This window comes from Barbus barbus (assembly GCF_936440315.1).
Source record: "Barbus barbus genome assembly, chromosome: 17".
In the NCBI taxonomy this organism is placed as follows: domain Eukaryota; kingdom Metazoa; phylum Chordata; class Actinopteri; order Cypriniformes; family Cyprinidae; genus Barbus; species Barbus barbus.
This window is the reverse complement of record NC_136745.1, coordinates 23,068,859-23,180,654: the sequence shown is the minus strand read 5'-3', so window position 1 is coordinate 23,180,654 and position 111,796 is coordinate 23,068,859. Positions and strand designations below refer to the sequence as shown.

At 36.9% G+C, this 111,796-nt stretch overlaps 8 protein-coding genes across 10 annotated transcripts; 4 read left to right on the top strand and 4 right to left on the bottom strand.

Moving 5' to 3' along the window:
* The first annotated feature begins 1,355 nt into the window (after positions 1-1,355).
* On the top strand, positions 1,356-7,774 carry LOC306883538 (protein ATP1B4-like). The gene is made up of 8 exons (XM_079438853.1): positions 1,356-1,864; positions 2,913-3,135; positions 4,628-4,756; positions 5,114-5,227; positions 5,554-5,753; positions 6,164-6,220; positions 6,347-6,439; positions 6,521-7,774. Exons 1-8 carry the CDS (start codon positions 1,799-1,801, stop codon positions 6,680-6,682), a joined length of 1,044 nt encoding a protein of 347 aa, XP_079294979.1. The 5' UTR covers positions 1,356-1,798; the 3' UTR covers positions 6,683-7,774.
* Positions 7,775-8,192: 418 nt separating this feature from the next.
* On the bottom strand, positions 8,193-16,189 carry lamp2 (lysosomal-associated membrane protein 2). Its single transcript, XM_079438852.1, has 6 exons — positions 15,889-16,189; positions 13,706-14,202; positions 13,453-13,590; positions 12,790-12,844; positions 12,223-12,393; positions 8,193-11,767 (listed from the first exon to the last, which is right to left on the bottom strand). The coding sequence occupies exons 1-6, from the start codon at positions 15,932-15,934 to the stop codon at positions 11,628-11,630; spliced, it is 1,047 nt and encodes a 348-aa protein (XP_079294978.1). The 5' UTR covers positions 15,935-16,189; the 3' UTR covers positions 8,193-11,627.
* A 908-nt stretch (positions 16,190-17,097) lies between these two features.
* cul4b (cullin 4B) lies at positions 17,098-29,596 on the top strand. 2 transcript variants are annotated; one of them, XM_079438851.1, is made up of 20 exons: positions 17,098-17,978; positions 20,391-20,506; positions 20,592-20,695; positions 21,364-21,433; positions 21,557-21,630; positions 21,755-21,917; positions 23,523-23,612; positions 24,106-24,188; positions 24,271-24,338; positions 24,453-24,571; positions 24,667-24,859; positions 24,971-25,075; positions 25,170-25,280; positions 25,393-25,463; positions 25,568-25,675; positions 25,811-25,924; positions 26,076-26,181; positions 27,128-27,300; positions 27,388-27,540; positions 28,444-29,596. In XM_079438851.1, exons 1-20 carry the CDS (start codon positions 17,531-17,533, stop codon positions 28,537-28,539), a joined length of 2,565 nt encoding a protein of 854 aa, XP_079294977.1. In that variant the 5' UTR covers positions 17,098-17,530; the 3' UTR covers positions 28,540-29,596. The 2 variants fall into 2 exon arrangements, with proteins under 2 accessions (XP_079294977.1, XP_079294976.1); XM_079438850.1 differs by having other exon boundaries at positions 25,393-25,478.
* A 666-nt stretch (positions 29,597-30,262) lies between these two features.
* Positions 30,263-34,567, top strand: mcts1 (MCTS1 re-initiation and release factor). Its single transcript, XM_079438808.1, has 6 exons — positions 30,263-30,446; positions 31,018-31,170; positions 31,250-31,347; positions 31,486-31,619; positions 32,243-32,310; positions 32,588-34,567. The coding sequence occupies exons 1-6, from the start codon at positions 30,436-30,438 to the stop codon at positions 32,667-32,669; spliced, it is 546 nt and encodes a 181-aa protein (XP_079294934.1). The 5' UTR covers positions 30,263-30,435; the 3' UTR covers positions 32,670-34,567.
* On the bottom strand, positions 34,366-36,688 carry LOC306883506 (C1GALT1-specific chaperone 1-like). The gene is made up of 2 exons (XM_079438807.1): positions 36,467-36,688; positions 34,366-36,138 (listed from the first exon to the last, which is right to left on the bottom strand). Exon 2 carries the CDS (start codon positions 36,122-36,124, stop codon positions 35,171-35,173), a length of 954 nt encoding a protein of 317 aa, XP_079294933.1. The 5' UTR covers positions 36,125-36,138; positions 36,467-36,688; the 3' UTR covers positions 34,366-35,170.
* A 1,839-nt stretch (positions 36,689-38,527) lies between these two features.
* Positions 38,528-68,845, top strand: zdhhc9 (zDHHC palmitoyltransferase 9). The gene is made up of 9 exons (XM_079438806.1): positions 38,528-39,370; positions 48,240-48,400; positions 59,957-60,115; positions 61,366-61,503; positions 63,128-63,176; positions 63,427-63,529; positions 65,288-65,391; positions 65,542-65,650; positions 66,632-68,845. The coding sequence occupies exons 1-9, from the start codon at positions 39,204-39,206 to the stop codon at positions 66,797-66,799; spliced, it is 1,158 nt and encodes a 385-aa protein (XP_079294932.1). The 5' UTR covers positions 38,528-39,203; the 3' UTR covers positions 66,800-68,845.
* Positions 67,677-76,712, bottom strand: LOC306883504 (SAM and SH3 domain-containing protein 3-like). Of its 2 annotated transcripts, none has more exons than XM_079438804.1 (8): positions 76,477-76,712; positions 74,410-74,502; positions 72,361-72,495; positions 71,121-71,265; positions 70,891-71,042; positions 70,173-70,385; positions 69,938-70,082; positions 67,677-69,830 (listed from the first exon to the last, which is right to left on the bottom strand). In XM_079438804.1, exons 1-8 carry the CDS (start codon positions 76,537-76,539, stop codon positions 69,613-69,615), a joined length of 1,164 nt encoding a protein of 387 aa, XP_079294930.1. In that variant the 5' UTR covers positions 76,540-76,712; the 3' UTR covers positions 67,677-69,612. The 2 variants fall into 2 exon arrangements, with proteins under 2 accessions (XP_079294930.1, XP_079294931.1); XM_079438805.1 differs by having other exon boundaries at positions 72,361-72,492; positions 76,477-76,655.
* Positions 76,713-84,625: 7,913 nt separating this feature from the next.
* Positions 84,626-96,923, bottom strand: LOC306883091 (xaa-Pro aminopeptidase 2-like; the record flags this gene model as incomplete). Its single annotated transcript, XM_079438183.1, has 21 exons — positions 96,836-96,923; positions 96,206-96,273; positions 95,633-95,743; positions 93,522-93,585; positions 93,267-93,371; positions 92,972-93,058; positions 92,446-92,589; positions 91,630-91,731; positions 91,437-91,518; positions 91,156-91,357; positions 89,640-89,729; positions 89,057-89,166; positions 87,323-87,400; positions 87,123-87,194; positions 86,956-87,016; positions 86,787-86,856; positions 86,533-86,637; positions 85,958-86,017; positions 85,803-85,879; positions 85,573-85,662; positions 84,626-84,826 (listed from the first exon to the last, which is right to left on the bottom strand). The coding sequence occupies exons 1-21, from the start codon at positions 96,882-96,884 to the stop codon at positions 84,626-84,628; spliced, it is 2,028 nt and encodes a 675-aa protein (XP_079294309.1). The 5' UTR covers positions 96,885-96,923.
* Between the last annotated feature and the right edge of the window lie 14,873 nt (positions 96,924-111,796).

Below are 111,796 nucleotides of genomic sequence, written 5' to 3'. Positions count from 1 at the left end.
AAACGTTTTCTTCCCCATTTTTTAACTTGTATTTTTGTTTATTTTATGGTTCGCTCGTGCAGCTTGAGATCTAATTGACATACACCAGGATCCTCGTTTTTAAACAGTATAGCACACCCATAGTTTATAAACAATATAAAATATAAATATTGATGCATCTACAGCCAGGACACCTAGATGAGCCCCAGAGAAGACCCTGTCTCCAAGACCACAGGAACCAGATGAGTCCTTTGCACAATCTGATTCTGCTTTAGCCTAGATGTAAACTGCTGATTTTGTCTGGCCAGAGGAGAATGATACTATTTCCCCGTCTAAATACTGTAAAGCTGATATAAAGCCGCCAAGCTTTATATCAAGCCGATGTAAAGCTGCTTTGACACAATTTGCATGGTTAAAAGCGCTATACAAATAATATTTATTTGACTCTTTCTTAGCCCCCCCCCCTTCTCTCTCACACACAAACACGCAACACGCACAAATAAATGAAAGTGCAGAGTTCAAAATGTGTGCAGTTAAAGGCGTTGTTTGAGTTATAGCTACTTAGTTTTATGGTAACACATTATGCTAATTACTGCTCCCACAGCCACATAGGCCTATTTCATATAGGCTGGTTATATTTAAGTAAATTTAATTGAAGTTCATGGAATTTTAGATCGCCTTTAATTTTTTTTACCAAATCGAGCATTCAATGTTTCCTTGTTTGTGTAAAAATGAAAGGAAATAAAACGCTGCATTAAATTGATCTCTATTCCTCCAGCCTGGTTTTGTCACAAAGTAAATGATTGCATCTGCTCGTTTCAGTCCTTGATGGTCTTTCTTTGAATGACCTGCTCTCCACCAAAGAAAGCAGAAAGAACAGACAAGACCGAATTTTCCATGACGCGAGTTCTTTTCAGGTTTAAAAAAATCAGCGGGTTCACGGAGCTCAACGTGATCTGTGTACAAATATTAAGCTTGATGTCAACTTTGTGAATTTATTACACTTTTGACGCCAACGCAGACCAAAGCTGGCACATATTTCACAATTTTGCATTTGTCTCTTTAATGCATTATGCAATGCGCGTGAATACTCTCTCCAGTTTAACAGCCCAGCGAGTCAAAGGGATTGTTTAGTGGAGGGTGCTGCATACTAAACCTCACTGTCTAATGTAGTTGCTGATTAGTGATTGACAAGGGCAAATGTAGATCAGAACAGAAACATATAAAGCTGTGGGTCTTTGCATAGAGCTTGTTTCAGCAGACAATGAGACTATGTGGTGTGCGTGTGCAGAATTCCACACAACACTAAACGAAGCTGCTGCCAAAAAAACTCCACTTTGTATCCCACCCCCACTTTCCCTCTCCAGCTCAATTCCATTCACTATGATGCTCGACTCCTAGCGAGAAGCTCCTCCGCACCCGACATCCGCTGTAAGGAGAAAACTCAATGAAATTCAAGAATAATTCTTGACCAGAATTAACGTTTGTGCAGCCAGCGTGAAGTGAACCTGAAGACATCGCCTCAGTGCATTCATCAAGACTTTATTTTTGGGGGCATTTTAAGTATACAAGTTTTTTCCTAAGACCCCCTTCTCATTTTTCTTTACAGAAGATATCGAAATTTTCTCTCATCTTCTTCAATTAAAAAAAAAAAAAAAAAAGGCACACACAAAAAGTTTGAACAATTATTTCACACAGTATTCGACTTTCCTGGACTTCTGCAGACTTTATTCGTGGACTGCAATCTCGCAGTAAATCGCCTGGACCGCTCGTATATGTGATTGGTTTAACAAGTACCTTTATTCTTCAGTGAGAGATCATGGAGCGCGACTCTACCGCGGGAGGGGCGGAGGACCTGCTCCTGGAAGACAAAGTTTCAAAACTGGCAAGTGACCATAACCATAATGCACCAGAATTATGTGGTTACTTTTGATTAGGGCATTGTAATTACCATACCTTGCTGGATTTAGTGCTCGGTAAGCAAGATAATAGTAGGGTATTACCCAATTGTTGGTCTGGTATCAATTTTTTAATTCATTACTGGTACAGTAAAACTGTGTCAGCCAAGTTTTTCACCTGCTCATGATTATTTAGGTCAAATAATATGGGCAATTATTCATTAATATACTTAATACATTAGATTAGGCCTATTGCTATATTGTAGCTAGCAAATGCATTTAAAAAAATCCTCTGGTACCTTAAGGAGCTGTTTCTACCTGAGCTGGTTGTTAAAAAGCTCTTTTATTGATGTAAGCAGGTTGAATCGGTCATATTAAATAACAAATATGACAGGTAAATATAAAGTCAATTTCCTGTCAAAAAATACAGTTTTATGGCAACATATTAAGATTGAATTACCATTATTTAATGCATTAGGTATCACAAACTATTTATATTTCATGTTCATTCACAAAACAGTAGTTAGTTTATAAAATGTGAAATGTTTCTATTTAGGCCAGACATTAACATTAACCTAGATTAAATATTTTTAATTGTTAATTATACCAATTGTATTAACTCACGTTAACATACTGAATCCTCATTCTTTACAGTTTTACAGTTTTTAAAAGCACGTTTTATGCGTGTCTTGATATTGAGAATGAGTGTGTAACATCTGGCTGAAGAGTGACCCTGCAGATCTTCTGCAGCTGTGAGAGGTTAGATCTCCCAACATGGGTCAGCGAGTGTGTGGGTCCTCTTCTGCCTCTCATAGATCAATGGGATTGTGAAACTTCTTTCATTCACACTGCTTTCATGCACTTGCTTTCCACTTTTTTGAAGATAAATATTTGTCTCTTCTCCTAGCCTTTCCTCTTTTAAGAGACAATATTATCCACATTAAAGTGAGTTTTTAACCATTTGATGCTTATTGCAGTGGTCTGTTTTACTAATGTAATTCAGAAACATTTATTAACGTTCCATGTTGTCTTTAGCGTGCAGGATCACTCCATAAACACGAACTAGCTGAGGCCATGGGAGTGGAACAAGAAGGACTGGTAGAACATCAGCCTCTGCAGCAGGATGACCTTAACTTTGAGAAATGGAAGCCCAAGCCAAAGCCCAAGAGGACGCTGCATGAGAAAATCGATGACTTAAAGACTTACCTGTGGAACACTGAGACTAAGGAGTTTATGGGCCGCTCGGGGAAGAGCTGGAGTGAGTAACAAGACAATAATATATTTGAATGTACACAACAAGAAACCCATTTCAACGGCAAAACAAAGAGCATTTGTCTGTGGGTGAGGGAGTGCTTCCAAATTGTACTTGGACTGTAAACTAAGTCTTTAATTAGTGATGTTCAGCCTCACCGTAGAAGCAAAGGCAAGTGAGACTATTGCTTATTGTTTTTGCTATAGTTATGGGAATAAGTTGCGGGGATGAGGGGTGATGAACTGTGCTTCTGCCCGCTCAAGTGTGTGTGCATGTACACTCTGTCACTGTGGGTGCATGTGTGTGTGTGCGCGCATGTCCAAACTTAGTGTTTACATAGGTGCACAGATAGCTTAGAGAAATCTTGACAAAAACAGACTGCCTGGGGAATGGTCCTCAGTGGGAGAGCGAATGTCACAGTCCCTTCGTTGGCCCGGGATCACATTCCATTTACCCCTACCGTGCTTTCCTCTCCCTTTCCCAAAGCCCCCTTGACCTCCAGATCTCCTCCAACACGCTCTCAGATCTACGACACAACATGTAGCCTTTTTTTGTCCAAGCTCAGAACTTTTTTTGGCAGAGAACATTTCCTGAATACGTCCGATGCAGACAGAGCAGCCAATCGCTGCTGCTAAACATCCCAATGCTAAGCAACACAGCAAATTCCCATCGGGACGAGTGCTCTAAACAGCAATATGAATGTTTCCTGGGGATACAGAGGGAAATCTCAAAGCACCAATGTCCCGTATTGAGCGTTTGTCGTAATGCAACATCTCTATGCTTTTCATGGGCATGATATGATGGGTAATGTGCTGGAGGTGGATTAAATAAACAGCCGTAGTCTTCCTTAGCGCAGGGGAGGGGCTGCTGGAGTGCTGTGATGCATGTCCCATGAAAGGAGAGTGCAGAGGCCCCACAATGCCAGAATGGGGTGATCGGGCTCCTTGGAGCTGGCCGTGGCTCTATATGGCTGCAAAAGACCGTCACTGTGATGGCAACCGGAGGTTCACTGTGTTCCTGAGTGAAAAGACAGCTGGGAGAATTTTCACCAGGCTCAAACAGAAAGGCCTTTGTGGCTGGGGGACACAGGACGGGCTGCAGCTAGTCCTTGCAAAATTGTCTGCACAGCAAAAGCCGTTTAGTTTGATGACACGTCTCATTTGATCAGCTGCTAATGAACTCTTAATTGAAAATGAAAGGAGAATTGCTGCACTCCGTTTTTTCCTGGATCTCATAAGCTAAGTTTCATTGACTTTAGTGTTTTGAACACTTTCACAACGGAAAGTTTATGAATGAATGATTAATAAAAGTGTAGTATTTGAATGGTCAACTAAATCAATAATACATAAGAATGAAATTCCTATATGAAAAACTGTCTCAAGCTGCTTGCAATGGTGTGCGCATTTCAACTGACTAACTCCTTATGTAAATCAATTATTCTACAAGAGGTTAAATCAATGCAATGCTGCTTCACTCATTAATTTCTTATCTTTTTCAGGCCTTATTCTGCTCTTCTACTCAGCATTATACATTTTCCTTGCGGCTATGTTTGCTGGTTGTATGTGCTGCCTGATGTGGTCAATTAGTCCATATGCTCCCACCTACAATGACAGAGTGATGCCACCAGGTTGGAAGAAAATTGCATTTTACTTTGTGAATATTCAAAGACTACGAAAAAAAGCTGAATAATCACTGTAAATCTTTAAAATGTTATTTATTTTTATATAAAATGTATTATTTAAAATCACAACCCTAAGAGAAGATGAGCGGTTTGGAGAATGGATGGATGATTTAAAATTACAATTGTAAATAATTTAAAATTAATAATATTTTTTTAAAAATAATATTTTTTTTATATACAAGTATATAAAATATATAATTATAAAATAAGTAATAAGTATAGAAAACAATTCTAATACATGAGCTTAATTTTGTTATTACTGTTTTTTCACTACACTTCAAAATCTTCTGTTTCTCCTGGCAGGTATGACAATGTTTCCTCATGTAGATGTAGCTCATGGGTTTGAAATTGCTTTCAACGCCTCTGACCGAAGCTCGTGGAGGAAGTATGCAAAAGCACTGGAAGCCCATCTGAAACGTAAGTCCTGGATGAGAGAACTAGGCCTACTAAGCTTATAGAGTTTGGTCTTACACTCTTTAATAGGGAAGATACGTTTTCTGTTCAGCGGGCACAGATTCAAATTGCTCAAGCACGCTGTTTAACAAGTCCTGCAGTCTATAGAAATACTGACAAGGAGGGAAACCCTTTTGTGTGCTCAGTGCTGCCAGGGCCCCACTTTTTGTGCTGGCCTGTAAGTTGTAGAGGCCAGGCTGAGCAACAGCCATTGTTTGGTTATTTTATGGTCCCTCTCTCTCTCTCTCTCTCTCTCTTTTATTACGGTTTCCCGCCGTGGCTGCATTCAGCCTATGACGACGGAGTGCAGGATAGGAGGAACATTAACTGTGAAGGAAATACGTATTTCATGCAAGATGACTTAAAGGAGAGTGCTGAGCGCAAGGCATGTCAGTTTAAGAGGTCCTGGCTGGGTGAATGCTCCGGCATGAAGGACAAAGATTTTGGCTACTCGAAGGGAAAACCCTGCATCCTCGTCAAAATGAATCGGGTGAGATTATAATATAAAAATAAAGAGTTAAGATACAAAAGCCTCTAGGTACGGTCTCAAATTCTTCTAAAATTAGCATTTTTCTCAGGCTCCTGTGTTTGTTCAGTTATTTCACTTTAATGGCAAAATAAAATAAAATAATTCATTGCCATTAAAGTGAAATTACTGAACCTACACATAGGAGCCTGAGAGAAAAAAAAAAAAACTAATTTTAGAAGAAAATTTCAAATGGCAAAAATGGTTTTTCAAAAAAACTTTTGCATCTGAACTCTTCAAATATTATTTTTTTGAAGAACAAAACCTCTGAAGCTCTAGTGCCATCTTGTGGTTAAAATAAGCAATGACTAAGTGAACCTAATGAAATCCTAATTAAGTGATATGTCAGACACTTGACTTTTCTGTTGTGACAGATTCTCGGGTATCTGCCTGGTCAAGGCACTCCAGTAAATGTTACGTGTGGAGTGAAGGTAACGATGAATGACTAACACAATACTATATAAGTAACTAAAAACAACTCTACAATAACAACCCAGTTTCTTTGCAGTATGTCATTAAACGGTAATAATTTTGGATCTTCTCCAATGTTTTTCCAGAAAGGGTCAACTGAAGGCCTCGGAGAAGTCCAGTTTTTTCCAGAAAATATCTTCAACTTGCGGTACTATCCCTATTATGGCAAACTGAGACATGTAAGTGATCCTACTTAACATTTATCCCCAGAATTCCTCATGATTTAATTTAATAGCATTTCTCACCATTTCTACCAACAGGTAAACTACTCTTCCCCATTGGTGGCTGTGCGCTTTCCCAGTGTCCAGTATGACTCCCAACTACACGTTCAATGCAAACTAAACGGCAAGGGCATCATCAACGATTCACCAACCGACCGTTTCCTGGGTAGTGTGTCTTTCACTTTAGAAGTGGGTGCATAGGGTGGCAGTAGACCTACAGAAATTGAAGTTAAAAAATTTGCAGAGTATGTTATAATAAATGAAATAGCACACTGGGTGTTGTCTTTACCCATAGCCCTCTGATTATGCCTCCGGCAGCCACTGTGCTATTCGTGTCAGAGCTGTGTTACTACCCTACTTTTTCAAACAAGGAATTTCCCAGTAAGCAAAGACTGACACTCATAGATCACATTTATAGATCAGCCACTAGAGACAGACACCTGCCTGGATTCATTATAGGATAAAATGAAATGTGAAAAGACGTCCAAATACAGTATGTAGGTCACAACTATAGCTATTGAGGCATAATCACTCAAACGTATGGTCTACAGTGAGACGTAGGCAAAACAATTCTCTAGATCTGTGTAGATTGTAGAATTAACATTTATTAAACCTTTTTGATCAGTTCTTTTGCTAAGATGTGTATATAACACAAATTAAAACCGAACAAATATTTTATGATTTTTCTCCGTTAAGTCAGTCTCCTTTAAATTCCCCCTCTGGATGAAAAAAAAAGGCCGAAAACTGCTTAACATGATCCTTTTGCTTGCTTGTTTAATTGAATAACAATCAGATGTTGTTTAGAATTAATAACCGATTGTACATTTTTGGACTAAGTTTTCTTCCTTTTTTTGGGGGGGGGATGTGTAACTAAATTTTGAATTCAGAGGCAAATGTATTTTACTGAAACGTGGGACAGAAATGCCATTTCATCATTTTCACAGAGCTTCATAATGAAATACGAGTTGATCTTTCCTCTGTCAAGCATGCAACCAACACTTCTTAAACTAAATAGAGAACGTCACATTATTAATTTCTGAGTGGAAATATCTGCTCAGTAGCCTGTAAGGAAGATTTCAACAGTATTATTTATTAATTGTATATGAATATATTGACATGGTACAAACAGTTACAAAGTGTAATAAGTTAGATGGAAATTGGTAACTGCACATCTTTGTTATTCAGTAAATGCATCGAAATATCCATTGGCTGACAAAGATTTGCCAGCTCATGTTTTTAAACGCACTCATGTTCTAGCATAAACAATAAAGATGGATGAGAATTAACGGAATCAAACCTTTCTGCTCAGTTTTCCATTCTCTTTAAAAGCAACATATCAGTTGTGATATGCATGATATTGATAAACCACTCAAGAGGATCACTTAGAATAAATGTGAATTTGCAATCTTTTGAACGAAAAACAACTAAATTCAAACTCAAATGCAGTTATGTGCATTCAGTAATAGGTAGTTCTTACTGTAATATGCAGGCCCAAGTGAGATGCTTCTAGTATTCTAGGCATAATTTATGACATCAGTAACTTTTATAGCGACACTGCTGATCTAAGTCCATCAAATGGAAGCTAGAGGTTACGACCATCATGTGAACATTGTAAAACTAACACCTCAGGCCTAACATATGAAATCAATATTCTGCTGAAGTTCTTAAACTGAGATCAGAGCAAGAGAACAAAAAGAGGCAGACTACGGTACAGTGACGAAAAAAAAAAAAAAAGTTTTATTGAAAATTTTCCACTTTGAAACTTGAACGAACATCCTTAATCTGACAAATTAGAAGTCTTAGAGGAAAAAAAAAAAAAAAAAAAAAAAAAAAGAAAAAGAAAAAGGCACACTATAGTACAACAATATTTTCTGTGTTTATTTGTTTTAACAGCTAAAATCCTTTGGGGGAGAATCACTATGAAAAACAAAATGTATACAAGTGAATTGGTTTGGACGGTTTCTTCACTATGCAGAGCAGAAAATACATAGGAACTTTTAGCTTTGGTCTTAAAAATGGTGTATTTTGTACATTGTATGCAAGTGTCCAGAGAAATGACAAACTAAACTGATAAACGCATGTACTAGCAAGCCTAGCATAACACTGCCAGCATTACCTGAGAGGGACCTAATGAAATCAACAAGCATGATCAACAAAATCTTGATATTCGATGCTGGTAAATTTATTAAAAAAAAAAAAAAAAGAAAAAAAAAAAAAAAGCGTCCCTTTAGAATACAATGTGCTAAGTGCAATAACTTATTAGCTCTGCTGATTAAGGAAATGCACCAGGATACTTTTCACCCCTGATTTCAGCAACAACTGATCCACAAGAGTACAATTACAGAATTTACATTCAATGGTTAAACTCAAAAGACTCCCAATTCTAAAACTGCATCGCTCATTCGTAATGGTTCACATGAACATAAGTCACAGCAACCAGAACCGAGCACCCTTGGGAGCAAGAAAAACCAAAACTCCCATAAGGAGGAGGAATAATTTTTTTCCATGCATTTAACATACAGCACAATGCCAGTGGATTTTAGACAGCCTGTGCTTACACTAAACAAGCGAGTCATGCCAGTTGACATTGCTTCAAGTGTAAATTAAGCAGAAATACACCACATCATTCTTAAAACGTTGAAATCGTATGATTAGAGCTCAGAGATATAATTATGTAGTAATGATATAATTATGCAATCGGATGTGTTAGAAACAGGGGTGTCATCAGTGGTTAGCGCTGCCAGGTGAGGAGGGTCGAGCAGTTTGCAGGGCAAAAGAGGAAGCCAACAGGACCAGTAGAGAGAGGAGCAAATATAAGTGGTAAAGGACAAGCCAGGGTTAGAGGCAAGACGGCAGCAGCTTGGGTTGTTATACAGACTGGTAACCAGTGCGACTCTTCCACCGGCCAATCAGGTAAGAGATAAGCACTAGGATGATTAGGAAGCTGAGAGCCACACCCACAGCAATGGGCACAAGAAAACTCAAATCAGAATCCAGAAAGCATTCCTCCGCTGGGAGAGAAAGGGAGAAAGAAAGGGAGGGTGAGTGAGTGAGTGCGGAAATAACAGTACTGTTAGGCACTCAAGAGATTGTTAATCACAACAGGACTCACAATTCAGTCAGATCGATGCAGAATAGGCATTGTATTATGTACCATACAGGCCTACCTTATCAGCAGATTACATAATCTAATATTTGAAATAAAACTTGATCTCTGAAATACTGCTAGATTAGCCAGAACTTGCATGGATGCTTTCATATTCTGATTAATATTACGAGTCAAATTGCTCATAGCCAGATATCTGACTTCTCTTTCTTCCAATCAGATAGGCCAGTAAGACAATAATAATGAGGACAGCCAGGGCAACTCCCACCGCTATAGGGACAATGAAGTTATCAGGCTCATCTGCGACGCAATCCTCCGCTGAAAATAAAGAGAATGAATGAGGGAAAGACAAACAAAAAGAAACAGCAAGAATGTGTCAAACTGCAGTTGAAACCAAATCTTGACATTTGCATGCCAGTTTGAGTAAGACTGAAAAGATGGTCCACACCGCTTTTAAATGTTATACACAATTGTCTTTCTCCATTTATTGCAACTAAAAGCCCATTAAAACAAAGCCATTCCATTGCAAAAGTGAAACAACCAAATCTCATGAAACACATCAAATGTTTAGGGCAGTCAGAGAAGGAATCCCTTTTTACAAGTAGAAAGCTGTCACACAAGTATGCTCAGGGGAAAAAAAAAAACCAAACAAATATCCATCTTTATTTTACAAGTAATTGATGTAACGGATTGGACTGCAAGCAAAAGTAACTGCATTAAGCAAGGCACAAAATTACCAGTGACCAGTTTTAAAGGTTTCATTTGTCCTGGCTATTGTGAAAACAAACATTTACAAAAGATTCGGTGTGGGTACTGCATAGACTAAATTAGAATAGTGCATAAACAGTGAAAAATTCACCGGAAATAAAGACAAAATAATTTCAACAACTGAAAACACAAGTAACGTCAAAATGTAACAAAAAAGGGATCCACAGCCACTACCAAAGACAGTTCAAACAGGTGCAAAAATACACCTTGCAGCAAATACAAGTCACAATTAGCAAAAAGCAGAATGTATCTTATAGGCTAGAATAATTCAAAATTGTGAAGAGCAGCTGACAAGATGGCGGATTTATAATGAATTTTCCCTTTTCAAACCCCAGTAAAGGGTAAGCAAACACTACCAAAGCCATTTTGTAATAGCATTTAAAATGGCAGTTAGCATTTCTTTGTATTATGCTTTACTAAGTGTCACTCAAATACACCAGGCCTACATTACAATGGTATGCATTTTTAAAATGCTTGTCATGCATTTTAAACATTCAAGCATTTGTTTTCCTGTTCTAGAATTTCAATTGTTTGAAAAGGCCATCCAGCATGTTTTTACCCTCACAGCTGCTCTGAATACAGGACAACCAACATGCAAAAGTGCCTAATTGCAATAAATGTTAGCCGTCCAATCACTACAGTGCAGAGTAACAACCGGTTTCTGGAATTACTTTTAATATTAAACTCAAAAGCTGCAAGACGGGTGAATATAAAGCGGTTTCAGTTTAAAGCTGTCGATACATTTATGATAGATTTGATGGGCACAAATTAATCGAGCTAAATTCGAAAATGAAACAAAGGAAGATGTCTAAAGAAGCAAGTGCAGGGTCTGATATGGAGCACTGAAATTTTAAATTGGCCATGACCCAAGATCTATGAATCTTATTTTCCACAAAATAGCAAGGTACTGTGACTATAGCAGTAAGTTGCATTTTAAGAAATAAAATAAGTGGGGTTTTAAGCCAAAACACAGAGACCATGCGCTTACTTCACAACACAAATTTGGGGAAAAAAACAACAAAAACATTGTGCACAGTTCACAATAGGAAGCTCTGGTCCTGGAGTGTCACTGTTCCATTAGATTTTCAATATATTGCAGTTTAAGGGCCAGTGGATTAATTGACCACATTAGGACAAAACATTTTTTGACTCCTGTGGCCATGAGTCAGTTCCCAATTGAGATTGCACAAAAACCCACAATATTTACAATGGTCCAGGAACAGGCTTGTGTGTCCCTTAAAACACCCAGGATTTGATTGTGATTTTGTTGCATTACAGTGTTTGATATCCAACATAGGTCCTTCGTCGACCAATCACGTATGCAATCACAACAATGAAAATCAAACCAGCCAGAGCGGCACCAACAATGATTGGGATTATGAGGCTGGTGTCATCCATTGAACATTCATGGGCTGCAGACAAAGAGAACATGAATGAACATAAAATGAAGGTGCTATCTTCTCATTAACACCACTGCAGATATTCTCAAAGACATAATCCCAGACACTTAATCTGGTAAAAGATTAGATATCAGTTTGGCAGGAATTTTTTTGCATATACAATTTTGTATATACTTTCAGTGATCTTGGTGCAGCAAGTCACATATGATATGAACACAGGAAAACATGAGCTTATCAGATTTAGTTGTGCATGTGAGCAGTGCCTAAGTTTCTAAATTAATACTAAAGGGCTGGAAATCAAAGTGGCTTTTCACACCACTCTGAATAGCAATGCTTCTTGAGCTGTAGCGAGTAGAAAAGCTGCTGATAAACTACAGAACTAAAGGACAGAGTCCAGTTAGGAGTTATACATATGCTGTATAATTACCTCGAGACAATTCTCAGCTTTATCATAAACGAATACATACCGGTGTTAAACTTGTTGTTCTGGACTGCGAAGGGCTGCACTTGTAGCTCGAACGTGTTGAGGGTAAGCTTGTCAGTGATGTTGTAACTCTGCTCTTTTCTGCACATGTAGGAGCTTCCAACAGATGCCTCCCACAGAGACAGATTATTATTGGAGGCATTAAAAACGTTTCCTGTTGAGGTAACACCAATCAGAGGACGGAATATGCTTACATGACAAGAGATGCGACACAACATTAGGGATGCACAATATATTAGAACCACACTGGTTATTGCTGATACTACAATTTTTTTTATTTTTATTTATGAGTCAATACTGAATCATACTTGGCATCTAACACTCACTTTCTATTAATCGAAAAAAAAAAAAAAAAAAAAAAGAAGAATCTCAATTAATATCTTGTTCATATTGATGCCTAAATTCACTTGTAGCATTTTAAATTATTGATTTTAGTTTGAGATTTAAGTTTAGACAATAGTATAGAATTTTAATGTTGCTTTATTGTATTTAGATAAGAAATGACAAAAAGTTGTCTCGCATTTAATTCACGTAAAAAGAGATTCCTTACCATTTCCAAGACTAACAGAGAGCGTCAAAGCATGTAGACGGAACTTCTGTGAAACCTGTTTTTAAAACAAAACAGTCAGATGCAACCTGATATCATGGGAGAACATGATTACTACTTTATGAACATGTACGAAAACATAGAATCATGCTTGTTCTCCTTCTAAAAATTCTAACCATGATCCAGTTCTAACCCCATTGACCTTAATCAAGTTAGATGCAATACTGAATTCAACACGTTTGAAAACAAGGCTCTGAGGAATAGACTTACATTATTTACAATGACATGCACTGTATAAAGATCTAAAGTTATAATTTCTACAAGTCAAAACTGTTAAATCGGTTTTATAGAGTTTGTCTACTTATTGTCATCTTAATCAGCATGTTGTTCAGCTACAATAAAATTCACTGAACGCGCCAAACTCCTATCCCTCACAGCCTTGTTTTCATTCCAGTCAAAAATTAAATATGGCACTAATCTGACTAAGGTCCACTCCTATACATAACCCTAAAGTTGGTCATAGGCTGATCGTATAACAGAAACAGTACAATCCATAACATAAGAATTTCCAAAAGATAACAAAAAACCCAACCCAGAACATTTACTACCCCTTTGCCTCAGTGGACTTTAGTCGCCAGTATATTTGACTCTTCTTTAAAAACTTACATTTGTGAAGACAAAATGAACTGTAATTTCTTCTGACTTCAGCAGAAGGGAAGAGTTATTGCCACCACTTCCACAGGTTCCACTCACTTCCGTTACATTAGCACTTGGGTCAAAATTAAGAATCTGATAGCTGGAATTCTAAACAAGAAAAAAAAAGACTTGCAGTGGACAAATAGCTTTTCACATTAAATTTCCATTTAAGTATCACAAATTTAAATTCTTGTGTTCCTCTACACAGACATTTTGTACCCACCTCACTCATTTTGAAACTAAACTGAAGGCCCATCTTTGCCAAAAGACAGACAGTGACATTGTCTGACTTGACGCTATAGTTTCCAACAGTTGGGTTGGGGACAGGAGGGGAGGTCGGAGGAGGAGTTGGAGCTGTTGTAGCATTAGAGTGCATGGTAGTTGGTGCTTCTGTGGTGGAATTTGTTATGTTGTGATGAGGGGTAGTTGGCGCTTCTGTGGTGGAATTTGTTATGTTGTGATGAGGGGTAGTTGGCGCTTCTGTGGTGGAATTTGTTATGTTGTGATGAGGGGTAGTTGGCGCTTCTGTGGTGGAATTTGTTATGTGATGAGGGGTAGTTGGAGGTTCTGTAGTAGATTTAGTCGTGGTGTGACCTGTAGTCACAGCAGTAGAAGTGTTTTTGGAGGTGGTTGGAGAAGTGGCAGAGAGCATTTTGCTTGTACTGAACTCCTGTATTGCAGGTAATTGTGAGGTCACCAGCTCTTCAGCAAGCACAATACCTGCACAGGGTGGAAGCACAATGTTACTTCATCATACTTCACATTATCGTGGGGTTTCCCCATGTGACACTGAGAATAAACAAGCCTGCTTTTTCAACCTTCCAAAATCAGGTTTAGCTAAATGCTTATAATAAACATTTAAAAACATAAGTACTTGGTTCATAAGTAACGGGTATTTGGTTCAGTATTATATCAAAAGTGAAAGACCACAGCCTTTCAACCAGATCTGTGTGCAAGGAAATAAAAACAGCAATGCAAGCACATTCCAGTACCTTCCTGACAGACGATAAACTAACACTCCAAAATACTGCATTGTATTTGCGCTCGTCTAAGACCTAACTTATTTATGGCTGGAATACAGCAATTTTTTATTTTGTTTAAACCAGATTTTTAGGAGTTGAATCTAGTTGCCAGAAGTCAAAGCAAGTCCACAAATTTTGGCCATTCAAAGTAAATAGACTTCACAGAAAAATCACTTACTGTGTGATGGACAGACATTTTGGCTTCATATGATTCCATCCAGTTGGAGAATATTAAACATTTTGAACCAATTTTAGAACATCGTTTTCATATATCATGCAACAAGGGTCAAGTTTCTGCTCAAGTTTATGGCTTTCAAAATGACAAAGTCAGGTAGTGTGTGATCCTCAGTCATTTAGTGCGCAACACCCAGTTTTTCTCTGTAACCATTCTCCAAGTCATCAAGTGTGTGATGACTAGCGTTTAGAAACCATTCGGAGTTTAAATATTGTGCAATGAATTCCAGCCTTTAGATAATCACACTGAGTGACTGTCCCTTGTCCTGTAGTTTGATGAAATCATTAACCTGGTGCTTCACAAACCCATCACATGATTATGAATGAGGGTGGCTGAGAAAAGCACTTCAGAAATCACGTGCTTGTGAAGTTAAATCTGACAAGTGAGAAATCTGGCACAACTTCCTTCAATTTTTTGCTGAAAAGGGTTTAATTGAAAAAGTAGATTCAAATGTTAAAGTGACTGTTCGTAAATAATGACCAATGATTTTTTTTTTTTTTTTTTTAAAAACACCAGTATATATTTTTACGGTTTTATCACAGCTCTATCGTTACACAGCTTGAATCACAACGTCTGTCTCCATGTCTAAAAAACTAATGAACTACCAACCCAAACAGCATTTTTAGACATCAAATCTTTAAATTTTGCACACATTGTTGTTTATGTAACGTTAGGCAGCTCTAGGTTGAGACACGGCCAGAGTGTTTCTTTTAGATTAATCTTAGTACTTAATTAAAATTGCACTAAATTATACAACATATTCAACAACATCTAAACATTTTAGCCGTTTGTTCGCGAATTTAAATTTTAAAACGACAATCTAACGTTAGCAGACAGACATCAGAAGTTGAACGGTAATACACGGGCTATCTATTAAAACGATTTTATGAAGTTTATTGATCACCTTGAATTGTATTAATGTGTTTAAAGCAATACAAGGACGGTAAATGTTTATCCCACAAGCTGACAGTCTCTCTGATTATCTAACTCGCTTCTACTGGCGTAGGTAAGAATTCGCGCTAATGCTAATGCTAACAGGCTCTCAAGCTCCCGTGGGCCTGCGATAATATCCCAAAAATAAACTCTATATCTGCTTTTGTAACGGGACACCGTCTGAAATGAAACGCGCAACAACACAGTAGTACGTACCGCTAAGTAGAATAAAGAGCAGGGTCACACAACCGCGGACAGCCATGGCGACGGGTGGATGGTTCCTCTGAGCAAACAGACGGTGAGTGACGAGTGTGACCCGAGCTGTGAAACCAGCACAAACCTGCGCTCATATAAGTCATATGACTGGACCACACTCCCCTCCTGCTTTACGTCAATTTTACAACACTGCTCATTTGCCAAACCTGTGTGTAATTAAATCAACTACAGAAATGATTACCGTTTCAAGTACACCATTGGTTTACTAAAAGCTAACATACAGACTCTGCCCTTTAAATCTGACTAGAAAATCAGCACCTACAAGGATGAAATAAATGTTTTAGTATTAATAAAAAAAATAATAGTTTCTGTGATTATATCATAGATGTATTTTTTACAACATTACAACCTTCAATCCTTTCACAGCAGAGTTAGCATATTTTATTTTAAAATATTGCTATTTTATGTGTGAAAAAGTAGTATTAGTTAAGTCGTCTATTCGTTCCTGAGGCTATAGTTATCATGCTTTTTTCTTCTTTATGTCATGAATTTTTAATGTTTAAATTTCTGATAATCAGTTGACCTTAATTGGTTTCAATACAATTAACTAAAACAAAACAATTTTTTTTTCTTACATTGAAAATTATACACTGAATATTATAAACATTAATGCAACAACATTTTCAGTATCATAACAACAAAATGTAAATGGGTCAAACTGAGCCATAACATAATTCAAGGGACTTTGCAAAAAAGATATTCATCATTTTCACCATAGCCCATGAAAAAAGATAACTTTAATACACACCTTGACATTTTGTGACCCAATAGTGGGAACATTTTGTCATTATACAGCACATTATACACATAGCCAAACTAAAACATTTTGAATCACAAAATTCATAAGGCAGACAAGTTTACATACAAAAAACAAAACAGAAATTGCAATTAGTTAATTGTATTAAATGACTTAAAATACATTTGACATCCTGCCCCATTAAAATGTGACAGCTTGACATTTATGAATAACATTTTTTAGGCCTTTCAGTAAAAATAAACATACTATAGTTGACCTCAAAAAAATGTAATGATATTGACATTTTAGCTTGGTTGGTGTAATTCACAAACACTATTAAGAGTTTTGAGACTGCTCTGCGCGTGATGCTTTGCCGTCCTCTGGTGGAGAAGACCGGAAACGTCAGGCCTCGCGCATAACAGCAGCTGCGCAACGGTGGAAAGTACTTCCGGCGGGTCAGCGTCGCCTCTTAGAAAAGTTATTTCCCCGCGGACTTTTCCTCAAACCTAAAATACCAGTCTGTCTCCCGAGCGGAAAGACGGCGTCTGGCAGAATGCTTTAAAGCAAACAGCCCTCAGCGAAAAACAGTTTGTAATCCAACGGACTTTGTGCAACGCGCCGGAGTGCGCGCGCGCGAGAGGAAGCAGTATTCAACCATCTTTCCTCTGCTGGCAATAACAAGAACAGAGAAGGGTCCAAGTGGGGTGCACTTCTCAATTTATCCTCCTTTTCTACTCGGAGCCGCGAGGTTGCACTTCCCCCGACCGAGACCGAGGAATATAAAGCGTCCACACCCGCGATCGTAGCATTAGTAGATTAGCGATTTGATTTAGTATTTCTTTTTTCATGTTTCCAACAGGTTTACCTTCCCCTAATCCCCCACCGCCAGCCCAAGAGCCCAGACCGGCAGCTTCTGATGTTCACAACGACAGTAGCTTAACGTCTTCTAAGAAGAGGAAAATTAACAGTTCCGAGAAGGAAGACATTGATTCAATATCTTCGTCTCCTAAAGCCATTTGTAATTCCTCCTCCACAACGTCCAGCTCTTCCAGTTCACAGCAGCACATCCAGAAGAAGTTGAGGTTCGAGGATCCGCTGGATTTGATCGGACTGGATGTGAAGATGGCCGAGGAGTCGTGTAACTCTGCTGAATCGTGTTCAAAGGCGAGAAATGTGTTCCTGCCTGGAGGTGTCGGGCATCATGCTAACGGACTGACCAAGTCTGTGGGATCCGCCACCTTCTCTAACAGCAAACCCGGTGCTGCGAAGAAACTTGTTATCAAGAACTTTAAAGGTAAGTGAAGAGTCAGTGGTCCCCCTCGTCTTCTTTAAAACATCTTAGGCTGTGTCTCAAAACTTAGCAAGCTGTCTGCCTGAACGGCATTTTGGGCCAAACACTCCTGCGATGTGCAGAAAGGATACCTAGGACCTAAAGCAGTAGTAAACAACTTGAGTGACTGTCTTACAAAAGAAAATGTGCTGCTGTCACAGTGGAGATCAGCATTTTAGACTTTCTTATGTAACTTTCTTTTGTTTATGGAGGAACATCGCTTGAGTAAACAAAATCAAAACACTGTTGATTGAGATTAATTGAAGGTCTTAAATGTAAACATCCTTTCTATTTATGATGTTATATAAAATCTCTGTGTCTTTTTATATTTATATATATATATATATATATATATATATATATATATATATATATATCTAAAATAAAAATTGAATATCGTGAAAAACTGCATTTTTTTTGTAACTTGTTTCAAAAAGTGAAACTTTCATATATATATTTTAGATTCATTACATGGAAAGTTAGACATTTCAAAAGTTTTTTTTGTTTTGTTTTAATTTTGATGATTAGAGTTTACAGCTCATGAAAGTCAAAATCCAGTATCTCAATATATTAGAATATTTCCTATTTAAAAGTTTTGCAAAGCAGAAAAGTTCAAGTTCTTTAAAGTATATTAATTTATGCACTCAATACTTTGTCAGGGTGGCATGGAAGCGATCAGCCTGTGGCTCAGCTGAGGCACTACTGACACTTCAGCTCGTCTGTATTGTTGGATCGACTGTTTCTCATCTTTCTCTTGAAAATATACCATAGATTCCATATGGGGCTCAGGTCAGGCATGTTGGTTGGCCAATCAAGCACAGTAATATCATGGTCAGCAAACCTCTTGGAAGTGGTTTTGGCAGTGTGGGCAGGTGCTAAAGTCCTGCTGGAAAAGCAAATCAGCATCTCCATAAAGCTTGTCAGCAGATGGAAGCATAAAGTGCTCCAAAAATCTCCTGGTAGACGGCTGCATTGACTCTGGACTTGATAAAACACAATGGACCAACACCAGCAGACGTCATGGCACCCCAAATCATCACTGACTGTGGAAACTTCAAACTGGACTTCAAGCAGCTTGGATTCTGTGCCTCTCCACTCTTGCTCCAGACTCTGGGACCTAGATTTCCAAATGAAATGCAAAATTCAAATTTATCTGAAAAGAGGACTTTGGACCACTGAGCAATAGTCCAGTTCTTTTTCTCCACAGCCCAGGTAAGACGCTTCTGATGTTGTCTCTGGTTCAGAAGTGGCTTGGTAGCTCTTTTCCTGAAGACGTCTGAGCGTGGTGACTCTTGATGCACTGACTCCAGCTTCAGTCCACTCCTTGTGAAGCTCTCCCAAGTGTTTGAATCAGCTTTGCTTGACAGTATTCTCAAGCTTGCGGTCATCCCTGTTGCTTGTGCACCTTTTCCTACCCAAATTCTTCCTTCCAGTCAACTTTGCATTTAATATGCTTTGATACAGCACTCTGTGAACAGCCACACCTTTCAGTAATGACCCTCTGTGACTTACCCTCTTTGTGGTTCATCTTCTGGATCATTGCCAAGTCAGCAGTCTTCCCCATTATTATGGTTTCAAAGAACAAGAGAGAGTTGTTTAATGAAACTCAAATATAAATATTCTAATATATTGAGATACTGGATTTTGACTTTCATGAGCTGTAAGCTCTAATCATCAAAATTAAAACAAAAAAACTTTTGAAATGTCTTTACATGTAATGAATCTAAAATATATATGAAAGTTTAAAATTTTGAAATGTACCTGTGTGTGTGTGTGTGTATATATATACATATATACATTTACATGCGCACACACAAAAACAAATATAATATTATATAATATATACTCAAAAACAAAGATACGCAGCAAAACAATAAGAATATTAAACACATTTAAACACATTTTTAAGCAAATAATAATGTAAGTGTTGTAACATAATACCAGTTTCATATTTCTGCTTTTAAACCCTCAAAGTGCATGTTTAACCCCATGACAATGTCTTTACTGTAACATCTGTACTGTTTAACTTTTGTCTTAAACTCAAAAATATTGTAATTAGTGATCAACATTACGCCATGTGTTGTCGTTTGTATCATTACATTTAGTCTTAGTAGCCATAATCTGTCAAGTTATTGCAAAATAAATAACTTCAGTGACTGTCTTATAAAAGTAAATGCTCTGGTGCTGTAACAGATGAGAACTGCTTTTTATTTATAAGTACTAATAGATTTTATGTAACTTGCATTTGTTTATGATGGCACATCACTTGTATAAACAAAACCTGACCTTCATTGAAACACTAATCAGTTTTTATGTTTCTTACGCATTATTTATTTGGTTATACACATCCTTCTTTTTGTTATAATGTTATATCAGAAAAGCCCAAATTACCGGAGAATTACACGAATGAGACCTGGCAGAAGCTGAAGGAGGCAGTAGAGGCCATACAAAACAGCACTTCAATAAAGTACAATCTAGAGGAGCTCTATCAGGTAGGTTTTATGTATATATTTGTTTTATCGTTTAGTAATGTTGTACATGGAGTCTAATGCTATTTATTCCCCTTTGTCTTCTCAGGCTGTTGAAAATTTGTGCTCCCATAAGATATCTGCCAAGCTCTATAAACAGCTCAGAGTAGTCTGTGAAGACCATATCAAGGCACAGATTGACCAGTTCAGAGAATATCCTTTTCCTTGCTACAAATTTCTACTGTTTCTTGCTGTTTTGTTAGGTTGAGAGTGAAAGTAAAGAGCATGCATCAGGGCTCAACATAGATTTTATTTTATTTTTTCAGTCAAAAAGTTTAGTTTTCTTTTCATGAAGCGAAACAATGGCCCATCACAAACATAATACAATTATTAGAAACATATTTTTGCAGATAACATTTGAGTAACATGATAAATGTCTTTACTGACACTTTTGATCAGTTTAATGCATCCTTGCTGAATAAAAGTATTAATATCGTTAAATTATTTCTGAATCCAAACATTTGCATGGTTGTTTCAGAAATAAATATATATATATATATATATATATATATATATATATATATATATATTATATATATATAATATTATTATTATTATTATTATTATTTTTTATTAACCATGTATTTCTTAAAACAAAAATGTATTTTAATTTTATATAATAGCTGAACTTTTGATATAAATCTCATTAACGCTTTTGCTAAAAGACTATGGCAGATGGTGCATATGATGAGCTAAATATGTGAGGGAACATTTGATGAAAATGATGAGAAGTTGAGTCACTGGTAATTAATTAGGAATGTCTGCTTACAGACTGCTAATCATAACTATGATATGAAACCATTTCTTAACTCTTGCCCTACGGATGCCCTAGACAGTGTTCTGTTCCTCAAGAAAATAGACAAATGTTGGCAAGATAACTGCAGACAAATGGTTAGTCTACTCATGTGTTTTTAATAAGTTGAAAGTTGAACTTTTTATAAAATGTGCCTATATCTAGTTATTTACCTGTTTGCAAAAATACCTTTAATACAAAAACATTGTCTTTTTTTCTAGATCATGATTAGGAGTATATTTTTGTTTTTGGATCGGACATATGTTTTACAAAATTCAATGCTGCCATCAATCTGGTATGTCTTCACTCTTAACGAAAGATATTGAATTTGTAACATTGGCATTTTCACCATTGCTGTCTTTATCTACTACCATTGCTTTGCTGCTCATTCCACTGATACTCTTGTGTTTTGTCTTCAGGGACATGGGTTTGGAGTTGTTTCGTTTCTATATCATCAGCGACCTGAAGGTGCAGAGTAAGACAATCGATGGGATTCTGCTTCTTATTGAGAGAGAGCGGAGTGGAGAGGCCGTAGACCGCAGTCTCCTGAGGAGTCTCCTGAGCATGCTCTCAGATCTGCAGGTTAGATCACCTGATTTCTCATTTGTACTCAGATCACTGTATCTGGGTTTATGTTGCATGTATGGCATAACCATTTAATAATAATAATAATAGTACTAATAATGATTTTGACTATCAATTTAACTGCAAAAAAATAAATAAAATAAATTTTACTTGTACTACTTATTGTTTGCTTAAGTGGCATGTCTGTATAAAGTCAGTAAACCCAGTAACTTTCACATGACACGGACAAGGATACAAAATAAGTATTTTTGAAGTGCCCCTATTATAGGTAATGAAATGCATGCAAGGTCAAAAAACACATTCATTGTCTTATAAAATGCATTTCACGAGTTCACACTTACATATATTTAGCACGAGTAATGTAATAGGTATTTGGCGAGTATGCTAATACGTAGTTGGCGTGCTGTCCTGGGGAAGTGCTCCGAGCTCGGGAATGGCCCGAACCCAGAGTATCCCCCATGGTGTGGTGAGAACTTTAGTGATACTGGTGGAGAAGGGGTGGTGGAGGGATGCTGATAGACCGTCGAATGAGTGTAGGTATGTCAGCTGTATTTATATCCGTGTGTTAATTTAACTTGATTGCGTGCCACTTGTTTAATTAGGCTAAGTATCTGACGTGCTGCTCCCGAACTTTAATAAAACATCATTTATTTTTACCTTACTTGCTCAACGACTCCCAAACGATTCGCTCAATGATTCATTTTTCCAAACCCCTCCTTTGCGTGAAGCTAATCGGCGGTGATTGGTCTCATTTTCATTTCATCATGCCTGATGTTTGTGAGTGCAGTGCTGCTTTGTGTACAGTGTTACTGGGGAAACCGTCATTTTTACGCTCCAGAAGCTGCACCTAGTGGCAAAGAATGAATTAGCATTTTCATTCAGACCAACATGAAAAGACCAACAAGTGGGCGGGCAGTATGCTGCTAATATTTCATGTTGACGTCAACATGGAACGGCTTGGGATTAGTTTTAAAAATGCCTAGTTTCAATGATTCAGAGTCGAGTCTTTCTTTTGAGAGACAATAACTTTATACATGGTGCACTTTCAGATTTAAAACTTTGCAGGATGTTTTCATTCACTTAGAGCTGTGTTACACACTGCATGAAAGGTCATTTAAAAAAAATCCAAAATAGGGGTACTTTAACAGTCTGGTTAGTTGGAAAAGCTGGAAAACTTTTTTGATGGAAAAAAGATGCAAAACATTGAGTGATTATGAATATTAATGCACATTTTTAAAGCGAGTATTAATGTAGGTGTTCATAATTCATGTTTCTGCTTTTAAACCCTCAAAGTACATGGCCCGTTTATCTCCATGGTAAGGTCTTTACTGTAACCACTTTTTTAAACTGAGGGATGAGTCCAAATATTTTAATTACTCACCAACATTATGCCACATCCTCTCATTTGCATCCTTACACTTAGTCTCAGTAGCAAAAGTTTTTATTCTGCATTAATGCATTGATGAAAGATGAAAACGATGGCAAATTTTCTACAGATCTTGTGAGGTCTTGATCCCTGATTTTATTCAGCCCTTAAATTGTGTGGCCAAACCTGTTAGTTTTAGTGTTGTTGTAATCACACCTTTGTTCATTGTATGACAGATTTATCAGGATTCATTTGAGCAGCGCTTTCTGGAGGAGACAAATCGACTGTATGCTGCAGAGGGCCAGAGACTCATGCAGGAAAGAGAGGTTAGTTTCACATCAGGGGAACAAAGTATTGTTTTTTTTTTATTTTATTGTTTTATTATTGTGATTTTGTGAGCAATAAATTATTGGCATGTCTCATTAAGCGTACTTTAGCTACAGGCTGGTACTTTGATACAGGCTAGATTTTTTTTTTTTTCTTTTAATTATGTAATCACCCTTGGTCAAGATTAAATACACCCCTACGAAGATATGCTGCTGTTTTGTTTTTGTGGAACATAAATAAAATAACATTTTCCATACAAGCACATTTCTTAGCTACCACAGGCTGAAGGATTCCAGGTGACCTAGTGTGGTCATATGTTTTTGAGAGATGTAGCAGAGGTGAAGATTACTAGTATAAGTCACAGTTTTCTGTCTGGCCTTTAGGAACTGTGATTGTATATACCCCCTATACTAAACTATACTTTTAACGAGATTGTTTTCATTTAGGATAGTCACATTTCAGTTCTTCATCCCTAACGTATTTTCTTTTCAGGTGCCAGAGTATCTCCATCATGTCAACAAACGTTTGGAAGAAGAAGCAGATCGAGTCATTACATACTTGGACCAGAGCACACAGTAAGTATGCAGAGAATATAACTAACATTTACAGTTAGTAGTTATTTTGGTAAAAATTATATGTGAACCTTTTTATTTGTAGAAAACCTCTCATTGCCACAGTGGAAAAGCAACTGCTTGGAGAACACCTCACTGCAATACTTCAGAAAGGTATCACCTTCATCGAATGAAGATGATTGACATTGTATTTGGTGTTCAAATGGTCAACCATCCTCAAAATTAGAAGTGATTTACATAAGTGCTTGTTTTCTTGTCACACTCTAGGTTTGAATAACCTGCTGGATGAAAACCGTATTCAGGATCTGTCTCTGCTGTACCAGCTCTTCAGTCGTGTGAGGGGAGGCGTGCAGGTGCTTCTGCAGCACTGGATTGAGTACATCAAGGTGTGCAGGGAACCCATCTAGATGACTGAGATAACCATCATAACAGTTCTGAATGGGCACATTCAATTTCACAAGTCTTGTTTGTTGTGTCTCAGGCCTTTGGAAGCACAATTGTCATCAACCCAGAGAAAGACAAGACAATGGTTCAGGAGCTTTTGGATTTCAAGGATAAAGTCGATCACATCATTGATGTGTGTTTTATGAAGAATGAGAAGTTTGTTAATGGCATGAAGGAGGCTTTCGAGACCTTTATCAATAAACGGCCAAACAAACCTGCTGAGCTCATAGGTCAGCCCACAAATAATTTTCCACCAATTATTGAGGGTTTTTGTTTGATTGAGAATTTAAAGCTGGTTGGATCAAGACAAAAGTTCACTAATTTTGTTTTATTTTCTATAGCAAAATATGTGGATTCAAAGCTCCGTGCTGGGAACAAAGAAGCGACCGATGAGGAACTTGAGAAAATGTTGGACAAGATAATGATCATATTCAGGTTCATTTATGGTAATGCATTTAAATTTTATGCTCTGTTCCAAAGACCCAGAAAGTTTTAAATTATCTGTCTAAGCTTCATAGACTTTCTCATCTCTCTCTTAAGGCAAAGATGTTTTTGAGGCCTTCTACAAGAAAGACTTGGCGAAGAGGTTACTGGTGGGAAAGAGTGCCTCAGTAGATGCAGAGAAATCAATGCTGTCAAAACTGAAGCATGGTAAATTACATTTCTCCTTTCATATTTTATTTTTAAAACATCCCATTGTCATTAACACCGATGTTTCTTAAGGCTGTGAAGTAAAAAATGGTGAATTGTATTTTTCTTGTAGAATGTGGAGCTGCATTTACCAGTAAGCTGGAAGGGATGTTCAAAGACATGGAGCTGTCAAAAGATATTATGGTGCAGTTCAAACAGGCAATGATAGCTTTTATTAACATTATGTACATTCTTATTTTGAGTCTAGTTAAATTGTACAAATCTTTGTTTTCGAATCTGCACCTCAGCACATGCAATGCCAAAATATTTCCGGGAACATTGAGCTGACAGTGAACATCCTAACTATGGGTTATTGGCCAACATATGTACCCATGGAAGTACATCTGCCTCCAGAGGTCTGTTCTGATATTGAGAAATTTGATCTTGGATTAGATATTCCTTGTTACTTAAACATTACAGTAATACCCATAATTAAAAGTAATCACATTATAATTAATTATTAACCTTTTTTAATACCTTTCACTCTCCAGATGGTAAAATTGCAGGAAATTTTCAAAACGTTTTACCTGGGCAAACACAGTGGGCGGAAACTACAGTGGCAGTCAACGTTAGGACATTGTGTTTTAAAGGCAGAATTCAAAGAGGTAATGCACTTTGCTGAAAAGAGCAACTTGGCATGAATACCGGACAATTAGCTGATCATAATATTTACTTTTAAACATTCTTTTCTAAAGGCTTCTCAGAAAAATAACTGGAATTAAGGACCCCCCCCCCCCCATTTTTTTTTCTTCACAGGGCAAAAAAGAGCTGCAGGTTTCCCTGTTTCAGACGTTAGTTCTGCTGATGTTTAATGAAGGGGAGGAGTTCTCTCTGGAGGATATTAAACTGGCTACAGGCATTGGTATGGATACCAATGGATATCCTTCCAAAATAAGATATTGGATACAGTGGCATGCGAAAGTTTGGGAACCACTTGCAGAATCTGTGAAAATGTGGATAATTTTACCAAAATAAGAGAGATCATACAAAATGCATGTTATTTTTTATTTAGTACTGTCCTAAGTAAGATATTTTCCATAAAAGATGTTTACATATAGTCCACAAGACAAAAAAATTGCTGAAATTATTAAAATAACCACATTCAAAAGTTTGGGAGCCCTTGGTTCTTAATACTGTGTGTGGTTACCTGGATGATCTACGACTGTTTTTTTGTTTTGTGATGGTTGTTCATGAGTCCCTTGTTTGTTCTGAACGGTTAAACTGAGCACTGTTCTTCAGAAAAATCCTCCAGGTCCTGCAGAATCTTCAGTTTTCCAGCATCTTTTGCGTATTTGAACCCTTTCCAGCAGTAACTGTATGATTTTGAGATCCACCTTTTCACACTGAGGATGATTGAGGGACTCAAACACAACAATTAAAAAAGGTTCAAACATTCACTGATGCTCCTGAAGGAAACACGATGCATTAAGAGCCGGGGGGTGAAAACTTTTGAACAGGATGAAGATGTCCAAATATTTCTTATTTTGTTGAAATATCATATTTTTCCATTTAGTACTGCCCTTCTGACGCGACAGAAGATACTTGCATGTTTCCTGGAAGACAAATGAAGTACAATTTACCTTGATCTTCAAATTCAAAAAGTTTTCACCCCCGGCAAATGGAAAATATCTTACTCAGGACAGTGCTAAATAAAAAATAACATGCATTTTGTATGATCTCTCTTATTTTGGTAAAATTATCCACATTTTCACAGATTCTGCAAGGGGTTCCCAAACTTTCGATCCCCGCTGTAACTTCCAAAGTGTTTAACAAATTTGACAGCATTTAAAATACACATTCATTTGCAGAGGACGGTGAGCTGAGGCGGACTCTGCAGTCACTGGCCTGTGGGAAGGCTCGTGTTCTTACCAAAACCCCAAAGAGTAAAGATGTGGAGGACGGAGACAAGTTCTCTTGTAATGATGATTTCAAACACAAACTTTTCAGGATTAAAATCAACCAGATCCAGATGAAAGAAACGGTATTGTCCGGCACACCTGTCATGTGATTGTTGTTGCCTGAAAGTTGTTGGCCACTTGGTCTCATGCTTTTTTGCTGTACCTCATAGGTGGAGGAGCAAGCCAGCACTACAGAGAGAGTATTCCAGGACCGTCAGTACCAAATCGATGCAGCCATTGTCCGAATCATGAAGATGAGGAAAACTCTCAGCCATAACCTTCTGGTGTCTGAAGTGTACAACCAACTTAAATTCCCAGTCAAGGTGAGATCACAGCTGCCAAATTGTTTTGTTTTCATTTAATTGAGTAGTTACACTGGATTGGCTATAAATGGATGTTGTGCAGCTAGCCTCCGTGCACCCAATATAAACTGCCAAACAAAGCTAGAATACTCCAACAATCACTAAATGAGATTTATTGTGCAGTGTGAATAAGAGCATTTTCAATTGCATGTGACGTTTGCAAAAGTATTTTTCTTGCTGCTAGTGTTTTTTGAAAACTAATACTTTATTCATTAAGGATTCATTAAATTGCTCAAAAGTGACAGTTATGACAATTATAATGTTTCAGAAAAATATTAAGCAGCAAAAAAATCTTTTTAATATTGATAGTCTATTGAGCACCAAAATCAGCATATTATTAGAATACTTTCTGAAGGATTGTGACACTGAAGACTAGAGAAATTATACTGAAAATTTAGCTTTGCAATCACACTAATAAATTACGTTTTAAAATGTATTAAAGAAGTTATTTTAAAACGTAAGAATGGTGATTGCTATTTTACTTTTATTTTGATGGTTTACTGTATTTTTACTCAAACTGGTGAGCACAAAAAGCACAGTTGACAGCACTCAAGTACTTTAGGAAATCTGTGTCCAGCTTGTGGATTGTGATGCCTACATAAAAAAAAAATGACCGTTTTATGTAAATTACATTCGGCAAAAATAATCATTGTCAAGGTATTTGTAATAATCATTTTAGCGTTCATTTAATTTTTTTAACAGATATTGCATTATTTTTTCCCTCTAGTCTCAAGATTTCATGTAATATGAGCAGTATGAATATTCTTCTCAATGTCACTATATTTGGAAATTAGTCCAAGAATCACTGTGCTCGCAGCAGAGAACATATGCATCTGCCACTAAATTTGTTTCATCTTTTTGCAGCCTGCTGATCTGAAGAAGAGGATAGAGTCACTAATTGACAGGGACTACATGGAAAGGGATAAGGAGAATCCCAATCAATACAACTACGTGGCTTAGAGAGAGAATAAGAGGGGTAGATGAGGGATGTTAGAAATGACAGGAGGAGGCTGTTCTCAGTGACATTGTTTACTTCCCTTAGCACATGGAACCCCTTGCTCCAGGTTTTGTTCACTTTAACATTTTCACCCCAGTGACCAACAACTGAATCAGTTTTCTCTTCATGGCTTTGACAGGGTAGGGTATGTTTTATTTCTATCAGAATGGCATGTCCAATTAGAAGAAAAGAAAATACAAAATGATTTTGTTAAAATGCTTCTGAGAATTGGACTATCCCAAGCTTAAAAAGAAAAGTTATTTATTTTTAGACTTTGCTCCATGGCTTTTGTTTGTCTCTGGCATGTTTTTTTTTTATTTTCTTCATGGTTTATTCATGCAAATATCACAACATATTGACGTATTACCTGTGCAAGGAAAACCAACACCAGATTGATTGAATTTATTCAGTCAGTGTATTGCATTGGGTAGCAGTGTGTGAAAACAGGTTTTCTCTTTGCCAATGTTTGTACAAAGAAAAGAAGATTCAGCTGATTGGTCACAAGCAATTTATGTTCTGTGAATGTGATTGACTGATAAATAGAACAATTGAGAAATTTCACAGTATGTGCCAAGATTAGGTGAAACCAAGCACTTGTTTTGTTTGTAGGAATGTTAAAGCTGCTAAACACTAACTTGTACATCTTCCTTCTTTTTTCCTCCCTGCTTACACCTTCTCACATTTCCTCCTCTTGTTTATTTTGTATATACATTTTACACACAACTTTGATGTTTGACACTCTCGACTACATTGCAACTGCATTCTTTCTCTCCGGAAACTCCGAACAAGCACAGCAGCACCGTTTTATCATTCTAGTGTTTTCAAGTTTATATAACCCTTAAGTTCTGAATTAGGCCTGTATACTGAGAAGCTCCTCTGTGTGGCATCACTGGATCTGTCTGTGGAATTTTTGGCGATGGTGTTTTGAGAAATCATACTTAAGTGGACAGTCATCCAGTGTCTGGAAAAAGTATGCTTGTTTTTATTGCCTCAGAATAAACAACTGTATGTGTTTCCATGATCTTGTCCCTCTGATCAATTTGTGCGATCTTTATTAAAAATACTAGGTCATGACAAATGGATAATTACTTCTAGATAATGGGTGGGTAAATGGAAATTTGCAGTATTTCATTGTATTTGTGAAAAAAAACATTGTTCATAATAGGTATTCTAACCAATAAGCATATAAAACATATGTTGTATTATATATTTTTCTAAGGTAGATATTAAAGTTGGCTCAGATTCTAATTTAAGACATTTCAGGCAAATTCATAGTTTCATGCACTTAATAAATTGAGTTTAGTACTGTAGTTTTCATAAAACGCATTCCTTTCTATTTTTATAAAAAAAAAATATCTTACAGAGAGGTTTGTTTATATATCATTCATCAAACATTTTATTCCTAAAAATATATGAACATGTTATTTTCCTTTTTGGCTCTTGACATTATTTTCTGAAGATGGAGTGATATAAAGAGATCCCTTTATCTAATTTTCGGATATCTGATTTGGAAATGTATGCAAATTGGTGCATATTTAATTAGATAACGTATTATTTGCATACTTAAACATTTCAGGGAAAAATTGTACATAGCATCATTTTGTCTGGCATACTGTACCATAGACATAATAAATTGTATTTATACTTATGTACTGTACGTCCAACCCTTGCCGTAAAATGTTTACCACTGTCGTAAATGTCGTAAACAGGAATCACCTGCGGTTGACGTGAAGCGTGGAGTTAGTTCATTAAATCTACTGAATGTTTAGTTTTGATTTTTTGGATCAAAAACGTAACAGTTACGAGCTGTAAGATCACACAGATAGGAGGACAAGGGTGACCGATAGCGACCTGCAAGGATGTTTAAAAAGTAAGCTTGAGCCGTTGTCAACCTTATAAATAGTAGCTAACACAACTTAGCATTGTTATAGAAATGCAGTGTTTCATTTACCTAGTCGCTTTGACATTTCCGTAGAAATAGAAGAAATGTTGCTTGGATACGCTTACCAGTTTCATATGATATTTTAACTTAATATCTGCCCTTAATTCTGCAACCGAGAGATCAACCTGCGTAGTTAGTTCACTGCTAACTTGCTCTGTCACAGCTGATTTATTTGGTTAACTGGAAATTATCCATCTGTATTCCTATGTGTTTAGTGTTTTTTACACTTACTTTTTGCCAAGATACTTCTGATATTTCTAACAGATGAAAAGCAAACTGCAAAAAAGACCGTGATTGCAAAGGATGTTTACATTAAACATTCAAGGACAGAAACTTGAGCAGTTTTGTAAACAATTGGTGGTATAGACCTTTATACTAGACCAGTTTCTTTCTTTTCCCATAGTTTGGCCCATAGTAAGATTACAGAGACCTGATGCTGTATCATCTGCAGGTATGAGCTATCAAATATGCTAATTCCTTTTTCTCTTTGTCGTCATAGGTTTGATGAAAAGGAAAATGTTTCTAACTGTATTCAACTGAAGACGTCTGTTATCAAGGGTATAAAGAATCAGCTGCTAGATCAGTTTCCCAACATTGATGATTGGCTCAACCAGATAATGCCCAAAAAGGACCCTGTCAAAATAGTGAGATGGTAAGAGTTGCACAATATGTAAAATCAGTACTAAAAGAGTAACTCATTTTACATCAGAGGTGTGATGTTTTGTTTCCAGTCATGAGCATATTGAAATCCTTACGGTAAATGGAGAGCTGCTCTTCTTCAGACAGAGAGAGGGACCCTTCTATCCCACCCTCAGACTTCTACACAAATGTAAGATGGCTTTCATTTTCATCAGTGAGATGCTTTCCCATCAGAAAATATTGCCTCAGGTTCCAGAAAAGTGCTTATAATCCCCAAGTTACACTTACTGTTAGACTAATGCCTGCTATTCACATGTTTGTTCTCCAGATCCCTTCATTCTTCCACACCAACAAGTAGATAAAGGAGCCATCAAATTTGTTCTGAGTGGAGCCAATATCATGTGCCCAGGCCTCACATCACCAGGAGCCAAACTCTACCCTGCTGAAACAGACAAAGTAGTTGTATCTTTCCAGCTGTTGTTTTATTTTGAGTAATTTTCTAAATATTTTCAGAAATATTTTTCTGCACTCGACAAATGAATCTTTGTTTTAAATGTAAAGGATTAGTTCATGTCTTTTGTCAATTCCAAAAAGAACACAAAAAACACCATACGACTATTGCTATGAAAAAAAACAGCAATTATTATTATTATAATTGTTCTGTTCATCATACAAAGGAATCATATGCTCTTTTAAAAGCCGTTTAATGAAAAATGTATACATTTGTGTATACATACAAGTTTTTAACAGCATGATGGTAAGTAAATAATGACCATAAATTAGTGCTATTTTATTATTATATTCTTTTATTAATATTTTAGCAATTTTAGTGCTTTGACTTAAAATTGTTTATTTAATAAACGAGTTTAAGTCGAAGCACTAAAATTGGTAAAACCGAATTAAAAATAAATAGAAATATGAAAAAAGAGCTTTATTCCAATTGCTGGAAACTACTTTTTAACAGTTTGAGTTAACGATAACATCACTGCCATAAATAATCATGTTTGAGTGAATAATTCATGTAATAGTTTTGATTGGTGTGCGTTGCATATCACAGGTTGTTGTCCTTAAGTATTTGTTTTCAGGCTATAATGGCAGAAGGGAAGCAGCATGCGCTCTGTGTGGGAGTCATGAAGATGTCTGCTGATGACATGTGAGTGTTTCTATGCATCCATACACTTTGAATAACCATTTGGCATTAAAATGGAAAAATACATAAAAAAAAAAAAAAAAAATCTATATAGTGGATATTATTAATTCCTCTATCCTCTAGAATGTATAAAGCTTGTTTTAGTAAATACATGAAATCCATATAAATCAGTAACCATCAGTTTAATATGTGATTATACAGTTTATTGGGTTTGGGAACACTAAAATGATTAAATTGCATTTCATTTGAAAATATTTTCTTGTCTCACTTCACTGAACAGAGAGAAAGTAAACAAAGGAATTGGAATCGAGAACGTTCACTATCTGAATGATGGACTGTGGCACATGAAGACGTATAAGTAATGATAGACGAGAGGATGTGGTGGAATCGTTTGGACCCATTATCACCAGGCTGCCCGTTTACTGTTTACATGAATGGACTCAACTGTGTACCATGTCGAAAGCTTTGAAAGCGACACCATTTTAATGCACAAATAAAACCTGCATTCAAGTCATTCCAAACTGAAATGGTCTCTTGCTGCAGTGAGAGCTATATAATGGCAACTTAAAGCCTGTTTAAACAGCAGTGTTTGTATGTGTATTTCTCAGTTGCCCAAGACAGAATCATGTGGTATTTGTTTAGATGAATTTGCTTATACACCACATGCCACCATATACTGTATATCATATGCAATTCTAGACCCTGTGGTTTTATAGTGTTGAATCCATTTTTTGTTTGCACTAAAGGCAGGAAACGTACATCTATGCCAACCAGTCAGTCCAACCAGCTCGTGAAAGACAAGCTCATCTCGGCATGTAAGGAAAATCCAATTCATTTTAAGGTAACTGTAATATAGGGAAAACCAGTGACCTCACATTGCATTCAAAATTATTTGTATTTTCTGGGAATCAAAACCAATAGTACAGGGTCTAAGTCTACATTTATTTGATCCTCTTGTCACTTTAATAGTTTCTTTATGATGCCACAGTTTTTAGTCAAGTCAGGCCAGAAATGACCATGAATTTATAATATTATTTTGTATCCATAAACTTATTTTATTTTTCACTTTGTTTATCTTACACTGTATTAATCAACACTAGAATTTATTTGAGTTTCTTTATTTATCAACAATAGAATATATTTAATCTCTATCATAAATCTACAATATCATAAAACTATAAACTCCTTTAATTTCCCTTTCGAGAATGAATACACTATTTTCCCATTATAGTAATCAGGCTTTGGAATCAAGAACAGCTGCAGTAGAATATGTTATCATCCTCAAATTAATACAAATTTCAAAGTCATAGTTTTGGAGTCCATTGGGGAAAAATCCAAATTGCTAAATATTGTGTTTTTTAGGTGTTGCGTTTTTAGGTGAACTCATCCATGTAAGTGGTGCAGCCAAGTATCTCAGCAACACCAAGGAGTCTTTTAAAACAGCAGAGACTCACGCTACATTATCATTCAACCACAAAGTTTGTAGAACTGACCATGAACCATTTGCCTTCTGGAAATATTGCTGATCTTGGGCTGTTAGAAAAATGATACAGCCACGCATGTTGTGATAGCAGTGCTGTATGGTGCAGATGCCTGCTTTGTTTTTGATAGAGAAGTTGGGAAGTAGAAGCTGCCTTTAATAAATTGAGTGGCATATCAGTAGGTGCAGAAATTGATCTGAGAATGGATGACAAACAGAAAACTGCAGTCCACAAATTCACCTGTAACAGATCTTGAACAATGGCTGAGAGAATGAGAGAGAATGAATCTCACGTTGTTAAAATGCTGCTCAGACGAATGAATGATTCTGGAGCAAAAGTAGAAGACAACTTCGATAACAAACTGATGGATCTGAAAGTAGGAGATTTGGTTAGCTACACGTTCACATCACTGGATTGGCTATCTGAGTCCTTCAACAATAGGGCAAATCAACGAGAACAGCTCCTGGTGTAATTTATAGCAAAAATCGAGTCAGATGAAAAGCTCCCGTCAAACCCAAACAAGATGAGATTTCTCCAATAGGACAGCTTTCCGAGTTTAATAAAGGACTACAAAACATCATTTTCATTATTTATTAAACCAACCTATCAGAAGTGTTACAAACCGTTGAAAAATCAAGTATCCAGAGAAATGAAGAGCATTTAATGATTTAATGCATATTCATTTGTTCACTGCACTGTATCATCTGTTGATAGCACTCTTTTATTTGTAACGTTTATTATTACTTAAAGCAGGTGAGATCAAGCATCCTGATGTTTACTAAATAAAAAGATTAATGAAATTAAAAAAGGTCACAAACCAGTGTATAATGAAGTACATCCGAATTATAGAAACAATATTTCGATATGTAAATAAATAGAACATTTTCTATGCGAAAGTAATTTTACAATTTCAAGTATATTAACCTTTCAAACCACATTAGTTTGATATTTTTAAGGGTGATATAGACAGTTTACTGTACAGAGGCCATGAAAATATCCTCTCCCCTCTGTACAACATACATCTAAAATACATTTTCATCAAAAGGTTCTTCATTTTCATTCCTAACCCCATATATGTGGCATTCATAAATCTAGTGTAATTTTTATTCAAAATACTATCAAGTGCACAAAATTATCCAATATTGTCCCGTCACGATTCACTTGTATGCAAACAATTATTCTTTTGCTTTTGCCAGAACGCATTTGTAGAAAAAGCATAGTGTACCCCCCCTTAACTTACACACCAGCACCAACGTTCAGAACGCATAATCACAAATAAAATGCATTCAGCACATCACAGCTGATACAGCCCTGCACCCAGTTATGATCAACATCTCAATTCTGTGACAGTAACAGTTCCAATACAGAAGCCATAAAGTCAATCAGTCATTATCAGAGTCTTTAGGAGGCAGAAATGTCAAGGAATCATGAAAATCGTGTCCATATGGCCGGAGTCTGTAGACACCGTACATCAAAACCTGAATTTGGCTCGGATTCATGTCAGCAAACGTGATGGCCATGTCAGAACAACAGGCCTCCACAATGTCGGCCGGGTTTTGGCCCATGCTGTCAGAAATCAAGGAGCTGACGCTCTTCTTGTTAAAAAGCTCTTTGCCTTGCGCATCCTCTCCATTTTCTGCAAACACCCCGCTGTATTTCAGACAGGTGGCGAGCTGCTTTTCTTCAGGCGTCTTCCACAAGGCATGTCCTCGCTCTGGGCATTTGTCCTCATCTTTGAACACCTCTATCAGCCGCCGCATTGTTTCATAGCTCAGCACGATCCCGCTGTCATACTCCACGTAATCCAGCTCTCCGGACTTTTCCGTGTGACCAATGTAAAACGGCTGGCTTGGATCTTTATCCAAAACCAAATACTTGAGGTTCTCTATAATTGCGAACGTGGTGGGCCGGGCCACGAAGAACCAGCGCAGGTCTCCAGCATTCTCGTAGGCGTGTTTGATGGCTTTGCGGAACCTAGCCCACTCATCCTTCTCCTGTAGGTCAACCGCATCTAAAGCTTTGGACGATTCGGATGTGTAGAACACAGATTTGTCGCAGTGTTTGCTCCAAGTGTCGTTGGCTGTCGCCCAGTGGACCAGGAGCTTTGGAGTGACCATGATGAGACAGTACACTTGAACCTGATGGACCAAGTCAGACATCTGAGACTCTGATAACTTCTGTAGCTCATCTTTGCTAACAGGTTTCAGATGATGGTGGAGATGCTGATGCCCTACTGGATGGGTTCCTGAATTAAAGGTCTCAAAGAAAGACATTACCAGGCAGAATATGCCCCCTAGGATCATGCCTTTCATAAATGAACCGCCCTCAGACATCATGCTCGACCGTAACCCTGTAATAGATCAAAATAAGAATAAAGATCATGATTAAAACACTGCAATGGCAGTTCGTGCTCTAAATGACATTTGTTCAGCAATAACAACAAAAAATACTATAGAGAATATGAGATACGATGTACGTTGCGATAATAACTTTATACATTTGTTCCTGGTGACAATACAAAGCTATTTTACAAAGCAGTTAGTCAGATTTGCAGTATACTTCTACCTCAGAAAGAGAAAATTTAACTATTGGCTACATTTGACTGCAAAAACCTATTAAACAGTTGACCAAAACTACACAATCCAATAAATGTGTTATAAAAAGTTATAATCTGATACCTTTCAATAACGCAGAATACTGCTCGGATTTAGACGCTACACCGTCGCATTCAGTTCCGTACACACAACCGGAAACCAGCAAAAAATGTAGTATCTGTTCTGGAGTCAGTTTTACCTGCCTTACATCTAATTCATTTGGACGGAATAAGGTAAGAAAGCTGGTTGCAGTCCAGCGCTAGTACTGACTTCTAGAACACGGATGTTTAGGCGGATGTTGAATTCCCGCGAAAGGCACTGTGGGAAATGCTGTTCGTTTGTGTTGTCTCGCTGTGACGAAGACGATGATAAAAACTACAAAACTTCGATTTCTTCTGAATAGGCAAAGGCGGAAATTATTTTTCTGCTTTAAAGTTTTTCAGATTGTATAACAACTTTTATGTTAATACAAAAAATATATATTTACAAAAAATACGTATCTACAAAAAAATTCTAAAAGATAAAAGGAGAGGAAGAATGACAAAAAACCAAGGTATGATAAAATCAAGTAAATAACTAAACATTTCACATTCTTTCCTGTTTTCAAGAGGAAAGAATAAATTAATTTATTAGCCTAATTGAAAAATAAAACAGACAAATAAATAATGTTTACTTCGTTTACACTTGTAGTTAAATGTTAAATAATAGCCTACATAAAAAGAAGACTTTTCAAATTGAAAAACAGACTAATACAATGTAATTCATGTAAAATGTTATATTATATACATTAACCACCTTTTTAAACTGCAATTTTTAAATTGCATTTAAAAAGCATGTTTCTCAATATTTGCCAAAACACATTTCTTCATTGTTTTGTCCTTTGTAAGAGAAGTTATTCTTGATCCAAATTTTGAAATCAAAAAGAATTACTCTATAGTGTAATGGGGTCTATTTCCTCCTATAAAATGAAAATGGTTGGGCTAATGTTTATGGAGCCACTGGAAAATGAAGCTATGCGAACACAGAGATAGTTTATTAATACAAACATTTATTTCTATATTAATCATACGCAGCTCATATTAAAGATCATCAATGTAGAAAGAAGCTTTTTGGAACCAGATTACAGAATCTACCAGCAGAGGCCAGGCCAAGGGGTCAAGAAGATTTGATTGGTTAGCATGACTCCTGCATTAGCCCCTAATAGCAGATGCCATTAATATCTACTCCATCTGGTTCAAAATAAACATCTGTCTCCACTGACAGTCTTTGAAAATGAGCCATGTGTTCTGACAAAATATTTTTCTACTTGCCCTCTTTGTTCAATAGTGGGTTTGTGTAATTTGTATAGAAAGCACAAGTCTGCCACTTGCTTGTTAATATCGGTCTGTTCTTGTATTTTCCTTGTATTATACCAAACCTGTCACCTCTTATTGCTTTTTATAAAAACAGAGTCTTTCTCTCGCACTTGATGCTAATCAATAGCTTTCTTATTTATAGAAATAATCTTTGCTATAGCTCATACAATATTTCCTGCTGTCTCTAATGAACTCCTACTCATAAACTGGCTGAACTCCATCTCTCACAAACTAAGTTTTAATGCTGAATATGCGCTTACAGCATTTTACATATTTACAAGATCACACACACAATACAAAGGCTTTCTTTTTTGCGCAAGATCATAAAATACTTATGCAGCTGTCAATGGTGCATATACAACCAAACAAAGCATCTTTCGTTTCTCACCTTCCATTTAATTTCCTGAATACCTGTAATTAGTCAAAATAGGTTTTATTATTTTCTTTGAAGGAAGAGAGAAAAATGAAATGCTGAAACCATTTAGAAGCACACTATTAAACAACAATTTTTAGCACAATCTTACACAGGACAATAAATATACATACATTAGACAAAGTAAACATATATAACATCAAGAGACAATGTAAAAATCAAAAAGCTAATGCAATAATAATGGCTGGAATAGGCCTATGAAGTATGAAGTATCCTGAAAATAAAGGATCAAAAGTAACAATATTTCACTCTGAATGATTGCCTTAATGATGGGTTGGATATTATTATTAGAAGACTAAATTCCTTTGTTCCCTGTACAGTGAGACACTGGCCCTTTAAGAAGAGACATTTCAATCTAGGCGTGTTTCCTGCTCCCGAAGAGAATCCAGCCCTGCTTGCATCCTACGACAAGGAATTGTAGGAAAGATTATCTGACACATTACTCAAATAATTGCTGTATAATCGGCATAGATCACAAAAGGCTTTACCTAAATTGATTTCTTATCCTTTTAAGCGAAAAGGGAGGATAATCCTCTCGGGATAGACGCTTTTAACCAAGCTAACCAATGCCAGTCGGTCAAGGTCCACTCTCTCTCCAGATGTGCGTTTAGCTTGTATACACCTTTATTTCAGGTCAGCCTCGCTTTCTCACTCGAAATCTGTGCACGTTTCGAAGGGAATCACTTTCAGATTGTGGCAGTATGGGAAATCTTCGCTTTTGGATGAGGATTTTGCTTTTTAGCATTTGATTGGGACTTTAACCATGGATTAAGTACAGAAGAGCAGATATGTAGAGCGACAGACTGATGGTTTTAAGAAACACTGAAGATCCGTGAGGAAGCACGGGAAGAATCCGACAAACAAATCGTGCACGTGAAGGAAGAATTGCATTTTTGCAAAGAAGCTCCTGTATTTTTTGTCGCTGATAACACTTTCATCTTTCGTTAGTCCTAAATTAATCATTTAGTGGACACGGTTGTGGTTTATTTCAGGTTAAGTTGACAAAAGACAGTCTGCTTGTACCTTCGCTACCATGTCGGCGGTGATGATAACGCGGAAGGTTACTCGAAAATGGGAGAAATTACCTGGGAAAAACACCTTCTGCTGCGATGGACGAGTTATGATGGCTCGGCAGAAAGGAGTATTTTACCTGACCCTATTTCTCATCATTGGAACCTGCTCTCTGTTCTTCGCCTTTGAGTAAGTGCATGCCATTGGTGATTATTAGACGCTAGAGACCCGAGCTGCGATGTCAGTGTGCACAGCTTCGTGGATTTGCATTGTAGATGGCCTTCGTTTAATGCCGTTGCATGAATGAAATAGTATCTTATAAGCAGTCAAAACATATTACAGCCACATGGCAACAAATGCAACGATAAAAAGTGTGTGAAATATTGAGGAAGCGCTCCTGAGGTCTTGAAGTAAAAGCACGCCTTTTCTTGTGCCTTGTGTTTTCATATGACAGTAGAAATGAATCGGTCTTTTGAGTCAGATCTTATCAATGAATTGTTTGGAGTCTGAACGACTCCTTTGCGAACTGAATCGCTCTCAGCAGTTCTTGAGTCGAGTATTTAAACCGAGAAAACTCTTTACAATTTGATCGTATGGCAGTTTTAGCAATCCACTGTTTTAATAAGTAACATTTCATTAACACGTGCCAAAATATGTAAATAAATTGTTTTGTGGAATGAAACCTAAATTTAGATTCTAAATTGATCATAACAAAATACTGAACTGGGCAACAATAAACAACCTCATTAACAAAACGTAATAAACAGAAGTGTCTTTGTCAGAGTACATGGCATTGAACCGATTCATTGAAGTGAACTGTTCAAATGAATCATTTAGTAGAAATGAACTCAGACTTTCCATCACTGACAGTCATAATTAACTGGTGATGACATATGACAAACAAATTCTCCAGAAGAACAGGAACAACTAAGATATCCTGAAGGACCAACTTTTTTTTTTTTTTTTTTGTGAGGTGGGGTGTGTGTGCGTGTGTGGGGTGGGGCCCACGGCCCACCCCACACACGCACACACACCCCACCTCACAAAAAAAAAAAACACCGTGGGGGGGTGTTTGGGGCTACAAAAATATGTAATTGGTTAGTTTTACCATCTAAGACACTAGGGTTTTATTAAGGAGAGCTATAAACTATAGAGCTTTAAACCTGTAGATCACCCAACATGAACCTAAAACAACTTAGTAACCTACTAAAAAAGATGTGTGTGTGTGTGTGTGTGTATAATATATATATATATATATATATATATATATATATATGATACAATTATATTAAGATTAATGGCAGATTTTCAAACTGTGTGAGATCATTGGCCTGTTGATGGATAGGAATGAGCTGTCGTCTTTGTTATTGAAACATGTTTTCACAATAGCAGATTGCAGTCCATGTTGATAAAACTGGATGTGCTGCATATTGGATATGAGCTCTGCTGGGTGAATATGAGCTCCCTTGTGTGGACTTTGACGTCTGTGGTCTGTGTTTCCTGAGACTTGAGTGTTGTGCCCTGCCCATATCAAGGATCCTCCATCAGGCCTGTTCGTCAGCAAAAGGAAACGATTCTGTCCCTCCCTAGTCAGAAACTCTGTGTGGAGCTGCTGGCTCCTGTAGGGTTTCACTGCACGCCATGTTCATATCGCTGTTACTGATAATTAGTCCTCTCGAGGCGGACATATTAGCATAGAGACTGGGCTAAGTGCAAATGTGCGATTCCAAATTGTTTCTTACATGGCAAGCTAATAGATAAACTGGGATTTATTTATTTATTGGACTGGACTGTGCACAGTTCTTTCTAAAGATTTTTGTCTTCTAAGAGCATGTATCCCACCTCCCTCTGCTGTGTGTGTGCGTCAAAGTAGACCGTAAAAAATAGTGCTGATCCTGCATTCACTATAGCCAAGGGTTTGTCGATCCACCATTGGCTGAAAGGAAGAACCACTTGCTATTGGCCTCATATCTTCAACTTAAAGGTGAAGTGTGGGATTCAATGTAAATAAAAGATTATATTAGTAGCCTTTTATTTTTAAATTCTACAATAGTATTTATTAATGTCGAAATTAGCTTTTATTGTTTATTTTTAATATGACATTTTTTGTTTCTATTTGTTGCCAAGGCAACATCTCTAATTTTTGTAAAGATTTAAAAAAGATTAAAATAATAATAATTTCTTTAACAAGAACAACACTGCAAAATCTCAAATCCCAGCATAATATGCAGAAAAACTACAACTAAGCCATTTGTAGACTGACAGTTTTTGCAGTTCTGTTTGGTATGTTAGTGATGCAGACCTACACCCTTCACCATTATAATACTTCATCATCTTACTAAAATGGTTCTACACCAGTGAAACTGTTACATAGCTGCACTTTGTGTTGACAGTCATCAGAGTCCACTCATTCTTTCACTTTAGAAGTATGTGGATCAGGTTTCAGTCTTTGTCCTGTATGCTTGTTTTATGGAATTGTTGCTCGGCATTTGAATGTCTATACATTTTATGTTTATCATTAAGTGGATAGTTACTCATGTTGTTGCTGAGGAAGTGTCTAGTGCAGGGGTGCCCAAACTTGGTCCTGGAGGGCCGGTGTCCGGCCGAGTTTAGCTCCAAACCCAATTAAACACACATGAGCCAGCTAATCAGGCTCTTACTAGGCATACTAGAAACTTCCCAGCAGGTGTGTTGAGGCAAGTTGAAGCTAAACTCTGCAGGACACCGACCCTCTAGGACAGAGTTTGGGCACCCCGGTCTAGTGCAGGGATCCTCAAATCTGGCCCACGAGATCCACTTTCCTGCAGAGTTTAGCTCTAACCCTAATCAAACACTCCTGAGCATGCTAATCAGTGTCTTCAGGATCATTAGAAAATCACAGATAGGTGAGTTTGATCAGGGTTGGAGCGAAACTCTGCAGCACATTGGACCTCCAGGGCAAGATTTGAGGAACCCTGGTCTAGTGTATGCTATAGTGTTTGTGGTCAGTGTCACGATCTGTGTGAGAGGGCTGCCGCCCGTTTCTGTCGCTCTGCAGGGGTTGTGATAAAAGAGATTTTTTTCTTTTGGATATTTTTTTTTCTGTGCAATGTGAGTGCAAAACTGGAGCTGTGGCAAATTTGTCTCAATGAGGGATTAGGATGCATTTTTTTTCGGCAGTAATGCATAATTGATTTGCGTCGTGATTCGCTTGCTCTTAAATTGGCAAACTCTTTATGAAGAATCAACAGAGGCTGTGCAAGTAATTTTCAGGCATGACAACATCCCAGCATTACAACTTCTATCAGTGTGACACAGCTGAAATATCCTTTTGTACGGTATCAGTACATATTTGTACTTTACATTACCTACACCTTTATTGTACTTAAGCTTTTATGAGAGTCCTTTATCAGAATAAATAGCTGCTGATGTCACACCCAGATGCAAGATCGCAGTTTATTTGTTTGCTTACTAATCTTTCCCCACTTTATTGTTAGTGCATATTAAATTAACATCATCATCATCATCAAGTTTTGCAATGCAAAACTCAAATGAATGAGGTGATTGTTTGCATGCTGAATGTTTTTCTTTGGAACTGCAGGACTGTTCATTCCTTAACAGTTTGACCTACCTTTTGGTTTTGATGCATATATCAACATGTTTCCATGCTTGGAAGTGTAACGAGTAGAAAATCTTTCTCTCAGTATTTGGTGTATCTGTAATGAAAGCTTTTTTCTGCATCAGAATCAAAACTAAAATAGGTAATTATGTGATAAAGTTTAAAAATAAAGAATATAGTCACATTGTTAGTTATGAAGGACACTATTCTATTCATTGTAATTATATGTGGCTTGTAAGGCCTGTTCACACCAAGGACGATAACTATAAAGATAACGATAAAGGTATAGTTAAAAAAATCGTTCTCGCCGAATAAAAGAATAAAGGAATTAAACGGATGGCTTAGTTCATTTATATGGAATAAACGGAAGCCTAGACTAAAATTTTCCAAATTGCAGCTTTCTGGTTCTTCAGGGGGCTTAGATTTGCCAAACAAAATACCAATTGGCCTGTCAGTTTAAATTCATAGCCGAATGGCTTAAAGAGGACCCTAAATCTACTTGGTTGGATTTGGAGGCTTCACAGTCATCTTGCCCTCTACAAAATGTATTATTTGTTAGAAGTTTCAAGGTAATTAAGACATTATGTGAGAACAGAATTGTATGTAATACGTGGAAGGCCTGGTCTATTATACGTAAAATAGAGGGCGGGGTTGACCTGTCTTCTACTCTAACCCCCATCTGTAATAACCCAGAGTTTTTGCCTAGTCTCTCAGATTCCGGTTTTAAAACTTGGAACTCTTATGGGATATATAGACTTGGTGATTTGTTTGTTGAAGGTTCTATAATGTCTTTCGAAGATTTGGTTATAAAATATAAGCTGCCTAGATCAAATTTTTTTAGATTCCTTCAAATCAGGGATTACATTTTTAAAAGCACTACTCTTATTAGTAACTCCTCCATGTCAGATATAGAGAAGATTTTGCTGAATCCCCCGTTGTGTAAGCAGATTTCATTCATTTCAGATTTTCAACAGACGTTTATTTGATATCCTAGCCTTTGCATTTTATTTTATTTACTATATGGTTTTTTTTTTTTTTTTTTTTCCACTAGCATTGTAAGAGATGGGCATTGTTTGATTGTTTTTTTTTTTTTTTTTTTTTTTTTTGCATGTTGTTTGTTGAAATGTTCATAAAAATATGTAATAAAAAAAATAAAAAAATAAAATAAAAATCGTTCTCAATATTAAAGAATTGCAGAGTCCATTTGATAAAAAACGGTAATATTGTGAAATATTATTACAATTTAAAATAGCTGTTTTCTATTTTTAATAGATTTTAGAATGTAACTTATTCCTGTGATGACAAAGCTGGATTTTCAGTATCATTACAGTCTTCGGTATCACATGATCCTTCAGAAATCATTCTGATTTAGTATTCAATAACCATTTCTTATTATTGTCAATGTTGAAAACCTTTTGTTCCTGTTTAATGTTTGTGGAAACAAAGATTTAAAAAAATTTTTTTTTTCAGGATTCCTTGAATAGAAAGTTCAAAAGAACAGCTGTTTTAAATAGAAATATTTTATATCATTATAAATATTACTGTTTTATCAGTTTAATGCATCCTTTCTGAATACAGTTCTTAATTGTTTTTAAAAAATCTTACTGATTGAAAACGTTTAAATGGTAGTGTATGAACGCGAGATCTCATTGCACATCAACACTGTATTCAGCATCAGTGACTGTGTAATATTGTATAAAAAAGATAAAATTGTCTTCAGGTTTGTTTCAGACTAAACCAGGTTGTCACAATGAATCTATATGTTGTTTTTAACCATCATCTGTGGTTTTTCTCCATTCATTGTCCTTTCCGGTGGCGTACCGGATGTTTGCGCATAGCACTATCAGTAACGATAATTGTCAGGCCTCCCTGCCCCCACCAGTCTCCACCTAGAGACCACCCAGACCAATGAAGCAGCGCTATTGATTTTATGAACACACAGCTAAGCCTTTTCATAGCCAGCCATAAAACTCTGCTGTTGTGCTTCATGTTGTCTTAACTGTGGAAAACAGTCCTTTTCACCTTGTTCTCTGTGGAACAGAGTGCAGATAATTCACTAAGGACAAGCTGTGAAGGCAAACACAAGGGTGGAGATGCTGTAACAGTGACGGGAGTGGCTTTTGTATGCATGTGCATGATTTGAACTAATTATACTAATGCCAGAATTCACGAAAGAGTGTCTTTGCAAAACATTTTACGTCTTTTTCTGATTTCCCCCCATTTTGTTCTATGTAAGTCAACATGAGAACAAAACTGACCCCGTGTTTCTGGTCCAGCATTGCATGATGGTAAAGTCCGGGAATGATGATGATGATGATGGAGCAGGTCCAGAATGCTTAAGTCATTAGCAGATACAACACACACACAAGCGGTTCTCCTCAGTTTTCCTCCTCTTTGCCCCAGCACAGCTTTCATGATAATAATTGGATTTCCCTGCAGCATACTCATGATCTGGGCAGTGGAAAGTTTTATCGACCGTCTCTGCTCTGGATTTTTCCCCCTCCTCTTTATGTCTTCCAGTCTTATAGTTTAAAATTGAACTTTTCTGACCCATTCCACAGGTAGATTTCTAGTGTGTTGATGCCTCTGGTATGCTGACACACCAGTGTGTCAAACAACTGAACTTGCACCACACTGTAAAAGAAAAAAGTTTAGCCATCTTAAAATTTTAAAGCAACCAGGTTTTTGCAGATTTTTGAGTTCTCTCAGCTTATTTTTGTAGGAGATTCTCAACTTTTTGTTGCATAAACTTAAAACAACAAGTTTAGAAAACTCAAAAATCTGCTGAAGTTTGTTGCCTTAATTTTAAGTTGGCTCAACTTTTTTTTTTTTTTTTTTTACAGTGCATGTAGTCTGACTAGAAATGATCTTTCTGCTGCTAATACTTCTTACAGCTGCGATCTGTTGTTCTGTGTACTGGACCTGAAGCAGTGAATGTGATGTGTGAGGAGACACACCCACACTCTAGGACTGGTTCAACCAGTGTTCTAGTATGTGTTGTAGAAGGATTGGTTTGACTTGTTATAGTTTGTATAAAACTCTACATGCATTTTGTGTGTTATTAGAAGCACCTCTTAAGTCTTAATTCCCCAAAAGTAGGCTTAGTCAAGTTCAGTTTGTAAATCTGTTTGTATTAATGATGCATCAAAATACAAGGTGTGTTGAGGAGAAATGCTCTACTAAGGTAATGGATGTACTTTTCTTTTTTGCCTTGCAGAATGTAGACTAAAACGAAATATAAGTCTCTTACACTTTTGACAAATAGAAAATATTACAAAAATGTGTTAGACCTGTTATCTGGAAAACATGCACTGATTTTTGTTTGTACTGTCGGAGTATTTTTAGATGTATGCAGGATCCTATAACAGACCCCTGGAGGTCCCTAGAAGTGTTGTTATCAAGTCAAGTCAAGTCTGCTTTATTGTCAATTCTTCCACATGTACGGCGCATACATACAGAGAATTGAAATTGCGTTACTCTCAGACCCTTGGTGCATACAGTTAACATTAAACACGTTCAAATACAGATAATACAGTTTAAACATATGTACATACAACTATACAGCTATACAAATGAGGACATTGTAGAAAAATAAAGAAAAGATAAAGTGGCATAGTATGTTATTGTTAAATAAAACAGTGAAAAAATGCTTTTGGTAACTGAAATAAACCTGAAGAAAAATATAATATAACATTACATAATAACTTAAATGATTAGAAAATTATAATTGTTTTAGAACTAAAATTATTAGTACTACAATTTATTATTTAGTACTAAAATTTCAAGAGAAATAAAATTAGAGCTGTAAATAAATTTAACAAAAACAAAAAACCAAAGTAGTTAGTTTAAAAAAGTAATAAAAATGACAAGTCAGTAACAAAAAAACAAACCAAAATTAAAATGAAAACTGAAAATATAAAAATAAAACCTATTTTAAAAACATGAATAAATAGTACATAAATAATACTGGTCCCCCAACTCCAGTTGCATGTAAACAACCACCCACAATCCCATAGTGGCAACTTTTGTATGAGCAAGCACCACTTACATTTTTATTACAAAATCTAGTTCTATATCTTTTTGTATTGTGTTATTAGGACTTGTCATGTCTTCTCTCTCTCACACACTGTTTGTAGTTATAGTGTTGTAAAGATGTCCTTTGCACATGCAGAAAGCTAAATGTAGCAAATTTCCCCCTGAGAGTGGATGCACTGTGTCTGTGATGAGCTGAACCATTATCGTGATGTATTAGCCATACATTATCTTAGTATAGCAGGTCTACATTGCAGGAGAGAGTGGTGGAGGAGAGCCAGGGTGACCCTATTAATAGCTCAATGCAGTGGCCTGTGGAGCCGACCAATCTGCTGCAGGCTGAGCGAAGGGAAGCACTTTTACAGGACCCAAGTCATCCGCAATTTATGGGAGCAACCAAATTCAATGCTGTATGGCTGTCTGCCTACGGGAATGGAGAAAGCACAGTCATTCATTATAAACATCCTCCCTGACTGCTTCATTGTTGGGTCTTTAGGGAGGGGCTGAGCCAGAAAGATATTACAAACCCACTTCATCAATGACCTCCCCTTTTATTTCAGGGAGAAACTAGTGCTTCATCGAAAAGATAACAAAAATGTTTTTGTGTTGGATGTAGGAAAATTATAGTCAAAAGCCTATTGAAATGTTTGTTTTAAATGTGAGTTCTTTATGTATCCTTTGCCATTTTGCTTTAGTGAAGTTAATGTCAACATTTTAGAAGAAAAACTCTTTATGTACAGCAGCATTTATGTGTAATGTGTATTGTGTAAATTTTAGCCACTAGCATCAGCAAACAGAATTATTTTATTTTAAATTAAGAATTATTTTACTTTTACTTTACTTTGCAGGGTTATAGTTCTATCCAGCAGAAATGTTTATTTGTTTTAATGCAAATTCTTTATCTATCCATTGCCATTTCTTTTAGTTTAGCTTTTTTCCACATTTAAAAAAATATATATATATATTTGTTTTGTTTGTATTTTTTGTATTTTCCATATATTATATATTATTATTCCTTTATTTCAGACCCATTTGGTCCATATCACAATAAGAATAGAATACACAAAAGAAAAAAATTACATACCAACATACATTCACATTCAACAATCACTTAAGAAGAAAAAAAAACATACAAACTTGAATTCCAGCGCTTCCAAAACAAAGAAGAATACCTTGTATCACTTAATGTGGGATCATTTAAGGCCATTATGATTGTAGTAAATAAATAATTATATTATATTTAGCTGTCGGGTTTCCTAGTTTTATTTATTTATTTTTTTGCCATTATCAGCACAAAAATTCCATACTTCACCTTTAACACTAGATAGATTTCTCTTTCATTTTAAATGCTTATGTAACCTCTGTGCTGTTAATTTTATGCTTTCCCTGTCTCATTTGTAATCCTGCTTGTTCACTTGTTCCGTACAGGTGCCCGTACCTGGCAGTGCACCTGTCTCCTGCTATCCCTGTGTTTGCAGTGTTGCTCTTCGTCTTTGTCATGGCCATGCTGCTCCGAACCAGCTTCAGTGACCCTGGGGTGCTGCCACGGGCCCTGCTGGAGGAGGCCAACTTCATTGAGATGGAGATCGGTGAGTGTGAGGGTGACTGAGTTCAGGGAAGGGGATTTGAAGTTTAATGCCATAGTTTGTACCATCAGTGCCACCTGCGGGTGTTTTAACCCAGTGAGGGGAAGAATATAAATAGTCTAGTAAGCGTGTGGCGTAAGTGGAATGCTGTTAGCCCAGACCTGCTGATTAATTTATTGTTTTGTTTTGCGATTAAAATGGCTGAGTGCTTTGGGCCATGAACCCTGAGTTTATCTGGGAAACATTGTGTTCTTCTTTACTTCAAGCTTGATGGGCTTAATGGTTATCTTGTCTCCTTTTTTTTTTTTCTTTGGAAAATCACAGATATTGAAGAACCAGATGTATTTTGTCTTCTGATAAATTTATGTTTTTAGATATACATTTAAGGAAAAGCTCTTCCAAAAATCTCATCCTTAAAATTACAAATACAATGAAGCAAGAAACATCATAACAGCCTTTTTTACATATTTGGTATACAATAGAGTGTGAGCATAAAACAAAATTATTATTTATAAATGGTTCAAGCTGACTACAATAAATTCTACTTCTTTTAGTGGTCTGCTTTCCTTTCTTTTTTCCCTTAAATCCCTTTACATAATTTAATAAATAAACAAAAACACTTCCCAAAAAATCCTACGCCTATGATGAATATGCAAAAGTGAGATTTCAGAGGACTTGAACTTCTCCAGGAGAGTCTGAATCTGATCCATGCATTTCCCAATCCCATTCCTGCCTCTGCCTCTGTGCTTTTCTGCTTTACTCCACTTTATTATCCCTTAAAGGCACAAACAAGTAAAATAAGAAATAGATATACTTCACATGACTGGTACACACCCACACAATGCCATATGTCAACTAACTTGAACAGAAACCAGTGTTATGACTATTCAAAGAGAACTGTATCTTTTGCAGGGGTGTTTGGCAGAAACTATTGAGGCTCGTTCAAATCCTTAGGCTCATTTGTCTTGTCCCTTTTTTTTATTTTTTTTAAATAGCAAGGATTTTTCTTTTACTATTTAACAGTCAATGTTTGAGCAGATACTTTGTCAAAGAAATTGCTATAGTAGATTGCCTTAGACCTTTGTCTATCCTCATCTACCGTGAGTGAAGTGAACTGAAATGCCTACGCATTGGCTGCCTTTGCAAAAAAAGAAAAAATACACATTTACCCTGCTGCAAAAATATCTATTTTCAGTGGGCTGAAAATACAAAAGAAAAACTGAAAATAGGCTTAAAATAGGGAATTCATATATAGTTTTTTTTGCACGCTTGTCCTACTTTGATTGTCAGAAAGGTTAACATCACTGCATCTGACTAATTAAACCCAATTAAATTAGATTAAATTGCTGCTCTCATCTTGCTAATTTTGCTTCTAGTGATTAATTTGTGTGGTTGTGGCTCAGTGGGAAATATTGCCTTGTCTAGTTCAGTCACCAGCCTGTCACCATTCCATGCACCGATTACAAGATCTGGGCTACAGTAAAGATGAACTCGTCTCCCTACACTTTCCACCCTCACTTCTCTCCGTTCTTCCACCCTCATCTCTGCTCCCCTCCCTGGTTTCTCTTTTAAACGAGAGCACCGTTGTTACACATCAGGACCACCGCTGAAGCTCAGACGTGCCTAGGGGCGGTGCAGCATTTGTTATTACTGATGTTCATTAAACCAGGACGTAATTTCTCTTGGCAATTCCCCTAATAAACCACAGTATTCTCTGATGTCATTAAATATCCACTAACCCCTTTCACTGATTTTGTGGACCATGTTCACATGAAGAAATGTTCTATGGTTCTCTCTAATAGGGTTGTGTTATATGCTGGTAGTACAGAATAACAAGGTACAAAAATTTTACAGCAGCATATGTGACCCTGGACCATAAAACCAGTCTTAAGCCGCTGGGGTATATTTGTAGCAATAGCCAAAAATGCATTGTAGAAGTCAAAATTATCGATTTTTCGATAAAGATCATGTTTCATGAAGATATTTAGTATATTTCCTACTGTAAATATATCAAAACTTAATTTTTGACTAGTAATATGCATTGCTAAGAACTTTAGGGTGGAACTTTTGGACAACTTTAAAGGCGATTTTCTCAATATTTAGGTTTTTTTGCACCCTCAGATTCCAGATTTTCAAATAGTTGTATCTCGGCCAAATATTGTTCTATTCTAACAAACCATACATCAATGGAAAGCTTTTTTTTATTCAGCTTTCAGATAATAGTCTAGTAGCCAGCCCATAGAGCCCCATTATGAACCCGGAAATGTTGAGTACACCAAAGTTTTATTGCAGAAATGTGAAGTATGGGTCCCCAGCATACAGAAACTGCCGGATGCTAATTTGCATATGTTGAGCAATTTGTATAATTAGCATAATTAGCATTATTAGCTTAATCGTCCATTTTGGCCACATATTTTGCACTGTATGGCCAATTTCTACAATATGTGAGTGGTTTTAGAGGTTTTATAGGATGCTGATTTCATTTCTGGCACTTTCAGACTTGTAAATGGTAATTCTATAACAAATTTGGATAAATTTAGACATTTTTTATTAATTTCGGACAAAATTTTAGGTTATTTTCATGGTAAACACAATATTCTCACATTTCAGAATCACAAGAACTCTTGCTCTTTGATGTGAATGTTGATAACCTCAATTTGTTTACATTTCTTGAGGTCCGGTCATGTTTTTATGCAAATAAGCTGTAGCAGTGAGCTGTTGTAGTTATAGTCTAGTTTTAAAGTCAAAATTCACCTTGCAAATATTTTTATATTCTTATATCGCCTTAATATTCGTACAAAAGTCAGTCAAGGGATTTAATGTTGACATTTTAATGTTGGCATTACTTATGTTTTCACATTATGATAAAAGGTGGACAGAGTTATAATGACAGTATTGTTCAGTACATTGTGAATTTCTATTCAGATCCATTTTGTGGGTGAATCTGGTGTTCTAAAATTAGTTACCATAATTTAAAATTTTTGTATTCTTCTTTTTTTTTAAATTCAGACTTCTTGCGATTTGATCAGGAAAGGATTAAAAAAAGTCGATATTCAGTGCTATTGCTGTTTTCTCAAGTTGTTGTGGAGTATTAATTTAACCATTCGGATCTAGGGTTAAGTACTTTCAAAACAAAGAGAGACGGTTTGATCAGGTCGAAATGTCGGGAAAGAAGTGTCTGTTTGCTCCATGCAGTGGCAAAGATAGTGACTTTAAAATATCTGGGTCCAAAGGAATTGCTACTCTGCTAATTAAGAGCGAGGAGCTCGGAGACACAGCCATACATGAGACTTTATCAAACATTATTGCTACTGATGGTGCTTCATCAGCTTCTGTGCTATGTCACAAATCTTGCTACAGCTCATATACTTCTCGTTCTAGAAATGTGAGCAAACGCAAGTCAGACTCATTTCAGAGTCAGCCCGGAAAGCGAATCATTCGTTCTCAACTCTCTGCCTTTGAGTATTCAGAACAGTGCTTGTTCTGTGGTCTTATTTGTGAAGAAAAAGACTCTAAAAATCCTAACAGGTGGAATCCAGTTAAAAAATGTCAGACTTTAGATAGGTCAGGTCTTCCATCCTTCAAAGATGTGATTTTGTCTAAATGTGATGAACGGCAGGATGATTGGGCAGAAGTTGTGAAGCTACGGGTGAATGGCATCATGGACCTACCTGCAGCTGATGCTCAGTATCACTCCAAGTGTTACAATGCTTTCAGGAAGGTACCTATTGACTCAAGTGCAACTGCTAGTAAACCAATTGACAGCTGCCTAGCTTCGGTCATAGACCACATGAGTGCAAACAAGTCAGTGACTTGGACTGTCTCCGAATTACATGATGTTTTTGTAGCTAATTCTGGGAATTTGTGCCGGAAGCAAATGCTAGCCAACCTATGTGATTATTATGGTGATGCCGTTATTGTACTGAGAGTTGAAGGATGCCAGACGATTGTTGGCTTTAGGCAGTACATCGGTAAATCACTCAAATTAGTAGGACAAACTGGCCTCTCCAATGACGACGATGATGATGTCAACAAGGTTGTCAGAAAAGTGCGGGCAGAGGTCCAGAATATTCCATTGCCTCGTGAATACGACCTTGGCAGCTTTACGCATGAAAGGGTCATTCAAGATACAAGTCCAACTTTCCTAAGACTTGTCTCCAGTCTTGTATCCAGGGAAGAAACGGTGACCAAACCAGCACTCACACTTGCTCAATGCATCCAGCAGCACATCAGTAAAAGCTGGAATCAGACAACTTTGGGGCTAGCTGTAAAACTTCATCATAAGTATGGTAGTTCAGAACTGGTTCGGAACCTAAATGAGCATGGTATTGTTGTAACATATGATGAGGTCCTCCGGTTCCGGAAGTCAGCTGCCAAATATGCCTCAGATGATGCAGATAAGTACCTGCGGGTATTAGGACTGGAGAGGTGCATTGGCCCTATTCACAGTTGGGGTGATAATTTTGATCTTGTAGTCTTCACACCCAATGGTTGCCGCACAACACATGCCATGGCCACTCAGTTTGTGCAAAATCCTGCAGGGATCCTGTTCCCTGGAGTGGCGACTCCAGACGGTGGGATTACATCGCTAAAAGTACCCCGTCTGACAAAGCTCCAAGCTGAGAAATTCTGTCCGGTAGCTAACAGCAGTCTTGCCATTGAACATTATACAGGCCCTAAGAAGCTGACTCCACCTGCTCTGAAAGAAGTGCCAAGAACAGCTACTGTCCAAGAGAGCATCCAAGAGAGGGTTTCTAGAGCACAGAGGAGGGATGCTGCTTGGCTCTGTCAGCTCCATTCTACTCCTCTTCCCCTGGACTGGTCGGCCTACAGTGTTGTGCAAGATCGTCACAGTGATGAAGGTGTGTCTAAAATGAAGACTATAAGTGTCTTTGGACCATTGCTCGACTCACCTCCTGCTCATCCTGATACAGTGCTCCGTACCATTACATACCTGGACACATCACTCAAGCGGCTTGGCATGAGCTACAGTCATATAACATTTGACATGCAGCTGTACAAGATTGCTTGCCAGATCAAATGGGGTGACCCACAGCGATGGGCATCAGTGGTGCTCAGCCCTGGAATGATGCACACCCTGATGTCATTCATTGGCTCAATTGGGGAGCTGATGAATTCAACAGGCCTTGAGGAGCTGGTAGGTGCATCATTTGGCGGCCTGGCATCTATCTTCAATGGAAAGGCCTGGCCTAAGGCCATGCGAGCCTTCCGTATGGTTATGTATGCTCTTCTTCATGAATTCTTAAAGGAGGGAGAAAAGAGTCATCAGCAGATACTGGAATTCCTGGAAAAGGCAAGACAGCACCCAACAGGTCGATTATGGGTGGACTGCTTCATCACTCCAACCTTAATTGCACATAGATTCTGGAGAGCAGAGAGGGAGGGTGACTGGCTGCTGCAACAACACTGCCTTGAAGAGATGCTACCCTATTTTTTTGCTGCTGGTCATCACCACTATGCTAGATGGATCACTTGGCATTTACGTGAAATGCAGCACCTTCCTTCCATTGCAAAAGATGACCTTCTTGCCGGAAGTCATGTGTGCCGCCATTCAGATGGTGCACCTGCAGTGAGTGCCGATATGTTTGGGGAGCAGACATACATCAGGCAAGGGAAGGGAGCAGGGGGCATGAAGGGTATTTCAACCAACCCTGAGCAGGTTGCAGTTTGGATCCAATCATTTGGCATATGTTCATATCTCTCTCAGTCATTGGATGATATGTACAGTGATACAGTAGCATCAGAGAAGACTGTGTCCAACAGACACAAAGAGGAGGGTGAAGCACGACGGGAGTTGGATGCTGAGGACCGCTCTAAAATTGTGAGGATGCTGTGGGAAAACACAAATCCACTCATGACAGAGAGCACTTTGCTCTACCACATCATAAATGGACAGGTGGCTGATGAAAAAGTGAATGTGCAAGATGCACTGAAGATTGGCCAGGCTATGTGTGAAAAGTTTTCTTCATCACTTCCGGGGGCATTTCATACACCCATCTCTAACAAGGTAGTGACTATGAAGTTCCAGAAAAAGGGAATAAAGGTCAGTGGGAAGGTTGTTTGTGACCTTGAGTCATTATTTGCTCGACTGTTGGTGGTGGGAGGCCAGAGAAAAATGGAGCTCTCTTCTCTCTTCAAATATGAGCTTAGCCCAGTCCCCTTGTCTATCATTGATGACAATGGATGCCTCCGAAAGGGCAATAAGTCAGTGCTTGTCCAGCAGCTCGGAATTCCGGTCTGCAATCCCCAGCCACCAGACGTTGTCATTGTGGATGCATCCCAGCTCATTTATCACGTGGTTTGGCCATCGTCTGGGACAGTGGCAGACCTTGCAGCCAGCATGGGACGTCGGCTTAATTGTTACGACACCCAAACTTTTGTCATCTTTGACAGATATTTGCAGGTGTCTGCCAAGGACCATGAGAGACATAGAAGAGCAGGAGAGAGCTCCACAGAGTACAAGCTCTCATTGACTACACCTCTACCTAGACGAGACAAAGTCTTGAAAAACAAGCACAACAAACAAAGGCTGAGCGAACTCCTGTGTACTTTCAATGTAGGAAGTAAGATCATGATGGTCAGTAAAGCTGACAGCATTGACACTCATGATGAGGCCGATATATCACTTATATCTTACATGTTAGATGCTGTCAGACATGGGGCTTCAACTGTTCACATTCTCAGTGATGACACAGATGTCTTTGTGCTTATGGTTTATTGGTGTTGGAAGGCTGGTATCACAACTAACCTACAGATGGAAAAATGGAATGGCACTGTTCTCAGCATAAATGCAACTGCAGAGAATCTGGGTGACCAATGTGGTTCCATTCTGGCCATGCATGCTCTTTCGGGATGTGATACCACCTCATATCCTGTCGGGAAGGGGAAGGTGTCTGCACTCAAGGCCATGAGAGTTGTACCTGGTAAGCTTCTCCACTGTATTGGAGAGGCAGAAGCCACAGATTTACAGATCACAAAAGCAACAAGGGCTTTCTTTCTGGCTCTGTACAATCATAGGAACTCTGTAACCTTGGATGGGGCCCGGTATGAAATTTACCGAAAGCGCAAAAGGCCCCCAGCACTGAAGGCACTACCTCCTACAGAGCGCAATATGCGCCTTCATGGAAGACGTGCCCACCTACAGGTGCTGCTATGGAAAGCAGCTGACCAGCCTGATCCACCGGCTGTGGATATCACCTTGTTTGGATGGGACAAGAAGATGGGTCTAAAGGAAGGAGAGGAACTGATTATGCCCACCCAGGATTCAAGTCCAGTTGCTCCTCCTGCTTTGTTAGATGTTGTCAGCTGTGGTTGCAAAGCCGGGTTGAAACCTTGCACATCAGCAAAGTGCAGCTGTGCAGCTGCAGGTCTGGCCTGTACCAGTTATTGTTCCTGCAAAGGCAATGATGGTATATGCTGCAACATACTTACACAACACCAAGAACACAAAGAGAGGGATGAAGGGTCTGGAGAAGATGATGACAGAACAGAAGAGGATAGTGAAGATGATGAGGCTGCCTTTTGTTAATTAATTGTGAGGCATAGCAGTTTGCCTGAAGGTGGTAGCCAGTGTGTGCTTTGTGTGGTGCGGAGGTGAGGCCCTCTTGGCTAGTCTTGCGGGCTGACCCGGGTTGCCCAGACTCAGTTTTAACTCTTGCGTTTGGCGGAGTTTTAACTGGGTCCTCGTTGGATCTTGCGACTTGCGGACCAACATGGACAGCCCTTCTGCCATTCTGGCATGGCCCTAGCGACTTGCGGGGCCTGTCTTGTATGGCATGTATATATTGAATATTTACATGTTTGGCGTGGTGCGGAGGTGAAGCCCTCTTGGTTAGCCTTGCGTCTGGGGGGCTGACCCGGGTTGCCCAGATTCAGTTTTAACTCTTGCGCCTGGCGAAGTTTTAATTGGGTCCCCGTTGGATCTTGCGACTTGCGGACCAACCTGGCCAGCCCTTCTGCCATTCGGCCGTTGCCCTAGCGACTTGCAGGGCCTGTCTTATATGGCATGTATATAGTGTATATTTGTACATAGTTCGTTGACCACACATGGTGATGGGCTTAGGTGATGTCATCTCATCATTGTCTTAAAGAGCTACCCCATTAATATGTATCGTACAGTTGCAGGATCCAAGTTATGTAAAATTCCCGCATTGCTTTTTCATCCAGAAATGCATAACATTCAGCCTTACAAAGATTCATTGTTTATCCAAAAAGCAATTTTGAGTCTTCAAAAATGTCAGGAGGGGATTCAGCCTCTCTACACCCTGAAAACAATGCATCAACATTCACAAGAGCACTCATGATTCTGAAATGTTAGATTATTTTGTTTACCATAAAAATAACCTAAAATTATGACTGAAAGTAATCAGAATTTGCCTAAATAAATCAAAATATGTACTAAAATTAGCTCTTTGAAATCTGAAAATGCCAGAAATGAAATCAGCATCCTCTAAAACCTCTAAAACCACTCACATATTGTAGAAATTGGCCATTCAGTGCAAAATATGTGGTCAAAATGGACGATTAAGCTAATAATGCTAATTATGCAAATTATGCAAATTGCTCAACATATGCAAATTAGCATCCGGTAGTTTCTGTATGCTGGGGACCCATACTTCACATTTCTGCAATAAAACTTTGGTGTACTCAACATTTCCGGGTTCACCTACTTGGCTACTAGACTATAATGTATAAATCTCAATTTCGAAAAATTGACACTTAAGACTGGTTTTGTGGTCCAGGGTCACATCATCATAAGGCAGTGTGATGTGGAACACAAAAATTAAAGCATTGAAAATAATGTTCAAATTTAGAAACATGGCTGCATAAACCGTCAATGGTTCTTATGCTTTTTGACCCCTAGTGTCCACAACAATGTTCAATAGCCCCATGATTATTTTAGATGTTTGTGATTTACTGGATAAGGACTTAGGATAAAGGTATAAAAATATATAGGCTAAAAAGTGTATTCATTTTCAGTGTTGGGAGTAACGCGTTACAAATGTAATGCATTACAGTAACGGATTACTTTTGCTGTAACGCAGTAGTGTAAGGCATTAATAATACATTTTCAGTAATATTTTACTCTGTATATGTTCAGTACAATGCACAATTTTTTTAATTTTTAATTTTTTTTTTTATTTAAAGTCGGGCTCCAACTTTATGTCCCTTCGGGCCAATATTAACGTCATAGTTAGCGGCTCGACGGTGTTTAGTGTCACGCAGCAGCAGCGAGCCGTCAGCGCAGCTGAAGAGTTCTGCGTTCAGATACACCAATAAAGCAAAACCCCCAGCAAAAGTAATTACCATGAATGTGTCCGGGGGAAATAGTAAGGATTCACCATCTCCTCGTTAGACGCGCCTTTAGAGAGAAGTGCATCTTCACGGATAACGATTATATTAAATAGTTTTTGTTTTTATTTATTTAGTTAAGTAGTAATTTAAAGCTTTCTATAGATATATTTATCATGTCTGTGAGGCATGTATTCGCTGACGTTCGGTTAATTTTTGTGAAGCGCTCCTGTTCAAGATAAAAGCACAATGTTTTGTTGGCATTGTGAGTGCACACAAATAAAAGTAGACCCTTTACAGTTCCGAATGATGTATTACTCTTACCTTTATGAGCTTTATGTACCTCTAGTACATTTTGTCAAAGGTCATTAGAATGTTAAGTTCTACTTCTGTAGTTATTTTGGTGAAAGTAACTCAAAAGTAATGCAGGAGGCATGTAACGCATTACAATTCTGAGACAGTAATGTTGTAAGGTTAGGAATTACTTTTAAATAACAGTAACAAGTAATCTATAATATATTACAGTTTGGAAGTAACTTGTACAACACTGTTCATTTTGTAAAGCACGTGGAGTTATACGATTTTAATTTACGTGACTCTTCCATGTCTAGAAATCATATCCTTATAGGCTACTTTATTTATTTAGGTTTTTCAAGATGAATTAATTGCGATTCGTTTAAATGGTTTGCATATCATATAATCAATTCAATCTGATTAACATCCCTATTTTTAAGAAATTTGTTAGAACCTTATCATTCTGTAATTTTTTATCAAATTTCAGCAAGTGTGAAATATATTTTTGTTCAATGGGAAGACATCAGGTGAGAGAGACAAAGCATTTTTGTTACTTATGTGTGTAGAACTTTATATAGTTTAATTACTGCAGGTAAATAAAAAGGAACTAAATACATTATCAGGTTAACAACAACAAAAAGATTACTCACAAATGATAGACATTGTATTTGTAAATGTGTTGACAACCCTGATTTCATTTATATTCATCAGTTACTCCGTGTTGATTTTTGTTTATTATGAATGCTGTCATACAAAAGACAAAATTTTGGTATTGATTCAACTGTACCCTCTTAAAAGAGGGCAATTTTGTTTGACTACTGCAGCAGGGCAGGGCAAAGATTGATTTCTACAAATTTCCTCTGCGCTATTTCAGCATTCCATCTTTAATACGCTATTTTTAGATGAATGTCTGTGTGGCTGATTAAAAGTGGCTGATGCTGGATCAGATGCAAGTTTGGATTTAGCCAACCTAGACATGTGGATTAAAAGGCAGCTGTGTAGTTCTGCCTCCTGAGCACATGCTAATGCAACCATTTTACTAGAGTTTAAAAGTACAGAGCTGACAAATGCAAGGAAATTACCTTTTGAAATTTGAGTCTTGTCTTTTAAACGAAGTGCTTTGCCTTCAGTAAGTATTGTCGCTATTCAAACAAATGAAAGGGAGTCATTTTGAAAAAATGCATATAAAGAAAAGGGAATAGAAAAGATGCTTATACATTTTTCTGGATCTCTGGAGAGAAAAAATATTGAAAAAGCAATAATAGAAAATTATTTTCTTTAGAAAGCAATTGATCATTTACATTTGTGAACATTTTTAGTGAAAATACATGCAAGCCAATTTTTTTTTGCATTGTTCAAGTAAGTTATTCTGTTGTCAAATATTTTTGTAAAATGATCACTACACTATTTATTTAACCGTTGTCATTGGCAAACAGTTACCTTTACTGTTCTAGTTCCATCTTGTCACAGAATCAAATCACGATAATATTTAATGTTTTTTTTTTATTTACTGATTTATTAAGGGGTATAATGTGCAGTAAGCCTGTCATTATTGCAAAATAAACCACTTTAGTGTGATACAAGATCTCTCCACTTCTTGTCATGGTCTTAATCACCGTCAAAGTTTATTTTGTGATAATGACTGGCTTGTCCTTTTGTATAATTTTTTTGAAATCTTGTTTTAATCTCATTCCGCTTCAACTTTACTTTAGTGCAAAAATCATTATACTTGTCATACCAGCACCATTAATAACTCTTTTCACAGAGTTACACACTCTCCTGGTTCTGATTTATTGGTGTTTTTTGTCTTTTGTCACTGAGTCATGGCACTCGCTGTAGTGGCCTTCAGTGAGTCCTTTATCAGAGGCTATGCTGTGTGTCATGCACATGGATCTCAATCGACCTGAGCGGCTGCTGGTTGCCATGTTGACTGTTTCTACTCCTCTCTTGCAGAAGCGGCCAATGGGAACGTCATGGCCGGACAGCGGCCTCCGCCCCGCATCAAGAATGTGCAAATTAATAACCAGATCGTCAAGCTGAAGTACTGCTACACCTGCAAGATCTTCAGACCCCCTCGTGCTTCCCATTGCAGCATCTGCGACAACTGTGTGGGTGAGTGAATGTCCCTAACATTTGGCACTACAAACTACCTCTACCTCAGATTGTGTGGATTGTTAAGGGAAGGAGTGCTGTTTTTTTATTAACTTTTATTTAGCAAGGATCTGTTGATCTATAATGACATTAAAAACATTACAAAATATTTATTTTCCAAATAAATTCTGTTCTTTGAAACTTTCTATTCACTAAAGAATCCAGAAAAAAATCACAGTTTCCACAAAAATATTAACCAACACAGCTGTTTTAAACATTGATAATAATAGGAAATGTTTTTTGAGAATCAAATCAGCATATTAGAATGATTTCTGAAGGATCATGTGACACTGAAGACTGGAGTAATGGCTGATGAAAATTCAGCTTTGAAATCAGGAATAAATTACATTTTAAAATCTAATAGAAAACAATTATATTGTAATTTTATTGCATATTACTGTTTGTACTGTTTTAGTTTTGATCAAATAAATATAATTCATATTTATGATGACTTATTTTAAAAACAATTCATTTTACTTACTATTTGCTATATATTTACTATATATAAACACTAATTAATTCAACATGAATTAATACTATTATTATTATTATAGATACTACTAATATTAGGTATCATGAATTAAAAATAAATTAAACATTTTTACTGAGTATTAGTAAGTCAACGAATGAATTTAACCTTACAAGGCCAAAGTAACTTATATGCAGTGCAACAAGTTATTTTGTAGAACTGTTTGTTTTTTCATTTTCGCTAGATTTTATAATTTTTGTATCACTAAAAATAATGTGCTGCAGTTATTTATTTATTTGACAGTTTTTACAGAGTTGTACTACGTCTACGTGCAAGAATTCACAAGCATTCTTACGTTTGATACAGTTGCACCTGTGCGTGCCAGTTGATACTCCAGTATAATAGTGAATTGTTAAGAGATGAGTCAGCACACGCACTTACTCACACATATTGCAGGGTTAGTGAGATACATATGCTGATATTAGAGAGTTCACGGAGGGCTCAGGTTTGCTCTCTTTGCACAGTCATCCTGATCACAGGGCCATTTGTTTGGGCGGTCTGCACCTGACACACACAGAGACACACACACACACACACACACTCACACTCTCTCTCTCTCTGGTTTGAGTACCATCTCCCTCCTAGCAGTTAAAAATATATATGCCTGTCTCTGGAAGAAGATCCACACTCACCGTTAGAATGTAGAAACTGACTTTCTGATTTCTGTGTGTCTTTCCCTCAGACCGGTTTGACCATCATTGTCCCTGGGTCGGAAACTGCGTAGGAAAGAGGAATTACAGATACTTCTACTTGTTCACACTCTCGCTGTCTCTACTTACCATCTACATCTTCGCCTTCGACATCGTCCATGTGGTTTTACGTGAGTATCGCAGCAAGAAAATGTGTGTGTGTTCCTGAGCGTCTTCACTGTTGGCATCCAAAACCGGATTGTTTGAAAGAGGAAATTACATTTTCATGTTATCGATAACAATTTAAAATGCACCGATGGCCCACCAGTTTAATGATCATAGTTTCTGGGAAAACAAGTGCCTTAAAGCGACACTCAATATGTATGCGAACAGGGTTTTCTCAGGATATTGGAAGAGCCACTATACGCTCTCGTAAATGTCTGCTCTCTTTCCTTTGATTTTCCTCTTCTCAAAGTGCACTATAGACAGCAAGAAAGAGAGAAGCAGAATTCACATCAATGTCTGGGCAGTTTGCTCTGAGCCTGTGATCTTAATTTAAAGTAAAACACATTATGACTATCACTCATTTTGAGGTATAATTCCATGATTTGTTTTTCATGTTTACATGCACAGATAAATTCAGTCAAACCACAGATTCCAAATGTGTGACACAGATTCTGAAAGTAATGTTTCCATAGCAGTAATAAGCGTTCAGAGAAAACGTATACTTGCCCCACACCACATCGACATCTCAACAAAATTAGATCTCTCTTATTATAACAAAGCTGTATACACTGCTAGCATATTTAGCAGGTTTTTATTTTTGACTTTCCAAAGAGTGAAGCCGATCCCTTCCACTTGAAATTCACTTTTATTCCCACAAATGTCATATGTGCGAGTAAATGCAGTATACATCAGTTCTGACCTTTTCATCATAACCAGCTTGTGCGGTTTGACATCTGGCCTATTAATTTAAATATAATTTAATTCTGACCATACGTGTCTGCAGTCATTGGTCACCCTAAAATTAGTCCATGCAGCATGTGCAATATTATATAAGTCTTCTGAAGCCATACAATTGCTTTGCTTGATGTACAGATTGACATTTAAGTTTTTATATTGAACCAAATATCATGTCAAACCTTCACCATAGGAGTCATGTAATTTGAGAGCTTTTGTGTAGGTGAAAATCATTGAGTAATTACATTTTTTTTCCTTTTCTCACAAAGTTATTGTATGGCCTCAGAAGATATATAGCATATAAATCACATAGAGATGGACATTCAAGACTATAATATTGAAAGGGCAAGAGAAACCAGTTTGTTGAAAATTGAAAGATTCTGTATGATTTTTATCAGTACTATTGTTACTTGTATAGTGGTTGCTTCTTATAGTTATTGTAAATGATGTAATGAAGTGATACCTGTTAATATTGCCATGAATGTAGCTATTGTTGCTGATATGGTGATAAAACACAAATAAATAAGTCACACAGACTACCCTATGATCCTTTTATTCTTTTTCTTTTGCCCTTTTTTGAATTTGACTGCCTGTGGAAATGATGGTTAGTAAATGTTAATTTTTGGGTAAACTATTCCTTCAACAAATTTTTATTAGGCTGAATGCAAGCCTAGCTACTGTGGTTGAAAAGGTGCTTGTAAATGAACAGTGCAAACTTCTCTGGCAGAGTGTGGGTGGATGTGTGAAAATCTTCTGAACATGTAATGATGAGAGAGAGAACGAGAGATGCTGAGACATCTGATGCTGTGAGTTACTGCCTGTACATGATGTAAATATATCTTGTGTGTTTTATAGGTTCTGTGGACTCAGGATTTTTGAATACCATTAAAGAAACTCCCGGAACATATCCTTTCATCTGGGCTAAAGAACCACTTCCTGAAGATTTGAAAACAAAATGAGCTGCTCATAAACCTGTCATGCTGTAAATGATCTATCACGATAAACGCTCTGTTTGTATACTAGTTTTCTAACATTTAAATAGGCACAAGGGATGTATTTTCTTTTATAAAACTATCATATCAAAGTTCAAACACATTGTTTACGCTGTATTGTAGATATTTTGAGCATGTTGTTTCCTTGACTCTCCGTTGCACTGTGTTGGAGGTTCTGGTGTGTTTTTTCACCCTCTGGTCTGTGGTGGGATTGACTGGCTTTCACACCTACTTGATCTCCCTCAACCAGACCACCAATGAGGACGTGAGTCTGTTTCTTACCTGTCTGTTCCAAAGTCTACTGTCAGTTCTTGACTCCTGCTGCTGTCACATGGCTGGAAAGATCAACACATGCCCTAGAGCATTTCAGCACACTAGATCCAGCAGTCACCTTGGCAACAGTGCCGTCTCGGCGATAAGCAAGCACAGAGAACATCTCAACAGGAGATTTATGTACAGTATATACAGTTTTATCGCACTGTTTATGAACAGGGTACACATTGCTGTCCCATCACGCTTTTAAAGTATTAAGGTACAAATCCCATGTTTTATAGTAACTATTTGCTATGTTAGATAAGCTATTATGTAACATAAGATTAAGCTTGCATCAAAAGAAGCTTTAAATGCATCAGATGTTTATTCACATTATAAAAATGAAGATTTTGGCCTCCAGAGGTTTTGACTGTATCCAACAGATACACATCATTTGTCATTGTTATTTAACTCATTGTAGTAAAAATATATTTTTTACTAAAATCTAATTTATGAATATTTTTTGTTGTTTAAATACTAAACTATAACTGAACTAATTTAGAGTATTAAAAAAAGCACATGACATTTGTGTCCCAAACTTTGCTATTACCACATATTCAACAGTTTAAATAATTTAGTCTGAATATAAATCATACAAAGCTGATGCATACTGGAGGCTTTTATTTTAATTAATTTATTTGATTTGAGTTTTTATTTCATTTTGATGATTTCATGTTTATCGGCTAGAAAATGACAAAAATCAGGATTTATAAACTACATTTAGTAGCAAAAGTCAGTAATTTAGTAACAGGTTTTACCCTGGGGTTTACCCTATAAAAAAATAATAGAAAATGTAACTAAATTTTATAAATAAATAAAACCTTCAACATTTTATTTTAACAGGATTGCAAAAGTCCCAAATTCCACAGAAAAATAAATAAACCCTGATAAACATTTTTTGAAGGTTAAGCATTTATTAAAAAAAATTAAATAATAATGTCTAACACATGCATATATCATGCTTAGATTCCCTGCAGCCGTTTAAGTTTATTAATGCTCTGATTTAGTTTTGCAGAATCTGTAGTTCTGTGGCACTTTCACACTTAGCCCTAATGATTAATTTAGAATGTTTTTTGCCACATTTGCCCTCTGGCCCTTCTTTTCTTGTTAATGAGGAGTGAAAAATAGTGAGAAAGGGAGGAAGCGCGAAGGAAAGATGCAGTTGCTGCAAGTAATATGGTGTGACATGATGGTTGTTTGCTTTTTATTTGGTATAAATTGGATTCTGCTTGTAACAGATTTATCAATACCTGCAGACACTGTTATAGCTGCCAGTCAAATTCAGATACAACTTAACTTTTTACTGAAACCTAAAACTGGTGTAACACTTTTGAGTGGAATACCACACATGCAACTTAGAAACTTTAGATGATTTTCCCCTCCAGATTTGCCTGTGGTGCATACATACATTTCTATCTAGGAGCAGATGAAACCGTAAAGGCATGTCTTTTTAAGATGAGGACCCTTGATGTGCTAGATCAAATGAAATCCATTGGGATGGAATGGCTAGAATTGAAAAGGCACATTTAAATGAAGGATAACAAATAATAGATTCTTTTTTTTTATCAAGCTCCCATTTGCACAGATGCTTTATAACATGAAGAGTCGGTAGAGAGTTGGAGGTTGAATCAGATTGTAACAGTCAGTGGCAGGTCTGACATTATGCTGGTGTCATTTTCAAAGTTCCAAGTCCTTCATCTCTACTATACAGATCAAAGGCTCGTGGTCTGGAAAGAACCGTGTGCAGAACCCATACAGCCATAAGAACATCATCAAGAACTGCTGTGAGGTTCTGTGCGGCCCAACTTACCCCAGGTAGGAACATTACTGTAGTTTTGCTTTTATACTGTGGTGGTATGGCATTGCATTAGACGACAAAATATGAAAACCTTCACTTTTATCAGTAAGCTCCAGCATTTGTTTGCAGATGCCTGTATATAACTCTGTCTTTCTCTCTTCTTCTAGTGTGTTGGACAGAAGAGGTATGATGCTGGAAGACTCGACTAGCCCCACCCCCTCTGATGCATTTGCTGCTTCCACCTTTAAGAGCAGCAACCCTGTTTCACAAACCACAGTAAGACAGCATTTTTTATGAGTGTTTGAGTGAACGAGTGAGTGTTCATTTGGCTGAAATGTTGCTGGCTGCCTTACTGTGTGTTGAGTAGTGAGTCTGCAAGCAAGATCCTAAATCAATTACCCTAAGAGCTGAGAGGGTTAGAAGGCCAGGAAAAAGAACCATGTGGAGTAAATGAATGCATTAAGCGGCTTTAGCTAGGTTTGGCTTTCATAGGGCAGATAGTCATAAGTGCTGTAGTCTGTACAGCACTGCATGTACAATATATACAGGATCTTGGATATTTATATGTAATTAGTTGTAATTATAATGTGTAACTAGCATGTGTGTGTGTGTGTGTGTGTGTGTGTATATATGTGTATATATGTGTGTGTGTGTGTGTGTGTATATATATACATATATACATATACATACACACACACACACACACACACACAATGCGCGTGCACATAGCGTAGTGTACTGTAATTCTTCTTTTTCAATTTTATGCTTCTATTTTACTTAATTGTATTTCACTGTAAAAAATGAGAATTTAATACTATGGTGTAATTCCTTAATTTGTTTAATATTTTTTTTTGTTTGTTACTAGTACTAATAATCATAATTAAATGCTAAAAATAATTATTATTTTTGAATTATATTAAGTTCTCCAGCACAGAACTTGTCCTCTGTTCTCCCACAGAACCATTTCAACTCCTTTTTATTTTCAACTAATGTCACACTGAAGCTAATTTTGCATTATCATTAATCATAATTATCATTATCCTTCTCTCTCTTTTAATAAGACACCTAAGCTTGATGATTTTTGTTAAACAAAATAAAATTGAAATCTTTACAAGTTCCCTCTGGACCCTGCTAAGTACCCACTGGGTATATGTACCCCTGGTTAGGAATGACAGCATTCTGGTTTGGAACTGACACATTCACATTCAAGTGAATAACACTCCTTAATCGCTAACGGTGTGTTTGCACTTCCTGCAGAAATCCTCGGCTCCCCTGATTCCCAACGAACATACCCCTGATGAAGCCAAGCCCGGCATTGGTGCAGGCACCCAGAAGAGCACCAGCTCTCCTAAAGAAGAGAAACCCCCCTCGCCAACATCCCCCAATGCTGTCGCCCCTGCAGTCATCAAAGAGTCGGCCCACTAGCTTTGAAAGCCTTCTTCTCCAGACTTCTCTCAACCCTCTGAATGTGCTTACTTAAAGGAACACACACAGGAAAAACTCATGACTCGTTTTGAGCAGTGGCCTGTGTTCTCTGATACTCTTTCGCAGAATGGGACCCCCTCTGCCCAGATCCTGCGCTAGCACTCGAGACCAGATCTGGAGGTCTTGAGACTCTCCTCTCTGAATCACAGCATGATGAAACTCACAGTGAGGGAAATGGAGAGCCACAGACTGAATCGAATGAGATTGGGCTACCCTGAAGCGTAATGAGGACATTATTTCCTTCGTAAGAGCTCGTAAAATGTTTGGTTGTTTTTTCAGTGTCATTACCCGTTTCTGTATAGCCTGCGTCCATTATTGCTAACCGTTTGTGTGCCCTGTAAAGCCCATTACTAGCTTCTATAGTAGTTGTGCAAAATGCCCTTTGGATTAGACTTCTTTGTTTTCAAAGTGTGATAAGGAAAAGTGCATTAGCCATAAACTTACATTTAGGCCCAACAAAAACGCTCTATTCTGATGACGGGGCCATTTGGATCAGCTTAGTAAGTCAGTTATAAATCTCATTCATCTTGTCAAAACCGAAAGTTAATTTCAGACTTGATTTTACAATCAGCATGGCTGGTAGAAAGCAGAGGCTGTAAGATGTGTTTGTGTCAGTGAGTAGACTGATCTGCATCAGTAAGAGTGCCTTATCTATGCTCTACCATTACATCTACAGAGGACTCCATAATGCCCTAAATCTACTCATACCTGTAAGTTAATCAACTTCATTTTTATACGATGCTAACGAACTGTCAGAATGCAAAAAAGCCATGGAGTAAATGTACATAATGTAAAAATGACTGAGAAGCTGCAAATTCCTTATAAGTGGAAAACATGCCTGATTTATTACAATAATTTTGATCTGGTCTTATTTAACAAGGTTTTTCCGCATATGAGCAACCTTTCCTTTTTTTTCTTTTCACTAAGAGTCAGATATGACTACTCAAGGCCAAAGTAAATGAAAGATAAAGTTTAATTTACATCTGAAAATGAACTTTCCTGAGTCTAGGCATGGAAAAGTTCAATTGACCAGTTCTCCTTCAGTGTCATTTAAGCATGCTTTTGCATTCAATTAAGAAACTCTGCTTGTTTTTCCTTTCCCACACTTTTTCACCATGTTTAAGGTAGCAAAGCTTGCCCCAGTGTATAATCGAATGCGTATTGTCACTAATTTCACTGCAGTATGTTGAAGGCCACTTGAAAGGGAACACTTTATGGACACATCTACAGACATCAGGGACCTATGGACTCGTATATTTTTACATGAATTCTCATAGCCAGCTACACGTATGTTTCAGAGAAGTAAACGGGGGCAGTATTGTTGTGTGGAAGGTAAGAAGTGAACTAAGAACTTTGTCTCTGTTTGATTGATTCGGAACAGCCAGCTTTATAATGTTGCCAGTTCAGTGCCATCTTACAGCAGTTTCAAGCATATAAGCTGGAATGTTTGAGATTGATTAGTTTGATTATTTCCTTTACTGATGTTGAGGGTAAAAGTCCTTTATTGCAAGAAATGTAGTTCTTCAGAAATCAACAGAATGTGCTTCTATCAGATCATGTTTAATTTATAGCAGATGGGATTTTTGAGTACTATGGTGTGAACAATTGTGATGATTGATTGTATGGAAGATGTGAATATTAATTTTCTAGGCTGAAGGTATATGAGTGTGCGCTGAATGAATCCCACTTTTTTTTAATCATTAAATGTGTCATAATATACTGGTTTACTAAATGAGGTGCAACAAAATTAGAAACTTTAATGCCAAGTCAGTGTAATGTATAAGTTTGGAATATTAGCAAAAGATGGTCTGCTCTAGATATTTGGATACGATGCATAACGTACACATTATACGTCATCACGAATTGAGTTATGTTCACTTTGCTTGGTAATAACACTGTGATCATGTATATCCTCATACTCTTCACTTTCTACTTTATGAATTTGTGTGTATATGTATGTTCATTAAATTATATGGTATTATTACAATCTCTTTGTGGCGTAGTTCCAAAATTGTTTCTTTTTCTTAGAAAACACAAACAAATACAGACATTAATATAAATGACAAACGAAAGGCTAAAACGGAATACAATCAAAACAACAATGGCTTTGAAAACATTATAACAAATATTACCATAAACGGGAACCAAAACAAGCAAAAGAATAAAACTGAACAATGTGCTTTTGCTCTTTCATGCCTGACAAAAAAACATTTTTGAGTGCACCAGTTGTGTTACTCTGTACATTCATTCCGGCAGAAACCATAGAACAGTAGTAAATAAAATGCTACTTTATAGCTAAAGGTATGATGATGATGAAACTTCTCAGATATTAGAGAATCACTGTTAGGTCATACACATCAACACTTTACCAGAAAAAGATGGCTTAAATATTTAACCTAAGCTGAGTAAAATTAATATTTGGGGTACCTGCATTCTTCTTATTTTAAGATGTAATAACATAGCCGTAGGTTTAATCCATGGAATATCACTTCATGCAGTCTGTTTTTCAAAATCCTAAAAACTTTCAGTTTCCAGATTTTTGGGGTCTTTCTGAACAATAATGTCATATAAATGATGGTACCTTCAAGATCTCTGTGCCATCTTCTAAGAAGACCTATTGGCTTCTGTATGGGCTGTGCATATTAAAAGTTTTTTCTCACGAATTTAATCCAGCACGTGGACATGACATACTCTCCATCAGAGAGGATGACGGAGTTTCGAAGAAGCAGGATCAAAAGAACATTCTGGTGGCTTCACTCCGTTTGACTCTCAGGACTCTCCACCTTCAGCTCCTCCAGTTGTTCCTGAACTGCATTGAGCTTTGCTTCTGTGTTCGGATCAGGCTCAGTCTCCGGTTGGGATTCCACCTGGGGCTCCTCACGTCCGTTTGCCAGGTTCTCTGTGCTCTCGTAACAACCCGAGTCCCGTGGCATTTCAGTCTTTTGCTCCTCTGCATCGGAATCGTCCTCCGCTGGAGAGCAGAAAGGATGTTAGTACATCAAACAGACCGTAACTTATAAATATGTAATGAAAACACAAATAAGAAGGCTAGACTCAATGGCTCTTTAATGGACTTACAGTCATGAAGCAATTCTGCTGCTTTTAGTATCTTCAGCCGTTGTTCAGGGTCTGTAATGTTCAGTTCATTCAGGTGGGACTCCTTCAGACCTCTGAAATCCTCCAAACTCTGGAAGCCATGCATGGACAGGAGAGATCCCAGTTCCTGAACAAACAATGAAATCAGTCAGATCAGATCCTGTTGTACTGTGATGTAATGGTCCACATGTTTAAGAGAAAGGAAGTTAAGGCTTACAATTAGGTCTATTCTCTCCAGAACTTCCTCCAAGGTTTGTGGTTTGGGCTTGTTCTTGCGTCCTCGACTCTGGCATCGCTTCCTCTTTGGTGGTGTGTCCTCTTCTGGTAGTACTGTGACGTAGATGAATTTAAAGGAGCCCACTTTGTTGTTGAGTTTACCAGTCCACGTGCCTACTGGTGGCTTCTCAATAATCTGGATGATGTCTCCTTTCTGTGTGTTTTGAAAAATGTCAGTGCACTACATACAATATACACGCTGCACACTATTTTTTTTTAAAGGATTAGTTAGACCCAAAATTCATTATTTACAAGAAATTCTGAATCATATACTGGATGCTATTATTTCACGATTGGGGATTTAAAATGTCAAACTTCAAAACCACTTTAATTATAGCACACAAATGTTTGGACCACTTTTTGATACTTTTACAGGGCTTTTGATGCTTGCAACCACCAAAAAATATATATTTATAAAAACTATAATAGTGTATCAATGATATACTATTTTCATACACGATAATTTGAAGTTCTTTACATAAAAAGGATTTTTAAAAATACCATAACAGTAATTGTAACAGATGCAATGAAAAGAATCAATATACATGTATAATTTATTAAAACAAATAAGAAGAATACATAAATAGAACAGTTAATGGCGACAGAAATTTTAATTTTGGATTAACCAATCCAAAAACAGCACTTTTTAAAAGGCTGACCTGTAGTTTGAGGGATTCGATGTCATAGGGGCTGGGGGTGAAGTCAGTGTGGACAAGGGCTCTGCCGCAGAAGGGCCCTGTGTAGGTGCTGTCCTCCAGTCTCATGCTGTCTCTCTGGCTGAAGCCACTGTCCAGACTCTGCCTGTCGGCACCTGCACATCAGGAAAAAAAATCAATCAGCCTCATGATCTCGCTTCAGAGTCATATTGTGACAGACTGAGCTGGCTTACATCCAGAGAGCTGGCGTGAGAGAGGGCTGTGTATTGTGTCCTCTGAGCTGTTGGAGCACACAGACATTCTGTTCCCAGCAGTGAGATCTGGGATCCAGTTATTAGGAGACATGGGAGACATAGAGCCTTCCTCCCCACTCTCATTCTGAAATCAACAAATGTAATGTAATTAAAAGTTCATCTTAATTCATATCCTCATGAATCTCTTTGTGACCTATCATTAAGCTACTGGAAGCATCCTTAGAGTGCTAACTGTAAAAAATATTCTAATATCATCCACACGGGGGAGACAAATTCAATCATTACATTAAGTGCTTGCTTTTTTCTTAGATAGGCTGCATGTTATAGCTTACTTGAAAAAAAAAAAAAAAGTAAAAATTAGAAATCAGAAAAATTACATCTGTTACATTAAATTATTTTTTTAGATAGTATGTTAGTTTACTTAGGAAATTAAAAAATAAAATAAACCAAACTGCTAAAATAAAATGAAATAAAATAAACATTTATAGCAATATTTATGGGATTGAGATATTTTAACAGGATTTTAAATGTAACATTTTACAATGGGGTTAAATTAATTTATATTAATCAATGCATTAGGTATCACTAACTAATAATTTTACAGCATTTATTAATATCGTTTAATGTTAATTTATAAATGCAATTATGTTATATGTAACCCTGGACCACAAAACCAGTCTTAAGTCGCTGGGGTATATTTGTAGCAAAAGCCAAAAATACATTATTTGGGTCAAAATGATCGATTTTTATTTTATGCCAAAAATCATTAGAATATTATGTAAAGATCATGTTCTATGAAGATATTTTGTGAAATTCCTACAGTAAATATATTAAAAGTTCATTTTTTATTAGTAATATGCATTGTTAAAGACTTCATTTTGACAACTTTAAAGGCAATTTTCTCAATATTTTTTTTTTTTTGCACCCTCTGATTCCAGATATTCAAATAATTGTATCTCAGCCAAATGTTGTCCTATCCAAACAATGAAATGTCTTTTTTTTATTCAGTCAATGGAAAGCTTATTTATTCAGTTTTCAGATGATGTATAAAATCTTATGACTGGTTTTGTGGTCCAGGGTCACATATTATATATAATTTATAAAATTGGATGTGGAAATTCTAAAACATTTGAAATGTTAAAAAATATATATTTTATGTAGCAATTAACATTAACCAAGATGAATAAAGTGTTTATTGTTAGTTCATCATTCAACTCACCCCCTCCTCTGCAAGGGCTTTCTGTACCATCTTGGAGGTTTTCCGGGTCATTGTGCGAGTTATGACATTTCTCCATTTCTTTCCCAGTTTCCCGTTACTTTTCCCTGAATCTTCTGGTGGTGCACCCTCCAGCTGCTGAAAGAAATTTCACAAAAAAAATGATGCATTTTTTACTGAGCACTTAGTAGCTACTAATTTTGTCCTCTCAACTCATCAAACTTCCTCTTGTCTAAAAAGGTCTACAGGCAATGAATAATTGTTGCTATACTGCTGGCCCTCATACTTGTTGTTCTGTGCACTATGTCCTGGCTCCATCATTAAGGAAACTGAGACAGACTTCTGTTAGAACTTATTGCCTTGATTTACCTCAAGTAACCTCTGTGTTTTAATTACTGATGGCAGAACTCTTTGATGTGTTTTTCACAACCTATTTCTAATGTGCCCTGGCCGAGCTGAATCAGCGCATATTTGTTTGTGACATAACCTCATTATGAGCAGTGTGTTTTAAAGCGATGGGCCCCTGTTCTCAGGAGGATTTCCAGTAACGTCTGTGACAGTGGTTTTTGTGTCACTACCCACAGTGAGTCAGTGTGACTTCTTTCTGAGCTCTTAGAGAAATGTCACAGGCTCTTCCTTTTAGGACAACATGTGATGTTATCTAAGGCACAGACAAAAAAAGTACCTGTCGACGTCAAGGGGATTTTACATCTGTCTTTTACATAACCATTGTTTATACCTCAGCACTTCACTTAACTCCTGCACAGAAAGCGATTCCATACCATTCAATACTTTCAATATTGAACAGGAGACTGTTTTAACAACCAAAAAATATATTCATATTTATTAAATTATTATTTAATTAATTATTTAATTTATTTGTTTGTTAAAACAATGTATTATTTGAAAAAAAAAAAACAATGTTTTTTTTAAAGAAGTCTCTTATGCTCACCAAGGCTGCAATTAGTTAATCAAAAATACAGAAAAACGTAGTATTGTAAAATATTATTACAATTTAAAATAACTGTTTTCTATTGAATATATTTTAAAATATAATTTATTCCTATGATGGCAAAGCTGAATTTTCAGCAGCCATTACTACAGTCATCAGTCCTCATTCTAATATGCTGATTTGCTGGTGTGTATATATATATATATTTTTTTTTTTTTTTATTTATTTATTTATTTATTATTATTATTATTATTATCAATATGTTTTTGTATTTGTTTTATTATTATCAATATATATTATCAATAAGTTGTGCTTCTTAATATTTTTGTGGAAAAAAACGTGATACATTGTTTTCAGGATTCTATAAGCTTTCAAAGAACAGCATTTATTTGAAATCTTTTGTATCATTATGTCTTTACTGTCACTTTTAATCATTTTTGTGGATCCTTGCTGAAAGTATTGCTTAAAAGAATATATCTTGTTGACCCAAAACTTCTGAACTGCAATGTATATAAATATAAATATAAATGGGCACAAATGCATCACAGTTACTCTGCATAAAATAGCACAATTGTCTACTTCTCTAAAAAGCAGACAGAAGGCTAAGCAGGCTCTCTGCTTGGATGGCTCATGAAAGGATGACATCCTGTCTCGATATTTTTAAACCGTGTGGCTTTCAAATGAAGCAGTTAATAAGCATCATTCTAGCAGTAGCAGTAACAGTAGTACATTGGCGCTTGAGTATAGCAAAGTCATCTTTATAGTCTAAGGATAGTATACCAAAACTGAACATTGTGTCATGATTTACTCACCCTCAAGTTGTTCCAAACGTTCCAAAAGAAGATATTTTGAAGAATGTTGGTAACCAAGCAGTTGATGGTATCCGTTGGCTTCCATAGTATTTTTTTCATACTTTGGCAGTCAACTGTTTGTCACCAACATCCTTCAAAATATCTTCTTTTGGAACGTTTGGAACAACTTGAGGGTGAAAAGAACAGCTGAAAAGAACTCATACATGTTTGGAACCTGTAGGGAGGTGCGTACTTAACAGAATTTTCATTTTTCGGTGAACTATTTCTTTAACAAACTACTGCACATACCGTTTCATCCAGTGTAGCCTCAGAGCTCACTACGGGTGCTGACGGCTTTGGCTTCATGAAGTCTTTGAAGCTGCTGGACCTTTGAAGAGTCAGCTGTAAACATAGAACAGTTTCTCATCACAGACTAATTAAAATTACCATAGAGTACAGTATTAACATATAGACAGATAGATAGATTATTGCCACAATTCCTGACCCAATGGCCTTATGGTTGAACGCAGAGTCATCCAGCATTATGCTGATGAAATTTAATCTCTATGCATCATGAACAAATCCAGTTTGCTTTAACTGATAGCTCATATTATAATGGCCATTAAATGTTATTGTAATTCCACAAGCATATATCCTGATCAATATTTGGAGGCATTATCGGGCCTCTAGAGTAACATTTGAGCTGAAGAATCCACATTATCCTTTTCAGATCCATGGACCAGATGAAATTATAAGCATAGATAACACCTGCTTCAACTCATGAGTGTTTTTTAGATAGGAAAATGTGTTTGGTGACACTTTGTCAATGTAACTTCTCAATGTAATTGAGTACAACAGCAACAATGATATGCTTGTCTAATCTTTCTACTACAAAGGGCCAAAAATTCAACTCAATTGAGGGCCATTGGACAATGTAAATTATACCCAACTATATTATATAAACTTATAATTACATTTAACCTATACGTAAGAATTCCGTTTTTATTCTGTTATGGCATGGTGGGTCAAATCAAAGGTCATAATGAGCTAACTTTGGCATGGTTTGTGCACCACTGATCTATATGATAAAGTAATTCCATATTACCAGATGCTCATTTGTATTATTAATTTGATGCATTTAAACTTTAAAAGACACTATTGCAAAGTGTGACTCGAACCAGAGCAGATTCATTCAAGACTTAGAAACTTTTTTTAATTAATGCTATTCATTCAGTGTGGGTTTTGTGGGCTGTTGTGCATCTTTGTTCCAATTTGAATTTTTTTTCTTATCTCAACCTTTCACTGTGCCACTTTACTTTAGCACAGGAAGTGGGTATGTCACAGTCAACATGCAGCCAATCCCTGCAGAGCTGTGCACTATCTAGACAACACACAACATGCTGCAATCTGCTAAGCCAACTAAATGCAGAGAGATTGCTCAGCCGGTAAATACTGGTAAAATGACCTGCTGTCAAACTATCATTGCACAAACCTTCCCTATAAATATCCCCCAACATGGTGACAACATTCTGCATCATCATGAGATGTTGAAATATATTTTTGACAGATCTCGACTGAAAAAGCATGAGCAAAGAGGAAACTGCAACATTTGAGATGATGTGGAAAAGTATTTTCATTTAAACCATGGTTATGCATGTCAACTCTATGCAACATCCTGTGTTCTGGATAAGGACGAGAAAGGCATTGGTTAAGACATATAAGTAAAATACATCAAAATAACCGTAATGCACAACAGCAAGATTTTCAGATCTCTCTTTGCTTGGGTTCCATGCATTTACAAAGCACCTGCAGTTTCACAGAGGAGAAATATCGAAACTGTTGGTTGTTACACGCAAGATGTGAATCAAATGGAAAATAAGAGTAATGCTGTAGAAGCAGTTAACCGCTGATTGAGAAGTGAAGCGGGCTGTGAAGACCTACGTAAATGTCACTTTGAATTGAGGAGCTGCGTTTGGATGCTTTGCTATGAAGTGTTTCAGGATGTGTGGTACGGTCTGCTGTCTCTCTACAGGAACTGCTGCACAGCCATGCATTTTACCCAGAACAATCATAGAGTTTCAGTTCTTACAGGTCTGAAGTCAAACAGGACATATTACAATAGGACTATTATTCATGTAGATGAATGAGAACAATAAAAAAATCCTCTCCAAGTACTCTTGATTGAACAGTTAGCAAATAAACCACATGTGTTCTGGCACAATGCATTTGTTTCATTTACCTTTTGCTTTTTAAACAACATATTATGTGTGTTTGTGTTCCCTTGAAGACCTCCAGAAGGAAATTTCCATCATTTATACTCTTGTTTTAATTGTTCAAAACAGGGCCGCACATGCAGATTAATACACAAACTCCTACCTTCTTCTTTTGCACCTGGGTCTGCTCCTTTTCCGATGCGTTGGATGGTTTCCGTCGTAACATCTTGATCCAGTAGTGGGTGGGCAATATTCTGCTGAGGACCACGACTATAGCTGTGGTAGTGCTAAACTAACTGTCGGTCTTACTGCCACGGTGCCACTCACAGAGAGACAAAAGCCACCAGAGGAGGAAGAGGCAGAAGAAAAGTTCTTCTCTGATTGCTGGAGTTGAGAACTAAACGCTTGAGGAAGTCACATGACTAGACAGGAACTTCTTTTTTTAAGAGGTGGTTTTGGTTGAAATGGTTCATCAGATTAAAAAAAAAACAAACCAGAGATAAAAAGATAACAACAACAACAACCCAACTACCAGTTATTTATATATTCAGTAATACAGAACATACTCAGCATGAAGATTAGTAACGGAGCTCAGATATGAGCATGAGGAATTATAATTATTATTTATTGTTTATTTCTTGAAATAAACAGTGAATTGAGTCTCTGACTCTAAATATTTAGAATATTTGATTAGTTAACTATATTAACTATATTATATATCTTATATGTCAATCAAGTAACTTTTAATTTAATTTATATATTCTGTAAGTAATACAAGTTCTGTCTGAAATTGTCTTCTAAAATTTGTATATGCTATATGCTTATTCTATATTCTTATGTTCAGTTATTTCAATTTAATGACAATGAAAAAAACCTATTCATTGCCATTAAAGTGAAATTACTGAACCTACACATTCAGTACCTACAGAACCTACAGAACATTTCTGATGGCCCCTGGAGGCTTTTGAATCTGAACTATATATAGGACTTTGGACAGTATAGCAGTGACAGGAAGCAAAGTGGGAGAGAGAGGGGGAAAGGTCCACGACCTGGGACTTGAACTCGGGACGTCCAGAGCGCAACAGCACTATATGTTGGCGCACACAAGCCTGTCAGTACCAACAATATGTTAGTTAAAAAAATATAATAACTTTAATTTAAAACATTTACATTTTCTAATACTTATAAATATTACTAATAAATAATACAAATTACATTTAAAATAAATAATTAAAATATTTAAAGTAATTATTTAAGTCATATTAAAAATCCCTCTCTCTATAATATATAATTAATATAAATAAATATATAAATAGTACTTATAAGCTTAGAAATATTTCAAATTAACATTGAAAAAATAATTAAAATTAAATATTTAAAGTAGAACATTTAAATATTGTAATGTTTTAATTAAATGTATAATTTTATTAAAATATTAAGTATTATTATAATTTTTTAGTAAAACTATGTGTGTGTGTGTGTATATATATATATATATATATACATACACATTTACATTACATTTACATATAGTTATTTAGCAGACACTTTTATCCAAAGCGACTTACAAATGAGATATATATATATATATATTAGTGCTGTCAAGCGATTACTTGCAATTAATCGCATCCAAAATAAAAGCTTTTGTTAACATAATATGTGTGTGTGCTGTGTATATTTATGTATATATAAATACACACACATACAGTATATATTTTGAAAATATGTTCATGTATTAACATGTATATATTTATATTAATATAATTTATATTATATATAAATCTATTTAATATATAAACATAACATATTTTTCTTAAATATATACATGCATGTGTGTGTATTTATATATACACCATTCGTGGAGACGAATTTGAATAAAGTCGTTTTTTTTTTCTTTTGCACACAAAAAGTATTTTCGTAACTTCATAAAATTATGGTTGAACCCCTGATTTTACCGATCTCCTTGCTACGTTTCTGGACCTTGATCGTGTAAGGACCCTTGCTGTCTATGGAGGGTCTGAGAGCTCTCAGATTTCATCAAAAATATCTTAATTTGTGTTCGGGTTTGAAACGACATGAGGGTGAGTAATTAATGACAGAATTTTCATTTTTGGGTGAACAACCCTTTAATGATTTGACAGCACTAATATATATATATATATATATATATATATATATATATATATATATATATATATATATAAATATACACACACACACACACACACACACACACATTACTAATAAATGATCTCTCTGTCTCTCTCCCTAATTATTATTATATCATATATTACCCATATCACATGGCAACTATCATTAATGATTATGATGCGTCTGACAACTAATTTGTTAAAGTAAAAAAGTGTCCTGAGACCAAAGACTGACGTCTTTGCATGTAAGTTTGCAGCCAGCTGGAACAGACAATAGAGGAAGTTTCTGTATGTGTAAGTTGCCAGAGTTATTTTTATTTTTTAACACCACGTGGTAAGATGTCTGACAAAAATGAGCCTGTCATGAGTCCGAAATATCTGAGCCAAAGAGGCCGGTGTTTACAGCACATTTAAGCTGCCAGTAACATGTAGTACATAACTTTAGATGAGAACAGTATTTTCTGTTGTACAGCCAGCAGTCAAGCACAGTGGCAACTTTAATGAGGTCATTGTTTTCAAAACCTCCTGTTACTGCAGTTCCTCTTTATGTACGGTCACGCCATGCACAGAGCTTCGGCTAGCAAAGAAACAAATGAAAAATATACAGTATCACACCCATCAGTCCTATCTTTATGAAGATAAGGAGCAATGCAGAAAGTTGTTTTGAGCTTGAGGAGCCAAACAAAGAGGCGCAGAGAGAGAAAGAGAGAGCGGACGTCTCAGAAACCACACTCACACCTTACTGCGGTTCTGACGGAACTGTTGCCAAGCAACAGCACCTCTGCAGGCATGAGACCTTCACATGCAGCAGTGCTATTGACAGTGCTATGTGACACTTAAAGGGAATGTAGAAGCTGCTTCTCAGAAAGCGCTGTTAAGATGTGCGTCTGCTCTGATATCGGTGTGAGAGATAGAACTCTCTTTCATGCTGTCATGTCAGTTTCAGTGCCCTAAACCATGCCCAGCTCTAAAAGCAACACACCCATGTGAAACAAACAAACGGCCATGACATGTTGTGCCAATATTTTACAAAGGAGTGCTCACAAGTCATTTCTACAAGGAACAAAAAATAAGATTTGTGGATGGCTTGATGTATGTTTTTAAATGATTGCTGACGGTATCTAAATAAAATTATAACAATTTATTACGCCATCTGACATATTAATGGTGATAAATGTGAATTTGTGGCAATGATAAAATATAATATATGACTGTGGCTTAATAGAGAAATACCAACATGAGAATAAAAGGTTATAGTAATGTTAGAAACATTAAAAATATTCCAGCTGAATAAATGATCAATGACTACAAGATGACTTATGTCAAGTATTTAGCTCTAGCTTTGCTGAAAATGTCAGTTCGGAGTTCAGTGGCTAATATTTTTGGGATTTTGACATCTATATGTCCATGTCAAATTAAAGCTACAATGGATTTTACTGAGCCAGTCTCATTACTGAACATTACAGAAATTGTTACCTCCACATAAAATCTCATTTTTTATGACTTTTTTAAAAACATATTGCACAAGTAATGCCAGGGGCATCGCTAGAGCCTTTTTACTGGGTGACGAGCCTCAGTTAAATATCGCTGTGCCCCAGATAATTTTACTGATAAATCCTTAATTTTCTCTGATACTATTTCAGCAATCAAGTCATATGTTTTTTCCATCTGCTGTTTAGACCTTGTGATGCCTGATATGCAAATGAATCACTATTTTGATCTAATTGTTCAAACAGATTTGTAAAAAAAGGTCAGAAATGATTTGTGATTTATTCAGACAGTTCACTCAAGCACTGGTTCGTTTGCAGCAGTTTGGCACACTGCAATAGTAATGGTTTAAAAGTCAGTTATTTCTATCTTTTGTTCTAGTGTCAGGAGGAAATATCAGTTTACATTTCCAAACATTCATTTTGCCATTAATTATAATAATCCAGTGAGATTTTTGTCTGAGAAAAGCCAGTGCTCATCATCCAGTCTGTTTGGAATGACATGAAGAAACAGAACAAACTGAGACATACCAAATCCAGAAAAACTGTGGCAACTGTGGCAACGTCTCCAAAATGCTTTAAGAGACCTACCTGCAAAGCTACCTGAAAAACTATGCGCAACTATACCTAGAGCAAAAGCTGCTTTAAATGCAAAGGATGGTCACACCAAATGTTGCCTTCATTTAGTTAAGTTCATTGATAAAGAAAATCTATTTATGACTTTATTTTTGACCCCATCCTCATTTTACAGCATTTTTACACAAGTATCTAAAACTTTTAACAATACTGTAGCTTTGCAGGTAGGTTTCTTGAAGCATCTTGGAGACATTGCTACAGTTCTTCTGGATTTAGTCTGTCTCAGTTTGTTCTGTTTCTTCATGTCATTCCAGACAGACTGCATGATGATCAAATCAGATCTCTGTGTGGAGCACTGGCTGTTGTCAGACTCCTTGTGCAAACAAAAATCTCATTGGATTATTACAATTAATGGCAAAATGAGTGTTTGGAAATGTAAACGGATATTTCCTACTGACACACTACAGCAATAATACACTTTCAGATCACATGAGCCAACATTTTATTCTCAGTAGAACATAGAGAACATAACAAATGTTTAAACAGAGAAATTTTACACTTGTATACACTAAATGAGCTCATTTCAAATTTGATGCCTGCTACAGGTCTCAAAAACGTTGGGCAACAAAGGGCTGAAAAAGCAAGAACTTTTGAAAAGATTCAGTTGGGAGAACATCTAGCAACTAATTAATTTAATTGACATCAGGTCTGTAACATGATTACCTATAAAAGGGATGTCTTAGAGAGGCAGAGTTTCTCAGAAGTAAAGATGGGCAGAGGCTCTCCAATCTGTGAAAGAGTGCATAAAAAGATTGTGGAATACTTTAAAAACAACGTTCCTCACCGTCAAATTGCAAAGGCTTTGCAAATCTCATCTACAGTGCATAACCTCATCAAAAGATTCAGAGAATCTGGAGATATTTCTGTGTATAACGAACAAGGCCAAAGACCTTTGTTAGATGCCCGTTGTCTTCGGGCCCCTTTAGACGACACTGCATCACTCATCGGCATGTCATTGACGTTTCTAAATGGGCCCAGGAATACTTCCAGAAACCACTGTCGGTAAACCAATAAGCTGTGCCATCTGCAGATGCCAACTAAAGCTCTATCATGCAAAAAGGAAGCCATATGTGAACATGGTCCAGAAGTGCCGTCGTGTCCTGTGGGCCAAGGCTCATTTAAAATGGACTGTTTAAAAGTGGAAAAGTATTCTATGGTCAGACGAGTCCAAATTTGACATTCTTGTTGGAAATCACGGACACCATATCTTCTCCGGGCTAAAGAGGAGGGAGAAGTTCCAGCGTGTTATCAGCGTTCAGTTCAAAAGCCATCATCTCTGATGGTATGGGGGTGCATAAGTGCATACGGTATGGGCAGCTTGCATGTTTTGAAAGGCACTATGAATGCTGAAAGGTATATAATGGTTTAAGAGCAACATATGCTCCCTTCCAGACGACATGTATTTCAGCAGGACAATGCAAAACCACATACTGCTGCAGCTATTACAACAGCATGGCATCATAGTAGAAGAGTCTGGGTGCTGAATTGGCCTGCCTGCAGTCCAGATCTTTCACCTATAAAGAACATTTGGCGCATCATTAAACGGAAAATACATCAAAGACGACCACAAACTCTTCAGCAGCTGGAAACCTATATCAGGCAAGAATGGGACCAAATTCCAAGACCAAAACTCCAGAAACTCATAACCTCGATGCCCAGACTTCTTCAAACTGTTTTGAAAAGAAAAGGAGATGCTACACCATGGTAATCATGAGACCTGTAGCAGGCATCAAATTTGAAATTATTTGATTTGAAATTGTTATTGTTGTTGTTGTGAATAAAATATTGGCTCATGTGATTTGAAATTCTTCAAGTTTTCATTTTATTCAAATTTCAAAAACGTCCCAACATTTCTGTAATTCGGGTTTTAAAACAAATGCATATTATAAGAAAATGAATGTGTTTTTTGACCTTGCATGCATGTCAACCTGTTGTTGGAGACTCCCAAAACCAAAATATGAACATTTCATAACCCATAATAGGGGCATTTTAAGATATATGCTTTTTTTCATGTTGCAGTGTCATAAAGTGTTATGTTGAGTAGGCATTGATGGTGTCTGGATAATATTTTCACTCAGTGCACTCTGTTTGACATCTGTAATTATGACTGAAGTATGAAATCTCAGAAAACAGAACACATAGGTTGCATCCAAAAAATGCTGAAAAATGCTGCCTACACGGCAGGATAAGGAGGTACGAGGACATCAAGGCATGTCTGAATCCAATGACCGTGTCACATCCTGTTTACTGAGATACCTTCATATGACCGATTTTTGAAAGCAGCATAGATTTATCCTTCACTGCCTATGATACCTACAATCCTGTGCTTTCCATTCTGTGACAGTTAAGCTAAAAAATAAAAATAAAACAAAACCTGCGGTTAGTGGTTAGTTTATGAGTAAATAAACGACTTTGACCAACTTTTTCCACTTTTGATGTGAGTTCTAACGAGAAATTAGTATTGTTGTAATTAAATATTATTACCGAAGTTCTCTGTATTTTCATGTAGATCATCAGACTGTAATTCTGCCTTAGAAGTCAGTTTGAAATCTGTTTTGTGAGGTAACTTTACATGCAAACGCTGCCTGAAAGTCATTGCCTGCCTAAGTTTTGGACGCAGTCATAGATAAACCAAAAGTAGTGGAGATACTGTAGTAATCTTACTAACTGTCACCCCCCCTTTTTGAAAACTTTTTGAAAGTGCACTATTTAAAGTTAAATTGTAATAATTCATGAATGCTTTTGAATAAAGACCTAAGATTGGTCTCCTTTTAAAGAAGACAATCAGCAGATTATTGCAGAAGTGCAATAATTTCAAAAAACTAAAGTAAAAAAAAGTTATAAAAGTTTAAATTTACTGTAAATAACATGTACGATACTATTATTATTATATATTATATAAAATAAATATTTTACAAAATATATTTTAATCCAAATTTGGCATACAATTAAAGCCATATGTCTAAATATGTTGTGTTCCACATTTGAAGTTGATATAAAACAAATTGAGGTTACTATGCAATTTTGTTTAGGCGTTATACCACACACAGCCACCGGGTGCCATTCAAACCCCATTGAAGTTTTTTTATGCACTTTTCTGTAACAAATGGATCAATTTCTCTTTCACTCTTACTCCTATCACCAAATATGGAATCTTGAGACTCAGACCTTTCCGATGATATGTATTTTGTCAAGATTATAAAAAGTTTTGATTCTATAAGACCGTAATACATTTAGAATATGACACCTCCCACTAAGGGGGAGGAGCCCGCTAAAAGATTTTAAAGTACCATTTCTATGGTGACGCAATATCTGATTTCAAAACGGTTTTCACAGGATGAATTTTGAGATTTTAAGCTTTCAAATGATATATAATATATGATGATTACTAAAACATGTGATAGGAAAAAAAGGAAACGAATAGAATTTTTGTGTCAAAGGTCAGAGCTCCTATTATGGTGTACATGTTTTGAGGTGCGCTCTTGTCATAAATTAATCTATTACTGCTCCTACATAATTTTTTATAACAAACAATGGTATAAATATCTATTTAGGTGTCTTGGACCTTTCCAATGATATATAGTTTGTCATGATTAGATTAGGATTTAATGGTAATATATTGAAGTAAAGTTAGGTGTCCCGTATACGGGACGGTGACAGTTAAGGTTAATAAACTATAAATTAACAATCATTGTCTTAAAATAATATATTCATACATACACATGCAATGCATAATTTTTAAATCTTAATATTGTCTTTCTTAATTAAACCTACAACAACTTTTGTCATAAAATACATTATAAAATACTAACAGTTCAAACATAGGACAAATCCTAATGAGGCAGTAAATCCACTCAAAATGGCTTTAAAAGAAACAGATAAAAGAGAAGAATTAAGAGAAAGAAAAACACTGTATAAAAGACAACTTAATTTAAGCTTTTCTGTTTGTACCTGAAAGTGAGTTTGTCCCCCCAGCCCACAATAGGAGCAGAGACATTAATGAACGCTGTGAAGTGGGTTACACTCTTCAGTGCTTGTTTTACAGCATATTATGCATTAAAACAGAGGGCAGCACTGTTACTAGCAGTGTGACTGAGGAGATGACAGCTGAAGCTCCAGCTGCAAGGAAGGGTGTCGTATGCTTCATCATCCAGTCATACTCCTCCTTCAGCCCCTGCCTCTCCAGCTCGTGACCCACCACGCTCCGGATAGTCTCATAGTATTTGTTCAGCCAGTGCAGCTACAAAACAACAACAAATAAAATGCTGTCAGTAAGGGATTTCTGTTTTGTCATAAATGAAAATAAGGCCATTTTCAGCTAACCCACAACCCCCCTCCCAAGACGTATTTCCAGTGAAGAGCGTTTGTGGGTACATTTTCAAAGGAAACCAACACTAGAACACCAAATGGCATACACAACATTCTAGCAGTAGCAAAATTCTTTATGATATGAAAGTAAACATATGAAAGTAAACATAGATGCATTTATATATAATTCATATATATATATATATATATATATATATATATATAGATAGGTAGATATAGGCACAAAACCAGTCTTATGTAGCCCGGTTATATTTGTAGCAATAGCCAAAAATACACTTGTATAGGTCAAAATTATCGATTTTTCTTTTATGCCAAATTTTTTTTTGATTAGTAATATGCATTGCTAAGAACTTCATTTGGACAACTTTAAAGGCGATTTTCTCAATATTTTGATTTTTTTGCACCCTCAGATTCCAGATTTTCAAATAGTTGTATCTCAGCCAAATATTGTCCAAATATTGTGAAAAGTGTATTTATTCAGCTTTCAGGTGATGTAAAAAAAAATGTGACCCTTATGACTGGTTTTGTGGTTCAGGGTCACACACACACACACACACACACACACACACACACATATATATATGCCAATAATTCTGGCAAAGTGCTTTACAAACAAACTAAAATTTGTATAAATACTTTATGGCACTATTACAATACCTGCTCAGGACTTAGAAGAGATGTGTTTATCAGTTTTCTGTCATAAGGCACCAGTGAGACAGTTTCAAATGTCAAGAAATTGTTGCCATACTTGAAAGTAAAACAGGAAAAGAGGAATTTTATTTTAAGCAAGACAAAAATGCACATATTATTATTATTTCTTCAGGCACTGCTCTTGGCTAACTGCAGTGGATTTACAGAGTTCTGGACCCTCAGTGAGTTGGATGTACCTTTGTAGTAGCTGGAACAGTGACAGCAATGTCCTCTATCCTTATACCAAAGTCATTCTCCTTGTAATAACCAGGTTCTGGAGGACAGTTTGTCAGTTTATAACCGTAATTATCAAACTAAGACAATCGAAATGAGCTGCTTAATGATTCCTCACCAACTGATGTGAACATCCCCTCTTGAAATGGAATATTATTGGACTGAAATCCCACAGGCCCTATCAGAGAGAAAACAAAGACCTTAGATGAAGAGATACAGCATATGTTTTATATTTACATGTACCTGTATACGTGTGTGTTTTTGAAACTTTTTCTCACCAAGGCTGCATTTATTTGTAATAAATAACTAAATAAACAAATAAAATAAGGTAAAAACAGTAATACTGTGAAATAATATTACAATGTTTTATATTTTAAAATATTTAAAATTCATTTTATAATCAATTTCTTACTATTGCCAATACTACAACCCCCCCCCCCAGAATTCTTTGAATAGGAAGCTCAAAAGAACAAGATTTATAAAAGTGGAAATCTTACGTAACATTATAAAAGCCTTTACTGTCACTTTTAAATAATATAATGCATCCTTGATGATTAAAAAAAAAACCTTACTGACCCTACACTTTTAAATATTAGTGTATTTTAATCGTAAATGATTGTTATAAACACAAATGCATTTAAATGACAAGTTTACTGAAATAAATATATAAACTCGTTACAGTGTCAGACGTACATTCATGGACTCCAAAGTAGTTCCCCACACCATGACCTGTGCCATGACCATAATTTAAACCAACTTCCCACAATGCTCTACGTCCAAGCATCTCCATGTTCACGCCTATGGTGGGAATAAAAACACATGAACAGTTAGCACTCGACAGGTGTTGTAGTGGTCACTGTAAGAAGTCTGCTGTGGATAAGGCGCCCTCTTGTGGAAGTATCATGGCATGGTCGCTTGAAGGGAGATTGTGATGAGGAGATCCTCACCTCTAGTTCCAGCAGGAAAGATGGTTCTTGAAATTTCAATATTTCCCATGAGCACTCTTGTGTAGGCCTCCTATCGGTGTAAGACATGGAGAAAACAGTTTTCTTTTCAGTATAAGCATCCTATTATGCTTAGCATCATTAGTAACTCCCCATGCCTGCCATTCAGTACCTTTTGAAAGTCAGTGGGTTTACCCCAGTGCACAGTACGCGTTATATCAGTAGTACCGTCACTGTTAACATAAATCAGACAGAATGCATGCATGAGCTTGGCTATGTATTGTTTTTTTTGCACACAAACATAATTATGTACTACTGTAGAAGTACTATAAAACTCACAGGTACTGTCCTCCTGAGTCAACAAGATACATCTCATCCACTGCCAGCTTCCTTGCAGTCTCATTAGATGGACTGTAAAAATAAGAACAATGCCGGTAGTTTTAAGTAAACGTAATGAAGATAATTCAAGAGTGAACAAAGAAAAATAACTGAAAAGCTAAACATTATAATTGGGCGGGAAGAGGAACAGTATTCAATACCTGTAGTGAGCAAGAGCAGCATTAGGTCCACTTGCAGAAATGGTCTCAAAACTCGGCCCTCTGCTGTTCTTCTGTTTGCTGCCAAAACACAGTGAAGGGTTTGTGATTCTCACGAAAAAGGAAGTGTACAGAAGTAAAACATCTTCTAAATTAACATCCTTGATGTAGGAACAAGTTCTACTTGTTCAAATAATGTCATTTCTATAATGCAAGCATAGAAAAATGGCTAATATAGAGTGCTAGAGTTTCTGTAAGCAAATATTCCATTAATTTTCATACTAAAATTCAGCCATAATTGTTTTCCAAGACAAACCTACCATAAGCTCTGATAACATTTTATAGCATATTTTGAAAAGAAAACACTAAATAAAATTAGAAATAGCATTTAATTACTTATTCACTGTAAATAATTACACTACTAATGTGTATATACTAATAAAATAAATAAATAAATAATCAAAGTCGTGACGTATTGTCAAGTATCCATACTCGAAATTGGTGCCCATCCAAGTGCACACACACAGCAGTGAGTAGTGAACAAATGCACACACACACACACACACACTCACACACCGTGAACACACACCCGGAGCAGTGGGCAGCCATGCTGCGGCGCCCGGGGAGCAGTTGGGGGTTCTTGCTCAAGGGCACCTCAGTCGTGGTATTGAGGGTGGAGAGAGCGCTGGACATTCCCTCCCCCCACCTACAATTCCTGCCGACCGGGGGCTCGAACTCGCAACCTTTCGATTACGAGTCCGACTCTCTAACCATTAGGCCACAACTTCCCCACGACATAATGATTTGTCTGCTGCTTTTGATACGGTCAACCATCAGATCCTCTTGTCAACCCTATTAAGTAAGGACATCTCAGGAACCGCACTCCAGTGGTTTGAGTCTTACCGCTCTGATAGGTCCTTCAAAGTATCTTGGAGAGGTGAGGTATCCAAGTCGCAGCATCTAGCTACTGAGGTGCCTCAGGGCTTAGTTCTTGGACCACTAATCTTTTCTGTCTACATGGCATCACTAGGTTCTGTCATTCAGAAACATGGCTTTTCATATCACTGCTATGCTGATGACACTCTACTCTACCTCTCATTCCATCCTGATGATCCGACGATAGCTGCTCGCATCTCAGCATGTCTAACAGACATTTCTTGCTGGATGAAAGACCATCACCTTCAACTCAACCTAGCTAAGACAGAACTGCTTGTAGTTTCAGCTAACCCATAACTTCATCACAATTTCACCTTCCAGTTAGGCTCATCTACCATAACTCCTTCAAAAACAGCCAGAAACCTTGGAGTTGTGATTGATGATAAGCGGAATTTCTCAGACCACATTGCTAAAACTGCCCAGTCCTGCAGATTTGCATTATACAATATTAAGAAGATTTTATCTGTCTTTTTATAAAAAAATAAATAAAATAAATATTATCTATACTGCGTTAGGCTAACCAAGACTTGTAATAGCACTTTCACGTTGTTGCTCTTTTGTTGGTTTTGATTGCTTCTTATGTCCTCATTTGTAAATCGCTTTGGATAAAAGTGTCTGCTAAATGACTAAATAAATAAATGTACAATTAAAATAAATAAGTAATGCACAATTTAAATAAATGAATGGTACATGTACTTTTGGAACCGATAGCCTTTAATAAAGAACAATACAGTTAAAACCATCTGTTTTACTGTATGTGAGTGGTATCAGTGATGAGGGTTTAGCTCCACTGTTCTGTACCTGCGACACTGATCAACAAAATGTGCTGCTGTAAGTTCGTTCTCTGTGCCTTCTGGAACTTTCTTCTCAAGCCACATCAGAAGCTGCATGACTGCGACTGCGTCCCTAACCTGCGGGAAAGAGGATGGATGTTCACCCATCATGGCTGAGAAGAACAAAATCACCCGCTTGAGACCAGACGGATGCCAGACAGAGGGGATTAATTGAAGCAGTCAACAGAGGTCTGGCTTTAGGCCATAAAACACCAGAACCAAGATGTTTGTCCATACATGTTATCAAACGCAGTTGTTTTCAAAAACCTGCAAAATATGTCAATAGAACACTGAATACAAGCAAACACCATGAGTAATACAGGTCCCAATATGTTTGATGGAGGTTGTGCTATAAGGAGCGATAAGACATTAATTCAGCTACATTGATCTGCAATGAATGGAGTCTGTCTGGCTTTATGATGTGATAAAGTGCCCCCCAATCTAGAAATTATGATAATACAACACAGGTATCAGTCAACAGTGTCCATCAGGGTTATCTCTGCTTTACAAAAGTCATTTGGGGAGAAGACTGTGTGTGTGTGTTCTCTTACATGAGCCTCTTTGAGAATACGCTGCTCAGTCGCATCTTTCATTGCTTTTGTGGTCAGTACTGGAGAGTAGGTGCTGGTCAGAAGTTTGTCCTTAAAGACATAAGATAGGTTCATCAGCAGTAAAATCTTCACCTGTAGTGTGGGACTCAAGCAGTCTTATAAAATTATAATTTCAGTCAAGATGCATCCAATCCATCCACCTATCTACTTGTCCATCCATCCATTCACCTATCTACCCATCCGTCTAGCTATTTACCATCCATCCATCTGTCCACCTATCTACTCATCCATCCATCCATCTACCTAGCTACTTGTCCATCCATCCAGCCATCAATCATCCATCTATCCACCTATCTACATCTGTCCATCTATCTACCCATCCATCTAGCTATCTACCATCACTCCATCCATCATCCATCCACCTATCTACTCCTCCATTCATCCATCCATCTACCCAACTATTCACCTATCTACCTATCCATCTCGCTATCTACCATCCATCCATCCATCCATCCATCCATCCATCCATCCATCCATCAATGAATCTACCCATCCATCTAGCTACCTACCATCCTTCCGTCTGTCCACCAATCTACTCATCCATCCATCCTTACATCCACCTATCTATTTATCCATCCATCCATCCATCCATCCATCCATCCATCCATCCACTTATCTACTCATCCATCTACCCATCCATCCATCCATCCATCCATCCATCCATCCATCAACACCTCCATCCATCCACAAATCTACCCATCCATCTAGCTATCAACCATCCATCCGTCCGTCCACCAATCTACCCAATACCCATCCAACTAGCTATCTGCCATCCATATATCTGTCTGTCTGTCCATCCATCCATCCATCCATCCATCCATCCACTTATCTACTTATCCACCTACCCATCTACCCATCCATCCATCCACACCTCCATCCATCCATTTATTAAAATTTGTTTTGCACATCACAGCACATCAAGTCACATTAAGTAAAAAAACAGAAATGGGCTCTAATTTAATGTTCACCATATATTTATTTACATATCTGTCAATAAAATCATTTAATTTCAGACAGACCAGGAAGAGCAAAATAAAGTGGCTGAAATAGCTGTGCAGTGTGTCAAAAATAGAAATAGCTCCACTGATTATAGCAATCTAATTTTGTCACACAGTGACACTTGCCTGATGTAGATGTGCGTAACTAAACTTTTTTTGACAGATGCAAGCACACAGGCTTGTTTGTTCTTTCCTAGATTACAGTTACATATTTACATTTATGTTTCAGCCTTTAAAAAGCCATATGGTAAAAAATAAAATAAAAATTAGGCTACTATATAACGCTTCTTGAACAGAAGGGCCAAATGCAAAAAGTGAAAATCAATTATTAACACTTGAAGGGCTTGAGTGAAACCATCTCAGCCATATTTACCCCACAGATAGTATGAGACTCCTTATTTGAGCATCCAAGCTATCATACACATACTAGCAGTCTATATTTTGGATCCAGGCCTTACCTCAGGAGTGATGAGCTCATACAGGGCTTGGTTGGTGTACTCTGTACCCACCCACACCCTCACGTTGGGTCTCTGTAGATAGGACTGCAGGTACGCGCGCACAGAGCTGTACTCAAGCAGCTGCACACAATAGGAATGGTAGCATGAAAAGTTCAGGTACACCTTCAGCTCTTCTGTTATTCGTTCAGTGTGCACAAAGAGCCTGGTGAAGGAGGTTAGTTAGAAACTGTACAGCACACCAACTAAGCATAGTGCTATTAATATGAAACAGAGGAACTTGCCATATCTCATCCATTGACAGCAGAGTGTAAGAATAGAAGAATGGATTAAAAGGGATGTCGTTGCCTCGTAGATTAAACAGCCCTGAAAATAGAGATGCAAGCTGAAATGTTTGGCCCGACAAGAGTTTTACAGAACAATTCAGAGAAACTCTCCTGCATGAGATGGCTTTGTGTTGTGCTGTTTTGTGCTTACATGCGGTCTCGTCCAGAGCTGAAAGCAGCACAGCGGTGGGCTTGTATGGATTGTCACTTATTTGGGTTCGTATCTGATCTACTTTCATTGGCCAGGTCCTTTCTGAACATCCAAACAAACACACAGGTACAATGTACATTTGAATTACAACAAAACCTTCAAGAAACAGTTCACCTAAAAATGAGAATTCTGTCACCATTTACTATCCCTTTCAATAAGTTTTTGGTAACTTTTTCTATGCAATTACAATAAAAGGTGATTTGTTAAAGATTCACTATTTTGAATCAAATCTGTTCAGTGAATCAGTTTTTCACTTCACTTTTTGGTTTAAAATGATTTATTCATGAATCAGACTGATTTGGTTCTCAAGTTCACCACACTGACTCAACACTTTAGTCTCGGCAGGAAGATTATTAGTAAACAGCACTGAAAATTTTTACCTGTTCCTCACATAAAGCTATAATATGAATTCAGAAGCCTTGTAATAAAATGCACAACTCATTTTAATATTCTTTTTTGTATCTTATTTGAAGCTTGAAAAAGAGGAAAAAAGCAACAAGCACAGAATTTCTCCTTTTATGTCCCACAGAAAAAAAGCAATATACTGTAGTTTTAGACCGACATGAAGTTATTTTTAGGCTGCCTATGCCTTTATTCATGCCTCATTGACTTTATCTTGGCACCAGAATGAACTAGAATATCCCCTCTATCAACTGTCTTTACTGTAGGTTATATCACTAGTCATTAGAGATTAAATCAGAGCTTTATTGCTCTGTTTGTCATGATCTTATGGTCCTCTGCCATATTCGCACACACCAATGACACTGTCAGGTAAGCGCATGGGGTTGTCAGGAGGCAGAGGAGGTCGATCTGTCCATATTTTATCCAGCAGGTTATTAGGAATAGACTTCAGGATCCGGCCTGCTGGAGCCAAGTTGGTGTTGTAGATGTCAAATATGTCTAAAGCAGCACAGATAAAAAAAATAATGACCAAATTATTCACGACTGATTTTGATAATAATTTTTGATAATAAAGTTTTTCTTAATGTTTTTGAAAGAAGTCTCTAAGTCTCACCAAGGCTGCAATTAATTGATAAAATTAGTAAATATTTAAGCAATATTGTGGAAAATTTCACAATTTAATATAAATATTTTCAGTTGAAAACAGTTTTGCTGCTTAATATTTTTGTGGAAAATGAGTAATTTTTTCAATTTTTTTTGATTTTGATGAATAGAAAGTTCAAAAGAACAGCATTTAGAATAAAAAAAATGAACAAAAAACAACATACACTTTTTAACTTATTTTACACAAGAAAGTATTTTATTAGCTCTGTTTGCTTACCTACAGAGAAGAGGAATGGGTCAAAGCCCACCTGATCTCCCTCAGGGATCTCTATAATCAGCCAGTTGGTAATGCTGTGAATGGAGGCTGTGATCCAGTAGTTAGACAGAAAAGTGTTAACGACTCAGATCGAATTAACAACAGAGATAAAATAATAGAATTCTACACAGCAATCAATAGAATAACATCTTTAACTATCCTTTAAATATGTGTTTTAAGACATTCATTCACCCACGTTCAACTTCATTTGGACAAGTTAAAAATATTAATTTTACTCTCATAATTTGCTCTTCACCATCTCGCTGTAGCTCCCAGTTACAGTCCATTTGTCTCTCTGCCTGAATCCAGTAGCGGCTATCGGTCCACAAAACAGCTTTGTTTTGAGTAATTACTGCTGTTCCTATTGAAGTTAGAAACAGACTCTCGTTAGTTACAACAAAAGACAGGAGTGGGCCATTTGTCAGGGCCCAAAAAAGTGACAAACATAATGTGACTGAGAATGATGCATGGTGATACAGCAATATTATGATCAGTTGGCTGTGAAACACACCTGCAGAGCCAGTGAAGCCAGACATCCAGGCCAACCTCGCATCTCTGGGGGAGATGTACTCACTCTGCCAAAAAAACCCACAGTCAGTTACTGTCACAAAGGTGTTGTCTGAGAATGAAGAAGATTGAATGAGAACAGGAGGTTTAGGGGGTCAGAAATTAAATGGCTAAAAAACTGACAAAAACACAACATATATTTAAAATTTGGGGATGAATAATGAATAATTCATATTATTAATTCTAGGCCAAATATTTTTGTATTCTGCAGACATAAGACAGAATGTGCATTTAAATCAAATAATGTAGTTTTAGTTAAAAAAATAACAACAATACAAATATGATTATTTACAGCCTCTTTTGTATTTTTGTTGATTTTATAGAAATCATAATTGTTAAAATATTAGAATTTATTTAGACTTATTTGTCATCAGTGTATGGCATGGTTTGTGATTTTATATGGTTAGGGGAAAAAAAGTAAAAGAAAAGAAATATACAGGTGCTGGTCATAAAATTAGAATATCATGAAAAAGTTGATTTATTTCAGTAATACCATTCAAAAAGTGAAACTTGTATATTAGATTCATTCATTACACACAGACTGATATATTTCAAATGTTTATTTCCTTTAATTTTGATGATTATAACTGACAACTAATGAAAGTCCCAAATTCAGTATCTCATTAGAATATCAATTAAGACCAATGCAAAAAAAATGATTTTTAGAAATGTTGGCCAACTGAAAAGTATGAACATGAAAAGTATGAGCATGTACAGCACTCAATATTTAGTTGGGGCTCCTTTGGCCTGGATTACTGCACCAATGCGGCGTGGCATGGAGTCGGTCAGTCTGTGGCACTGCTCAGGTGTTATGAAAGCCCATGTTGCTCTGATAGTGGCCTTGAGCTCTTCTGAATTGTTGGGTCTGGCGTATTGCATCTTCCTCTTCACAATACCCCATAGGTTTTCTATGGGGTTAAGGTCAGGCGAGTTTGCTGGCCAATCAAGAACAGGGATACCATGGTCCTTAAACCAGGTACTGGTAGCTTTGGCAGTGTGTGCAGGTGCCAAGTCCTGTTGGAAATTGAAATCTGCATCTCCATAAATTTGGTCAGCAGCAGGAAGCATGAAGTGCTCTAAAACTTCCTGGTAGATGGACCAACACCAGCAGATGACATGGCACCCCAAACCATCAATGACTGTGGAAACTTTACACTGGACCTCAAGCAACGTGGATTATGTGCCTCTCCTCTCTTCCTCCAGACTCTGGGACCTTGATTTCCAAAGGAAATGCAAAATTTACTTTCATCAGAGAGCATAACTTTGGACCACTCAGCAGCAGTCCAGTCAAGACGCTTCTGACGCTGTCTCTTGTTCAAGAGTGGCTTGACACAAGGAATGCGACAGCTGAAACCCATGTCTTGCATACGTCTGTGCGTGGTGCTTCTTGAAGCACTGACTCCAGCTGCAGTCCACTCTTTGTAAATCTCCCAACATTTTTGAATGTTTTTTTTTTTCACAATCCTCTCCAGGGTGCGGTTATCCTTATTGCTTGTACACTTTTTTCTACCACATCTTGTCCTTCCCTTCGCCTCTCTATTAATGTGCTTGGACACAGAGCTCTGTGAACAGCCAGCCTCTTTAGCAATGACCTTTTGTGTATTGCCCTCCTTGTGCAAGGTGTCAATGGTCGTCTTTTGGACAACTGTCAAGTCAGCAGTCTTCCCCATGATTGTCTAGCCTACAGAACTAGACTGAGAGACCATTTAAAGGCTTTTGCAGGTGTTTTGAGTTAATTAGCTGATTAGAGTGTGGCACCAGGGGTCTTCAATATTGAACATTTTCGCAATATTCTAATTTTCTGAGATACTGAATTTGGGACTTTCATTAGTTGTCAGTTATAATCGTCAAAATTAAAGGAAATAAACATTTGAAATATATCAGTCTGTGTGTAATGAATGAATCTAATATACAAGTTTCACTTTTTAAAGGTATTACTGAAATAAATCAACTTTTTCATGATATTCTAATTTTATGACCAGCACCTGTAAATTCCAGGGGACCAGTATTGCCTCTTAATCTAAAAATTAATTTCTGACAGTCTTTAGAAGTTACCAGATGAGCATCTGTGGCTGGGATGATGTAGGCTGAGATGTTCAAGGGGATCATGGATGCTCTCAGATCACGAAGCCTCAGAGTTGTGTTTACAGCTGTTGGCGGCAAATACTGGAGCAACAAGAATTAATCATTTAAATATATTGCATCAAAATTATTCTGAATTTATTAAGTTATCCACAATCCACAAATGTTAAATACACAAATTCAATGTATTTACTCAATCTTTTCAACCCATAATTCAAAACTCAACCCATATGAAAACACTGAGTTTAACTGATAAGGCAAGAAAAACTGTGTGAGCAGCAGGACAAGACAGAGAAAGTTCACAGATAACACACACCTCACTGAGATCAGATTTGGGGTGTGCATGACCTAAAAACTGTGTTCTTATCAGAAGAGGATATCTCCTCACTGAGAGGCCAGATTAGGCCTGTATGCTGGAGATGAGGGTTATTATTTTCTCTTTCCACTGCTCTCTGAGCTAAAGACAAGTCCCAGCAGAGGGCAGAACCAGTTGTGTGGATATACACAGGAAAACATGGACAGAGTATGGATAGAAGAATAGAGTACCGGAGGAATTGCCGAACAGTTCCTCTCACTGCCTGACCCTTCTTCGGCCCACACAGCATATCTGCCTCCTGTGATGACACAAGGAAAGAGACACGTACAGCACAACAGAGTAACTGTTTTAAACTCACTGTCAGCACATGTGGTGAACAAAGGTCAGCAATTGTGGCTAAACTTATGCCTTTATAATTCTAGATGACAATGTTTTCTCATTACAATATGACTGAAACAGTAAAAGCAACCCAAAAGCTACACTACAACTCAAAAACATGCATAAAATCTCAAAAACCATAATGTAAACAAGCCAAATATAGTAAACAAACCATACATATCATTTTATGAATTAAAAAAACAGTTATCACTCAGTCTCTTACATAATCATATGTAAACAGATTCGTTTTATGGGTAGAGTGAGGAAACAAATTATATTTTTTAAGGGAGAATTAATTTTTAGGCTAATGACATGCAAATATAATTCACACATAAACCAAACACACATGACACAACAACAGATGGTGACCAGAAATGTTGCCTTAATGAAAGCCTTACTCATGCAGTGCATGATTGTCGCATAGTTACACCACACCATCAAGACTAAATCGCCATCACATACACAATTTTTTTTTTTGTTACCTTCAAGAACCACAAGACATACAGCCAGTATCCAGCCTGAGGAGCTCATTTTAGACCATCTGCTCCAAGCAAGTCCACACACAGAGTGTGACAGCAGGGCACGAGTGTTTCTGTCTTGTGAGTCTGTGTCTGTGTGTGCAAGGGTGTGTATGTCCTGTCTGAAACTACATGCATTACCAGAGGCGTCCTAACTATACATCCATGTACAATAGCTGAGGGGGAGGAACTTTGGCTGTGACTCTAATCTTTACTACTATAATAAAAGCACAGTGTCTCTCTAACTACGCCGCTTCTTTAATGCACAGTGCATTTACCCAGGCATAGCAAACAAATTGCTGGTCGCATAGTAAATTATGTCTCCTGTTACATATGTACTGTAGGCTAGTACGTTCCTGAACTCTACTTCAATGCCCTCTTCTAACAAATACCAACATCACTCTACCTTTCAATGTCACGAAGTTTCGCAAGAAAGGTTTTATTGCGCAAACACTTAAAGAGAAATGAAATAAAAACACAATTCCACATATTCAAACTTCACATCTCATATAGATCTATGATTTATTTATTTTATTTGGATTCCAGAGGATTTAACATATAGGGGAGGGTGGGGTGAATTAAGCATGTGGGTAAGTTGAGCCACCCCTTGTTTTTAGGCAACTTTAAACACAAATGTTGATATGACCATAAATATGTGAAGAGTTATGTATTTTACTCATGTGATGGAGGGAGGCCCATGGAATAACTGGTAACTACATTTCTGTAAAAACAAAACAAAAACAAGAAATCATGCTTCTTGTGTTTGAACAATTACAGACAAATCTGTAATATCACTTGTGTGTTTGTGCTTTAGGAAGCATTTATAATATGAGGCTATACTGTTAGCATTATGTTAGCTTTAAAATGCTGGATGATACAAATTTGTTAAAATGGTGGGAGTGGGGTAGTTTGAGCCAAATGTCCTGGGATAAGTTGAGCCAGTAGCTCACCCCTCCTTATGATTACAAAGTATTATTTTACTGTAATTATACGTTATATTTCATTATATTTAAATCAAAATTTTTTTTTTTATTTGTTCTTTGTTTTGAACTTGATTTTGCTCTGAGAATTTTAAATAGGCCATTGAAGTTTTTATGAAATTGTATTTCCCTGTAGAATTTATAAGTGGAATGTTAAGTGGGAGTATTAGCCCAGTTCTGTAAGGTCAACGGCAGGCCATTATTTTGTTTTGTTTTTTAATTCTTAAATTTGATCTTTATTTTGTTCTGAAATTTTTAAATAATTAAAATGCCTTTAAAGTTGTGAACTTGTATCTTTTAATTACATTTTGAAGAAGTCATCCATCCATCCATTCGATTATCCAAACTTCTTTGTCCTTATTAGAGTTGTGGGGAGCTGGATTGTAACCCAGCATCTTGAGCCACAGGTGGAGAAAAACCCTGGATTAATGGCCAGTCCATCACAAGACTCACACATAGATTTTAAGAATCAGTTTTATTGAAATTCTCTTCCTTTGATACAGCTTGATGTGAAAATGTTTGATTTTACTTCAGCATAATCAATGTCACAGTTAACTTCTATGTGGCTCAACTTACCCTTTCCCTTGGCTTAATTTACCCCTCACTGGGGGGCAAGTTGAGCCAAAAGACCTTTTTTTTTATGGAAAGCCATATTTTGAAAGCAGTTTATTTTATATCTAAAGTAATTATACCAAGGATGCACTACACCCTGATATGTATGTACATATTTAAGTTGGACCCATTACTTTCATGTGCTCTCTTTAAACACACTGAAAGTAAAAACTGGCTCAACTCACCCTGTGCTCTCCTACATGTGGTCACTTTGAAAGTTTTCTGAGAATCAATGACATTTGGGTCAACTAGGTCCAACATGTCTTGACATGTCATATTTAAATATAAACAAGAGCTGCAGTGGAAGGGATGATTTTCTCCAAATAACAACTAATTTTGGTCTATTGTTCACACTAAGGCATCATAGGGCTTCAGACTTGGATACAATCTATTCTCAGTTGTGTTTTACCTCAGAATAAATGTTCTACAGGTTTAGAATAACATGATTGTGTCTAAGTAATGACATAATTTGAATTTTCACTTTTTTTTAAACAATTTGAGTTTACTGTGTACTTTTTGGCCCATTTTGCCCAAAATCATCACTTTGATTTCAAACAATCTAACCGAAAAGAACTTTGAGTTAATCTCTAATAAACAATAAGAAGATCAGATAAATTAAATAATACTGAATGTCACTTGATATGAAGACAATTGTCTAGACAGAGATAATTACTGTGCCACAGTCAGATCCCAGTGAACAGCTGAGATGCACGTCTGGTCGTTCTTCTGCCACCACACTCATTACTGCATAGCAACAGTGTCTTTTGCAGACTAGGAGGAGATTTACCTCCTTGCTGAGATATTGTATTCATAAAAGCAGGTAATTAAAGCAAAATCTCTACATTCAAGTGTTCAGAAAGTTTCTCCATATGAAAACAATGGTCATGGAATCAAAATCTGCGCTATTTACTTAGTAAACATTGCTGGTCTTATTTTGAATCATTCATATTTGCATTTTAAATCAACCATTGGATTTCATAATCATTTATCAAAAGATAAAAACTATATTACAATCTAACATAAAATATATGTTAGATTAGGACATTAGATTTCCTCTTTCAGTGACATCACACATCAATAACAACATAAAAATACTTTAGCAAACCATAAAAACGAGCCAAAGGCCATTACTAATTAACACAAGAACCAACAATCAGTGGTGATAAGATAAAACCACAGGCCCAATATTTCAGGGCTCCATCATTAAGGACATCTTCTGAGTAAATTTACATAAGATTAAAGACAGACACTGTTTCTTACACGATGCATATCCAAAGTGAAATCCTTGTCCTTGTTACTAATTAACCAGCAGGGGGCAGGGTTGTTCCATTAGTTTTTTTTCTGGCTGTAGTGGTCCTAACTTGATACAGAGGGAAATATTATACAGCATAATTGCCACTGATTATATTATTTACAATTATAATTAACCCTTAAACATAGCTGAATCAGAGCAGAAACATGAATATTCAAAATCTCTTGAAAACATTTGTAGTTGTAATGCAACTTGGAATAAATGAATTACAGTGATATGAATACATCACTGATTCAATTAATATAAGCAATTAAAGACAGGAAATTTATAAAAATCAATAAGAAGCCAGAGTCAAATAAATTATACATTTACATAACATGCCTCAGTATTTTTTTGCCAACCAGATTTAATTTGCCTAGTTGACAATTTCCTACTGCTGCTTATTTACATGAACAAACATATGCGATTGCACATACTTTATGCAATATTTTATTCAATTCCTTATTTACAAGCTTGTAAACACACAGACAGACTCAATTATGTCCTGAGCACATTAAGTATGTAGATTTGCGCACTCACATGCCAGCGAACCCTCCCCTGAAACCAGTGGCTGTCTTCATTATTTGCTCAAATGAGCACAGTGCTCAAAGTTATAGATAGATATTAATAAATGGTAGCCCTGGCAACCGTTCCCTGGTAATGTGGAGCAGCACAGGGAGCCATAAGCAATACCTCTACTGGCATAGAGCAGCAGAGCCTAGACGGCCTCATACTCACATCCATAGATCATTGAACTCAGATCAGTTCTGAGAGCAGCCCAGTGCAGTCACACACACTATATTTCCAACAGTACGCACTGTAATCTGTGACTCAGATAATGCAGCACAGTCATATGATATTGTGTCAGGAACAACATTTGAGTCCATCCATACCAAAAGATCTATGCTGTTATATATAGTGGATTTTGCAAAGCAACAAAGCACCAAAACAATGCAAATCAAAGCAAAAAAACAAGCGAAAAACAAAACAAAGCAACAAAACAACAAAGCAAAGCAACAAAAAACAAAACAAAATACAACAAAGTAAAGCAAAAAACAAAACAACAAAAAGCAACAACAAAAAAAAGCAAAGCAAATAAACAAAACAAAATAAAGCAAAGCAACAAAACAAAAAAACTAAACCAAACAAAACCAACTAAGCAAAGCAAAACAAAACAAAAAACAACAAAGCACAGCAAAGCAACAAAATAAAGCAAAACAAAACAGAACACAAAGGCTTATAGTTGTCTGGTTTTAGAGGGCTTTTGGACACTTTTTGGCTGGAAGTGGTTCTTTTTGGCAGCAAAGATAAACCAACTAAAGTCAATCAGTCAAATCAAATCAGTCAAAACCAGTAAACTTAAAAAAAATAAAAAAATAATGCAGGGTAGAGACTTGAGGGTAAGATATTTTGACTTGGATCAGTAAGAAACCACCCAGAAATGCCCTAGCAACCATTAAATCACCAGATTTCCTATAGAAAGTGTAAATACAGTATATTAGTACTGTTTAGTGTTTTGCTCTTCACATTGTTTCCCATGATGCTGACTGTGTCCCTAACCTGCTCACTGTAAGTCTAATGCAGTCAATCATTATCTATTTTATGACTACAGTAGTTACTGTAAAATGCCTAGAGGTGCTGGTACGTAAATCATAGATAACAACGCTAGTAGAGACCAAGGACACACAGCATGTGTTTTCCCCTTGAAATATGTTATGCGGTGTCAAATGAAAAGGAGAAAAAGAGGGAGAGAGGAAAAGAATGAGCCTACAGAAAGCCTACAAAAAATGCTAAGTGCGCAGAGGAAATCCTTCAGGAGTAGCAAATACAGTATGAAGCCTCAGAAGGTTGTGAGCTGGGTCACGTAATACAGTCTGTTCCTCAACTTCAGTCCAGTCTCTGAGCAGAGGAAACAGAACCTATTGCACTACAGAGCCCCTTCTGTCAACACAAACAATTTTAGGTCCCAAAGTCACAGACTGTGAACACAACGATTTCCCTTTAGATTAGATCGATTACTGTGTTTTTGGCATGGAGAAGCAGAAATTTCTCTTTCTAAATGGTAATTGCTGCAAACTTCGCCAAGTATGCCAGATTAAAAACAGGTGGAAGTTCTGTAAATTTTGCAGCATGTTTGAAGTCAGCTTTTAACATCCAACGCCAAACATTGCGAGGAAATATTTCGTCACTGTGACCGAAATGCTCTCTGAATGTTTTGCAATATACAATGTATCATACAGTATACAGTTTTTCAGAGCTACAAAGGGAAGTAATGAAAGTTGAAATCATCATGGGCTGCAATACACCAGATTCTGATGAAAGGAGACAGGATTGTAAAGACAACACATGGAGCAGATCACAAAACTGGATACATCAGAGTGATCTCATTGACACGTCAAGCAAATTACATTCGCTATGCTTACTGGCATATTAGAATCTAATTAAGCGAATCATACATTTATCCTGTCATTAGATCTGCCCATTAATCTAACTGAAATTCCTGGGACTTCATCGGTCGAAAAAATTAGATAACCTCAGATAGAACGTGGGACTTTGAAGTGGATGCGAAGTGGGGCGGGTGTGGAGAAGGTTCCAGCAGGCCATGGGAGCTGTCAGATGCCAGTCGGAGTGACTGATGATAGGGGTTGGTGTTCGATCCCGATGCTAGTCCCTGATCTGTGTAATCAGAACCTGAGAAACGACGGGATTAGACGGGTCAGACAGGGTCAGGAGAGATGGATGTTGAACTTCCCTCTCGGCTGTGCTTAGACACTCGAAGGTGGAGGAGTTTTACATAATCAGCGGGTGGTCTCCGGGGTGCAGGACTAGAGCTGTACTAACACACACACACACACACACACACACACAGAATCTCACACTCCATGCTGCTCGCACCAGAGGAAGAGACCCCACTGTGCGTCTACTCCTCAGAATTAATGACGGTATGTGGAAATGCTCTAGTTTTGAATAACAGAGAGCGCTGAGCTCAGTGCTCCTCAAAAGAAAGAGAATATGGCGCCTGAATTCTGTTTAAACAAATGCAGGCACTGTCTACGAATAGGGTAAATACTAGGGCCTAAAATAAAAGAAAACAAAAATAAAAACAGTGAAAAGAGGTACAAAAATGTCAATCTTGGCAGCAAGCCAAATTAAATAAAGTAAAATTTTATATTGTTGCTATTAATTTTCTAGGTTTGCAATTTTCACTACCCCGTTAACAAACAAAAACAACACATAAACAATTATAAAAGCAATAATGTATGCAGGAATGAGTAACAGGGTTGCCAAAACAGACCAAATGAAGCTGTCACTCAGTATGGGCCAACTAGTTTGAGATTAAATAATATACAAATTTATGCCCAAAACTAAAGGAAAATTTTTATTTGCCATTTTTTTCTTATTATCAATCATTTGGGTGACGGGGCTGAAGATTGAGCTCAGTGAATGAAGTCTACAATTTATTCACCTCCTTTCACTGTTTTTATTTTTGTTTTAGGCCCTACTTTTTACCCTATTCGCAGACAGTGCCTGCATTTGTTGCAAAAACTCGTAATTTTTTTTTTACATTTACACCTATTAGGAATAACATTATTTTCTTTAAATATGTTTTTCTCGTTTTATATACAAACGAGAAAAAAATATTTAAAGCAAATAATGTTATTTCTAATAGGTGTAAATGTTAAAACAATGCTACAATTTTTTGCAATAGGGAGAAAATCATGCTTAAGTTGATAGTTTACTTTTTCATAGTTTGTTGTTGGTCATTAAAATCAGTAAATAAAACCCTAAAATAAACTTAATAGATCAATGTCAAAATCTAATAGTTCCCACAAAAAAACAAACAAAATTTTTTTTTGCCTATAATAATTGACCAAAATATCAGGACACCACAGTATTTGTGGAAAGTGCCAACTGTCTGATGATTTAAGGTTTGCTGGGTATTTTTATATACTTTATAGTGGAAGTGCAGCTTATTTTCTTCCCGTGATTGGTACATCACATTAAATCACAGATGCCCTAATTTAACTTCTCTCCCTTCACTCCCTTATAAATATTTATGTGAGAGAGAGAGAGTGAGGGGTGCTGAAAACAAAGTCCAGCCGAGGGTCTTTTACAGAGGAAGAGGTGAAAGTGAAGTTTCTATTAAAGTCTGCTCTGTTAAATATTTATGGGTCAAGAGTCGCTTTTGGTGGTACCAGAAAGCACAATGACAAAGAATAACCTTCCAGACTTGCAGGACAACCCCACAAGCCCTCTGTTCCTCTCTCTCACACACACGGACTAAAACAAGTGTGTCAAGAACACAAACAACCAAACAACCTTTGTCTTTGTAATGCCGAAACTCTGATTTTCCCTCAGAAGGCCCTCATGATATATAAAGAGAATGAGAAGCAGCTGGACAATCATGTCATTACAGTGTGTTATTCGTAAAAAGCAAACACTCGTCTGTCCATTGATGAACAGAAATAGTGGGTTGACCACAGAACGAGAAAATTCTGCTCCCTTTATTACAGTCATATATTCAGTCTGGTATGAGAATCATCCAATGTCTCTTTCCCACAGTCCTAAATGGGCATAGTTCAAATCAACAAATGTGCATCTGAATGGCTGTGTTTCAAAATCTAGTGAACTACCTAGACTATCTGAATGTAGCCCATCTCTCCCCTGTTTTGCCCTGCAGTGGACGCTTGGGCCACATGAAAAGTGAGTCTCTTTATGTCTCCGGCACCGGGTCTGAATGTTTACCAGGAGGAGGAAACGGCGCTCATTATGTTTATGAATGTGGTCAGTGTGGTTAGCTGGACATGAGGTGCATCACTGAATATTAACCTACACCGAGGCTAAATTAAACTTTTAAGACATGCACAGATAAACACATTCAAGAACATTTATTAAGCCCTTTAACCACAAGAGGAACAAGGTCAAGCAGAAGCTATATTTACAAGACTGTTAATGGCTGGAACCTGCTGTGCATTAAGACAGGACAGTGCTTCACATGGAGTTTTCCCTAGTGTTATATATAGTTAAACTTACACTGATATACACATACAGTACATCAGTTGTTATTGTTAACTAAAGCTAAAACTATTGCAAATTATTTTATTTTTATGGTAAAAAACATAAAACGGACATTAGAAATGTTGCCCTGACAACTGAAACAAATAAGTGCTAAAATGACTAAGACTAAAAATGAAATAAAAATAAAGCAACTTAACTCAACTCTATCTGTCTATCTATCTATCTATTGTATCTATCTATCATCTCTTATATTTTATGGTTACATTTTCAGATTTACTTTATTAATGTTTATTTATTTGATCAAGTCTAATGTCTGAAGTTATACAGACCTAGACTATCTAGCATAATTCACATTCTACTTTGGCAAAGAAGAATCCGATTTATGTTCACAAGCTCTGCTAAATGTTTTCTAACCATGGGGGCAAAATGAATAAACCCATAATTTTCTTTATTTCTGCATAAATTTGACCTACATTATGATCAGATTCAGATCTTCATCTTAAAGTCCTCCAAGAGAATCTAAATAAACAAGTAACGCACATATCATTGTATTCTTTCTTAATTAGCACTTAATTAGCCAAAATGAGTAAATATCTCTGTGGGAGACAGTTTGTGAATGTCTAAGATTATCAGTCCATTTAAAGAGGTCGTTTGAGGAACCTTGGAAACGTTTGGTCGATTGGATCAGAAGTGGCATTTGACCTGGAGAGTTTGAGAACCAGTGAGGTAGTGGGCTAAACCACATCCCTGACTATACGATAAGAAATCTCACAGTCTCCACAACCAAAAAGACTGGGCTGATATGAATGCACTCATCACATCTAACAGATGCCATTACTGGCCAGAGACCTGTGTGACCTTGTTCAAACCACACTGCATCTTAAATCTCCTCCAGACATGAGGGTCACGAGGTCACCGGTGATAAGATGGGAAGAAAAACTAATCTAAATGATACTCAGACTGTATGCAGCAGACAAAGAACGGACATGCCATCACTTCAAAAGGTACAACAACAGACATTTTGGCAACGAAACTGTTCAATGCTCCACATTCATTCTTGCTTTTCCACTGCTATTTCACACTTAAGTCTGACAGGTAAATTAAACATTCATTCGAAGGCATTGTATTTTAAGGTTCAGGTCAGGTGCAAAAATAAATAAATTAATTACTTCAGCACTTTCAAGTGGCATTAATTCCTCAGCACAGCACTGGTGGAAAATCACAGCCTCTTGCACAAAGTCAAAATGAAGGGAAGATGGGATGAATGGAGCAAGATTTGACTCTAAATCTGACAAAGGCAAAATCCAAAGCATTTTATAAACAATGCACCGCACACCAGACTCCATCAGACTTCCCGGAGTCGATATTCTGAGCCTTTTAATGACGTCCGGCAGCCAGACCGGAGCGATTAAGTCAGGTGAGCGCCCGTGCGCTACAGGAAGATATTGACTCGGGGGACTGAAGGAAAACATCCAAACAAGAGAACGAGCAGGTCGGTAAACAAGAAAATACAGGGAGGAAGGGAGGAAGGGAGGTCAGGACTGCATGCTGGTTTCAGGGACAGGGCCGCACTCCAGGCGCTACTGTCCTCGCTTCCTATCAGCCGGCTCAAGCTTCCCCTCTCTCTGGCATCCTGTCTCTTGGCTCATTTGTAAATGTTTGCGTCTCTGTTTGTTAAATGATACTGTAATTAATTGCCTCTTAATTTGCCATTGGACATTTTCCAGTTGAATCACAAGAGGATGTTGCTGTACTCTCAGCTGGGGAATTCTGCAATGCTTCACGGTGACCCTAATCAGACCAATAGCTCAAACACACACACACACACACACACGTCTGGACCGTATGGAGGTTCTCAGCTGGCCAAATGGACCCTACAGCTTGATTAAGGGCGGATATTTTTAAATTCCTCCTTTTCCTAAAGCCTAATCTTGGATAAGAGATTGCATATCCAAGGGACTAAGCATGTTAGCATGACTAACAATAAGATAAAGGTGTCCCTTTAATTCACAATTAACTGGGTTTTATTGAGACACCATGTGAAGTAGTTTTCACAGTGAAATATGTGTCTTATAGAAATAATTCCAGTCAATAGTCTGTATTGAACCTGGCATAGAGTCTGATCCACGTATTCAGAGAGCAATAATTAGCTTGAAGAGGGATTTGCTTGCAGCCTAACCCGACCTTTGTAAGCTTTGTGAATAATGGCCTGAGACTTCTACTAACAAACGGCACATGCAGAAAAAAGACCACTGCTGAAAGACAAAGTGATTTTTCCCCCCGCTAAATTCCATTGGGGGACTTTTGAGGCCGTCCCAGCGGGCCAAAGACTGGACATAATAGAGGAACAAGACCCCAGGATGGCCAGTCAAGACGTGACTGTGAGACTGGCTGATTATTATTTTGAGTGTGTGTGTGTGTGTGTGTGTGTGTGTGAACTTTACAATACCAGATGTAAAATACTCATTAAAGTTTCACAACATTGCATTATTGTGACATTTAGTGAAACCCATTTCTTCTGAATTCATTATCTGGATTTTGCTCATACTGTTGGGAAAAGGCAGAAACATTTCTGTACTGAGACATGACACATTATTTTAATAAGCTCTGAGGGCTATTATGAAATATTTAATTATGAAATATTTCAGAAACACTTCACAATAAGGTTCATGTTAACATTTGTTAATTAATGCAATAGCTAACATGAACATGCATACTTTTATAGAATTTAATATTCTTTGGTAATGTTAACAATTTATTATTATTACAAAATAAAAATATGTTTCCAATTTTAATATAAATTTACAATTTACTTTATTCCTATGATGGCAAATCTGAATTTTCATCAAACATTACTCTAGTCTTCAGTGTCTATTTTCTTGAAAAAAACTTTGTAAATCCAAACCTTCAAACAGTAGTGTATACTAATATATTTTACATTAGTGTATTAATTACAAATTAGAATGAACCTTTAATAAGTTTAATAAAAGCAGTACATTTTATATGTATTTTGTACAATCTTTGAACAAAAACCTTTGGTCTTAACAGAAAAAAAAGACAAGAATAAATACAGAATAAAATGTCCTTGGTTTTAATTTAAGACTTACGATCCATCTCCTGAAGTAAATATCTTTTTTTTTTTTTTTGTACAAGAGAAATTGTGTTGCAGCTTATATAAGGGGTGGTACATCAATATCAAAACATCCACTGCACTCATTTTGTTGGAAAATTGAGGCCTGCGAGGCAATTTCATACTGACAGACAGAGACACATTGATTTTGCTCTCCACTGGGAAAGAGCAAATGAAAGTAAGAGACAAACAGACAGACAAAAGTGAGAGAATTCAACCGATAGATGGACACGAAGGCAGAAGGATGAGCTTGACACATCCTGTCAAACCCTGAGTGAGCATTCCTGTTGACCCGTAGAGAAAGGAAGCACAACTGCTCACACGCACACACACACTTCAAACACACGGCCGGACTGCTAGTTCTGACCTCTCTAACACTTTCTTTCCACTCATCTGGTGACAAACTCTATTTTTAGGCCATTATAGTCCTGGCACTCATCAGTTTTCACTTGCTCATTTAACATTTAAAGACATTAAAGGTGCACTCCCTTCCTCTAGCCTTTAATTCAACAATCTGACACGCAAATGCACATCTGCAATGTTGATTTCAGATTAAAATCCTCAAAAACACATTTGAAGCACATAGGAAAAGGTCATTGGCAGATTGGTAAACACATTCCGTGTGTGGCGTGTTTACTTTCAGGTTTTGTGGCCTTGAGGGCTCCTCAGAACTTGCTAGGTTAAAGTAAACTGCAGTGCAAATGGGCCGTGGCGAGATTGATGCATTGCTCCAACTGTGTTTCTTGGAGAGGCTGAAATGCACTGATTAAAGTTGATTGAAGCCCTTCAGCTCCCAGACTCTCAGACAGAGGCTCATGCTGCGTCCATCACATTATGTTTAAATCAGAACAAGTTCTAACCTGCTCTATCATCCTGAGAGACTTGTGGTTACTCAGAAGGGAGCAGTTCTCCATAAGTCATAAGAAAAATGGTCAAAGCAGATGACCGGTCAACATAAGCGTCCCTCTGATGCCTGACATTCTCTTTCGGCTAGTTGATTCATGATCTCAACCTGCAGTCTCTTAAAGACTAACAAAATAACAAAAAAGCAAAACCAAACAAAGCAGAGTTTTCTTAAGGGTTTCTGAATTGTTGTTTGCCGTGTGAGTGAAGGAGAAAAAGGAAAGCTGTGTCATGGGAATACAGACACCCACTGAGGGAGCTGAGGCCATCACAGAGAATTTCCTGATTGTACATCTAATCTTTCAGCACCTCCTCCTGTGGCCAGCACACATACAGTAACAGGGTTGCCAAGTCTGTGTGGAAAAACCCCAATGATCGGCACAACCAAATTAAAACTCAGCTCAAACCCTTTAATGCTTTTTCAGATAGTTCACTATGCCTAAATATTATAGTCGATATTCAATACCATTGTGTGTGTGTGTGTGTGTGTGTGTGTGTGTGTGTGTGGGGGGGGGGGGGGGGGGGGGGGGGTCAAGCATGATGATTTTGACAGAGGTAAGGGAGATTTTAAATAAATGCCTACAGTTCCTTGCTGCTTTTTCTTTGCCTAAATTCATAGAGAATATTTCTATGCAAATTCAATACTGTATATATAATATAAACTGTCATCAGACTTTCTGTTTCTGCAAAAAAGGAAAAAAATAAAAAAATAAAAGCGTGACTTCTAGAAGATTGGCTGTTGCTGGTGGTCAAAACCATTACATCCAAATGTGCAACATGTTCAAGTCTGGGATCAGTAAGATTTTTATTCAGCAAGAATGCATAAAATTGATCATAAGTAACAGTAACAATGATTTCAAATAAATTATGTTCTTTTGAAGCTTCTATTCATTTTATTAAGGCTTTTGGCTTCAAAAACATTAAGCAGCAGAACTGTTTTCAACATTGATAATAATAAGAAATATTTCTTCAGCACCAAATCAGCATAGAATGATTTGTGAAGGATCATGTAACACTGAAGACTGCAGTAATGATGCTGAAAATTCAGCTTTGACATCACAGAAATAATTACATTTGAAAATATATTCAGTGTTACTGTGTTCACTGTATTTTTGATCAAATAAACACAGCAACATTTGAAAAAAATCGAATAAATCTATATCACAACCATTTAAACACAGTCCAATTTCATTTGAAAATCACAGGCTTGGCAACCCTAGCCATAACCTTCAGCTGCATGGTAAAGACAAAAATGCACGTCACCTTAGTGACCGTGACTAAAGCAAGGGATGAAGAGAGGATGTGCGCACCATGAGAACATTGACCTGCACTCAAACAAACACAGGCCTCTGCTTCTGTTCTGAACATACACTGACAAAACACAACCATCAATCAATACATTTGCTCAGACTGTAAATCTGAATTTCACTAGAGCGTGACAAACTCAAAACATAATGAGTCTGTAATGATTATACACCAGAGTTAAGGTACAGAATAATAGCTTCAAAAATTAAATAAGTGAAAAGAAGCAAAACTGGGTATCTGGACAAGGCCCTTCATATGTACAGATTATCAAAAGCACAACACAATTAAATAGCAAGTCTAGTAGCTAAAACATAAACCACTTTTAGTTCAAATCAACCATTCTGGTCAGTACTTCCCAGCTTCCTAATAACAGAGATAAAACAAATGAGGGAAAATGACCCTAAAAGTTCCCCTTGATCTCTTGGTTAAAGCTTCAAGGTATAAATGGCTGGGAGAGATGTCTACTGCTTAGATTAGCAAAGACGTTCATTAACTTACACTGACATCATTGGTTTACAAAGATCATACGTCACGGACAGTCACGAGTGCTCAGAATGAACATATTTTAGGCTCAATCCAATAGTTCTTCAGCAGCTTGCATCTTTGCACTGAAGCTAACTGCAATAACTCTGCTGTGTTTATGACATGTAAATCCTGCAGCTGGACTTATAAAGCATAATGGAGCTCTTCATCAAAAAGATGAGTTTGGAACTGTCACCGAATTGATCCATGTTTCATCTCTTTCTCATGAGAGCTGCCTTCAGCCTCTTTCTCGTAATCACATCAGATTCAAAACATAAATGAACAGAGAAAAAGAGCTTAATAAAGTGCCGAATATTAACACAGGAATTCATGAGACGAAAAATATGTTCTTCTGCTCTTGAAACATAAAAGCGCAGTAACAGTTTATAAAACACTCTAGCCTGAACAGAATGACTCACAAGAAGAAAGGAAGAAAAAGAATGTGTGACAAGAAAGGGAAAAATATGTGAGAACAATTTTGCAACAGTCTACACTACCAGACTAAAGTTTGGACACACTTTCTCATTCAAACATATTAAGTAACACAAATGGAAGTATGGGAAATATGCAGTGATCCCATCTGGGATGCTTTTAATCTGTATTAAAAGAGTTTCCATGTATGCTGGCCACTTGTTGGCTGCTATTCCTTAACTATCCAGTTTCAAAATTAATGAAACAAAAATAATTCAAATAGTGCAATTAGCTTTGTTAAAAAAAATAAAATAAAATGTAAGCAACAACGTATTTTTGTCTACAAAACTAATTTCAAGCATTTACTTTTTCCCCCCACCTCATCTAATAAAAAATGCAACTATTTTAGGAATTTTGTATTAGTATGATCTGATTTGTATGAAAACACAATAAAAACAAAAAACAAAAAAATAAAGCATTAAGGTCCATTCCTAAACATAAACCTCAATGGTGCATAAGCAGTTTGTACAAAAGTATAAAAGTGAGGTTGTATGAACTCACCTAACATCTAGCCAATAATGTGCTATAACAAAAAAAAAAAAAGTTACAGATTGCCATGAGTGTTGGTTTTTCCAAGACTGAGAAAATTTTTGGTCTAGTATTGATAATATACCATCAATTTTATTATTATACTGTAGTGTATACTATCAATTTTAAACTTTTGATAATATAATAGGATAAATTGATGTTTA

Excerpts from the sequence above, each read along its gene's own strand:
- LOC306883506 (XM_079438807.1), bottom strand. The coding sequence starts at position 36,124 with ATGATGTCTGAGGGCGGTTCATTTATGAAAGGCATGATCCTAGGGGGC.
- lamp2 (XM_079438852.1), bottom strand. The coding sequence starts at position 15,934 with ATGGCTGTCCGCGGTTGTGTGACCCTGCTCTTTATTCTACTTAGCG. Across the intron at positions 12,394-12,789 it reads CTCTGTTAGTCTTGGAAATG|GAAACGTTTTTAATGCCTCC; the intron begins GTAAGGAATCTC and ends TTACCTCAACAG. Across the intron at positions 11,768-12,222 it reads GAACAACAAGTTTAACACCG|CCCATGAATGTTCAATGGAT; the intron begins GTATGTATTCGT and ends CTTTGTCTGCAG.
- LOC306883538 (XM_079438853.1), top strand. The coding sequence starts at position 1,799 with ATGGAGCGCGACTCTACCGCGGGAGGGGCGGAGGACCTGCTCCTGGAA. Across the intron at positions 1,865-2,912 it reads AAGACAAAGTTTCAAAACTG|CGTGCAGGATCACTCCATAA; the intron begins GCAAGTGACCAT and ends TGTTGTCTTTAG. Across the intron at positions 6,221-6,346 it reads ATGTTACGTGTGGAGTGAAG|AAAGGGTCAACTGAAGGCCT; the intron begins GTAACGATGAAT and ends ATGTTTTTCCAG.
- mcts1 (XM_079438808.1), top strand. Across the intron at positions 31,171-31,249 it reads CCTGTCAAAATAGTGAGATG|TCATGAGCATATTGAAATCC; the intron begins GTAAGAGTTGCA and ends TTTTGTTTCCAG. Across the intron at positions 31,620-32,242 it reads CTGAAACAGACAAAGTAGTT|GCTATAATGGCAGAAGGGAA; the intron begins GTATCTTTCCAG and ends ATTTGTTTTCAG.
- zdhhc9 (XM_079438806.1), top strand. The coding sequence starts at position 39,204 with ATGTCGGCGGTGATGATAACGCGGAAGGTTACTCGAAAATGGGAGAAA. Across the intron at positions 61,504-63,127 it reads CATCGTCCATGTGGTTTTAC|GTTCTGTGGACTCAGGATTT; the intron begins GTGAGTATCGCA and ends TGTGTTTTATAG. Across the intron at positions 65,392-65,541 it reads TGCGGCCCAACTTACCCCAG|TGTGTTGGACAGAAGAGGTA; the intron begins GTAGGAACATTA and ends CTCTTCTTCTAG.
- LOC306883504 (XM_079438804.1), bottom strand. The coding sequence starts at position 76,539 with ATGTTACGACGGAAACCATCCAACGCATCGGAAAAGGAGCAGACCCAG. Across the intron at positions 72,496-74,409 it reads AGGCTACACTGGATGAAACG|CAGCTGGAGGGTGCACCACC; the intron begins GTATGTGCAGTA and ends AATTTCTTTCAG. Across the intron at positions 70,386-70,890 it reads TCGAATCCCTCAAACTACAG|AAAGGAGACATCATCCAGAT; the intron begins GTCAGCCTTTTA and ends CAAAACACACAG.
- cul4b (XM_079438850.1), top strand. The coding sequence starts at position 17,531 with ATGTTTCCAACAGGTTTACCTTCCCCTAATCCCCCACCGCCAGCCCAA. Across the intron at positions 25,925-26,075 it reads TAAAGGCAGAATTCAAAGAG|GGCAAAAAAGAGCTGCAGGT; the intron begins GTAATGCACTTT and ends TTTTCTTCACAG. Across the intron at positions 27,301-27,387 it reads AGATCCAGATGAAAGAAACG|GTGGAGGAGCAAGCCAGCAC; the intron begins GTATTGTCCGGC and ends TGTACCTCATAG.